The sequence below is a fragment of the Pleurodeles waltl genome, chromosome 4_2, assembly GCF_031143425.1.
Source record: "Pleurodeles waltl isolate 20211129_DDA chromosome 4_2, aPleWal1.hap1.20221129, whole genome shotgun sequence".
Classification (NCBI taxonomy): domain Eukaryota; kingdom Metazoa; phylum Chordata; class Amphibia; order Caudata; family Salamandridae; genus Pleurodeles; species Pleurodeles waltl.
The window spans coordinates 1,014,384,270-1,014,528,448 of NC_090443.1; the positions used below are offsets into that span (position 1 = coordinate 1,014,384,270).

At 45.8% G+C, this 144,179-nt stretch overlaps 7 non-coding genes across 7 annotated transcripts; all 7 read left to right on the forward strand.

Annotated features, from left to right (window-relative positions):
* The first annotated feature begins 2,475 nt into the window (after positions 1–2,475).
* Positions 2,476–2,558, forward strand: TRNAL-CAG (transfer RNA leucine (anticodon CAG)). Its single transcript has one exon. It is a non-coding gene; the product is annotated as a tRNA-Leu (tRNA).
* Positions 2,559–3,321: 763 nt separating this feature from the next.
* TRNAG-CCC (transfer RNA glycine (anticodon CCC)) lies at positions 3,322–3,392 on the forward strand. Its single transcript has one exon. It is a non-coding gene; the product is annotated as a tRNA-Gly (tRNA).
* A 25,581-nt stretch (positions 3,393–28,973) lies between these two features.
* Positions 28,974–29,056, forward strand: TRNAL-CAG (transfer RNA leucine (anticodon CAG)). Its single transcript has one exon. It is a non-coding gene; the product is annotated as a tRNA-Leu (tRNA).
* Positions 29,057–49,673: 20,617 nt separating this feature from the next.
* Positions 49,674–49,756, forward strand: TRNAL-CAG (transfer RNA leucine (anticodon CAG)). Its single transcript has one exon. It is a non-coding gene; the product is annotated as a tRNA-Leu (tRNA).
* A 28,165-nt stretch (positions 49,757–77,921) lies between these two features.
* Positions 77,922–78,004, forward strand: TRNAL-CAG (transfer RNA leucine (anticodon CAG)). Its single transcript has one exon. It is a non-coding gene; the product is annotated as a tRNA-Leu (tRNA).
* A 14,423-nt stretch (positions 78,005–92,427) lies between these two features.
* On the forward strand, positions 92,428–92,500 carry TRNAM-CAU (transfer RNA methionine (anticodon CAU)). The gene has a single exon. It is a non-coding gene; the product is annotated as a tRNA-Met (tRNA).
* Positions 92,501–115,887: 23,387 nt separating this feature from the next.
* On the forward strand, positions 115,888–115,960 carry TRNAM-CAU (transfer RNA methionine (anticodon CAU)). Its single transcript has one exon. It is a non-coding gene; the product is annotated as a tRNA-Met (tRNA).
* The last annotated feature ends 28,219 nt before the right edge of the window (positions 115,961–144,179 follow it).

Consider the following 144,179-nt stretch of genomic DNA (forward strand, 5'->3'; position numbering starts at 1 on the left):
TAACACCTACTTAACTCAAAAAGTTTGACACTTGTCACCATAACTACCGCCATGGTGCGCTGTATCTTAGATACGGCGCACACATGGTGGCTTTAGGGGGGCACTAAGGGGCGCAAGAAAAGTGGCACTGCACTGGATGCAGCACCACTTTTCTTAAATCAGGGCCAAAGTGCCTTGAACCAACATCTTTTCTGTGTGGGGAGCCAATGAGGTTTCCTATTTTGTATTGAAGTTTTGTAACATTTATGAAGGTCATGTATCAGTCTTGTGGCAGTGTTCTGGATTAGCAGCATTGTTTTGTATCAGATGGGCTGGAAGACTAACATACAATGCATTACAATAATCCATCCTGCTAATCATCCGTTCTTGAATCAGTAACTGCCAAGACGTTTGTGGGATAAATGGCAGGATCTTTTTATAATTCCTTCAAAATCAAGAAGCAGATGGTTGTAAGTTTTTTCACACAAGGTGTAAATTACATTTTAGTATCAAATACAACTCTTAGTTAACAAAAAAATAGCTGCTGGGCTGGGACAAGGCCCTAATGATCGGGGCCACCACGAGGGATACCTAGGAGGGACTGCAAAACACCAACACTTACATTTTAACAGAGTTCAGATGGAGCAAATTAGCTTTCATCCATTTAGCCACTTACACATGTACTCTAGCCCACTGGTACCCAACCTGTGGTCCGTCCACCCGGGGGGTCTGCGAAGCCTCCTCAGGGGCTCCACGACTACTTTGAAAATTAAATGATGTTAACAGATTAGGACCCCAGCTTTGAGGTACTGGGTTTTTCAGAACCGGTACTGATCCGGTAACCCAGCGGTGCCAGGGTACACCCAAAGACCTCGGGTACTTTCCTGATTCAGACCACAGAAACTCAGAGTCTTCTAGGTGAAGTCAAAGATTGAATTTATTGGCTGCAACCAAGTAACAAGCGTCCTAGAAGTACAACAGCACGGTTTGTATGTTCTCAGGAGACTGTGTTTCAATGCAAAGTCAGGTTTCCTTATCTACAGTTTTTTAAGCTTCAGGCAAACATTCTTGACATTTTGGTTGGTCATTCACATGTTTTCACTACAAAGGAAAAAACAGTGTCATGATGAAACCTCATATTTCATGTCATCCAACCCATAATAAATTACCCGGCAAGGCCTAGTATTTTACATCAGATAAGTGTGGACCCCCAATAAAAACGGGCACCTCCCCCTCGTAAAGTAAGAAGAAGAAAAGAGCAGGTGCAGGTGTGAGCAAGATTAGGCAGGGTGTGTGAGCGATAATAAGGGTTTTATGGCGTGCCTTGATGCTATCTGATTCGGCCACTGGGAGAGGGACTGACCAAACAGGTTTGGCCTAAGGCAATGGTTCCAGCTTGCCCAGGTCAGAGAAAAGTCAATCAAGGTGTACGTGTCCTTGGAATCAAATCTGACTGCATTATAAGCCTATGTGAGGGCAACTTTTAAAATGGCTGCCGTGTATAAAATGGGAGCCACGAGTGCAGGACGAAAATGGCGATTTCGAGGTGAAAACGCTGCTGGAATTGAGCGAAAATGCTCATGCTTAGTGTACTAGTCATTATCGGTCTTTTGATACTAAAATCGTACTGCTGTGGCAAAGTAAATTACATGGGTCCAGAATTTTTAGAACCACAGCTTTCAGTAATGACTCAGTGGGGGGTGTTCTCGGATTCCAATAATGATTCAGTAGGGGTCCCTGGGTTCCAGTAATGATAAAGTGGGAGTCCACAGAACTCAAAAGGTTGGGAACCACTGTTCTAGCCCATCCTTTCTTCCCCCTGTGAAGAGGGGCACAGTGTTTAGATGTGGCCACTGGATGGAGAGTTATCAGCTGACTGTGTCAATTTGGGATGAACTGATACAGTATGACAAACTGCATCCCTCCCCAGCCAAAAATCCTGCCTGGCTGTAGTGAGAGTAAGCAATGCTCTGCCTCTGGGTGTGAGTTATTTTCCTGGACTAAGGGGTCCAGGTATGGGGTGAACCTTAACGGTTCAGGACCAGGTGTGCTTCGTGGTGCTTGTTGTCTAATCAGGCAGGAAGCCAGGTTAGGCCATATCTTTGCTAGCTGCCCTAGGATCATCCGTAATTTAACACATTATCCTACTAGCTGAACGTGCAACATAATTTTCTCTCAACAAAACTGATACATTTTCGGTCATTTGTTTGCAAACTCTTCCTTTGCATGCATTTATTCACTGTCTATTGAATATCTACAGTATGCGTGGTTGGAGAGTTTAGCAGATGTCATTGGAACAGAGCCACACAGCAAGTCGCAGTTTGTATTGAAACATAATGCTAAGGCATCGGGTCTAATAATAGCAAGTTAGTGTAACTTGGACTGGTGTGCTGTTTAATCGACAGTTGTGGTGAAGTTCATTTAAAAAAAAATATTAAGTCTGCATACATGGTGACATTGGGTATATATGTAATTGACGAAGAGTTATTCCCAGCTGTCAGGATGGCCGAGTGGTCTAAGGCGCTGCGTTCAGGTCGCAGTCTCCTCTGGAGGCGTGGGTTCGAATCCCACTTCTGACAATAAATATTTTTTTCTCTCCTAAGAAACAATGCCTAATGAGCATGATACGTTTTAACCTGATATAAACGTCTTCAGTGTGTGCTCTACGATTTATATTTCGTAGGGACTTTGAAATTTATATTTAAAGCAGGAACTCAAGTAAGTACACCTAATTTCGAGATGTTTTCTAAAACAAATCTAAAATACAATTTGTATTGTATTTTAGATAAGTATTTCAGAGTTTCGGGGTTGCAGTGGGGACGGTACGGGTATGTGCGTGTGCGTTGGTATCAACAAACGAAACAAAACTTTCTTTGTGTGCCAGGCTTGGAAAGCCCGCCATTTCTGTCCCGTTTACAGTCTTTTGCTGGCAGTTCTAATGTCCGCCACAAGGTGTCGCCGTCTCCAATGCTTGAAATTCCTCTGCAGCTCAAGCGAGTAAACAGGATGCTGTGCATGGTCATCGCAAATTTATTTTCCTAGGCGAGTTTAGTGAAAATGCAGCGTTTTGTGCAGATAGTGTCGCCCTCCAGTGTTTGGGGAGAAATGGAATGAAATAGAAGGCCTGTGAGGAGTTGACAGATTCCCCTGATCTTGAGGCAGATTCACCCTGGATGCACAGTAGGGGAGAGGGTCAGACTGTGCTAAACTGACATTTCGGTGTTGTGGTCTGCCACTTTTCAGCTGCAAACAGGGACCCAGAAAGCAGTATCTGCTGTAAGCCTTGACAGACTGCTGCATGTGACGTGGTGATGGGTCTTCCACACCAGGCATTCCACAGCTGCGCCAGTGGTGTAGGGGTATCATGCAAGATTCCCATTCTTGCGACCCGGGTTCGATTCCCGGCTGGCGCACTTCCTTTTCAGTATTTATTTCACAATTTCCATTTTAAGTAACTAGATGTCTGTTAATTATTTTTTAGTAAACTTTGGCCTCACTTTCATTCTTTGAAAGCCCAGCTCCTTGCAAATGTTAACAGTTTCGGATTGCAGGTTGTTCTCTTGTAAAGCGAAAACTATGAGGGCGAGTTAAACCGTAGCAAGTAGGTGAAGTGCAGGAATGCATCGGTGCAAAGGAGGCGGGGGGAGATCTTGCAACTGAAGAGCTGGACGAAGGAGGCAGGCACTGGTCTCATAAAGGGAGTTCAGTTGCACGGAAGGTGAAAAGCAAGTACTTTAACATTATAAAACAGGAGCCTGGCAGTGCCTTTAACTGGGACACAGAGATATCGGAGTAAGTGCAAGGTACAGTAAAGTACTTTTGTAAACCCATAGCCTCCCACTAATCCTAAGGTGCCCAAGAAACCAAAAAACACAGGGCATTCCACAAACTGAGTGGCGCCTCAATTTTGCATCGTCCAAAGGAAGCCTTCATTGACAGCGCGCCATGGACATCATTTAGGGGTCGTCGGGGGTCGCAGCTGCGACCCCTGGTACTGCCTTTGCGACCCCTGGCCTCAGAGGTGGCAAAATCAGTGCCAGAAACACATGGAAAGCTCGTCCTTCTGGACGTCGGTTGGGGCTCCACTCTCTTAGTTTTCTCTTAATGTTTTTATTACACTAATAGTGAATAATGTTTTATTATTCACTATTAGTGTAATAAAATAGGAGTACAGTTAGTTGAATTATGACCCTTCCTGGCAGCTGAGTTAAGAAAAAAAAAATGCTTTAAAATGTATGTTGTGTGGGTGCTTGTGCATGGAGCGACTGTGCGTAAGTATGAGTGAGTGCGTATATGTAACCATTGTGTGTGTGTGAGTGAAATTGAAGGTCAAAGGGTATATGATGTCACTTTTGCTACCCCTGGGATTTTGGTCAATCGACGTTCATGCAGCACTCACCAACATAGAAAACACAACGAGGAATTGATGGGTAATTAAATGCAACTTGTACACAGAGTATCATTTGTGTTGGTTTCTTACAAGGACTGGTAACTACTCCTGCACTAGAACACATGGAAACCTGCCTCGCTCCGTGTTCAGCATGGGTGCCAAGTTTCGGATTACTCCTGTGCACATGTCCATACTTTCTGTGTAACCATGACATTCTACATGTTAGCTGTGTGACACCTAGAGTTACATTTTCTCACGAGTAGAGGCAAGCAATGAAGTCCATGTAAAGAGATAAATATCAGAAATTGCCCCCTTTGAGTAGTGAAATGGTCTTAAAATGGTCTTAAAAGGCATAAAATGCCTGCAAATATATCTTTGACCTAGGGACTACTGATCAATTTCTAGTAAAGCAGGGTAGTGACTTAATAATGATGAGAGTAGCAAAGTAGATTCACAAAAGTACATTTCAGGAGTGACAAGAGTCTCTGAGGCGCGAGAGGTCAGACATCAACATGCTATCATATTTCTTACAAAGTGTGCATTGCTGATTGTACATGTGTCACCCTAGACCAGACCATGCATGAGTTAGCCAAGGAGGCCTTCTTGCACAGGCTTATGGGCCCAGCTCCTTATCTTCATGACTTCTGTTTTACATGAAGCAAAAGAGTTTGGTATTACAGATGCTATTAATAGTTTATCAGTTCAGACCTAAAACCATACCATATACTGTTGGCGATGAAGAGAGAGATTTAAAAAGGTGCCTATTAGTAGGCCCAACGTTTAAGAAGGGTACATAAACCCCTCCTGCAACAAACATGAATATATAATTCATACCTAAGAATCTATGCTCTAGCCTATAGCGAGAGTGTGGCACTGTGACCCCAATCTGTCCATACAATGTCTGTGAGGAGCTCACCTCACACCCATTTCCTTAGTACAAGTTTGGGTCTCCAGTCTCCAGATCAGGCTCTGTAGAAACACAAAGGCTGAGGTTGGCTGCAAATCTGAAATGCAATGTAGATGGAAAATCCTGGCTGGAACCCCCTCTAACGCCCTTTGTCCTGCAAGGTGTTTATATAAGGAACATGTTTTGTTCTTGCAACAAAAGCCTGACGCAGGTATGTACCTAAGTGCTAGACTGTTTGTGTAGTCTTGTGGCGCCAATACCAAAATATCCTCTGTTTCTCGCATTCTGTTCCTGTCAACCGAGAGCAGAACACAATGAAAAATATTATATGCATAACACTGATAGTGACGCTTTCACAGAATAGCAACTGATTATGAAAGCAAAACATTATCACTAAAACAAGCTATCTAAAAATGAATAAAATAATAAATTAAAACAAAACATATTTTCTAGGTAAAAGGGCATAGGCTGCAAGCCTGAGCTAAGAAAAATACAGGGAGTGCAGAATTATTAGGCAAATTAGTATTTTGACCACATCATCCTCTTTATGCATGTTGTCTTACTCCAAGCTGTATAGGCTCGAAAGCCTACTACCAATTAAGCATATTAGGTGATGTGCATCTCTGTAATGAGAAGGGGTGTGGTCTAATGACATCAACACCCTATATCAGGTGTGCATAATTATTAGGCAACTTCCTTTCCTTTGGCAAAATGGGTCAAAAGAAGGACTTGACAGGCTCAGAAAAGTCAAAAATAGTGAGATATCTTGCAGAAGGATGCAGCACTCTTAAAATTGCAAAGCTTCTGAAGCGTGATCATCGAACAATCAAGCGTTTCATTCAAAATAGTCAACAGGGTCGCAAGAAGCGTGTGGAAAAACCAAGGCGCAAAATAACTGCCCATGAACTGAGAAAAGTCAAGCGTGCAGCTGCCACGATGCCACTTGCCACCAGTTTGGCCATATTTCAGAGCTGCAACATCACTGGAGTGCCCAAAAGCACAAGGTGTGCAATACTCAGAGACATGGCCAAGGTAAGAAAGGCTGAAAGACGACCACCACTGAACAAGACACACAAGCTGAAACGTCAAGACTGGGCCAATAAATATCTCAAGACTGATTTTTCTAAGGTTTTATGGACTGATGAAATGAGAGTGAGTCTTGATGGGCCAGATGGATGGGCCCGTGGCTGGATTGGTAAAGGGCAGAGAGCTCCAGTCCGACTCAGACGCCAGCAAGGTGGAGGTGGAGTACTGGTTTGGGCTGGTATCATCAAAGATGAGCTTGTGGGGCCTTTTCGGGTTGAGGATGGAGTCAAGCTCAACTCCCAGTCCTACTGCCAGTTCCTGGAAGACACCTTCTTCAAGCAGTGGTACAGGAAGAAGTCTGCATCCTTCAAGAAAAACATGATTTTCATGCAGGACAATGCTCCATCACACGCGTCCAAGTACTCCACAGCGTGGCTGGCAAGAAAGGGTATAAAAGAAGGAAATCTAATGACATGGCCTCCTTGTTCACCTGATCTGAACCCCATTGAGAACCTGTGGTCCATCATCAAATGTGAGATTTACAAGGAGGGAAAACAGTACACCTCTCTGAACAGTGTCTGGGAGGCTGTGGTTGCTGCTGCACGCAATGTTGATGGTGAACAGATCAAAACACTGACAGAATCCATGGATGGCAGGCTTTTGAGTGTCCTTGCAAAGAAAGGTGGCTATATTGGTCACTGATTTGTTTTTGTTTTGTTTTTGAATGTCAGAAATGTATATTTGTGAATGTTGAGATGTTATATTGGTTTCCCTGGTAATAATAAATAATTGAAATGGGTATATATATTTTTTTTGTTAAGTTGCCTAATAATTATGCACAGTAATAGTCACCTGCACACACAGATATCCCCCTAACATAGCTAAAACTAAAAACTACTTCCAAAAATATTCAGCTTTGATATTAATGAGTTTTTTGGGTTCATTGAGAACATGGTTGTTGTTCAATAATAAAATTAATCCTCAAAAATACAACTTGCCTAATAATTCTGCACTCCCTGTAGTGTCCCAGGCAAGGATCTAAAATGGACCCACAACACTGTCCTACTGCATTAACCCGAGATGCAAGCCGACAAAGTTAAAAAAAAATAGGGGTGTTAAAGATCATATCTGGATTAGTCATGCTGCAGTGTAAAAGCCTCATTCATGCATGCAGTGTATGCTTTTTTCCCAGGAAAAAAAAAATCCCGGAATGGGAGTGCAATAAGAAATGGTCCCCCCATGTGTGACTGACCTGAGCCAACTTAAGCATTTTGGGGCTGAATTTGCCCAGTTTGATCCAACCTCTCTGCTTGCCTTCTCTTTTCATTTTAGCTTCATGTGAGGAGAGAAGTGCGAGCTGGGCCTGGCATTACCAGCTAATTGTTATTGTGTACCTGTTTCATTAAAAATAAACAACGTAGCTGGTTCAGGCTGAAGATGGTTTCCATAGCAGCACACCTCCTTGTCCTGGGCCCGGCTCACAATGACTGCACCAGCTGGCTACTGAGAACAACTGCTGTAATTAAATCAGCTGCAGCGCCTCGTCCAGTTAGCCCCATAGTCCCTGTCGTGCGTGACATGACAGTAATGCAGTAACCAGCAGTAAAATGCGTTCTTCTAACCTGTGATGCGTGGTACTTGGCAGGGCTGGTTCAGCTTACCCTTCCTGGGGGCTGGCATTCTGGGACAAATGGTGAAAACTGGACTGTCCCAGCAAAACCACGACACCTAACTAACTGATTCTCTCGTCATAAAGCAATGCAATGCAAAAATTCCATCATTTGGTAACAGAAAAGAAAGAGGTGTATGAGACACTGGGGTATTTGCATTTTTCATCAGTATCCCATATGTATTTGTATGGGTACATAAGTCCCCCCTTAATGAAACAGGGCAAAAGGATGAGCGGTTGGAGATGGCAAATGCTCCTGGAAATTCGGGATCAAAGCTCATAGGAGTGGATCAGACATCCAAACAAGCATTTGCAATGCAATGGGTGCAGCATTTGCTCGAGTTAGAGCTATTAGCGTTGCAAATTCCTAACTGGGCTTTTCCTGCCACATAAATTTAAAATGAAAAGTAAAGCAGTTGACGTAAGCGAGCTGATTCAAAGCACCACGGCCGGCATGAGCACGAAGGAGAGACACAAAAAGAAGTTCGCTCGCAGTCAAGCATATCTACAAACGTGCAGTTATCCATGTAACATGGTCGATGGCCAAGGCTGTAACAAAACTGCCCCAAGGAGGGACAAACGTAAAGCATTTACCTATGATGACAAAAGATTTTTGAAAGGCAAGCCCATGAACGAGTGGTAGTGAGGTACGTGAGGTGGGCATGGTTAAAAGCCCAGAGATAGACTACAACAAGCCAGAGCGCTTGCACGCTCAACCTAAAAATGCTTATGGGGGAAAGTGACAATAGGTTTAGAAACTGATTCTGTTAGAAGGAGCCTCACAATAAGCATCCCCAAGGGCCTTCACATACCTGTTCACACATGCATAAACCGTGGGGCTGAAGGAAGCAGAATATGTTAGATCTGCCTGAAATCTCTGGCACAAACCAGGAAAAGAAATATAGGGCAACAAGCTGCGTCAACACCTAATTTCATTGCTGCAGCAACAGAGTAACTGTTGCAGGACTCAGAAGAGAGCTACTAAAGTCATTCCATTGTGGTGGTAACTCAGAAATACCTGAACAGGCACCGGATAGGGGCTGCCATCATGAAATGGTCTCCTGCATTAAACATATTAAAGGTTACCATCATAAAAAGGGAGTGTCAATATATCTGCCCTTGGTGGGATGAGCTATATGCCGTCCATGGTCATCCATGATGTTGGCTAAGAGTCTTCCAATGTGCTCCCTAGGAGAAGCGGCATCAATCAGGTTGTGTTCACCGCCTGTGGACACCCTTGAAATAGCTGGCAGTGGGGTGCTTGGCATGAGTGCTGAGGTAGCCACACCACTGCTTCACAACTTACCGGGCACCCAGCCTGAGGGCAGCCTGCATCACCACTGATGGACAGGATAAGAGGATGCCTTACATCATAAAACTATGGTACAGAAGCGGGTCCTTGCGCAGAGACTGGGAAGACAAGATGAATATTGACATTTTGCCACACTGAGATTCAACTCTGTGGTCTTAAGTTCTCACACATCTCAGCAGGGGATTCTTTTTTTTTTAGCAACTCTTTTTATTGAGATTTTCAGCGGACACAAAATGATACATACGGTGCGTAATCATGTAGAAATTGCCCAAAGGTAGACAAATTATTGAAAAAGAGAAGATCGAGAGACACAGACAATCCCAGGTATACACATTAGGTTGTCTTACACAAGCCAATGAGTTGTGTCTTGCAATGCCTAGATTATTAACAACACACAAATAATAACCCCATTAATAACACCTCTCCTGCAAACTTCAGGCCTTACACAACAATACACAAGGAGCGGATGAGTAAGGTGCACAGCCTATGGGAAGGAGCAAAGTCCCATCATTGTAAACCATAGATAAACATAAGTATATGCAAGAAGAGGACCACATCATCCCAGCTAGGTTCCTATCAATCATTCAAACATCATCCCAGCTAGGTTTCTATCAATCATTCAAAAAGCCAAAGAGTTCTGAGCCTAGAGCTAAAAAGTATAAGAATTCTAATCCAGGTATGTAGTCAATAAGAGGTTGTCAAAGAGCAAAACATTCATTTTCAGAAACCAGGAGTTTAAGAGTAATGTGTTCCATCGCAAGTATGTGCCAAAGTCTATTGAACCACAGCAAGAAGGCCGGTGCTTCGTTCTGTTTCCAGAATAGGATAAGTTGTTTTGTCATACCGACCTAAAGCATACCAGTGTCTAGTCAGATCATGTCATACCTTCTAGCTGTGTTGGTTGTATATCCAGAATCAGAAAGGTAAGGTCGGCCAGCATAGGATAACCTAGCAACCCTTTGATGTGACCTAGGATTTATTTCCAAAAGGTTTGAATAACCATGCAAGATCACCAAATATGCAAAAATTCTCCAGTAACCTAGGTCCAGTTCCAGCACAATGCTGAGGACAAGGGGTACAGTTTGCAAGTCCAAAGGGGTCAGGTACCATTGATACATAACTTTATCGGCAGTTTCCCACTTGCGGGATGCTTTGGTAGATTGCATTCGGGAGGTCCCTCTAGAAGCTCTCCCATTGTTTAGCCAGGATGGCTATGCCCAAATCTGCTTCTCAGCATGATTAATATGGATGTTTAGTGAGTGTCTTGCAGTTGTGTAGCGCTTGGCATGTTTTAGATGTAAGACCTTTCATGCCCCAAAGGAAGAAATACATTTTTAGAATGGCGTGAAGGGTTTGTGTTGGCGGGTGTTATGCCCAGTGTCTGAGCTGGAAGTCCTGGAGGCTGGATTTCTCAGAAACCTGAATGTACTAGTAGATTCTTAACCATTGTGCTTTATCAAAACATGAATATATGGTTTTAGATCTTAAAGAGACATAAGAAAAAACAATATAGGAAATTGTAAGCCTTTTCTTATGTCGGTGATAAGGCAGAATATTCTCTAGGCGAAAGCACAGAATATTCAAGTGTAATAGCATACAAGATAGGCCGCATTTCATTTAAGTCAGGAGGTTGCTAGGGTTCTTGCCGATTTCCTGTGAGTCATTGCACACGTCAATTAGTCCCACCACTTATTATTTTGGGATTTGTGCCTTGGCTGCAATCCTGTCCATCGTGTCTGGAGGCTGTTGCTTAAAGGAGAGTCCTGCAAGGGCCGCATTGATCCTAAATGATTCATGGGGTCTTCTCAGTGACAGAATGACTTTCAGGGACATCTATATCTCTCTTAAGGTGTCAAAGTGAAGGATTGCCAAGAGGCACCATAGATCATTTGAGCCATGACTTTTTTTTTATGGTAATCCAGCATGCAGGTGCTTGCAAGGTTTCTCATGTAACAAATGTAATGTGAGTCCCCTTCCACCTATTGTGTCTATTATAACTCAAATAGTTGTTTGGGTTTGCACTCCCCAGGAGGCTCTCTTCTGCCACACATGTCCACACATGCTTTCGGGTATGGTTAAGCAGACCATCCAGGCACGGGGCATAAACTGTGTAAAACAATGGTGTTGATGAGATCGGAGTCTTTAGAGACTTGAGAGACAGTGATGTAGGGTCACCACAGAGTCAATTTTGGGCCACAGCAGGATCAGTGATCTTCTGGACGTACCAGGCATTTGGTAAGCTCTAAATGGTGCATGGCAATTTCATGTGTTCATGTGTTTGCCTCCACAATGATGCTTCATATTTCACTCCTGACTCTGCTAATGCAATTTTCTTTCTTGATTCCTTTGGACTTCTTAGTTCCTGTGTGGCATCATTGGTGGGTTATGACTTTGGTGTGTTTTTCCTTGAGTTTTCCTCTTGACAAGCAGACTCCTCTTGGATGGCTGCTTCAGCTCTTCAACTCTCCTCCCGTGGGGCCTTGTCTCGTAGTCTCCAACATTAAACAGGTAAACTGGGAAGCTCACAAAACTTCTTTGTACTGTATCTGGCTCTCCTGTACACTGGCAATGATTCTTTGTTTACAATGATGCCTAATATGTAACATGGTTTGTAGTTTTTTGTTGCCAAACCTGCTCCAGAGCAGCCCAGAAGACTTGTCAGTGTTTCTTTTCTCCCATACCATTTCCCTGGAGTTTGTGGTTTCTTCCCTGTCATTAGTGACTGTTGGGGCATATAGCTCTATGTATGTTTGCTGATTAAATTGAGTTTATGCTATTTGTCTTTTGCCCTCATTCACATAGCAAGTTGCATTCTTCTGTTGCCCAAAGTGTGCATCGAAGGCCGTCACCTCCCCACTGCAATATTCTTCACTGGTGCGAATGGTTGGCAACAGCAGAAACACCATGTGTGCCTCCTTGGCAGCAAAATGTAGGAGCAGAGAGTGACATAACAGCAGTGTTCTGCTCTCTAGCAGCCCAGAAGTAGATCATTAGCCAGGCCGTCCATAACTTTTACCTTGGTGACAGTGAAGACGGTGCCAAATATAGTCGAAAGCGTCACATGGATGGGGTGGGACATACATCTAGGAGCCTGGATGGGTGTTGTATTGGGGTTTTCTTTTATTTTTATTCTTACTGCCTATTTAGTGTTGTACCCTTTTAAATATGCCTTTATGTTAGAGTTGTGTATTTTTGGATTGATGTTATGAGCATTCTGTTTCCCTGGCTACTGCTGCAGTTTAGTTGGGCATTCCACCTGGGTTGTTCGTCCGAGCAGCAGCATACGCCAGAGGTTCCAGTCAGTACTCCGTGGGCCTGATTTATAGACTTAACCTTCTTTGAAGAACTAAACTTCTTCAACCTATTCAACATTTCTGTACTAATTTTTCCAAGAACCCAACATTATTTTGGCAATGAGGATAGGATTATAGCTCCCACTGATTCATCTGACCTGGGTATCGGCTATTGTACTAGCAAAAAAGATAAATGGAAAGTTATGTTTTTGTGCTGACTTATGCCCCCTGAATAACAATATTGTGGTAGACTGCCATCCCTTGCCAAAGATTCAGGAAATGCTCATGGCTATAGACGAGGCTACAAATTTCCCCGTCATTGATTTAAAGTCTGCCTACCATGAAGTCTCGTCTCCATGTTCACAGGAGCTCACAACGTTTGTCACACCTTTTGGTGCTTTTACATTTTGGTTGGTTTCTTCAGCCAGTGTTTTCCAGAAATTAATAGACTTGTTGTTTAAAAGTGTCAAGGGTGTGCAGACGTTCCAGGAGGACATTCTCATCAATGGTAAAAGTGCCACTGAACATAATTGTAGGAAAGTACCATCTTGCCTGGCATCTTACCCCCATTTTTACATGTATGTAAGTTTGTTTTTGCCTGTCTCACTGGGATCCTGTTAGCCAGGACCCCAGTGCTCATAGTTTGTGGCCTGAATGTGTGTACCTGTGTAGTGACTAACTGTGTCACTGAGGCTCTGCTAACCAAAACCTCAGTGCTTATGGTCTCTCTGCCTTTATAATTGTCACTATAGGCTAGGGACCATTTTACCCATTCTAATTGGTACAGTGGAACATCCTTATGATTCCCAGAGTATTGGGATTCCAGGAGATCCCTATGGGCTGCAGCATTTATTTTGCCATCCATAGGGAGCTCAGACAAATCTTACACAGGACTGCCACTGCAGCCTGAGTGAAATAACACACAAGTTGTTTCACAGCCATTTTTCACTGCACTTAAGTAACTTGTAAGTCACCTATATGTCTAGCCTTCACTTGCTGAAGGGTAGGTGCAAAGTTAATAAGTGTGAGGTCACCCTTGTACTAGCAAAGGTGCCCCCACATAGTTCAGGGCCATTTCCCTGGACTTTGTGAGTGCGGAGATGCCATTACACGCGTGCACTACATATAGGACAATACCTATATGTAGCTTCACAATGGTAACTCCGAATATGGCCATGTAACATGTCTAAGATCATGGAATTGTCCCCCCATGCCAAATCTGGTATTGGGGAGCCAATCCCATGCATCCCCGGGGCTCCACCGCCAGGCCTCCACTATGGACCCCGGGTACTGCCAAACCAGCTCTCTGGGGTTTTCTCTGCAGCTACCACTGCGGTCACCCCACAGACAGTGTTCTGCCCTCCTGAGGTCTGGGCAGCCCAGTCCCAGGAAGGCAGAACAAAGAATTTCCTCTGAGAGAGGGTGTTACACCCTCTCCCTTTGGAAATAGGTGTTAAGGGCTGGGGAGGGGTAGCCTCTCCCAGCCTCTGGAAACACTTTGAAGGGCACAGATGGTTCCCTCCTTGCATAAGCCAGTCTACAACGGTTTAGGGAACCCCCAGTCCCTGCACTGGACAAAGGAAAGGGGAGTGACCACTCCCCTGTCCATTACCACCCCAGGGGTGGCGCCCAGAGCTCCTCCAGTGTGTCCCAGACCTCTGCCATCTTGGATCTAGAGGTGTGAGGGCACTCTGGAGGCCTCTGAGTGGCCAGTGCCAGCAGATGACGTCAGAGACCCCCTGATAGGTGCTTACCTGACTAGGTGGTCAGTCCTCCTCTGAGGGCTATTTAGGGTCTCTCCTGTGGGCTTTTCCTCAGATAACGACTTGCAAGAATTCACCACAGTTCCTGTACACCTCTCTCTTCGACTTCTGCCAAGGATCGACCGCTCACTGCACCAGGACGCCTGCAAAACTGCAACAAAGTAGCAAGAAGACTTCCAGCAACATTGTAGTGCCTAATCCTGCCGACTTTCTGAACTGTTTCCTGGTGGTGCATGCTTTGGGGGCTGCCTGCCTTCATCCTGCACTGGAAACCACAAAAAAATCTCCTGTGGGTCGACTGAATCTTCCCCCTGCTTCAGCAGGCACCAAACTTCAGCGTCACCGGTACTCTGGGACCCCTCTCATCCTGACGAGTGTGGCCCCTGGAAAACAGGTGATGGACCCAAGTGACCCAGACTGTCCAGTGGTCCAACTGTCCAAATTTGGAGGAGGTAGGTCCTTGCCTTCCCTCTCCAGACAGTAATCCTGTGCACCACGTGAACTGCAGCTACAAGGACCTCTGTGCACATTTCCATGAAATCCTGCATGCACAGCCAAGCCTAGGTCCCCAGCACTCTGTCCTGCGATGCTCAGCTCCCTGAGTTGATCTCCAGTGTCGTGGGACCCTTTTTTGCAGTGTTGAGACGACCGCCGTGTTCAGACTTCTTGAACCCTTGTTCAAGGACTTCCGCAGGTGCTACCTTCTTGTGCATGGGCTCTCTACGTTGCTGAGGGCCCCCTCTGTCTCCTCTCCCAAGTGGCGACATCCTGGTCCTTCCTGGGCCCCGAGCAGCACCCTTTTTCTTCAACCGGGACTCTTGAAGCTAGCAAGGCTTGTTTGCGGTATTTTGCCAAGGAAACAACTCTGCATCCTCCAGCACTCTGTGGGGCATCTTCTGCACGAAGGAGAAGTTCCTAGCACCTTTTGTTGTTGTCTTCAGCTTCTTCCATCCGGAGGCAGCCATTTTGCACCTTCATCTGGGGTTTAGTGGGCTCCTGCCCCCCCTGGACACTTTCGCGACTCTTGGACTTGGTCCCCGTCCTTTGCAGATCCTCAGGTCCAGGAATCCATCTTCAGTGCTTTGCAATCTGTTGTGGTCTTTGCAAAATCCCTTATCACAACTTTAGTGTGTTTCTGGGGAAATAGTAGTACTTTACTCCTAATTTCCAGGGTCTTGGGGTGGAGTATCTTGGATACCCTTAGTGTTTACTTACACTCCCAGCGACCCTCTACACACTACACTAGCCTAGGGGTCCATTCGAGGTACGCATTCCACTTTCTTAGTATATGGTTTGTGTTGCCCCTAGGCCTATTGCATCCTATTGTATTCTACAGTGTTTGCACTACTCTCTGACTGTTTTACTTACCTGATTTTGGTTTGTGTGTGTATATTCTGTGTATTTTACTTACCTCCTAAGGGAGTATATCCTCTGATATATTTTTGGCACATTGTCACTAAAATAAAGTACCTTTATTTTTAGTATCCCTGAGTATTGTGTTTCTTATAATATAGTACCTATAAGATATAAGTGGTATATTAGGAGCTTTGCATGTCTCCTAGTTCAGCCTAAGCTGCTCTGCTATAGCTACCTCTATCAGCCTAAGCTGCTAGAACACTACTAATCTACTAATAAGGGATAACTCGACCTGGCTCAAGGTGTAAGTACCCACTATAAGCCAGGCCAGCCTCCTACAATAATGTAATCTTGGATAAAGTTTTACATATTCTAAGTGATAAAGGTATGACAGTCTCTAAAGAAAAGTGCAAATGTATGGTCAAAGAATTAGATTATTTGGGTCACACTATCAATGAAGGGGGTATAGAACCTAAGAAAGACTTATTGGATGCTTTAAGAAAAGCACCATCACCTACTGATAAAGATTCACTCAGATCCTTTTTGGGTCTGAGTAAATACTATGCTTGATTTGTGCAGTGTTATGCCACACATTTGAAGCCATGACATTGTTTACTTAGAAAGAAAGAAAAAAACATTTGGATAGAGGAACACGAAAAAGCTTTTAAAGTTATCAAATACATTATTTTGACGGCACCAGCACTACGAGCGTGTAATAGCTTAGATATCAGTATTGTAATTGTGGATGCTAGTTCTGTTGGTCTCAGAGCTGTTCTTACACAAACACATTATGGACAAGAACGCACTATAGCTTTTAGTTCCAGGTCATTAACTAAATCGGAGTTGCATTAAATCACTCTAGAAGGAGAGGCGTTGGCCTGCGCGTGGGCACTAGAAAAGTTTAAGTCGTATTTATGGGGACAAAAGTTTGATCTTGTTACCAATCATAAACCCCTCATTTATCTCATGAGCTGGAATGGAACTGGTACAGCTTCAGCCGGATTGGTAGGATTATAATCCAAGTTACAAGAGTATGGTTTCACCATCAAGCACATACCTGGTGGAAGGAATTTTAGGGCCGACTTTTTGTCTTTTATGCCTATCAAGGGCAAAACTAATGATTGTCAGGATTTGGAATGTGTTGCATCTGCCATTAATGTATCAGTAAAGTGGAATGGAACGGGTGAGTTATACCCAGGAAGACACTGTTTTGACTCTTGTCAAGCAATATATTTAAATGGTTGGCCACCAATAAGAAATATGGATAAGTGCTTGGTTCCTTTTGAGCAAATATCTTCTGAGCTGTCTTCAGAGAATAGTTTAATTACCAGTCAAGGGTTATTTGTGCCACCAAAAAAATTGAGGTCCAGGTGAATTCTAAGTGCCCAGGAAGGCTATCCTGGTATGTCTGGCAGAAAAAAAAAACGTCAGAGGAAGTACTATTGGTGGCCAGGGATGGATGACCAAGTTGAGCATTTCATTAACAAGTGTTCGTATTGTCTTGTTTCTGATAAACATTGAAAAGTTACAAAAAGCAAAACTAATGTAAATTCCTTACCTGAAGGACTTTGGATTCAGTTAAGTATTGATTTCTCTGGATCTTACCAGAAACTTCCTGGTAACGTGAAATATGTAATAGTTCTTACATACTATTATTCTAAGTGGGTTATATATGATTTTGTACAGATGCCCACTACTGATAATGTTATTGAGTTTTTAGAGAAAACGATTACTACTGAGAGAAGCCCTAAAATGTTGGTGTCAGATAACAGCACTCATTTTGTTTCTGCAAAAATGACTGAATTTCTGAATAAGCATGGTATAAAGCATGAAAGAACAGCACTTTATTTTCCAGCGGAAAATGGGTTAGTACAAAGGTATAATACATTTTTCAAGGAAGGAATTCAAACAGCCTTGGCTGCAAATATTGATGTTCGCACACACATTCGTGAAAAAGTCTGGAGTCATTTAAACACTCCTCACTCTAGTACTGGGTTCTCACCATTTCTTTTGTTAAAGGGAAGAGAACCAAAAGCTATTCTTATCCCAAGTTGGAGTGTTGGGGATTTTCAGATAGCACATGAAAAAAAAAAGTAAGGCCTCTTCTAGTGTGGATGAGTGTGTCAAGCGTAACTTTGAACCTAAGTATTAAAAGTCTTACGTAGAAATGACCTGGAATAAAGCTGTTAAAAACTTTGTGATAGGGGAATGGGTATTGGTAAAAAAAAAAAAACTTTCAAAACTGTGAAAGGAGAATCTAAGGGCCTGATTACTCCCTTGGCGGATGGGATACTCTGTCACAAACGTGATGGCTATCCCGCCTCCGTTTTACAAGTTCCATAGGAATAATGAAACTTTTAATACCGCAGACAGGATATCAATCAAGTTTGCGACGGAGTATCCCATCCGGCAAGGTTTTAATCAGACTCTAAGGCCCTCATTGCAGCATTGGCGGTAAGTGCTGCTTACTGCCATGCTGACTGCCGCCAACATACCGTGCTGCTACCCATATAATGACCCACACATAGAAATCTGCCACTATACAGGCACACACACAAGTCCGCCAGACCAAAGGTCAGTGATAAACTGGCGGTACCAAAACCCACACCGTTACGCCAACAGAAATATGCCCACAGCATCATGACCCATGAATCACAGCGGCGGTCATTCAACCCCGGTAAACTATTGGCGGTATACACTGCCACGCTCAAAATATACACTCACATACAAAACTACACCACATTGGACAATTCAAACTACACACACCTGACACACATGCACACACCACACCACACGCCCACACCAATATAAAACACCCACCCAAACTACCCACACCCCTTTACGACCCAGTGATTTTGGCAAGTGAGAGAGAGAGACAAGCCAGGAGCACCCACTGAATCTGAGCCACAAAACACCATCACCCATACACCATCCACGCACCTCACAGCACACACCCCAACACATCACCCCACACACCCTCACACATACCACTCACCCTACATTCATGGCACTACAAAGTCACCCCAGGTTCTCATAGGAGGAGCTAAGGGTCATGGTGGAGGAAATCATCCAGGTAGAGCCACAGCTATTCGGATCACAGGTGCAGCAGACATCTATTGCAAGGAAGATGGACCTATGGCAGAGAGTCGTGGACAGGGTCAATGCCGTGGGACAGCACCCAAGAACAAGGGATGACATCAGGAAGAGGTGTAACGACCTACGGGGGAAGGTACATTCCGTGGTTGCAAAACACCAGATAGCTGTACAGAGGACTGGTGGTGGACCCCCACAACTAACAACATGGGAGGAGCAAGTCTTGGCAATCATGCATCCTGAGGGCCTGGCAGGAGTGGCAGGAGGACTGGACTCTGGTAAGTCAAATCCTTACTACTTTATCTCCCACCCTACCTGCATGCCATCACAAACAACAACCCTTACCCTCACCCCCATCACCCTACCACCTCACATATACCCCACCATCACAACCCACCCATCCCATTACCAAGCCCTGCATGCCACACCAATGCATGGACCCCCATCACAGACCAGCATGGACACCCATTAACACAGTATGCACACTAGCGACAGTCACTGAGCCAAACCAATCACAACTCACACAAGCCAAAGCTGCCTTGCTAATAACAACCATAGAGGGAAACATGCCCATGCACAAGATGGCACACGCAGAAATAATAACACTGCATTTACATCCCCACAGGACCCCCACTCAAAGTCATCGGAGAAGAGGTGCCAGCCACATCCAGTCCCCCCCCAGAAGAGGCCCACAGTGATGACAGCAGCTCTGCACGCCTGGATCACGATGACCAACCTGGCCCATCAAGGACCTCTGGACAGTCGGTTACCCAGGCACTGTCCCAACCCACCACAGAGCCTCCCCCCTCAGGAAATACCACCACAGCACCCACCCAGCGGTCCCATCCTTCTGTCCCCAGGACACGTCAGTCAGCAGTATGTCCACCACCACTACAGGGACCCCAGGCAACCCCACAAACACAGGACGATCAGGGACCTCGGGTCAGTGGCAGTGGGCACGCGGTTCAGGGGACAGAGGCACAGGACAACAGGGAAGCTGGGAGGACTTCTGTGTGACAGGGTGAGGACAGGCACAGGGAACCGACTCTCCACGAGCCACTCACCAACATCTTGGGAGCATACCACCATTCCCAGGAGACCATGGGCCAGATACTGTCGAAGTTGCAGGAGACCCAGCGGCTGCAGGAGGGACAGTACCTGTAGATCAAGGAGGACCTGAAGGACATCCACACCACCCTGGTCACCATTGCAGGGGTGCTGGCAGACATGGCCAACACCATGAGGGAGGCAGTGGCACACCAACGGGCCCCTGACACTATCCAGACCGAAGAGCAGCCCTCCACCTGTGCCGATGCTTGTGGACAGGAGGCCCCGCCACAGGAACAACAGGCCACCAGCACCCCAGCCCCTGCAGAAAGAGAACCACCCCACAAACGGTCCCTGCGATCCAGGCAGAAGCCAGAGAACATTGACAAGACCCCCACCAGGAAATAAGAATCTCCTGACTGTCACCCTTGTGTCCCACTCTATCACCCTGTCCACCGTGAACTGCCATTGCTCTCCTTCCTATACCCCCTTGGACAATGCACCTGTGATATAAATAGACTGGACTCTACCCTGGACTTTCCTCCATAAGCTACCCAGCCCATTACAATACCTCCTCGACTTATTAGCACCTAAATAAACACCCTTGGAACAAATTCAAGTATGGAGTCCGTCAATTGTTTGACATATGTATTAGTTTCACAAACTGTAAACATTGCAATTCAAATGTACTGTAATATTTACATAGGTATGACCTGTACTGGGTAGCAGTAAACACACCAGGAGACAGAGTGGGGCACAGAGATCTGAAAATAGAGATGCCAAAGAGTACAGTAAGTGGCCATGAAAATAGGGAAATCAGGCTGCCATGTTCAATGTCAAACACAAAACTGCAATGGAAGGTGAAGTTACAGTGTCTTACCTGTGTGTCACTGAAAGTACTGTTGAATTAGTGTAGTTCTGTTATCCACATCTTCTTCCTCTGCCTCCTCTTCGTCACTGTCCACAGGCTCCACCGCTGCCACACTACCATCCCCAGGCTCATCCTCCTGCAGAAAGGCACCTGGCGTCTCAAGGCCAGGTTGTGCAACATGCAATGATGATCTGGCACACCTTCTTGGGTGAGTAGTACAGGGATCCACCTGTCAGATGGAGGCACCGGAATCTGGACTTCAGGAGGCCAAAGGTTCGCTCAATGATCCTCCTTGTTCGCCCATGTGCTTCATTGTAACATTCCTCTGCCCTTGTCCTGGCATTCCTCACTGGGGTCAGTAGCCATGAGAGGTTGGGATAACCAGAGTCACCTGCAAATATCAAGGGATACCTGTTAGCTATACACTCACCCTTAGGGCCAGACCCACACCCATATACCTACATCAACTGGGTGGTTACCATGGGCTTACCTATTAGCCACACATGTTGCCTCTGTCTGGAGTTGAGACATCACATGTGGGATGCTGCTACTCCTCAAGATAAAGGCATCATGCCCAGAGCCAGGATACTTTGCATTGACATGGGAGATGTACTGGTCTGCCAAACACACTATCAGCACATTCAGACAGTGAAAGCTTTTTCTATTTCTGAACACTTGTTCATTTCTCCGGGTAGAGAGAAATGCAATATGTGTACCATCAATGGCACCAATGATGTTGGGGATATGTCTCAGTGCATAGAAGTCAGCCTTCACTGTGGCCAAATCCTCCACCTGGGGGAATACCATGTAGCTGTGCATGTGTTTCATCAGGGCAGACAACACTCTGATCAGCATGTTTGAGAACATATACTGTGACATCCCTGATGCCATGGCCACTGTCGCTTGGGAGGAACCACTTGGCAGGAAATGGAGCACTGACAGGACCTACGCTAGAGGAGGGATACCTGTGGGGTGGCGGATAGCAGATATCAGGTCTGGCTCCAATTGGGCACACAGTTCTTGGATTGTGGCCCTATCAAGTCTGTAGGTTAGGATAATGTGTCTGTCCTCCATTGTCACCAGGTCCACCAGGGGTCTGTACACGGGGGGATGTCTCCATCTCCTATTCATCCTCAGTGGTTGAACTCTAGGGTGAAAAACGGTGAGCAGAAGGTCATATTCACACATATTTCAACATTAATATGCAAATTTTGCTTTACAGAAACAGCATGTAAACTTGTAAGTCAGTTGATGTGCCAATGTCTGCTGTGATGCAGTTAGGTGCCATGGCCTGTGCCTTCCTGAAATGGCGGCTGTTTGACCTGTGAGGAGGGACAAGTGGAAATGAGGTAATTCCACTGGCGCTGTGCGCTGTTGCGTCGGCGGTCGATGACTGCCGTGCAACACCGCATTAGTTATCATTGGGGCCTATGGGTTCCAGGAGCCAATGGCAATGTACGCTGGGGGTGACGGTACGCACCGCCACGGACGTGACCGCCATTTTCTATCTGTTCTCTCACTTGCTACCTGACCTTCAACAGGAGAGGACCTACACTGCAAGTGCTGCTGTGACCTGTGTCTAGAAGCGACAATGGCTACAGTGTCTGGGGAAAGGGCCCCTGCCTTTACTTCGGAGGAGTTGAAGAGACTGGTGGATGGGGTCCTACCCCAGTACACTTTACTCTATGGTCCTCCAGACAAACAGTTAGTACACTGTGAGCATGATGCGTGGGGCATGAATGTATGGATTGCTCTGTGTGTAAGCCTCGTATAGCGGGAGCCCGAGGGGTCCTGGGCAGAGTGCTGCATGTATGGTGGTCAATGTATGTGCATAAGAGGATGAGGGGGATATGGTGGGTCATGAGTATGACAGTCTGGACGGTATGATTAATACCTTTTCTGCTATTTTTTTTCTGCAGGTCAGCTCCCATCAGAAAAAGGGTATCTGGTGTGCCATCGCCAAGGAGATGCGGACCCTGGGGGTCTTTGACAGACGGAGCACCCACTGCTGCAAACGGTGGGAGGACCTGTGCTGCTGGGCAAGGAAGAGGGAGGAGGCCCTGCTGGGGCTGACCTCCCAACGAGAAAGGGGTGTCTGTCGTACCCTGACCCCCCTGATGTTCCGCATCCTGGCGGTGGCCTATCCGGAGTTGGATGGGCGCTTGAAGGCATCACAGCAACCTCAAGGGGGTGAGTACAGATTCAGAATCATGACTTTGCGTGCGTTGAGTTATTACCTGGTGGGGGATGTGGGCTGTGGGTGCCCCTAGGCCAGGACGAACATGGCAGGGTATGTTCAATGATGGGCAAGCTCAGATGCACTCCAACCCCAATAGTGTTAGTGGGCATCTACTACTGGGCAGGGTCCTGTGGGCTTCAGGTGTGCAGCTAATGGCGTTAGGCATTGTACCCCATGGGCTGGTGACTAGCATTGTAACTGGTAGTGCATGGGGTAGTGCTTAGGGCTGTTCCCTGTGAGTTGTGTACGCCAACGGAAGTTATGTTGCTGGCACTGACCAAGTGTATCCTCTGTCTCTCCCCCCGCTTTTTGTTTTGTCACCCTGTCCTTGTGTGCATTAGCATCATCTGGCGGAGGAGCAGCGGCACCGGAGGGAGCTGCATCTCATATGGGCCTGGAGGCCGAATTCACCGACGGTGAGGGCACCAGTGGGACAGAGGGTGAGGAGAGCACCACGACGGAGACAGGACGGGACAGTACCGGCAGCGACACCTCCCCTGATGGCAGCTCCCTGGCGGTGGCGGACACCTCTGTGCCCACCCCAACTACAGGTACAGCCGCCACCCCCCGTACCAGCACCACCCTCCCAGCAGCCACTCAGCGTGTTTCCAGTGCCCGCTCACCCAGGAGGGTGGGCATCTCCTTCGCCCCAGGCACCTCGGGTCCTGCCCCAGTCAGCCCTGCTGCCTTCAGTGAGGAGGCTATTGACGTCCTGAGATCCCTCTCTGTTGGCCAGTCAACCATACTGAATGCCATCCAGGGTGTAGCAGGGCATTTGCAACAAACAAATGCATACCTGGAGGGCATTCACTCTGGCGTGGCAGCCCAACAGAGAGCATTCCAGGCTCTGGCCAGCTCACTAATGGCAGCCATTGTCCCTGTCTCCAGCCTTCCCCCTCCAATTTCCTCTACCAAGTCCCAATTCCCTCAACCCCAGCCTATCCCAATCACACTTTCAGACCAGCAATCACCCAAATCAACACACAGAAGTCGCTCAGGCAAACACAAGCACCACACTTCATCTCACTGGCACTCACACAAGCACCATCCACATGCAGACACACCAACATTCACTGCCTTCACTGTGTCCCCCTCCTCCTCAGCGTCCACCTCCGTCCCAGTAGTGTCTCCACTCACACCTGCATGCACTACATCTTTATCCACTACCTCCATCACCAGCACGCCTATCACTACACGCCCCTCACTAGCAGTCACCACCTCCACATCCATGCACACGTCCCCTGTGTCCTCTCCCACTGTGTCTGTGACCCCTCCTCCCAAAGTACACAAACACAAGTACTCAGACACCCAACAGCCATCCACCTTACAACAGCATCCAGCCCATGCACCTGCACCCAAACACAGCAGACTGACACCTCCTACAACCACTCCCTCTTCCTCCACACCCAAACCTTCACCCTCTTCCCGCCCCGGTGTCCCTAAGAAGCTTTTCCTCTCCAACATTGACCTATTCCCTACCCCCCCCGTCCTTCACCTCGGGCCAGGGTGGCCAGAACCCAGCCCACTACCTCAGCCACCCAGTCCACGGCCACTGTGGTTTCTGCAGCAACTGCAGGTGTGAGAGGCTCCAAGGAGGCACCTGTCAGCCCAACCAGTGTGCCAGCACCACCTGCCAAGGCCAAGAAGGGTCTGCCATCTAGCAAGGGCAAGAAGAGGACACCAGCCAGCAAAGGAAAGGAGGCACCACCATATGCCAAGGGCAGGAAGGGGCACACAACACCAGCCATGGCACTTCAGCCGTCCGAGGTTGCAGGTGAAGGCCTGGAGGCTACCACCACCACTGGCAGCACCGCCACATGCATCGCAGCCAGCACCGCCACCTGCACAGCAGCCAGTACCGCCACATGCACCGCTGCCAGCAGCACCACTACCAGCAGCAGCAGCTCCAGTGGGCAGCTGTCCGAATCTGCATGTGAAGGCCTGGAGGCTACCACCACCACTGACAGCATTGCTACTTGCAGCGCAACTGGCATCCACTGATCAGCCGTCACCGCCGGTGAGCAGTGTGTATTGGTGACTACATGTGCTGGAATGCGTCCTGGCCCCTGCAACACCTGTCGGTGTGACACACAGGTGAGAGACTGTGACCTTACCCCATCCAGGATGAAGCACACTGGGCACAAGGCCCCCTCCAGAACCAGTGGAAGAAGGCATCCACTCAGCCCCTCTTTGCCAGGATGAAGCACACTGGGCACAAGGCCCCCTCCAGAACCAGTGGAAGAAGGCATCCACTCAGCCCCTCCTTGCCAGGAGAAAGCACACTGGGCACAAGAACCCCTCCAGAACCAGTGGAAGAAGGCATCCACTCAGCCCCTCCTTGCCAGGTTGAAGCACACTGGGCACAAGGCCTCCTCCAGAACCAGTGGAAGAAGCCATCCACTCAGCCCTTCCTTGCCAGGATGAAGCACACTTGGCACAAGGCCCCCTCCAGAACCAGTGGAAGAAGGCAGCCACTTGAGAGACTGTGGCTTTGCACTCCCCAGGACCAAACAGTGGGCAAACCACCCACTTGAGAGACTGTGGCTTTGCACTCCCCAGGACCAAGCAGTGGGCAAACCACCCACTAGAGAGACTGTGGATTTGTACTCCCCAGGACCAAGCAGTGGGCAAACCACCCACTAGAGAAACTGTGGCTTTGCACTCCCCAGGACCAAGCAGTGGGCAGCCCACCCACTAGAGAGATTGTGGCTTTGCACTTCCCAGGACCAAGCATTGGGCATGGAGCCCCCTCCAGGCCAGTGGCGTTGTAACATCTTCCGGCTGAGGTACCCCTCATTCCCCGTCCCTGTGTGTTTTCGACCTGATGCCCCTGCAGTGTTCTCTCCGTATTGAGGCAGGAGTCAAGTGTGGCCTTGGCCTATGTGTTATGGCCCAGTGGGCCACGGACTTTTTGGAGTGGGCATTGTCCCTCCTTTTGTACATACTGTTTATTGTTTAAGGACGTATATATCTAAAACTGTACTATTACACTCATTTTACTCCATTCCTTTTGTCCTTGAGTTATTCCTGAGGGTTACGGGGTGTATATGTAATGTTGTTGCATCTGTTTGTGTGTATGGTGTTGAGGGTGTGGGTGGGGGTGTTGCATGTCGTGTGTGTGTGTGTCACTCTCTTTTTCCTCCCCCCCTCCCTTGTGTGCTAGGTGTGGTACTCACCTTGGTCGTCTTCGCCAGCATTCGTGTTCCTGGTGTATGAGAAGGTACACCAGCATTGGAAAAATGTGCAGCTCGGGCTCCATGGCGTGGTGGTTCTTCCTTGAGTGTCTAGAGGTGAGTTGTTTCCCTTCTGTGTTCTGTTTCCGCCATGCTTTTGATGGCGTTGGTACCACCCTGGAAAAGGTGGCGGATAGGCGTGTTGTAATGCTGTGGGCGTACATTGTCTTCCACCTGGCTGTTGCCGGTTACCACTGCGGTGTTTGTTGCTACTGCTGTGGCAGCAGGTGTGTTAAAGTGGCTGTTTGTGTTGGCGGTTTCCGCCGTGGTCATGATTCAATTTTTTTTACCGCCGGCCTGTTGCCGGTGTTACCGCTGCTTTATCACCGACTGCCAGGGTTGTAATGAGGGCCTAAGTTTTCGGATCCTGCTCAAATAGTTAAAGTCACATGCTCAGCAGTGTTACTTAAGAACCCTGGATAGTGAAATAAAGGTGCTGTTGTGAGTACAAGACCTTTTCAAAACAATATCACAGAAAAAAAAATTAATAGTAATCCAGAGGGGAGTCCTGTTGGATGGAATTCGAGTCATGATGCTACTGAGTTGAATTTTCAATCTGGAACAATCTCAAATAACTGAGAACAAGAGTCTGAGTACAATTCTGTTTATGATTCTGTAAATGAGGGCTCTTTAGTCAAAATTGCTGGGAGGAAGATTGTTGTACAATCTAAGTTTAAGGATTTTCAGTTGTATTAATTGTGTTTTGTGCGTTTATTTTTTAAAGGGGGGAGATGTTGGTTTTGAGGTTTTATTTGTGTTCTTACTACCGATTTAGTGCTGTACCTTGTTAAACATCCTTTTATGTTAGAGTTGTGTATTTTGGATTCATGTTGTGAGTTTTCTGTTTCACTGGCTAGCTGCGGTGCAGTTGGCCATTCCACCTGGGTTGTTCACCTGAGCAGCAGCATTTGCCTGCGGTTCCTGTCAGTCAGCCCTGCCAAGTGTCACGCATCTTGCATTAGAATAACGCATTTCCAATCATTTTCAGGCATTACCTGAGATTGTCACACAAGCCCTGAAGTGCGGCAAAACCTTCTTGCTCCAGTTTCTCACTTTGCTGGGTAAGCTCTGAGTAGTGTTTAACAAAGGCCACAAGGTGGCCCTGATGTACAACGGGAGGTATGGTTTCCTCATCTTCATCGCTTGATTTTCCTTGCAAGAAATGTCACTCATAGTTGTTGAAATGTCACTCATAATTACACTGAAATTATGAAACTGTCATACATAACAATCTGAAACCTTGGCAGCTTTGTGTCAGTACTTCCTGGGACTTTTAGCTTCTTTTAAGAAATAAACCTCTTCCACTTATTCTAGTCGTACCTCCAATAACCCAACAATGGGGCTGCAACTCCACAATCGCCAGTCCAGCCCAATTTGCCAGGCTAGGTCTCACCTCTCATCAGCCAGGCTAGTTTGAGTCTGGTGCCATAGAAAGCACGGGACCCACATCTGGGCATACCCTTCCCACTTGGTGTGACAAATGCAAAAACAACAGTTGATGGACAGAATGCAGAACAAATCAAACATTCGCCCCCTGTCACAGTTCTGGGTTTAATCCATCAGTATTTTTGCTTGCCATGACATTCAGTTTGGACCCAGACATATGCAAATCAGTCTTGACCCTACAGTCCAGCCCGAACTGCCAGGGCTGGACTGTTCCCATGGGGAACAGGGTGAAAACAGATTTGCATATGGCTGGATCCAAACTGGGGTGGCATGGTGAGAAAAAGAGTTGATGGATTAAACCCAGAACTGTGACTGGGGGTGAATGTTTGCTTGGTTCTGCATTCCGTCCATCATTTGTGTTTGTTTTCTTTTGTATCCCTCCGGGAAGGCAGCAGTCCTTCACTCGTCACAGAGTGGGATGGGGTCAGTAAGACTGCTGGCCCCTCCCCATTCTGTGATGAGGTGATGAGGTGTCACTGATTGACACTTAGCCCTAGGCACTACAGGACTTAAAACTGAAGTCCCCAGGTATGAGGCAATGGATGACGCTTTCACTTGTCATGAGGGGGCGGGGCTTGAGGCACGTTTGCCAGGCTGAGGAATTTCTTTGAAATCCTTTTTCTGGCAAAGTTCAGCTAAGGTAGCTAGGAGCCTGCGTATTTCGCGCATGTCTCGCTCCTGGCTGCCTGACCTGAACCACAAGAGTGTCTGTTAGGCTGACCTTTGTTCAGCCTGACAGACACTCTTCTTGCCTGGAAAAGGGTGGGGGCGCTCCCCTCAACCCGTACAGAAGAACCACAGCTGCATTCTGAGTGACCGTCTGCTGCGCCTGACACTGCACACACCTGGAGATTGGTCATGACCTCCAGGATAAATTAAGGGACATACAACCACTTGGGGATAAGTCCATATAGCAGATATAGTGTGTGATCTCTGGTATCTCCCTCTCTCCCCTGGAGCCCTCAAGTTGTTACGGCTCCAGTACAGTTAGTGCCAAGTGGTCAATTAATAAGAGTTTGTGGGAAGTGTAGTTCTGTGCCGAAACGTGACTGCTATTTAAAGTTAAAGCAAGAAAAAGCGCATAAAAGGAGTGCTCCCAAGTTGTCATAAATGAATCCACCTTAGCTCTTCTTCAGTTCCCACACTTTACAATGGATTGTTTCACCCACTGGCATCCTTATTTCTTTCATATCTAGAAGTGAAAAGGTTAGTGCTAAATATCACTGCAGGGGAGCTGAGGAGAACAAGGGGTAAGGGGGCCAGTCCACAACAACATATTTGAATTGCACATGTTCTCCGGGGCTGTAATCCACCCATATGAAGGCTGTGTACCCTACCTTGAACCATCTGTCAGGATGGCCGAGCGGTCTAAGGCGCTGCGTTCAGGTCGCAGTCTCCCCTGGAGGCGTGGGTTCGAATCCCGCTTCTGACAAGTTTGTTTTATTTTGCTCCGTTTATTGTATACATCTCCGACTTTACATTGACGTACCGTGGAGCACGTGGTTCCCAACCTATGATCGCGCGTTCGCTTTCCAAATTTGAGACATGCATCACAACGTAACTCATCAGCTGCATTTTTGATACTGTCCATATATTGAAGGCTGTTATTAAAAAAAATCGGGTGAATTCACTAACCCCAAACAACAACAAATAAATTAATTCCCAGCGTGGCTCGTTTCCGCCACGGACTTCCACTGAATAAAACACGTGGGGTTTCGGGTATTTTTATTTTTTTCTTTAACTTTCATTCCGTGATCTGCCACAAGGTGGCGCGCCAGTCTTATACAAATCACCCCATGGACTCTGCAGCGGAGTGCAGGAGGTTTCCCTGAAATCTGAGTTGGTATGAGATGGAATAAGCTTTAGTGGCTGCTGCCACGGGAATGCCCGATGCTTCTGCCACAGGGCAAAAGGCCTCTTGTGCCTGAATGGGAAGACAGCTGGTCCCAGCGCCGACCTACAGGCAGCTGCACATTCTCATATGTGGAAAAACTGCAGATCTACCCACAGTCACAAACTCGCCAACCTTGACGATCTACGGCGCAGACTACGGGTTTTCGGGACATACATACGTGACACTCTTTTTGGTGTAAAAGGTCATTTATTAGAACAGGGTTTAAACACAAACAATACTTAAACTTTTAACTGTATATCTTCTTTTAAAGCAGATCTTAACTTTTACAATCCCTTTGCCTTCATTCCTTCCTCAAATATCTCCCTTCAATTCTCCTACCGTATATGCTCCCCTATTCCTCCCCTGCTTGTAGCCTACCCCTCCCCGCTCTGATCCTTCACCTCCTTGTTTTTCCCCCTGGAAGGGTGGACAAGCCCGCATCTGGCTCTCCACCCTCCCCCATCTCCTGCCCTGCTACCTCTCTCCAATCACCTGTCCTAAATGACTATTAACCACCCTTCTCTGCCTACCTTCCTGCCTAAATCCCTCTCCTTCCCCTTGTCTTCCTATGCTGGGTGGGTGGTCACTGCTGCCAACACCTCCCTCTCTGACTGTCAGCGCGGTTAAAGAGGCCGACCCCACCCTCCACCCCCCTTATATACCCTTACCTATAACCCCGCCCCTACTTACCTTCCACCAATGGGGCGCCTTCCGCGCCACTTCCCCTGTCCCGAATCCACCCGCGGAGAGACTAGACTGCGTCTCCCTCTCCGCGGGCCCCTTCATCGGGACATACATACGTGACACTCTTTTTGGTGTAAAAGGTCATTTATTAGAACAGAGTTTAAACACAAACAATACTTAAACTTTTAACTGTATATCTTCTTTTAAAGCAGATCTTAACTTTTACAATCCCTTTGCCTTCATTCCTTCCTCTAATATCTCCCTTCAATTCTCCTACCGTATATGCTCCCCTATTCCTCCCCTGCTTGTAGCCTACCCCTCCCCGCTCTGATCCTTCACCTCCTTGTTTTTCCCCCTGGAAGGGTGGACAAGCCCGCATCTGGCTCTCCACCCTCCCCCATCTCCTGCCAACCAGCGAAACCCGCGAGGCGTTTCGCTGCCCCACCCTCTTTTTATTTACGTATCCACCAGTTTTTTCCCCATGCACTTTCCAGCATTAGCCTCAGTTCTATTATATAATACGCGTTCCCTATCTGAGATAGATGGACCCCATCATCACGAACCAAAACTTTTCTTGTTCTTTTATGTCTCCATGCCTTAGGACCTTGCTCCCTTGAGCCCAACAAAAAACTCTCATGGCTCTGTTCAACTTTTTCCGAGCCCGCTCAATGGCTCCGTGACTGATAGCCCCTCTCCATGCCCTTCTTGGCACAAATTCCGTCCACACCAGGCATGTCCCGCATAGCTTTTGTTTCAAAAGTTCTAAATCCCTTTGCATCAGTTGTATCAGAGTGAGCCCCAATAGCTTCACTAAATCGTTTTCCCCAAGATGGATCAATAACAGATCTGGGCATCCCCACTGAGGCAAGTTACTCATGATAAATGGGAGCAGGCTCCCCCACCTCATACCACTCTTGCCCCACCAACGCACTTCATGGTGTCTGCTGGGCAGTCCCAACGATTTGCCGTAAATTTGCTTCTCTGCAAATTTTGCCGCCCAATGAACAAACGAATGGCCGACCAACCACATTGTCATCTTTCCTTTCTCCGGCCCGGCCACACAGCCTGCAAAGAAAAAACGTTGTAAGAACTGTATTGATGAGCTAACAAAATCCCCCCCCCCTTTTATCCCCTTCCGTTTTGCTTTCTTCAAGGTCTAACATACCGCTCGCAGCACCTAGACTTCCATCTCCCTATGGACTTGATCTTAGCCCAATCCCAGCCTAAATGAGCTGCCTCCGTTGCCGCGCCAATTCTGAATGAGTGCGTTCCATAATCGCCTGCGCGCCGTCCTATCCTTCCGAGGGCCATTCTCATAACTTGCAACAGTTGATAACTCGTTAGCTTCTTCCCTGGTGCATGGATAAAAACCCCCGACTCGCCTGCCCCTGTCCACTTAGCTTTGAAAGTGGCCCATTCCACTACCGGGCAAGCTACTTCTATGCCCCCTTTTTCCAACCATATCCACTTGCCTTTTCCCAGCTGATCGGTTTTTGACCGCCTCAGCCATATCGCTAACCTATCCCTATACATGCATACCTCTTTTCTCTTTACCCCGATTTCTTTTCCCACCCCAAGTAACTCAGATACTCTAAATGCGCCAAAAAACATCCACACATACATAAACGAAATAAACCCACCTCGTATTCGTCCCTACAACAGACTGGTAACACCTGCCCCATCCCTACTAACGTTTCAAACGTAATAGGTTCTCTTGCTGGTTTGTCGCCGCACTCTCTAACCTTGCTCCATCCTTTTAGCATTTTGCCCAATAAATCATTATGTGCTGGGTCGCAACCAAAGAAACAGTTTCCCGTAGAAGGAAACGCCAGCCAGTTTTCCCCCAATTGCGGCTGGAGATAAACCTTCCCTGATCAGAAAAAGCACAAAACGTCTGATCCGTGCCCCCAGCGTATGTAGGCTCTGTGCCCAAAAATTGCCCCCGAAAAGTTCAAAAGATTGAAACTCCAAACATGCCAATCTGTAATTACGCCGCATGGGCCCTGCTAATGACATCTCCACCAGCCCCGTGATCGTCATGCCCCCCATTCCCAGATGTCTGCCGGGACCACAGTCTTGTTCTGCTCCGTTCCAGGTGCCAATTCGCGAAAAACGCCGCCACTGTGAACGAGATAGGGAGTCTGCAATCTCGTTGTGAACCCCCGGTATATGTGCAGCTTTAAATATAACATTCAAAGATAAACATAAAAGCCTGAAATGCCGCAACAAACACAAAACTCTGAGGTCCCTTGCTCTCTGTCTATTTACCAGCTCCACCACTGCCATGTTGTCTATTTGAAAAATCACTGTCCTGCAAGCTAACTCCTGTCCCCACACTGCCAGCGCCACTAAGAGGGGAAAAATTCCAGGAAAGCGATGCTTCTCCCTTGCTGCAACCAAGATGCAGGCCATGTCTCCGCACACCACCTCCCATCCCAATATAAGCCAAATCCCGACGCTCCTGCCGCGTCTGAGAAAATTTGGACCTGCCATACTGTGTCCGACTCACCGAAAGACATTGGTACGCCATTGAAGTTTCTCAAGAAAATCTCCCATATTCTAATGTCTTCTCGTAATGTTAAGGACACACGTATCCTATGGTGCGGAAGCACGGCACCTGACATAGAAAGTCCCAAGCGCCTACAAAAGGTCCGGCCTCCCCTAACTACTCTGCACGCGAAGTTAAGGTAACCTAAGAGCTTTTGGGCCGTCCGCCGATCCATCTTGCGCAAGGTGCGCACCACCGCTAAGAATTCTAGTATCTCTCCTGCTTTGGCCGCTGGCAATCTCGCGCTTAACTCTCCTGCATCTAGTTCAAATGCCCAAAAAGGTTAAAATTGGCATGGGGCCTTCTTTTTTTTTTTTTTTTTTTTTGGGGGGGGCCAAAGGCACCCCCGCCTGTTGCGCCAGCTTCTGGAAAGTATCCAGAGCCCGCCCACACGCCCCAGACGCCGCTGTTCCTACAAAGAAGAAATCGTCCAAGTAATGCGTCACCCACCTGTGCCGGCTTGTTCTCACAAAAAAACCACTGCAAAAAGGTTCTGAAAGTCTCAAACCGTGCACGTGATATCGAGCAACCCATGGGCAGCACCCTGTCCACATAGATATTACCGTCTAGCTGCATGCCCAAGAGGTCAAAATCCGCTGGGTGAATGGGGAGCAGTCTGAAAGCTGATTGAATATCGCATTTTGCCAACTCCGCCATCCTACCGCACCTTAGGACTAACTTTATTGCATCATCTACTGACGCGTAAATTACTTTGGAGTCTTCCTGGGCAATAAAGTCATTGACTGATGTACCCTCGGGCCAGGACAAGTGGTGAATCAAACGAAATTCCCCTTGCGCTTTTTTGGGCACCACTCCCAAAGGGGATATCATCAGGGCATTGCATGGCCACCTGGCGAATGGGCCTGCTATTCTACCTAGGCCCACCTCCTTTGCTAGTTTGTCGCGCACTATCTGTGGATGTTCCTTGGCTGACCGCAAATTGTCAGCCCATCTCCTTTGCCTAGGGCCTTGATAACCTATTCTAAAAACCCTCTCTAAAGCCCCATTCCAATAAACGCGCCTTCTCTGTGTCTGGGTATATGTGTAACCATGGCAGCAGGAATTCCAGCCTAACTGGTGTAGGACCCTTTTGGTGCAGGAACGCCATGCGCTCCTCTCCCTCTCGCAGCCCTCCACTGCTCAGCTGTGCTGGACAGGGAGAAACATTGGGTGACTGGATGACGACCCCCGCACTTGGAGCTGTCATGCTTGAACCTGCATTGTGTTCTGGAACAGAAACCCTTGTTAAAGTTCCAACAAGCCCCTGCAGTTGTCCCTGTTGTCTTTGTGGTATTGCCCGCCCCCCCATGGGCAGGGCGAGCTTGAAAGGGCTTGTAAGTCACTGGCAGGCCACTCGCGGTATGAGTGTACGCCGCTGTCTGCGCCGATGCCATCCATTGCATCCACAGTTCGGGGTCTGCGTCACCCCACGGTTTCTCCGGATTAACACTCACCCTGGCCCTGAATTCTTCATCATAACTGAGCCACGCGAAACCCCCAAAATGCATTTGTGCCTTTCTAATTATATCCATGTACTTAAAGAGTGCAATGGCCCTGTCCGGGTATTTCTCGCAGTATATACTGGCGAATATCAAGAAGGCCGATGTCAAGTTATCCATTGTAATAGGTACCCGGGGCCTACGCGCTAGTTCCCACTCCTCCTCCTTGACCCTTCCTTTTGCCTGTATGTCCCTATGCAACAGTTTGAAAACATCTACATATTCGTGTTTCTATATTCTGTTTTTGTTTTCTCTGCTACGTGTGAACCTAGTGGCATAGCTAAACCCATGTACGGTAGCCTCTTCTTGTGACCTCCCCCCTCCTTATCCTCTACTGTCTTTTCCCCCGCATCCGCCTTCCCAGTTGCGGCTGTGTCTAGTGTGGCGGTGCCCTCCTTGTCCTTATTCTCTGCCTTTATTGTCTCACCCCCTTCGCCCCACACTGACCACCATTTCTTACCTCCGGCGCTGTCTCCCCAACTCCTTGGCCCTCTCCTCAGGCTTCTGCCACGCGGCATGGCTTGCCGACCACCTGTAGTCCCTTCCATTGGAGCTGCTGCCTGTAACACAGAGAGCGAAGAAGAGGTTGCGCCGCTCTTGCGCCCTCGCCCGCCACCTTTTTTCACAGCGCTCACCTCCCAATCTCGTATTTCACCCTCTTCCCATTCTTCCCCTTCCTCATCGTAGTCCAGCTCCAGCTCATCCCCAACTTCCCACTGGCCATTGTGTTGGCCAAAATCTCTTACATTGGTTGATGTGCTCTCGCTCGCTTCCGCGCCCGCATGACGCGTGTCATGAAAACGGTGTCCGTGGTCCCCCGTTGTGGAGAAGGTCGCCGCAGACCCCTCCAGCGCTTCGTACCGACGTGTTTGAGCCGCATTGCGCCCAGTCGGCATAGTCCGTCTCCTGCCAACCTCTGCCGTTGGCATTGCTGTCTTTTTGCCCCCGTGACCGTCTGCGTCACCGGGCATCCCCGCGCCTACTAACCCTTCGGCCGCACCAGCCTCTTGTCTCTGTTCTCCCCTTGCCTGTGGGACCCATACCCAAGATCCGCTGCCTGGCCTGCCTGCTGCGTCCCTACGTGCCCTCTGGCCTCTCTGATTCTCGGGGTTGATTCGCTGCGGGCGCTCGCCTCCTCCTTGTCTTTACCCATCTGTGCCCACCTAGCCTCTGTCTCTAGGACAACTCTGCGTTGTTCCCAGATCCTCCCAGTACTCGGAGGGCGGCCCGCACTGCATCTGCGTCATGGCCTATTGCCATGTTGCGGGCTTGATGGTTATTGTGCGCTGTTCTTATATAATCTTATTGTTCTTGCCTGTATCTATATGTAAATGTATATATATTATTTATTTATTTATTTATTTATTTATTTATTTTTTTTTGGGGGGGGGAGGGCTCAAACCTGACCTCGGTGTTAATTGAGGCTATCTATCTTTGCCTCTTTTTCTCCCCTTTTTTTTAAATATTAATATCCCCTATTTGGGGTGCCCAAGGGGCCCTCTCGGCCTTTTCCGCGTTACCGCGGTGTTCTGGGGCCCCCCGCGGGGGGTGTGGTGCCGCCTAGGCCGCACTTGGGCCTGGCTGTGCTGGTCCTTATAAAGCGCGGTCTCCGCGCCTTAATTTATGCACGCGCGACCTTCCGGCGTTAGCACGGCGTTTCTGTGGCCCCACCGCGTGTTGCCTGCCCGCACTTGGCCTGTCCGCGCCGTTTCTTTTGCAAAACACGCGGTCTCCGTGCGTTAAATTTAAATGCCCCTCGCCGCCTAGGCCAGGCGCGCAACGAAAATTGCCCAAGGAGCTGGCCTCCCCTTCTGACCGTGCCCCGTGTTCCCTGGTGGTTCTGTAAGCACCTCCTCTAAATGTCCTCTTCCCTTCCTTGCCCTACCCTGAGGGTCCCTGACTCCTTACCTCCTGCCCTCGCTAAAACTATCTCCTCACTGCTGCCAACACCTCCCTCTCTGACTGTCGGCGCGGGTAAAGAGGCCGACCCCACCCTCCACCCCCCTTATATACCCTTACCTATAACCCCGCCCCTACTTACCTTCCACCAATGGGGCGCCTTCCGCGCCACTTCCCCTGACCCGAATCCACCCGCGGAGAGACTAGACTGCGTCTCCCTCTCCGCGGGCCCCTTCATTACGTTTTCTGTCACCTACCGATTTTGCAAAACAGTATTTTAATGCCTGTTGCCAGCCTGTGAGTCCATCAGATAGCATTTTATTATGTGCCCTGAACTGCTTTCAGCTGCGAACTAAGGCAGGCTTTTATTTACAGCTGTATTGTTTTATGTCACATTTCAATTCGGATTTTATTCTGCGCTTCTGAGAGTTTCTCATTAAAACTTCATTCATGGCAGGCATTTAATATTTAGTGATATCATCTGGGCCTGAAGCCACTCAGCATTCCCTCAAATCTATATCTGATTTTGAATGAATGAATAATTTATTGCACAGGTAATAAAATCCACTACAATTAAAACAACAAATGACAAACAATAATACATTTGCAATTGAATGTTGAATACATACTAAAAACACTTCATAATTTAAATGCACATACCACAGTAAGAAACATTCCTACATAATAATATAACAAACAAGAGCAACACTCTGCAGGCCATCTCAGCTGTTGGTGAGATGAAGGGAGAAAATTCTCTGCTAGCAAAAGTAATATATTCAAATAAACAAAGAAGATGGATTTGGGGTAGTGAGATTACTGGTGAGCAATGGAGCATTACCTCCTCAATAAGACACTCATCTGAGTTTACTATGCAGATGGACATGAGCCAGTGCTTAATTTGTTAAATAAAAAGGTGCAGGTGCCCAAAGCCCTCCTCTTAAACACGCGGCTGCTGCAATTAAATGTGCGAACACAGAATACTGAGGCAACGTAACCCTGAAGCCATCTCGGACCTCTTCAATCCATTTAAAACCATTCCCTGCCCCTTTAACTCACACCTGCAGCTTTCTGCTTTTGCTCATTGTGATGCTTTTTCGTTTTTCTCTTCGTTTTTCCCAAAAGTGACTTTTGCTTGCAGCAAATGCTTGAGGCAGTAGACTAAGCCCCGGCCCTCAAAAATAAGTGCTGGTGCTCAGCACCGGAAACAACAAGCACAAATTAAGCACTGACATGAGCCCACTTTTGATTTATCGAAAAACAAACCACCAGATAGGAGAGCCAGGACACTTAAGTTATTCAAGAAAAGTGTAGCAACTCACACCTCTCAAAGTGGATAAAAAAAGAAAATAGAACACTTGAGTGCCAATTTTCGCCCTTGTTGTCTCTGAACACAAGATGATAGCAGAGGGTAATGCCTGTGTAGCAGTATCACAAGCAGGGGCGGCTGGTGTTCAAGGGCTAAGGGGCTGCGCCCCTAGCCTTTTCTGGCCTATCTAGTGAAGCATATACTTAATTACATGATGAAAGTAAAACATTTTCTGCACAACATTTTCCGATTGTAAGTTGTGCACTTTGAAAAGCCCCACTGCGCCTGCGTCAGTATGTGGCTGAAAGCTGCACAGTAGGGCTGACAGGGCTTGCCCACGCAAAGCCCTGACGTTTTCTCAGAACGCAGTGACGTCCCTGGCTTATCTCCTCCTCCACCAGAAGCCCTTATAGTAAACAGCCTGGAGCGTTTTTTGTTCAGCCCAGGTTTCTAAAAACATCATGTCACTCCGATATTATTATCCACCCTTTCCTATTTACTCAAATGGTGGGGTGTGATCAGAAGGGTCTACGTACCAGAGGTCACATTTTATTAAAATAATGTGGCATTGCGCAAAGAAAATCCCCTTTTCCTGCATTACAAGCAGTCTGTGGCAGAGAAATGGAATAAATACAATAAATAACTCCATCCAGGGCTCTCTGTGAGACGGGAGTTTGACCTGAAGACCTCAAGTCATAAATATGCCAAAGATAACCCTGCACACAAGTAAGTTGGAGCTCTATCTTTTTTTACAGACAATAAGATAAAAATCTGTTCTTTCAGCTCCCCTCTCCCTTCACTGCCTCTGTAGGTGATTTCGTCTCTCAAAGGCAGTAATGGTTCCAGTAATTTATCATGGCTAGTTATGCTCGTTTTATTTCTTCTGCAGACTAATGACGTGATATGTCATATTAAACATGTAATCTGCAGCTCAAATAAACGTGTACCTTTTATTACTGAAACTGCTGGATACTGGATGGGTGAGGCAATGTGTGTTTTGTTTGAATAAGTGCAGGGCTTGACTGAGTGGCTGAGAAAATATGGGTGCCTGTGTATAAGAGTTGTGTGAATGGCAGTGGATGACAATGTGGATGAGTAAATGGGTAGGTGACCAATGGCAGTGAGTGAGTAGGTGAATGGAAATAAGTGGGTAGTGAGGCTCACTCACAAGGTGCAATTCCGTCTTGTATTTGTGCCCCACCACTGCTTTCAGTCACCAACAGCCACTGATCACAAGTATACTTCAGCGACATAGCAACACCATCCTCTTGGAGGTCTTTCAGACAGTACCCTCAGGGCACACCTCAGCACCAAATGATAGGCCTGAGAGGCAGAAGCCACCTCTCAACATAGCAGTGGAAAGGTTGAGACTCTGTAGAGCAGCTCCAAAATTCACAGGCAACTGTTGAACAGCTGAAAGGCAGCAAAGTGAGCCAGGTAACTGACATGATGCATCCTTTCAATGAACCTCAGGGCATGATGCAGCAGCAATTGGAAAAATCTTGGGAGCATACCACCATTCCCAGGAGACCATGGGCCAGATACTGGCGAAGTTGCAGGAGACCCAGCGGCTGCAGGAGGGACAGTACCTGTAGATCAGGGAGGACCTGAAGGACATCCACACCACCCTGGTCACCATTGCAGGGGTGCTGGCAGACATGGCCAACACCATGAGGGAGGCAGTGGCACACCAACGGGCACCTGACATTAGCCAAACCGATGAACAGCCCTCCACCTCCGCTGACACTAGTAGACAAGAGGTACCGCCACAGGAACAACGGGCCACCAGCATCCCGCCCCCTGCAGAAAGAGAACCACCCCACAAACGGTCCCTGCGATCCAGGCAGAAGCCAGAGAACATTGACAAGACCCCCGCCAGGAAATAAGACTCTCCTGACTGTCACCCTTGTGTCCCACTCTGTCACCCTGTCCACCTTGAACTGCCATTGCTCCCCTTCCTATAGCCCCTTGGACAATGCACCTGTGATATTAATAGACTGGACTCCACCCTGGACTTTCCTCCATCAGCTACCCAGCCCATTGCAATACCTCCTCGACTTATTAGCACCCAAATAAACACCCTTGGAACAAATTCAAGTATGGAGTCCGTCAATTGTTTGACATATGTATTAGTTTCACAAACTGTAAACATTGCAATTCAAATGTACTGTAATATTTACATAGGTATGACCTCTACTGGGCAGCAGTAAACACACCAGGAGCCAGAGTGGGGCACAGAGATCTGAAATAGAGATGCCAAAGGGTACAGTAAGTGGCCATGAAAATAGGGAAATCAGGCTGCCATGTTCAATGTCAAACACAAAACTGCAATGGAAGGTGAAGTTACAGTGTCCTACCTGTGTGTCACTGGAAGTACTGTTGAATTAGTGTAGTTCTGTTATCCACATCTTCTTCCTCTGCCTCCTCTTCGTCACTGTCCACAGGCTCCACCGCTGCCACACTACCATCCCCAGGCTCATCCTCCTGAAGAAAAGGCACCTGGCGTCTCAAGGCCAGGTTGTGCAACATGCAATGATGATCTGGCACACCTTCTTGGGTGAGTAGTACAGGGATCCACCTGTCAGATGGAGGCACCGGAATCTGGACTTCAGGAGGCCAAAGGTTCGCTCAATGATCCTCTTTGGTCGCCCATGTGCTTCATTGTAACATTCCTCTGCCCTTGTCCTGGCATTCCTCACTGGGGTCAGTAGCCATGAGAGGTTGGGGTAACCAGAGTCACCTGCAAATATCGAGGGATACCTGTTAGCCACACACTCACCCTTAGGGCCAAACCCACACCCATATACCTACATCAACTGGGTGGTTACCATGGGTTTACCTATTAGCCACACATGGTGCCTCTGTCTGGAGTTGAGCCATCACATATGGGATGCTGCTACTCCTCAAGATAAAGGCATCATGCCCAGAGCCAGGATACTTTGCATTGACATGGGAGATGTACTGGTCCGACAAACACACTATCAGCACATTCAGACAGTGAAAGCTTTTTCTATTTCTGGTAGGATTATAAACCAAGTTACAAGAGTATGATTTCACCATCAAGCACATACCTGGTGGAAGGAATTTTAGGGTCGACTTTCTGTCATTTATGCCTGTCAAGGGCGAAACTAATGATTGTCAGGATTTGGAATGTGTTGTATTTGCCATTAATGCCTCTGAGTTCTCAGGTGGAAGTATCAGTAAAGTGGAATGGAATGGGTGAGTTATACCCAGGAAGACACTGTTTTGACTCTTGTCAAGCAATATATTTAAATGGTTGGCCACCAATAAGAAATATGGACAAGTGCTTGGTTCCTTTTGAGCAAATATCTTCTGAGCTGTCTTCAGAGAATAGTTTAATTACCAGTCAAGGGTAATTTGTGCCACCAACAAAATTGAGGTCCAGGTGAATTCTAAGTGCCCATGAAGGCTATCCTGGTATGTCTGGCAGAAAAAAAACATCAGAGGAAGTACTATTGGTGGCCAGGGATGGATGACCAAGTTGAGCATTTCATTAACAAGTGTTCGTATTGTTTTGTTTCTGATAAACATTGAAAAGTTACAAAAAGCAAAACTAATGTAAATTCCTTACCTGAAGGACTTTGGATTCAGTTAAGTATTGATTTCTCTGGATCTCACCAGAAACTTCCTGGTAACGTGAAATATATAATAGTTCTTACATACTATTATTCTAAGTGGGTTATATATGATTTTGTACAGATGCCCACTACTGATAATGTTATTGACTTTTTGGAGAAAACGATTACTACTGAGAGAAGCCCTAAAATGTTGGTTTCAGATAACGGTACTCATTTTGTTTCTGCAAAAATGACTGAATTTCTGAATAGGCATGGTATAAAGCATGAAAGAACAGCACTTTATTTTCCAGCGGAAAATGGGTTAGTATAAAGGTATAATAAATTTTTCAAGGAAGGAATTCAAACAGCCCTGGCTGCAAATATTGATGTTCGCATACACATTCGTGAAAAAGTCTGGAGTCATTTAAACACTCCTCACTCTAGTACTGGATTTTCACCATTTCTTTTGTTGAAGGGAAGAGAACCAAAAGCTATTCTTACCCCAAGTTGGAGTGTTGGGGATTTTCATATAGCACATGAAAAAAAAAAAGTAAGGCCTCTTCTAGTGTGGATGAGTGTGTCAATCGTAACTTTGAACCTAAGTATTAAAAGTCTTACGTAGAAATGACCTGGAATAAAGCTGTTAAAAACTTTGTGATAGGGGAATGGGTATTGGTAAAAAAAAATGAGAGGTTGGGGTAACCAGAGTCACCTGCAAATATCGAGGGATACCTGTTAGCCACACACTCACCCTTAGGGCCAAACCCACACCCATATACCTACATCAACTGGGTGGTTACCATGGGCTTACCTATTAGCCACACATGGTGCCTCCTTCTGGAGTTGAGACATCACATATGGGATGCTGCTACTCCTCAAGATAAAGGCATCATGCCCAGAGCCAGGATACTTTGCATTGACATGGAAGATGTACTGGTCCGCCAAACACACTATCAGCACATTCAGACAGTGAAAGCTTTTTCTATTTCTGAACACTTGTTCCTTTCTCCGGGTAGGGACAAATGCAATATGTGTGCCATCAATGGCACCAATGATGTTGGGGATATGTCTCAGTGCATAGAAGTCAGCCTTCAATGTGGCCAAATCCTCCACCTGGGGGAATACCATGTAGCTGCGCATGTGTTTCATCAGGGCAGACAACACTCTGATCAGCACGTTTGAGAACATATACTGTGACATCCCTGATGCCATGGCCACTGTCGCTTGGAAGGAACCACTGGCCAGGAAATGGAGCACTGACAGGATCTGCACTAGAGAGGGGGATACCTGTGGGGTGGCGGATAGCAGATATCAGGTCTGGCTCCAATTGGGCACACAGTTCTTGGATTGTGGCCCTAGGTAGGTTAGGATAATGTGCCTGTCCTCCATTGTCACCAGGTCCACCAGGGTTCTGTACACGGGGGGATGTATCCATCTCCTATTCATCCTCAGCGGTTGAACTCTAGGGTGAAAAACGGTGAGCAGAAGGTCATATTCACACATATTTCAACACTAATATGCAAATTTTGCTTTACAGAAACAGTATGTGAACTCGTAAGTCAGTTGATGTGCCAATGTCTGCTGTGATGCAGTTAGGTGCCATGGCCTGTGCCTTCCTGAAATGGCGGCTGTCTGACCTGTGAGGAGGGACAAGTGGAAATGAGGTAATTCCACTGGCGCTGTGCGCTGTTGCGGTCGGCGGTCGATGACTGCCGTGCAACACCGCATTGGTTATCATTGGGGCCTATGGGTTCCAGGAGCCAATGGCAATGTACGCTGGGGGTGACGGTACGCACCGCCACGGACGTGACCGCCATTTTCTATCTGTTCTCTCACTTGCTACTTGACCTTCAACAGGAGAGGACCTACACTGCAAGTGCTGCTGTGACCTGTGTCTGGAAGTGACAATGGCTCGAGTGTCTGAGGAAAGGGCCCCTGCCTTCACTTCGGAGGAGTTGGAGAGACTGGTGGATGGGGTCCTACCCCAGTACACTTTACTCTATGGTCCTCCAGACAAACAGGTTAGTACACTGTGAGCATGATGCGTGGGGCATGAATGTATGGATTGGTGTGTGTGTGTAAGCCTCGTGTAGCGAGTCCGAGGGGTCCTGGGCAGAGTGCTGCATGTATGGTGGTCAATGTCTGTGCGTAAGGGGATGAGTGGGATATGGTGGGCCATGAGTATGACAGTCTGGACGGTATGATTAATACCTTTTCTGCTATTTTTTTTCTGCAGGTCAGCGCCCATCAGAAAAAGGGTATCTGGTGTGCCATCGCCAAGAAGGTGCGGACCCTGGGGGTCTTTGACAGGCGGAGCACCCACTGCCGCAAACGGTGGGAGGACCTGTGCTGCTGGGCAAGGAAGAGGGCGGAGGCCCTGCTGGGGCTGGCCTCCCAACGAGGAAGGGGTGCCCGTCGTACCCTGACCCCCCTGATGTTCCACATCCTGGCGGTGGCCTATCCGGAGTTGGATGGGCGCTTGAAGGCATCACAGCAGCCACAAGGGGGTGAGTACAGATTCAGAATCATGACTTTGCATGAGTTGAGTTATTACCTGGGTGGGTAATGTTGGCTGTGGGTGCCCCTAGGCCAGGACGAACATGGCAGGGTATGTTCAATGATGGGCAAGCTCAGATGCACTCCAACCCCAATAATGTTAGTGGGCATCTACTACTGGGCAGGGTCCTGTGGGTTTCAGGTGTGCAGCTAATGGCGTTAGGCATTATACCCCATGGGCTGGTGACTAGCATTGTAACTGGTAGTGCATGGCCTAGTGCTTAGGGCTGTTCCCTGTGAGTTGTGTACGCCAACGGAAGTCATGTTGCTGGCACTGACCAAGTGTATCCTCTGTCTCTCCTCCCCCTTTTTGTTTAGTCACCCTGTCCTTGTGTGCATTAGCATCATCTGACGGAGAAGCAGCGGCACCGGCGACGGAGGGAGCTGCATCTCACATGGGCCTGGAGGCCGAATTCACCGATGGTGAAGGCACCAGTGGGACAGAGGGTGAGGGGAGCACCACGAAGGAGACAGGAGGAGACAGTACTGACAGTGACACCTCCTCCGATGGCAGCTCCCTGGCGGTGGCGGACACCTCTGTGCCCACCCCAACTACAGGTACAGCCGCCACCCCCGTACCAGCCCCACCCTCCCAGCAGCCACTCAGCGTGTTTCCAGTGCCCGCTCACCCAGGAGGGTGGGCATCTCCTTTGCCCCAGGCACCTCAGGTCCTGCCCCAGTCAGCCCTGCTGCCCTCAGTGAGGAGGCTATTGACGTCCTGAGATCCCTCTCTGTTGGGCAGTCAACCATACTGAATGCCATCCAGGGTGTAGCAGGGCATTTGCAACAAACAAATGCATACCTGGAAGGCATTCACTCTGGCGTGGCAGCCCAACAGAGAGCATCCCAGGCTCTGGCCAGCTCACTAATGGCAGCCATTGTCCCTGTCTCCAGCCTCCCCCCTCCAATTTCCTCTACCAAGTCCCAATCCCCTCAACCCCAACCTATCCCAAGCACACCTTCAGACCAGCAATCACCCAAATCAACACACAGAAGTCTCTCAGGCAAACACAAGCACCACACTTCATCTCACTGGCACTCACACAAGCACCATCCACATGCAGACACACCAACATTCACTGCCTCCACTGTGTCCCCCTCCTCCTCGTCGTCCACCTCCCTCCCAGTAGTGTCTCCACTCACACCTGCATGTACTACATCCTTATCCACTACCTCCATCACCAGCACGCCTATCACTACACGCCCCTCACTAGCAGTCACCACCTCCACATCCATGCACACGTCCCCTGTGTCCTCTCCCACTGTGTCTGTGACCCCTCCTCCCAAAGTACACAAACACAAGCACTCAGACACCCAACAGCCATCCACCTCACAACAGCATCCAGCCCATGCACCTGCACCCAAACACAGCAGACTGACACCTCCTACAACCACTCCCTCTTCCTCTACACCCAAACCTTCACCCTCTTCCCGCCCCAGTGTCCCTAAAAAGCTTTTCCTCTCCAACATTGACCTATTCCCTACCCCCCCCTGTCCTTCACCTCGGGCCAGGGTGGCCAGAACCCAGCCCAGTACCTCAGCCACCCAGTCCACGGCCACTGTGGTTTCTGCAGCAACTGCAGGTGTGAGAGGCTCCAAGGAGGCACCTGTCAGCCCAACCAGTGTGCCAGCACCACCTGCCAAGGACAAGAAGGGTCTGCCATCTAGCAAGAAGAGGACACCAGCCAGCAAAGGGAAGGAGGCACCACAATATGCCAAGGGCAGGAAGGGGCACACAACACCAGCCATGGCACTTCAGCCGTCCGAGGTTGCAGGTGAAGGCCTGGAGGCTACCACCACCACTGGCAGCACCGCCACTTGCACCGCGGCCAGCACCGCCACCTGCACCGCAGCCAGCACCGCCACATGCACTGCCGGCAGCAGCCCCAGTGGGCAGCCGTCCGAGGCTGCAGGTGAAGGCCTGGAGGCTACCACCACCACCACTGGCAGCACCGCCACCTGCATCGCGGCCAGCACCGCCACCTGCACCGCGGCCAGTACCGCCACATGCACCGCTGCCAGCAGCACCACTACCAGCAGCAGCAGCTCCAGTGGGCAGCTGTCCAAATCTGCAGGTGAAGGCCTGGAGGCTACCACCACCACTGACAGCATCGCTACCTGCAGCGCAACTGGCATCCACTGATCAGCCGTCACCGCCGGCGAGCAGTGTGTAGTGGTGTCTACATGTGCTGGAGTGCATCCTGGCCCCTGCAACACCTGTCGGTGTGACACACAGGTGAGAGACTGTGACCTTACCCCATCCAGGATGAAGCACACTGGGCACAAGGCCCCCTCCAGAACCAGTGGAAGAAGGCATCCACTCAGCCCCTCTTTGCCAGGATGAAGCACACTGGGCACAAGGCCCCCTCCAGAACCAGTGGAAGAAGGCATCCACTCAGCCCGTCCTTGCCAGGAGAAAGCACACTGGGCACAAGAACCCCTCCAGAACCAGTGGAAGAAGGCATCCACTCAGCCCCTCCTTGCCAGGTTGAAGCACACTGGGCACAAGGCCTCCTCCAGAACCAGTGGAAGAAGGCATCCTCTTGAGAGACTGTGGCTTTGCACTCCCCAGGACCAAACAGTGGGCAAACCACCCACTTGCGAGACTGTGGCTTTGCACTCCCCAGGACCAAGCAGTGGGCAAATCACCCACTAGAGAGACTGTGAATTTGTACTCCCCAGGACCAAGCAGTGGGCAAACCACCCACTAGAGAGACTGTGGCTTTGCACTCCCCAGGACCAAGCAGTGGGCAACCCACCCACTAGAGAGATTGTGGCTTTGCACTCCCCAGGACCAAGCAGTGGGCATGGAGCATCCTCCAGGCCAGTGGCGTTGTAACATCTTCCGGCTGAGGTACCCCCCATTCCCCGTCCCTGTGTGTTTTCAACCTGATGCCCCTGCAGTGTTCTCTCCGTATTGAGGCAGGAGTCAAGTGTGGCCTTGGCCTATGTGTTATGGCCCAGTGGGCCACGGACATTTTGGAGTGGGCATTGTCCCTTCTTTTGTACATAATGTTTATTGTTTAAGGACGTATATATCTAAAACTGTACTATTACACTCATTTTACTCCATTCCTTCCTTGCGTTATTCCTGAGGGTTACGGGGTGTATATGTAATGTTGTTGCATCTGTTTGTGTGTATGGTGTTGAGGGTGGGGGTGGGGGTGTTGCATGTTGTGTGTGTGTGTGTCACTCTCTTTTTCCTCCCCCCCTCCCTTGTGTGCTAGGTGTGGTACTCACCGTAGTCGTCTTCGCCGGCATTCGTGTTCCTGGTGTATGAGAAGGTACACCAGCATTGGAAAAATGTGCAGCTTGGGTTCCATGGTGTGGTGGTTCTTCCTTGAGTGTTGAGAGGTGAGTCGTTTCCCTTCAGTGTTCTGTTTCCGCCGTGCTTTCGATGGCATTGGTACCACCCTGGAAAAGGTGGCAGATAGGCGTGTTGTAATGCTGTGGGTGGTACATTGTCTTCCGCCTGGCTGTTGGCGGTTACCGCCGCGGTGTTTGTTGCTACCGCTGTGGCGGCAGGTGTGTTAAAGTGGCTGTTTGTGTTGGCGGTTTCCGCCATGGTCATGATTCCATTTTTTTTACCGCCGGCCTGTTGGCGGTGTTACCGCTGCTTTATCACCGACTGCCAGGGTTGTAATGAGGGCCTAAGTTTTCTGATCCTGCTCAAATAGTTAAAGTCAGATGCTCAGCAGTGTTACTTAAGAACCATGGATAGTGAAATAAAGGTGTTGTTGTGAGTACAAGACCTTTTCAAAACAATATCACAGAAAAAAAAAAATGTAATAGTAATCCAGAGGGGAGTCCTGTTGGATGGAATTTGAGTCATGATGCTACTGAGTTGAATTTTCAATCTGGAACAATCTCAAATAACTGAGAACAAGAGTCTGAGTACAATTCTGTTTATGATTCTGTAAATGAGGGCTCTTCAGTCAAAATTGCTGGGAGGAAGATTGTTGTACAATCTAAGTTTAAGGATTTTCAGTTGTATTAATTGTGTTTTGTGCGTTTATTTTTGAAAGGGGGGAGATGTTGGTTTGGGGGTTTTATTTGTGTTCTTACTACCGATTTAGTGCTGTACCCTGTTAAACATCCCTTTATGTTAGAGTTGTGTATTTTGGATTGATGTTGTGAGTTTTCTGTTTCCCTGGCTACTGCTGCGGTTCAGTTGGCCATTCCACCTGGGTTGTTCACCTGAGCAGCAGCATTTGCCTGCGGTTCCTGTCAGTCAGCCCTGCCAAGTGTCACGCATCTTGCATTAGAATAACGCATTTCCGAGATTGTCACACAAGCCCTGAAGTGCGGCAAAACCTTCTTGCTCCAGTTTCTCACTTTGCTGGGTAAGCTCTGAGTAGTGTTTAACAAAGGCCACAAGGTGGCTCTGATGTACAAAGGGAGGTATAGGACTCAATATATTACAATATTTATATGGTTTCCTCTTGCTTGATTTTCCTTGCAAGAAATGTCACTCATAGTTGTTGAAATGCCACTCATAATTACACTGAAATTATGAAACTGTCATACATAACAATCTGAAACCTTGGCAGCTTTGTGTCAGTACTTCCTGGGACTTTTAGCTTCTTTTAAGAAATAAACCTCTTCCACTTATTCTAGTCGTACCTCCAATAACCCAACAATGGGGCTGCACCTCCACTATCGCCATTTGCCGGGCTAGGTCTCACCTCTCTCTCATCAGCCAGGCTAGTTTGAGTCTGGTGCCATAGAAAGCACGGGACCCACATCTGGGCATACCCTTCCCACTTGGGGTGACAAATGCAAAAACAACAGGTGATGGACAGAATGCAGAACAAATCAAGCATTCACCCCCTGTCACAGTTCTGGGTTTAATCCATCAGTATTTTTGCTTGCCATGACATTCAGTTTGGACCCAGACATATGCAAATCAGTCTTGACCCTGTTCCCCATGGGAACAGTCCAGCCCGAACTGACAGGGCTGGACTGTTCCCATGGGGAACAGGGTGAAAACAGATTTGCATATGGCTGGATCCAAACTGGGGTGGCATGGTGAGAAAAAGAGTTGATGGATTAAACCCAGAACTGTGACTGGGGGTGAATGTTTGCTTGGTTCTGCATTCCGTCCATCATTTGTGTTTGTTTTCTTTTCTATCCCTGTGGGAAGGCAGTAGTCCTTCACTCGTCACAGAGTGGGATGGGTTCAGTAAGACTGCTGGCCCCTCCCCATTCTGTGATGAGGTGTCACTGATTGACACTTAGCCCTAGGCAATACAGGACTTAAAACTGAATTCCCCAGGTATGAGGCAATGGATGACGCTTTCACTTGTCATGAGGGGGCGGGGCTTGAGGCACTTTTGTCAGGCTGAGGAATTCCTTTGAAATCCTTTTTCTGGCAAAGTTCAGCTCAGGTAGCTGGGATCCTGCATATTTCGCGCATGTCTCGCTCCTGGCTGCCTGACCTGAACCACGAGAGTGTCTGTTAGGCTGACCTTTGTTCAGCCTGACAGACACTCTTCTTGCCTGGAAAAGGGTGGGGGCGCCCCCCTCAACCCGTACAGAAGAACCACAGCTGCATTCTGAGTGACCGTCTGCTACACCTGGAGATTGGTCATGACCTCCAGGATAAATTAAGGGACATATAACCACTTGGGGATAAGTCCATATAGCAGATATAATGTCTGATCTCTGGTATCTCCCTCTCTCCCCTGGAGCCCTCAAGTTGTTACGGCTCCAGTACAGTTAGTGCCAAGTGGTCAATTAATAAGAGTTTGTGGGAAGTGTAGTTCTGTGCCGAAACGTGACTGCTATTTAAAGTTAAAGCAAGAAAAAGAGCATAAAAGGAGTGCTCCCAAGTTGTCATAAATGTCAGTAAGAATCCACCTTAGCTCTTCAGTTCCCACACTTTACAATGGATTGTTTCACCCACTGGCATCCTTATTTCTTTCATATCCAGAAGTGAAAAGGTTAGTGCTAAAGATCACTGCTGGGGAGCTGAGGAGAACAAGGGGTAAGGGGGCCAGTCCACAACAACATATTTGAATTGCACATGTTCTCCGGGGCTGTAATCCACCCATATGAAGGCTGTGTACCCTACCTTCAACCAGCTGTCAGGATGGCCGAGCGGTCTAAGGCGCTGCGTTCAGGTCGCAGTCTCCCCTGGAGGCGTGGGTTCGAATCCCACTTCTGACAAGATTGTTTTATTTTGCTTCGTTTATTGTATATATTTCCGACTTTACATTGACGTACCGTGGAGCACGTGGTTCCCAACCTATGAGCGCGCGTTCGCTTTCCAAATTTGAGACAAGCATCACAACGTAACTCATCAGCTGCATTTTTGATACTGTCCATATATTGAAGGCTGTTATTAAAAAAAATCGGGTGAATTCACTAACCCCATATAACAACAAATAAATTAATTCCCAGCGTGGCTCGTTTCCGCCACGGACTTCCACTGAATGAAACACGTGGGGTTTGGGGTAGTTTCTTTTTTTCTTTCTTTAACTTTCATTCCGCGATCTGCCACAAGGTGGCGCGCCAGTCTTATACAAATCACCCCGTGGACTCTGCAGCGGAGTGCAGGAGGTTTCCCTGAAACCTGAGTTGGCAAGAGATGGAATAAGCTTTAGTGGCTGCTGCCACGGGAATGCCCGATGCTTCTGCCACAGGACAAAGGGCCTCTTGTGCCTGAATGGGAAGACAGCTGTTCCCAGCGCCGACCTACAGGCAGCTGCACATTCTCATATGTGGAAAAACTGCAGATCTACCCACACTCACAAACTCGCCAACCTTGACGATCTACGGCGCAGACTACGGGTTTTTACGTTTTCGGTCACCTACCGATTTTGCAAAACAGTTTTTTAATGCCTGTTGCCAGCCTGTGAGTCCATCAGATAGCATTTTCTTATGTGCCCTGAACTGCTTTCAGCTGCGAACTAAGGCAGGCTTTTATTTACAGCTGTGTTATTTTTATGTCACATTTCAATTCGGATTTTATTCCGCGTTTCTGGGAGTTTCTCATTAAAACTTCACTCATGGCAGGCATTTTATGTTTAGTGATATCATGTGGGCCTGAAACCACTCAGCATTCCCTCAAATCTATATCTGATTTTGAATGAATGATTTATTGCACAGATAATAAAATCCAATACAATTAAAACAATAAATGAAAAACAATCAATAATACATTTGCAATTGAATGTTGAATACATACTAAAAACACTGCGTCATTTAAATGCACATACCATAGTAAGAAACATTCCTACATAATAATAGAAAACCTGCAGTAAAAAAAAGGCCGGCCTGGAGTGACGTCATTGGCACAGTGGCCTTGAGACGTCAGTTCCGGTCATTAAATTAAATTGCATAGTAGCTGTTTTGACGCCCGAAAAGCCTACCTCTTTTTCGACACAGAATGTTGGCAGATATTGATCCTGGGTTTAAAAACAGGACTCACTGACAGTCACCCACGCATCAGCAGTTAAGAACCCGTACATGTCAATAGACCCCATTCAGGTGGGAGACTCACTAACGTCAAAGCCAAAAATGTCTTTACTTTAGGTGTCTCTGTCAAGTAATACACAAGTGGAAGAGGTAAGTATGATGTTTATTGCACCACTCCAGAGAAGCGTCCCACTCCTGGATCAGCAGAGAACAACTGCCGGACCGAGAGTGGAATGTTACATACATACACATCATAACAATGCACGCGTTGCCATGAATACAAAGTGGCAACCACGCGCGCACGACATAACACATCTCCCTTTTCTTAATAACCAAAATATATAAACATTCAAAGAAAAACAATCAAAATAAAAATAATGAAATCTAAAGAACAGTCAACGAAAATAATGCAGATCTAATTAACATAGTCATCTAGCCATTTTGGTTTACATCTATTCCTTTTACATTTGGTAACATAGTTATCATCAAGTATATTTGGAGATGAAGACTTGGCTCCGGACTCTTTGAATAACATGTTACTGTTCAAGGAATTATTCTCCTCATGTCTATGAGGCTCAAAATCCAGGTCATTTTGTTCTACTACTAAATCTTGAGCCTCATGACCCCCACTCTCCTCATTGCAATTTGACCTTCTCGATTCAATTACTGGGTCAAAGTCCAGAAAAGTCCCACGCTCACCTTGGCTATTAGTAGGATACACCCACTCATTACCTTTTAATATGGCAATGCGTCTGAAATTCCAGACTCTACCATCAGATATATATCAGGGTCTCCGGGGCTAGCACGCCACGGGTAGGTGTCTCAAATCGAGGACGCCTATACAAAAAAGCAATAGGCTGGATCGTGCTACTCCCCAAGGGGCCCCCCACACGAAGAGGGCGGGGCGACCTTTTTTTGTTTCAGACTCTTGACGAGACAGTTCACACAAATGTAAGTGACTGTTACCTATTTCTCACACACATAATTAGATAGTGTTTTCTTTTGTATATAGCCAGGAGAAGTCTAGTTTGATCTAGGTCCTGATGAAGCGTTAGAGGATCTTTCACGACCAAATTACGCGAAACATGTTGACCAGACCCTAGGGGTCAGGTGACAATTTCCCAGTACTCCAGGCTTTTAAAGTGGTTGAGCATTACTCTCATTTTCCACTTAAGTATGTTTTTAATCTTGATCGTAACCCCTTTGGATAACCAGTAAACAGATTAGTTTAGGGGTTTCTAATCAATCTTAAATCCTTCTACTCTCCTGCCATATTGAGTGTCTGACCTTTATGAATTAACGGCAGCCACCATATATTAAAAGATCTCCGGCAAAGAGCCCCCGAAAGGGGAGCCCGTCAGATATTGCACCAGCCGGTCTGACGAGGAGCTTCCCGATGATGAAGCATGACACCCTTTCGGGTGTGTGAGGGCTCTAGCTCCTAAACTTTAATTGTTCACCCTAGAGTTAGGAACAGTGTACTTTTTTGTAACGGTTATAAACATTGGGAGTACGTACACTGGACCTTCAATTCTCCCGATCCCTCTCTTTGTTGATACTTCTACCATCAGATAACCTGACCGCATTTCTTAACACTTCAATTACCCTGAAAGGTTTGGAATATTGACTTTCTCCCTTCCTGACCTTCCAAGGTTTCTTAGTTTTAACTAGCATCCCTACCTTTACACTATGGGTGTGCTTGTTACTACAGTTTTGCTCAAATTTAGTTTGATAACGCTCATGAGTGTTACTTAATTTGTTTCTTACAACATCTAAGTCCATGGTAACTACAGGATCCTCAAACAACCAAGAAGGATTAACTTTAGTTCTAGCAATTCTCCCTCTCATAATCTCGAAGGGAGTACATCCAGTCATTTCATTTAACGTAATACGATACATCCACACTGTTTTAAGGACTTGTAATTCCCAGTTCTCATCCGCTATACCTTCAGATTGAATTGCCCCTTTAAGCACTCTGTTAAATCGTTCGATAAAACCATTGCCACTGGGATTGTATAAAGAGGTAGTACAATGTCTAATTCCAACTCTACTGAAATATTCCTTAGCTTTTTTGATGTAAATTGTACTCCATTGTAGGTGATAATCCTGGAGGGAATACCTTCATCAGTAAAAATCCTGTCTAAAAATTTTAGAACAGCATCAGAGTCTACCCTATTTACAATTTCAACCACCGGCCATTTTGAAAAAACATCTATAGCTGCGATGATATATTTACTATTAATGCCAATGGGGCCCATAATATCCAATGCAATGACTTCCCAAGGATTCTTGGGGTTACAAGAAAAGTACTCATTGGGTTTCAAAGTTTTTAAAGATTTGTCGGCATTAGCACATTTTACACAATCTCTAACACACCTTTCAATGAAGATATCGTAACCAGGCCACCAAAATAATTTTTTAACAGATTGTTTGGTTCTAACGATGCCTCCATGACCCTCATGGCATTGTAAAGTAATAGATTTCCTAAGGTTAGTCGTGGAATAGCTCTATCACCCCTCCATAGTATACTTTTGAAGTGAGACAATTCATTCCTAACTTCCCAAAAATTCCTCAAATTAGGGCTCAGATCTTTCTTCTCTGGCCATCCCTCAACCATGTACTTCAAAACTTCTTGAATTATAGCATCCTTGGAATACTCCTCAATCCACGACTGTTGGTTGATAAAAGGAATATCTTCATCGTGTAACCAGGCAATATGGTAGTCATCCCAATCAGATTCAGTTTCATGTTTACCACTTAAAGGCATTCTGGAAAGGAAATCAGCTGACACATTATCCTTACCAGGAACATAAGATACATTGTAAAGAAAATCTTGGAGTCTCATGGATAACCTGGCAATACGTGCCAAAGCCTTGGCCATCCCTTTAGTGGTGAGTAATTTAACCAAAGGTTTGTGATCACTACGAATTTCACAATGTTTGCCCCAGACAAATGCTCTAAAATGCTCCAAAGCCCACACGCACGCCAATGTTTCTCTTTCTATCACAGAATATTTACCTTCTGCGTCAGTCAGAGACCTAGAAGCATAGGCAATTAAATTTTCACTGCCATCACTCTTTCTCTGAGACAATATTGCACCTAAACCTTTCGAGCTGGCATCGGTGGTAACAATGCTAGGCAAATTGGGATCAAAACCTGACAGAGGAACAGTATTAGCAATAGCTGTTTTAATGTTTCTGAATTCATAATCACACTCCTTACACCAATTAAATTTGCTACCGTTCTTGAGTAACTGTCTTATGTGGAATGTTTTTCAGGAAAAATTCATAATGTATTTGGAGTAAAACTCTGTGAGACCAAGAAAAGACTTTACATCATCTTTACAACTGGGTTCCGGCGCTAAACGTATTGCATCAATTAAATCAGGTTTGGGCCTAATTCCCTCCTCACTCAACACGTGACCCAAATACGTAACACTCCTGACAGCGAATTTGCACTTCGAAAATTTGACTGTCAAACCTCTTTCATTTAGGATACTTAATACACGATCCAACAAGTGATCATGTTCGATTTTATCTCTGCCATGGATTAGGATGTCATCTTGAAAGCAATGTACGTTGGGCATGTTACCAAATAATGAATGCATGAGTCTCTGAAAAACAGCAGCAGCAGAGGCCAAACCAAAAGGCATCCTCTTGTATTGGAAACATCCAAAAGGAGTAATGAATGCTGTATAGTTTTTTGAATCTTGGTGTAACACAATCTGATGGTAAACGGCCGAAAGATCTATGGTGGAAAACAGTTTTGCGTCTTTAATTGTGGAAAGCATTTCTGAAATGCGTGGTAAAGGAAACTGGTCAACAAGAATGTTGTCATTAAGATGACGTAAATCAATACACAATCTAATTTTGCCATCGGAACGTCTAGCAACTACAATGGGAAAAACCCACTCAGAAGATTCAATCTTTTCTATAATGTCTGCACTCACTAAAGCATTTAATTCCTTCTCAACTTCACATCTAACAGTTAAGGGTATGTTCCTTACTTTGAAAATCTTGGGTGAAGAATTATCCTTGAGCACAATTTTGTGTACAAAATCAGTTAACTTGCCAATACTATCATTAAAGACTTTAGGGAATTTTTTTTTAAGGGAACTAGATCCAGATTCGCACACATCGACTACCATCACTGGATCAGGACTATTGGGATTCAATATGATATCTAAACTGCCTTGATCTTGCCAACCTAAAATTGCAGGACCTCTCTTCGCAACATACAATTTGCATAAACTAGATCTATCTTTGAATTCAAACCAACAAGTGGTAAATCCTACTTAATCAATTTTCTCACCCGAAAATCCTTCAGGAGCGATATCAGGAAGGACTAGAATATCCCCTAATTTCTTTTGAAATTTATCAAACCACAACTGTTCATTAATAATAGTGTAAGGTGAGCCAGAATCTACATACATTTGGACTTCAATTCCACCAATAGTCATCATACAAATAGGTTTCTTCCTGACTTTCACAGAATCAACATTTAGGACTGATTTGTTATTACTTCTGATGTTTAGAACAAACTTATTGTCATCATTTTTTTCCCATGGTAAAGTATCATCACACTCTTTCTCTACAAATTTGACTTCATTGAAGAGTTTCTTCCTACACACCTTAGAAAAATGTCCAACCACCCCGCATGAAGAACATTTCTGTTTTAATGCAGGACACAATTTGTTATTTGCTAAATGTGAGCTGCTGCCACAACGGAAACATTTAAGGTGTTCACTAGAAGTGCCCTTAACTACTTCTGTTTTTTTGCATGTATTCTGCCCTCGAATTTTAGAATGAACTTTATTTACACTCTCATCCAACTTAGGTTCTTTGAGTATGACTTTAGCACTCCTAGAAGACATTTCAGCTTTCCTGAAAATGTCAAGAATTTGTTGTAAGCTAGCATCTCCATTAACCCATAACCTTTCTTGAACAGAAGAATCATTAACGTGCATAACAATTTGATCTCTGATTAATTCTTCTTGTAATTGTCCAAAATTGCAATCTAACGATAACGTTCTAAGAGCAGCAAGATAATCATCAATAGTCTCATCAATTTCTTGTTTCCTGTGGAAAAATTTGTATCTTAGAATACCAATACATACTTTCGGGGAAAAATAATGGTCAAAAACACTGATAGCACTATCAAATGCATTTTGATCCCCTTCTCCGCCCCCAGCTTTAGTTGCTTAGTTGTATGCCTTTAAACCTTCCGGGCCAACACAATGCAAGAAAATCCTTTTCTTTTGTTGGGGAGGCATGTCACCTTGGATATCAATAGTATCAATGTAATTGAGAAAGAATGCTTTCCATTCTGGCCACTTCATGCAAGGAGCGCCACCTGCAGGCCAGAACGATTGTGGAGGAGGAAGAAAAAAACTCTGGGCACACATATTGCTAATGCGTGCTTCGAAGGTTGATCAGATAAGTTAAGTGAAGTAGCAATGACTACAATGGCACAGCGCGTGCACGCAGCAGAGTCAAGGTGTTCCTGCGTAGTTAACCGTCCGGCAGTCACTGGTTGAACTGCTTTAGAACGAAAGTAAATGGACGTAATAAATGTGGCGTAAAACACCAGATGATAGAGAAAAAAATAAATAAATAATAATAAATCCTCTGAGATTGTAGTAGCACGAATGAAGAGTTCAATGAAATGCACAGGACGTCCAACGACGGCATTCAGTTGACAGGCATCCACTGTTGCTAAATGATGTGCAAGAAGGGCACACGTCACTAGGTATCCAAACAACTGGAAGAACGCAATGAAAACTTCCAATAGCGGCAAATTCGCACTATACAGCGCGGGACATAAGTCTCTAAAAAAAAAACAAGTAAAAGAGAAAATGCAGCTAAACTTACGGCACAGTAAACTTGAAGAGAAGGAGCCGTCAGCAGGAACAACGATGAAGGAGTGATGGAAAAGAAATCCAGGAGGAAGAAAAAAAAAACAAAAAAACAGAAGACATTGTAAAAAAAAACGCTGGAGGAGAACGAAGAGAGAACCTGGAATGTGGGTTCGGGGAGTGGTGCAGCTCGTCGCCACTTGTCAAGTAATACACAAGTGGAAGAGGTAAGTATGATGTTTATTGCACCACTCCAGAGAAGCGTCCCACTCCTGGATCAGCAGAGAACAACTGCCGGACCGAGAGTGGAACGTTACATACATACACATCATAACAATGCACGCGTTGCCTTGAACACAAAGTGGCAACCACGCGTGCACGACATAACAGTCTCTCGCCTAAAATTGACTCCGCTTAAATATAAACCAATGGGGAAAGTACATTACCCGGTTTGTTTTTTCAAAATCTCCCACTTCCCAGTTAGAAAATGTTGGCATATATGAGTACCACCCTAACGGACAAAAAAAAGCGTGGGCGCTATTTCACTTTCATCCCTAAATGCTGACAAGTGACGCAAACAAGAGCAACACTCTACAGGCCATCTCAGCTGGTGGTGAGATCAAGGGAGGAAATTCTCTGCTAGCAAAAGTAATATATTCAAATAAACAAAGAAGATGGATTTGGGGTAATGAGATTACTGGTAAGCAATGGAGCATTACCTCCTCAATAAGTCACTCAACTGAGTTTACTATGCGGATGGACATGAGCCAGTGCTTAATTTGTAAATAAAAAGGTGCCGGTGCCCAAAGCCCCCCTCTTAAACACGCGGCTGCTGCAATTAAATGTGCAAACACAGAATACTGAGGCAGCATAACCCTGAAGCCATCTCGGACCTCTACAATCCATTTAAAACCATTCCCTGCCCCTTTAACTCACACCTGCCGTTTTCTGCTTTTGCTCTTTGTGACGCTTTTTCATTTTTCCCTTCCTCCGTCTTTCCCAAACGTGTCTTTTGATCGCAGCAAATGCTTGAGGCAGTAGACTAAGCACCGGACCTCAAAAATAAGTGCTGGTGCTCAGCACCGGAAACAACAAGCACAAATTAAGCACTGACATGAGCCCACTTTTGCTTTATCGAAAAAGAAACCACCAGACAGGAGAGCCAGGACGCGTAAGTTATTCAAGGAAAGTGTAGCAACTCACACCTCTCAAAGTAGATAAAAAAAGAAAAGAGAACACTTGAGTGCCAATTTTCGCCCTTGTTGTCTCTGAACACAAGATGATAGCAGAGGGTATCATCCTGTGTAGCAGTATCACAAGTATACTTCAGCGACATAGCAGCACCATCCTCCTGGAGGTCTTTCAGACAGTACCCTCAGGGCACACCTCAGCACCAAATGATAGGCCTGAGAGGCAGAAGCCACCTCTCAACATAGCAGTGGGAAGGTTGAGACTCTGTAGAGCAGCTCCAAAATTCACAGGCAGCAACGTGAGGCAGGTAAGTGACATGGCACATTGTTGTGGCCTCTTTCTATCTTATGCATTCTCCCTACTACCTTAATGTTCCCTGCTACTCAGCCAGTGAGTGAGGTCATAGTATGGTTGGAATGTTGACAGTGTTTGGGCTTAGATGAGTGGACAGTTGGAGTGAGAAGGGCTGAGCTGCAGGATGCTGCTCCTGGTGGGGCTTTATCTGTAACCTTCAACTAAGCTAATAAACCTACTTCTTTTATAATCTACGAGCATCCATCATTGAATACAACACTGGTGACGATTTAAGGAAGAACCAACACGTGAAAAAAAGAAAGAAACTGAACCTACAGAAAATCTAAGGAGGAACTAGATTACAGAGGAAAACCAAGAGAAGAGAGATTGAAAACCTAAGAGAAAAATGGAAAACAAAAGAGACGGAAGGGAAGAAGAATGCTCTGGAAGCCCCACCAGTGTCTTTTCTACCAGACAGCCTGTACTCAACAGAAGTTAGAGGGCGAGTGACCTGTTTAACTTCAAGGCAAGCTGTTTAGTCTACTAGGTATGCAGCAAACAGGGAGTGCAGTGGCCTGAAGATTGAGAAGGTGGGCTGCTCAGCTGTGCATGGAGCCAGACCTGTTGTACCTGCTTGTATGAACTGGGCATATTGAGGAAATGGTCTGCTGAACTGCCTGTGTACAGAGTTAAAAATGTATGGCACTAAACATTTGGTAACCTAGTAGAAAGTCAGATGGAGGAACAACTGGTGTCAGCATTTAAACACTATCTGAAGAGTGATCAGTGAACCTGGGCTGCAGCCGCTTGAAGCACTGTCCTTAGGGCACACATTGTGAGTAACATTTACAGTCTACCTGTTGACTGGGTTGCTGAGTTTCCCCATCTCTTATTCTACAAGAGATATCATTGGGTACCTGATCTGTTTCCAGGAAGTTTTCTGAGAGGAAGACTACAGCGCCGACCTGGCACATGGGAACAGCTCATGTGCAGTGAAGAACATGTGTGCCAATTTTTCATATGAGGATAAAGAACTGTGCGTTCATTTAAATGGGATAAACTGTACAGTGGCAATGTATTCGGGTGAGAAGTCGCTCACCGGTGTGGAGTATTGAATATTTTTTAACTTTAGGTTTACTGTCATGTGCATTTTACTCAATACCATACATTGCTTGAGTATATTTTTCAATACTGCTACCCTCTATTTTAAAGATGCATTGGTTTGAATTGAGTAATGTTATGTTTATGCTGACATTGTTTGCTGCTGCTGAAATTAATTTTTATTGCTGTATTGAATTGAGAAATGTTATGCCGTTACTGACATGTTTTAAAGTTGCTGAGTCGTGGCATGTATGTTACGCATGGGAGGTGCACCCTAATGCTATTTTAGCATGAAATTTTGCTTACCATATTTTGCGTGTGCATATTGGCCTGAAGTTTTAAAGCCATTCTTGATTTTAGAGATGTATAATTTGAGGTTGGATGCTAGAGTCACGTGCAGAGTGACATTCTTATGTTGTGATATTAGTATTTTGATCCATATTTGGGATTGTGTTTTTGACCATCCTTCCTAAGGGGTTAAGGATGTGGGGGCAGTGTGTTAAGCCCAATGTTAATGGGGATACACCCCAGTGATATGTGTCAATCCTTCCTATGGGGTTAAGGATGTGGGGGCAGTGTGTTAAGCCCAATGTTAAGGGAGGTACACCCCAGTGATGCGTGTCAATCTTTCCTATGGGGTTAAGGATGTGGGGGCAGTGTGTTAAGCCCAATGTCAAGGGGGGGTACACCCCAGTGATATTTGTAAATCCTTCCTATGGGGTTAAGGATGCAGGGCAGTGTTTTAGGCCCAATGTTAAGGGGGTAGGTAGTTACATCCCATTGCAGTATAGGGTAGGTGAAACCCTGGTCCTGTTCGAGTATAGGGTGATGGGAGTATGTGATTACACCTCAGTGCAGTAGAGGGTAGGTGAAACCCTGGTTCTGTTTAAGTGAATGGTGATAGGGGTACATGTTTACACCCCAATGCAGTGGAGGGTAGGTGAGACCCTGGTTCTCTTTAAGTGAATGGTGATGGGATAGGTGGTTACACCCCAATGCAGTAGAGGTGAAATAAACTCTAGTCCTGTTGAGTGTTGAGTTGTGGAAGGCAACAGGTTGGTCCTGTTATAGTGTGCATGATGTGGAGGGGAACAGGTAGTTAGTGTTCTCTGTTGGGTGAGCAGGGAAGTTTTGTGTTATTTGTACACTTGTATTGTAAATTTGTGGAACATATTGATTAACTGTTTTTTACCTTCTTACATCCCATTGGAGTATTGAAGTTATGCAGAGTGAGCGTTTGTTAACCTGTACTGTTTATTTCGATGGGGTGGTACTCAGTTTTGGAGGAAGGTTGATGAAGGGTGTTTTGCCGTTTTCCGTTCTGTTGAATATGTTTTGTTAAGGGGAGAGATGTGTTGTGGCCTCTTTGTATCTTATGCATTCTCCCTACTACCTTAATGTTCCCTGCTATTCAGCTAGTGAGTGTGAGGTCATAGTATGGTTGGAATGTTGACAGTGTTTGTGCTTGGATGAGTGGACAGTTGGAGTGAGAAGGGCTGAGCTGCAGGATGCTGCTCCTGGTGGGGCTTTATCTGTAACCTTCAACTAAGTTAATAAACCTACTTCTTTTATAATCTACGAGCATCCATCTTTGATTACAACACACATCCTTTCAATGAACCTCAGGGCATGCTGCAGCAGCAACTGGAAAAATGTTTAGAAAAAGTGGCTGTCAAAGCAAGGATGAAACAAGTACTATTTTTTATTTATTGATTTATGTTTTTTGTGAAGCGCTTCAATCATCCCCAGGGGGGGTATCAGGGTGCTGAGAACGCGAATCTCTCGAAATATATAGGGCGCTTTTTATTACAAATCTGGTTTAAGATGAAAGTAGAAGAGTTAGTGAGGGAAGAGCCAGGATTTAGCCTTTTTCTGAATGTTACGTGTTCCTCCATGAGCCGAATATCCAGTGGCAGTAAATTCCAACGCTGCTGCTAAGTGGGGGAAAGTGCGGCCACCTGACCTTACTTTTTATGGGCGAGCACGAAGCGCTCCGTCCATTCTGTAACCTCTCTCTGGGCTTCGAACCATGCCCATGCCACGTCAGTCACTTACATTGGTTCGTGGGCTTGCCTTTTAAAATCCGCTTGCTTTCATTTGTGAAAGGCATGCATACGTCATGCCTTTTCCGGTGTTTAGCCCACCTACACGGCACTGGCAAAGTCTAAAAAACATACGAGGCTCGATGTTTTCAGCCTGAAGTCCGGACGACTTTATCTGTTTATTTTCCACGCAGCGCGATCGCGCTGCATTTTTTTTTGCTTTACAACGCTAATAGCTCTAACAAACAAATGCAAGACCCGTTTCATTGAAAATGCTTATTTAAACTGTGTTGTTTTAGCTAGTGCTAGGTTCTGAGATCTCAGATTACGGGATGGTCTATAAAATTCAAGTTGGAGCAGAGAATCTTTGTGCCAGAAGTGTATAGTGCCTTTTGCGCGCAGCAGAGAATTTTGAACTTAGAGCGCTTGCACATAGGCAGTCAGATTGGAGTTTATAAGCAAGCTAAAGCTGAGCTAAATTAATCTTTGCTATAAATGAGTCTGGCTGCTGCATTTTGAATAACCTGGAGGCGGGAGAACAGATAATCCGCCATACCAGTGTAACGCGCATTCCCGTAGTTTAAACGGCTCATTACTAAAGCCTGTACTATGGTTCTGCGCAAGTCCACAGGAATCTACTGAGTTTCTGCAACAGTTTAAGTTGCCAAATCATTTACCACAAGTGGAGATGACTTGCTCTTGCATCAACAGAGAATTTTCAATCAGAATGTTGAGATTTTTTGCTACATTTTTGGGCTCGGGGGCTGAGCCGAGGGCGGGCGGCCACCAGGAAAAATTCTAGCTCTTTTGGGCTCTCTGTTTTTTCAGCATTCAGTTTCAGGAAGTGTGCCCTCATCCAGCTTGACACCTCTATCAGGGCCAGCGTTAGCACTGGTGGTGCGACAATCATTTTTGGCACCCTATTATGACCTCTTCCTCAAATTCCCTCACCGCCACCAGGCAAAGGGGCCCCTCATCTCTCCACAGCCCCCATCTCACATACATTTCATTTATTTTAAAGCACTGGTAAAGGATGGCTTTACTAATAAGAATGTATATCTATCCAAAAGAACCTTTTTTAGCAACTCTGGGAATAGATAATGAAAGACTGAAGAAAACCAAACATAACATCCTAGACTACTTTATGCAGTTTGCATGCAGCTCTTTGATGACAATTTGTAACAATCACTGTTCTATGTAAGGGCTTTGTCTTATGAACAGGGCTGATAAAAGGATTGACAAAATCATTGTGTCAACAATCAACTGTGACAGAAGCATGAACCCACCCAGCTATCCATATAAAATACAGATCTGTATTTTGCACAGTAGGCGTTCTTTGCAGCAGGTATATTAACCCCCTGCACTCCTTCATGGTGAGTCAAAACTGCCACTAGAAAACTCCTATCTCTTTCTCAAGCAGGAACATGAATCACAAGAGTTATCTTGGCATTTATATTGGTGTCTAAAAGCTGGGCACACAAGGAACTCTGCAGGCGGTGTTTTTAAATTGTAAGTGCTAAACACATATTCTCCCCTGAGGTCAGCGCCCCTTTCCCCAGGACAGCGCCCAGTGCGGTCGCACCAGTTGCAATGCCCTACATCCAGCCCTTAGCACTATGATGTGGTGAATAAGCCAGGGCAGGTTCTGATTAAATAATGCGTGGTCATCATTCCAAATGTACTCTAGGTATCTTTAAACACAATGTCAAATCCTCATGGCCAGTGTGTGGCATGCTTTATCCCTAGGCTGGCTTCTATGCATCCTTCTCTGTGGAGAAGGATGTTTGGGCCCCACAGGTGTAGAGTGTATGGCAATAAACTGAGAACTCGAAATATTATAAGTTCTATGCTACCCTACTCCTGTCTCGGATCACCCCCCACACTCTTATCTATGATGATGCTGCCCATACTTTGAGGAAGAAAAGGGGGACAAACCATTAATGTCAGCATTGTTGGGTGTATCATCATCAAACTGACCTAAACATTAAGACTGTGTGAGGGGGAGAGTAGAGACTTTTATTGGTTTCCCCATCTCAACACCCAGGTCAGACAGGAATACATATGCCTCTTAATGTCTTCAGTCATACTGAGGCAAACATGTCCCACATGTTTGAATCAACCCCGGCTGAGAGCCAAGGGCGTAGCTTGGTCAGTATGATTGGAGGTGGGGATGTTAGCTTCAGATTTCCCGACAATCACTGGGGCACATGATGGTAAAATACATTATACAACAAGCAGCTGCACGAGAGGGGTTAAAGAGGCCATGGAAAGGGAGGGGAGTTCGGATTGGTAGGTATACTAAGTGAGAGAGAGCACATTATTCTGTGAAATAACCAACATTTTTTAAGTCTTTACAAGCAGAGAGAGGGAGAAAGTGTGTGTGTGTTTTGTCGTGTGTAAAAATTGCTGGTGAAATCCAACAGACACCTCACCATACCTGACTGAAAGCACCTGCACCCAACTATTTATCACAAACTATATTTATTAGGGGGGTGTAACAGCCCCCACCCCCGAAGCTACGCCCCTGCTGAAAGCTGAAGTAGATGTTAGAGAGGAAGGTGGAAATGGAAGGAAGGAAGGAACCCTGGTGTCCAGGTGGTAGATTTTAGGGAGGTGATGTGGTTACAGTTTGCCAGGAAGCAGTCAGTACACCGCAAGACTTTGCTGTGGAAACATATATTCTGGTCTCTGGTCAGTACTGTTCCTGGAAAAGATCGCTGAATACAGCAAAGAGGTCTTGTAGAACCAGAACTACTTCCCAAACAGAGCTGGCCTGTGTTCTAAGCTCATCTATTGTAAAGACTAAGGCAGGTTCTGGCATTCTGCATGGACACACTCTGGCCTGTGCATTACAGATTGTGCTATTTTTTCAATCAATCTCAGCTTCTGAGTGAAGATCATATTTTCTATCAATTTGGTCGTAAACCACTGCTTTGATCTTGGTCAGGATGATTTGCATCCAGGCAAATCGTTCCTAGAAGAGGCTTAATGAATGAGCATTTACTTTCTTTTGGCATGGTCCCAGGCGTGAGTGATGAATCGTTTATTGTTTGTATGGTTTCTGTGAAGAATTGTATACGATGGAGTTCCTTGTAGATTGTGTGAGGCTCACATATGCTTGGGATCCAGATGCTATGCCACTTGATATTAGTTCTTAAACGATTTGTTATAACAAAGACGAGGCATCCAAGTGGACTGTTTTACTTGTTAAAGGTTGCAGGTTGGGTTGGAGGTGCAAGTTATTCGAAGGTGTCTTTGAGCTCAGGTTATTGTGCTATTCTTTTGTTTCACCTGAGCAAGTTGTTGGGTTCTTGAATTCAGTGCTTTATGGTTGTGTTTAGAGTGGTCTGGAAGGAGTGTGGCCCAAGATGCACATCTAAAAGTCCTCCACAAGAGGCATTACCTAACACATACGAAATAGAATCCTGTGCAAACACAAATAGTGTCTTTGTTGACAAAGAATAACCAAAATCAACTGACAAGATATTTCACATTTTAAGTAGTATGATTACCGTGGGCCACAAGCAACGCACCACTTGACAAAGTAAGTTTAAAAGTAAGTGGTGACTTGATTCTTTGCCACTCTAGCCTTTGTGACTCTTGATTATAAAGGGAATAACTTGGTTGCTTCGTTCACATGTCAGACAGGTCACCTCTGATACGTGTGTTGCAGCCCTGGAGTGTGACAATCAAGCATGTACAGTTTATATTTTTCTTTTGCAGTCAAATAGCAGAAATGGAGGAACCTAAAGGCCCAGGTTCCATGTCTGTTTTTTAGGTCGAGTGTAGATTGCAAAAGACCTGTTGTGGGCTTACCAAAAGCTTACAGGGGCTTAAAGGCAGCCCTTTGCAGGGATATGGATTTACATGAATCAAAACATAAGTTTTGTAGAAATGTTACTAATCTGAGTAAAGGGGAATTAGGTGCACTTAACGATCTTAAGCAGAATGATCAAATTATGATAAGGCAAGCTGACAAAGGTGGCAATGTGGTCATTATGAACAGAAGTGATTATGAACAGGAGATACGTTCACAATTGGATGACACTCAGTGCTACGAAAAGATGGGTTCCAACCCGATTTTGAGATTATGTGATACCATTAACAAGAAATTGGAGTCTTGGTACCATCTCGATTTATTGAGTAGGGATGAGTTTTTGTATCTTAGGGTGACAAGACCGAGATTCCCGTGCTTTTACACATTACCCAAAATTAATAAAGAATTACCTTTTCCACCGGGTAGGCCGATTTTCTCAGGTATTGGGGGTCCCACGGAAAAATTATCTGAATATGTTGATGTATATTTGAAACCTATTGTACAAAACTTGCCATTGTATATTAAGGATACAACACACATTCTTAGTACTCTTAACGATGTGGAATGGGAAGAAAATATGTTATTAGTTACTCTAGATGTGGTATCTTTATATACATGTATTCAACATGATGTGGGTTTGGAAGCAACAGAGTGGTTTTTGAATAAGAAATCCGCAAGTCTATGGCAACATATGAGAATGTTATTGGAAATGATTTCTTTGATTCTAGATAATAACTTCTTCCTTTTTAAACAAGATTGGTTTAGACAGAAACAGGGGGTGGCCATGGGTTCCAGGTTCTCCCCTTCTTACGCAGGTCTGTTTATGGGCCTGTTTGAGGAGAGGTGGGTCTGGGGCCCGGGTGCAGCCCCTTGGCAGACGTTTATTCTTTATTGGGGACGTTACATAGACGATTGTATTATGATCTGGACTGGTGGTGTTGATCAGTTGTTGGAATTTTTTGAATATTTGAACTCCAACACTATGAATGTTAAATTTACATGTCAATACAGTGAGACACGGATGGAATTTTTGGATGTGGAGTTATTTATAGAGAATGGTCGAATACAGAGTAAATTATTTCGTACGTCCACTGCCTGCAACTCTGTATTGCATGCAGGGAGTGCACATCCTAAACACCAAATTGAGTCTATTCCTTATGGTGTGATGATTAGGGCACGTAGGAATTGTAGTAAGGATGAGGAATTTGAATAATGTATTCAGGATATGGGTAAACGCTTTGAAATGAGAGGGTATCGACAATGTGTTATTAGAAAGGCACAAGAGAAAGTAAGACATATGTCGAGGCATACAACACTCAAGTCGAGACAAAAAGTCAATAAACGGCAGAACAATGGGGAAAAGTTGAGAATAATTACGGATTTTACAGACAATGCTTGGATATTAAAGAAATATGTTTCTAAACATTGGTACATATTAAATCAGGATGAGATTTTGAGGGAATTTGTGGCGAATAAGCCATCCTTTACTTTTCGTAAGGGTAGATCATTAAAAGATCTTTTGAGTCCTAGTTTTCCGATGATTACTCCCAAAGTTGACTGGCTATCAGCTCGGGGAATAGGCTTCTTCAAGTGTGGAGATTGTGGACTCTGTAAATGGGCCTGCCATGGGAAAAAATAATTTTCTAATAAACTGGGGGAGATATTCATCATTAGATCCAGCATGAACTGCAACACATCTTTTGTGGTCTATATAATTGTTTGTAAATGTGAGCGGTTTTATGTAGGAAGCACAATCCGACCTCATAAAGTGAGAATTGGGGAACATGCAAGAGCTCTGGTACAACAAGATGATAGATACCCTTTGGTGACACATATGATGGTCTGTGAGTCTCAGAAAACAAAAAGTAGCTTCAAGTTTTTTGGTTGTGAACACATATTGAAGGATCCGAGGGGGGAATAGAGAACTGACATTAAGGAGGAAGGAAGCAATGTGGATAATGCTTTTAAGAGCGGTGGAAGAAGGGTTGAACACGGATAGAGAGTTGGAGTATTTCCTGGGAGCATGAGCCAAGGAATAATAAAGGAGGGAGGTACGGGCTGACATGTACTTTAATAATTCCTACTCAGTGTAAGCAAAATTTGTGAAATATATACAGTTATTGTAACGTTTGAAGTATGTGTACTATTTAGGAATCTATTAATATTTGTTATGTCTGTATTTAGATGGTTGTATTATCCTGTTTGGGATATAATTCAGCCAGGTGATATATGTGTGTTTTATAACATATGCTGAACCATGGCTATGCTAATAATGTACTCTTGAATTGTTGTAATATGTTCAATAGGTCAAGGACTATGATTGGTTAGATTTCATTGTATTATGTGTTATATTATGTTTACTAGTGGGCTGTTATTAATATGGATAATGGGGGTACCTTTTTATCTTCTTTTTCATCTGGATCAATTTGTACATTTATTTTCATTGGGTTGTTATGGTGTAATGCCACTTTTTACTGACACGCTCTAATTATGCAGAGTTGTAGTGATGGGTACTATTTTTAGTAAATAGTAGCATCTATAATGCTCACTGGTACTGAGCAGGGTGGTGAGTGTATTTTGCTCTGCACAAAATATTGGTTTAGTCCCTTTTCTATCTTTACTTTTGCTCGAAGACGAGCTGGAGCAGTCCGTTTTTAGTTGCTTTACCTCGGGGATTTCAATCCGGGCGTATGTGCGTGGCGCTTACAGCGTCCGCGCATTTACTCGCAACGAGTTTCAGGAACACCGATATTTCCATAGCGGGCGTTCTTTACGAGATTAAGTTAAGCGCTTTCAGGTAATTTACTACTTTTTGAATGATATGATATTTAATGTTTACAAGGCAGTCGGGATACTCGGATTTACAATGGCGCTAATGTGATTAGCATGCTTTATGCTATATATTACAACGACTATACTATGTTTGTTTTACAGTGGTTTGCTGCATTTGGAGCGGGGTTTTTTTCAGAATATGTTTTGGTGATTCCGGAGTAACCAGTTGTCCTTGGAAGGATAAATTATTTGCAGATCAAAGAAATACTTCTTATTTGAGGGATTGTTGAATAGGTTTAGTGTGCTAGGTACTTATTTTGGTTTTTTACCTTGGTTTTTACTTAGAGCCTGACAGTAAACTAGCCTTATGATACACTTATTAATACAAATATGGTGGTCACTTTCAATTTTACTTTTGCACCTCTGGTGACTTTTGATTTTGGATTTGATGGGTGTCACAAGCGGTGTTAATTTATACTAACAAGATACCACTTTGAGGTTTGTTATACTTTAAGGGTAATTTGTTATGAAGTGGGGCTCTTTCACCCAATCTTCTAGTTTCAGAATGAATAGATCTGATTAATTCTTATTAATCTATATCAATGATTACATCTATTGTTTCTCATCACTTTTGATACCTAGGAAAGTCTAACAAGCTATCAAATGACTAAGTCTCAGCCCTGATGAAGTCAAGTGGCGAAACACGTGTTGGCAGTAAGACCATTCTAGGAAACATGGATGCTTCACTATGGAGTAATCTATAAGGAGGATGGATGTTCTATTAACCCATAAATACAATGAACTAGGAGAATAACATGGACTTAATTCTCGTTTATTTTGGTTTATAAAGAACGGAAAGATAATTTGAATATTGAGAGAGTGGATATATAGGAACATTTGATGAAAGGACAATGGTTATAAATCAATGGAATTATAAATATTGAAAAAATGTGTGTATTAACTCCTGTTTGTGTAAATTGTTTTTCTTTCTTTTTGTGTTAAAGTATGGTAACACGGATACTTGATAAAGTATAATATATGAGGACTTTGGGGTTTGGAATACCATTGTTACTGCCTCTCGTTAATTTGACGTAATGTTCAACAATTACACAGTGTTAAAAATAGGAACTGTTGAAAAACCTTGATGGTAATTTGATATTAGATCAACGAGTGCCTCAGTATTGTAGTACGTTTTATTGATTGTCTTGTCCAATCAATGTAGGGGTTTAGGGTGTATTCCCCACTGTAGTGCACCGTTGGAGGTTTAGATATTGGATCATTATAATTTAATACTTGGTGCGCCATTACTCCCTTAAATACACCTTACGTCTGGTATTAACTTTGCTGACCATAGGCTGGCCTATTTGTCACTCTCAATTGCTTGCTTTTGCTGGCTTTCCTTGACCCAGCTTTCCCATCTCATGTTTGTCCTCCCACTGGAGAATAGCCTCGTCACCATTTCTATGATTGGCTGGCTTCTGGGCCTGATTAAGATCTTGGTTGACTGGTTTACTCCATCACAAACGTGACGGATATCCCATCCACCGTATTTTGATTCCATTATATTCTATGGAGATCGTAATACGGCAGATAGAATATCCGTCACATTTGTGATGGAGTATTCCGTCCCCCAAGATCGTAATCAGGCCCGCTGTCTTTCTACTGCTCATGTTTAGGGGACTACTTTTTTAATTAAGCGCTCCTTGAGCGTGCATATGTTTTCCAGCTCTTTCCCTTGTGTGCTTCTCCCTCACCAAATGCCTCCCGGGTGCTCCATGTTGCTGTCTCCCTTGTGTTGCTTTCTCACTCGTGCGCTTCTCTCCCCAGCCTCATGCGACTTTCCTTCATGTGCTGCTTTTCCCCTCTCCTGCTAACTCCGCAATGCTTCCCTCACCCGCTGCTCCAGAGCCCCCATTTTTCTAAAAAAAAAACTATTTATCTTTTATTTTTTAGGGTGTCGGATGGGACAGGCATTACATTTCTGCTGGCATGTCTGCCTAAAAAAATCATTTTCACACCACATCTTTTTCATATTTTTTCTGTTTACTGAGCCACCTTGGATTGGTAAATAAAAAAATAATGTCATGACATTTCATAGGCGCACATGCTTGGTGACTCGTGCGCACACGTAATCTTGCCTGTGCGGACCTACACACTGGCACAGCCACTGAAGCCGCATCACCATGTCTTTTTTTTCTATTAACCATGCTGCACATCTTCTTCCCGATGCTGTACAGCATTGTCAAAAGGCTTTGCCAAAGCCAATAGGTATCAAAGGTGAGACCTACTGGTTTGCTTTTCCAGGGCTCAGCTCTGGTAGGCCCCTGCTCACTTAATGCATTAAACCTTCTTTGCAGAGCTCACTAGGTACAATTTTAGTGTTGATATTTTCTTTTGGCCAATAATGTTGCATCCTTTTGATAGCCATGTCTTATATTTTGGAGTACCAGATGTCAGACAGCTGAAGGTTTCAGGGGGTGGTTTTGAGCTGATGACGATGTGTTTTGAGAGAGTTTGGAATAAGCTCCTTCCGTCTTGGGGCAAAGGGTTTTTTGATTGTGCAACATTTTGTTATTGTGTTATTGAACTGAATTGCAAAATGTTAAGAGGTTTTAAGCTAGTTGTGTTGAGAGTGTTGTCACTGCAGTGGTGAATGTGCTGCAGAAGATTGTTACAAGAGGAGTGCTGTTGGAGGGAACACTGTAATAAGTAGGAGACAAACTGTGTCACTGGGGGTAGTTTGTGTTTCACTAGGATAGCTTTACATTCAGGTTGTTTCTCGTGATGATTTTATGTCCTCGTGTTATTGTTCAATGCAAGATGGGGTTTGTTTTTGGCTACCAAGTTGCAGTTATCCATAGACAGTCTAGTTCAGCAGTTCCCATCATTTTGACTCATGTGGACCCCAACAATATCATTACTGGAGCTTGGGGTCCCCCACTGAATCTTTATTGGAATCTGAGGACCCCCCCACTGAGTCATTACTGAAAGCTGGGGACCTAAACTGTTAATATTATTTAATTTTATAAGCAGTCGCGGACCCCCTGAGGAGGCTTTGCGGTCCCCCCTGGGTCCTTGAAACACAGGTTGGGAACCCCTGGTCTAGCTGCACGTCTGTTATTATACCAATTTTTGTGGTCTGGTTTTTTGTACTGATCTTGCTGCCATTAGCCTGCATTTGTTTGTTTGAGTTGGTCGAATTAGGTTTAAAGGTGGTTGTGGAGCCAGTATGGTTTGCTGCTGTGGGGCCTGTTGTCCTGCTCTACAGTGTAGTAATTATTTCAACACTAACGCAGCTCCAATGCATGCTCGAGTCAGGACAGAGAGTAGCTCCTCATGAAAGTTTTGTTTATGTGTGTTTTGTTATGACAGGATTAAGTTGGCACACTTGCAGGAGCACTCATGACATCATTTGATCAGTCTGAACCTTGACAAAGCCACAAGACTGGAATCTAATTTCTGAAATATCGTAATGTTTTGCCATGCTGGGACTAGTTTTTCAGTTGGTATGCTTACATACAACTGCATAATCTGATCACTATAAATGCACAATTTTTATTCCAGAACGTGACAACTCGTACCAGCTTTTACTGACGTTTTTCAAAACTGATGTTTTGTAAACCAGTCCTGTTTTCTTTAAGGAACTCGAGATGTTTAAAAAATGTTTTTGGGAATGCAATCACAAGGATGGTGATTTGCTGTCCATTGCTGGCCACCATCCCTGTGTGATGCAGCCAATCAAAGGGACAGTCACAAATTGCAACCTGCCTAATGAATATTAATTAGGCAGGTCATTCATTGACCCCCGTGAGGCCCTATTTTGTGAAATGACTTATTTGCAGATAGGTCGGTTCATAACATGGAACAGAGATCACAAAAAGTTGGTATACAATTTGCAACCGTGTTTTTGTGATGACCTCTTAGTACTCAGAAAATGCCACAGGGACTCCAGGGAAACTCAAACCAGCTGTCTGTCTGCATGATTGCCCTCAGTTGGAGTTGTTCGCCAGCTTAAAAAACATATCAACGCAAAGGCACATGCTATCCAGGATGTTTTACTGCTTTGCCTCCCATAAATGCCTATAACAGCCGCAAACAAGCTGTGACAAAGCCAATAGCTCTCTCCTATGTGAAAGCTACTGGCTTTGCCAATGTCTTTTAGCCATGTCATACAGCAGTGTTTCTATGCAACATGGCTAAAAATAAAGTTAGAAAAAAGTGCTGTGATGTGGCCAGAGTTGGTGCTGTGCCACAGTGTTTTTTTTTTTGCGGGATGGGGTTGGGGGTACAGGCAAGCAATGACGACAGAAAGGAATGGGGCAGCAACAAAAAGAAGGGGTAGGTGGGGGGGCAGAAGCAACATGGAGAAAGGGTTGGTGGTGGGGGAAGGAGAAACATTGAGAAGGGGTGGGTGTGATGGTGAAGAAGCACTACAGACAAGAGAGAATGAGAGGGGAAGACAAAATAGTACCAGACCTGCCAACTTACACGGTGCCACCGGGTGTCACAGAATTTTGGCTCTCTTCATACTGTCACTAGGTGATGAACCAACATCACACAGTAGCAGGAAGAGGAAACCACTGAAAGTGCGAATTTCCAGCTCCTCTTTGGCAGCTGCAAGAAACCATTGTACATTAAGAGTTGTGAAAACACCCCAGGACTTTGGCTGCAGCCACAGCAACCTTTGTTTTTTTTTGTTTATGGGAGAGTAAGGAGGTCGATTGGGACAAGGCACGGGGAGACGTGCCTCAGAAAGTAGGTTTCAGCTTAAAGCCCCGCCCCTAGAAGGCCGCATCCCATTTCACATGGCAAATTTTATGCTCAAGTTGGTAGATCTGTGGTACCTTAATCATGAGCAACAGACTGACACGAATCAAGAGGAAGGAGTTTCTGCTTGTTCCAGGATCCATAAAAAGAAAAGAAAGTGATGCCCGGCATACACTGGCTAATTAGGAGGTAGCAAGGAAGAGTGACAATGATGCCAACAAATGCCAAAGCAATGTGCGGCTCCAAGCCCTTTATTGTAAACAATACCCCTTCCAGTGACATCATAGCCTGAGCAAGCATTTGCAATGCAATGGGTCTCGCATTTGCTTGAGTTAGAGCTATTGGCATTGTAAATTTATAACTTGACTTTTCTTGCCACATAAATTGGTCAACCCTGCCTCATAATTTGGTCTTTTCCTGCCTCATAATTCCAGTGGCCCTGCAAATGACTAAAGCATTTCCATGTACCTTCTTCCTCTACCTGCAGCAAAAACTGAAAATATTGCCTATTACCATCCTAATTTTAATTTGGCATGCTAATTAGAATAACACTTGCACTGCCCCACCATCAGAGTTGCTGGGTGACTAATAGAAATGCTGGGGGGAAGTTAGGAGTAGAACTATTGAAAACGATGTGCGAAAAGACACGCAATGTAAACAAGTGTAACATAACATAGCTTTATGTCTCTTTTCGACACTTGTGCGTCAGCTCGGACCTGGCCAGTGTGCTGCTTAAAAGCTCAGAATGTGAAAAAACACATTATTTTGCATGTGATTAATTGCACTTCAACATTAAGCAATGTCCTTCTACAGGAAACCATGCAGCATTAAAAGGGGCCCAAAAATTGGTAAATAATTCTCTTTGTTTCCATTGACCTTTGAGCACCCTTGTTCCTTGGCTCTGAATTTTGATATATCCTGACTTCAGCACAAAATACAGTGCGTCTTGCAACTCCGCATGTGATCCTACTGGGCTATGCGTAAAAATTCAAATTAATTGAAGTCAAAGCCAACTGGGAATTTAATAGCGGCTACAATACACAAAATGTAAAAATACATGAAATTCACAAGTCACATGACTACTTTATTTTAGGCTCCAAACTATGCTTTGCTCACTTAACCTGAACCCTCCCTATTATATACTCTGCTTATAAATAACTGATTATATGAATACAATACATATTATTTATTTATTTTTTGGTTAACTTTAACAGCGGACTTGTAGGTGTACTATTCTTTTGTTTTGGGACAGGGAAGGGTTTCTAATTCCTGTGACTCTTTGCCATGATTTCCATGTAACACTAAAACACACATCTGTTTATAAATATGTAGCTCCCTTTTGGTAGGTGAACTCACAGACGCCTTGAAGTGCTGTACCGGCTGCACAGCACTTCGTGACAGAGTGCAATGCTTGCCTGCTCGGACCACGAGAAAGGAAAAAATAAATTCCACACTTTTTTCCTGAAGAAAAGTAAAATAGAGCACATACAACTCACAAGTTTCTATTGTATTTTCACTGTATTGCAATATTGACGTGTCACACTGTTCAAATGGGATGGGGCAGAATAGAACAAGAGCTACTATGTAGAGGTGTACCTTTGTATTGCTACGATCTAGAAGTTTTCTTTTTAAGTGATGACAGCAGCGTATAAAAGTTATTTTATAGGTTTTTAACAAACACTGCAGAAACACTCTTTTTCCCCTCAACAGTACCCAGAGGAGCCCGATGATACCATGGTAACGACTGGGCTTTTCCTGTGCTCGAGCCACAAACTCCTTAAAAGGAGGGAGGAGCGAGCGTCGGGGACCAGTCCCTTGTCTGGTCCTGCAACCATTCACTTTTTATAGCTTTTTCTCCTTTAGCACAATTGTAGACACGTTTCTTGCAGGATGTGTGACTGTTCTTCACACCAGGTAACAACCAGAACATTAGAACATTGGAATGCCAACATTCCAATGTTCGCTTTGTTCACAGCAACAGCTGTGAACAAAGCCTCACGGAGCCCGAGGGGATTTTAATCCCCTCGGGCTCCGTGAACATTTTGTTTTTTAATAGAATATTCTGCCGTGAGTGGCAGAATGTTCTAATAGCCTTAGAACCCGCCGTAGCGGGCTCTACCGGCTATTAAAGTCCCTCTCCCTTGTTAAATGCCCTCGCCTTCGGCTCGGGCATTTAACGTGGGGAGCGGGCCTTTAATAGCCGGTAGAGCCCGCTACGGCGGGTTCTAAGGCTATAGTATACAGCTCAAGACATAGGGGGTCATTACGACCCCGGCGGTCGACGATAATATGGCGGTAAGTAATGCCAACAGGCTGGCGGTACTTATCGCCAATATACCACTCCGACCGCCACGGCAGTGACAGCCTCCAGGCTGGAGATATCCATCTGTAGCCCGGGGGCTGTCACTGTTCCGCCTGCGGGATTATGACCCTGCGTACCGCCATGGTTTTCGTGGCTTTCTTAACACCACGAAAACCATGGCGGTAGGCACTATCAGTAACAGGGAACTCCTTCCCTGTCACTGATAGGGGTCTCCTCCCCCCAATTAGTCACCCCACCTCTCCAAAGCCCCCTCCACCCCCCTACATTCACGTCCCCCCTTCACACACACACACACACACACACACGTGCATACACACACCCATTCCCACATAAACGCATGCATACATCCATTCACACACACACACATCCGCACACACTTTCATACATACACGCATTCACATAACACAACATACACACACTCACACCTCCATACATGCTCACACGCATTCAACATGCAACACACCCCGCATCCACGCACACACAAACATTCACACACCTCTACACACACACACACACACACGCAACACCCCTGTCGGAGACCCGACTTACCTGTGTTCAGGGGGTCCTCCGGCAGGAGATGGGACCGGCACTGCTGCCACCAGCACCGCCCGCCAGCAGAACACCACCAAACCGTATTATGGGTCATGATACAGCTGGCAACAGTCTACTGGCGTGGCACTGCTGGTGGTAGCAGCGCCACCTTACCGCCATACGCCGGCGTGGCCACAGCCGGATTTCTGCCATTCTTCTGGCCATTCTTCCGCCATTCTACGGCAGACAGCTGGTAGCTGCGGTGACGGTCTTTTGGCGGCCATCGCCGCAGCGGTAAGCGGTTTTTACCACCAGTGTCAAAATGAGGGCCTTAATATTTATGCATCAGTGTAAGGAGAACGTGGATGGGCCACGTCTTGGACGGCGGCCATATTAGGTTCACGCGATCTGCTCACCCACCACACTCAACCCAATATATAATCTATAGAACAATGTAACCGTCATGCAGCTTCGATGGAGGTGAGATTGAGCAATTTAACTAAGCAGCTCCCGTTTGGTAGGTAAACTCTCAGACACCTCAAAGTGATGCACCAGCGGTGCAGTGCTTCACGTGACGGAGTGCAATGTTTGTCGGATCCGACCATGAGAAAGAAACAAATAAATGACATGCTTATTTACTGAAGAGAAGTAAAACTGAGCACGTATTTGAAGCACAGCCATGTTTCACTTCACGGCTCTGCTGCATACTGCGGTGGGAAGCTGAGCATTTTTCAGCGCCTTTCTTGCACTCGATTAAGAGGCTGCTCATGTTTCTCTTCTCTGGCGATGCGCCCCCTAGGGGAGGAGAGCACATCTTAAAATAGAAACCCAGTCACTCCAAGGACGGCGTGCTAGCACACGCAAACACGCAGATGGACACGCGCCCAAGATGTAAAGCACACAGAAAAGCACAAACACAATTACTCAAAGGTTTATAAACTCAGCACACATAAACACGGAGATGAAAACAGACAAACACGTATACAAACACCTGCAATACCTCTGCGCGAGTTCGCAGTATGTGAAACTTGAAAGCGCCATGGAGTGCGACGCGAAGGGGAGTTGGGAGTTTGCGCTTGAAATTGCCATGGTCGCAGAAGGGGAGAGACAAAAGAGAAAAATAATTTTGCCCACAGGAAATTATGTGAGTGATCGTGCAATAAGCTGTTTAACAGGGTCAGTCTGCAAGGCGGTAACAAACCATCCTCAGGGCGGGACAAAAGTAAGGCATTTGCCAATAACATCAAGGGATTTTTGAAAGGCAAGCCCAAGAACAAATGAAAGTGATGGACATGAGATGGGCATGGTTAAAAGTCCACAGAAGCAATACGTCAAAAGCGCTGACTTAAAAACTGCATGCCAAAAGCCTCTAATACAAATGTACGCTAGGTGTCCTCAACTTATTTGCACAGAATTTACACATCTACCCAAAAAGTGGGGAACAACACACAAACAATATTTGTGCCCTTTTTGCACATTTTATTTCTGCATTTTTTCAGTTTGGCTCTTGGCATTATTATTCCCAGGTAGAAGGCGCACACGGGTCAAGCCTTGGTAACACATCCGAGGTAGAATCAGAAAATCAAACGGGGAGAAATAAACTGTCGCATTAACTTGCACCCGAGTCAAAGAAGTTCTATGCGGGAGAAAGATAAAAAAAAAATGTATAGGAAAATTGCTGGAGCCTCGCTCCTAAATTTGGGAGCGCTGTCATCTAAGTGGCTGCAAGGACCTTGGTGTAGCTGCTTTCAGGATTGAAGAGCGCTTGCACCGGGGTCCGGAAGCGGCCCAGAGCGCCTCGGGGGCTGCAGCACGTGGGGGCCGCCCTGCCCTCGGGCCTCCTCCGAGGTCGGCTGAGGCTCTGGCGGGTCTCCAGGGCACGTGCCTCCCTCCCTGGGCGCGCGCTGGGCACGTGACGCCTCCACGTGAGGCGGGCTCGGCCCCGCCCACAGCATCTCGTGATGTTTGTGCTCCCTCCCCCAGGCCCCGCCCCCGCTCTCCCTCTCCCTTTTCCTCTCCTCCTCCCTCCCACTGTCCCTCATTTCCCTCTCCATCTTCTCCCTCTCTCTTCCTTTCTTCACTCTCTCTCCTCCCTCCCCTTCTCTCACTCCTCCACCCACCGGCCTCCTATCCATGTCGATTGTCCCTGGAAACCCCCGACCGAAGAGCAGCAGGACACGAACCGAGAGTGATCAAAGGTGGCATTGTGAGAGACGCCAGCTGTCAGGATGGCCGAGCGGTCTAAGGCGCTGCGTTCAGGTCGCAGTCTCCTCTGGAGGCGTGGGTTCGAATCCCACTTCTGACATGTCATTTTTTTCACCCTAAAATTACATTTTCATTACAATAGTTGGTAATATTTCACTGATTTGTGAGTATGTAATCTATTTGATCCGAAAAGTATTATTTTATTAGTATAGTTGGTAATATTTCACCGATTTGTGAGTATATCGTACACTTTGGGGAATTTCAAACAGTGTTTTGCTTTAGAATGTCACAAAAGCGTCTAATTTGCAGTTCATCCCAATTACAACCATTTCGCTTTTCTTTTATTTAGCGAATAGTTTATTTAGAAATCTGATCTCATGAGAAATCAAAGCAAATGGCCCCTTGGTGGCTTTGGAATTTGTGTCTCCTTTTCAGAAACTAGCTCTACAAATTCACCCACTAAGTACAAGACAAACCACAAAAATAGATATTATTCACCACCACTTACAAAACTGCAAAAACTATAGTGAAAACAAATATTCTTTACAACTCACCCTGAATGTGAAAACTAAGAAGATGGTGATCTTAGTACAACACACAAATAAAATAAACTTTCATGGACTGGTCCCCCTATCCCGCTTTTTTTGTTTAAAAAAATGTATTTGGACTAGTTTCTCAGTTCTCATTGGGAGAATCCACAAACTCCCGATGGGGTTATAATCCCTTACATGTGGGAGAAAAAAGGATACAAATATGACCGGATATTTTTTGTACAAAAAACGTTATGAAGGCTTAAAAACAAACTGCTTCTAATAGTCAAGAGTTTAAAGCATGTTCTAAAACTCTGTCTAACAGAATTAGCCAAAATTAAAGGCAAGGGTCTCTGCACTGGCCATAAAACAATCTGGAGAAAAGACCAAAAATATTTACAGCAATTATCTCTGTGTTCCACCATAATTAGTAACTTCTGCTCATTGGCTTCCAATGTGATTGATTAAACCTCCTTCAAACAAATGAAACACAAAGGCAGATCCCTTGGAGTAAAAAAAATTCTAGCTATCGCGTCAAGAATTTTCAATTCTATTAAGGACACGGAGGCGAGGATTATGCTTTCTCTTTCTTTACTGACTTAAACAGCAGCCAATCAAATACAAGTAACAGAAAAAACTACACATCCCAAGATGCTTAACATCCTATCACATGGTCCAATCACTAGCCATGTCCTCTGCAATAAGTCCTTTGACCTTTGATGTCACTTCCTCTTTCTTTGGTCATAACAGATAAGATCAACTTGAAAACGAAACTTCTTACGCCATCTCGAAATTCGGAGCCATGAACATCTTCTTCTTACTAAAGATCCGTCTCTTGGATAGCTCAACACCGGAGAACCAACCTGGCAAAACGTTAAAACCAAACTTTTCTCTGAAGCTAAGAATTTCAGGAATTCTTCTGATCAGAACCTGTAACAACAAACAGGCAGGTAATATCCCAACGAAATCGAAAATGTCTCAATAAACTGATGTTTCTATAATTGACAATAAATGGAAGGGAATTAACAATAAATCATAAATATTCACAATAATTGATATTCAATACACATTGTACAGAAGGGAGGGATAATCCTCGCCTCCGTGTCCTTAATAGAATTGAAAATTCTTGACGCAATAGCTAGAATTTTTTTTATTTTATGTCAGGACCGGAGGCTCCGATTATGCTAGTTTAAAGCTGTTCCATTACTAAAGTAGCTACATCCAATACTGGTTTGTGATAAAACTTATGAAAAGTATTTTCTGAAGACCAATCTGCTGCCTTCATAATATCCTCTAACCGGGATCCCAAGGCAAAAGATTTCGAAGCCATAGCTCCTCTAGCAGCATGAGCCCCAAATACAGAGGTATCAATACCTGCTTCACTCATCAACCATCTCCTCCATCTGGCCAAAGTGGCTGAGGTGACTGGTTTGAAAGGTTTTTGCAAAGAAATTAATAATTGACCTTTAACATCTTGTCGAAATTCTTCTGTGACAACTTCATAATCTTTTAAGCATTGAACTACACATAATTTCGAATTTTCAGTATAAACTGGATAGGATACTGACCTGTAATTTGTTTTAGTCCTTCTTGTCACTGAAAAAGTGACTCCCTGTGGAGAAAAAGTTCTACCAGCTAAATCCAAAGCTCTGACGTCTGAAACCCTTTTGCAAGAGATAAGACATAAAAGCATGGTCAGCTTAGTGGAAAGCTGCTTGCGAGACAAATACCTGTTGGTAGGCCAAGAATCTAAAATTTTTAAAATAATGTTAACATCCCATAATACAGAATATTTAGGTTGAGGAGGTTTAGAAAGGCGTATACCCCTCAAAAGTTTGCAAATTAACAGATGTTCTCCAATGGGTTTACCTTCTAGATGAGAATGCCCTGTTGAAATAGCAGATCTAAAGTTATTGATCGTCCGATAAGCCAAACCAGAACTAGCAAGTTCTGCTAGAAAGTTAACAATCATACCAATATGTGTCTCCACTGGATTGGCACCCCTTCCATCACACCAACTAGACCATCTGCGCCAGGCTGAGTCATATCTTTTATGGGTGTTACCGGCCCAGGCCTGCTTAATGTATCGAAACGTCTGGGGTACTCCATCTAGACCTGAAATTAACCAGGCTAGTAGAGTCAACTTTCCTGACAAGACCAGTGGATGTTGAAGGCCCTCCGGACTCAATAGAAGATTCCGACGAGGCGGAATTAGAAGAGGAGAGGCACAAGCTAAATGAAGAGCTATGGGGAACCAAGGCTGTGCTCTCCAAAAGGGTGTCACCAGAACAATCTCTGTCTTCTGTCTCCGCACCTGAGACAATACCCTGGCAATCTTCAGAAATGGAGGAAAAGCATAACCTCGAAACTGGGACCAATCCTGAAGAAAGGCATCGGTCTTTATAGCACAAGGGTCTGGACGCCAACTGTAAAATTTTGGAATTTGGCAATTGAGTCGTGAGGCAAACAGGTCCACTTCGCAATTGCCCCATTCCCTGACTATTTGAGCAAAAATCTGAGGGTCCAATTTCTAGTCGCTGGAATCCGACAGGTATCTGGAGTTCCAGTCCGCCATGATGTTCTGGTCCCCAGGAAGGTATTCTGTTATGACTACTAGACGTTGAGTTAGGCAATAATGCCAGAAATCTTTGGCAATCTCTGCCAGAATCTGGGACTTCGTGCCCCCTAATTTGTTGACATATCTCACTGCTGATACATTGTCCATCCGTAAGAGTATGCAACAATCTGTTTTCTGCGGGGAGAGACTCTTAATGGCAAAAGATCCTGCCAGCAGTTCCAGGCAATTGATATGAAGGGTTTGCTCCCATTCTGACCATCTGACCCCGTCCCGTCACTAGGGAGTTGCAACGTACTCCCCAACCCCATCTGCTGGCATCGGATTCTATTACTACTTCTGGGTGAGATCTGAAAATCGCCCTGCCATTCCAAGCTTCCATATGATGGAGCCACCATTGAATCTCTGATCTCACTTCGGCGGTCAATGGGATCTGTTCCGAGTAACTCAGACCCTATTGTAGATGTCTGATTTTGAGCCTCTGGAGTGCTCGATAGTGAAGGGGTGCAGGGAAGATCGCCTGAATAGACGAAGCTAATAAGCCCACTATTCTGGCTATATTCCTCAGTGAGACGGTTTGACTGGAAAGTATCGATCTCAATTCCCTCTTGATATTGCGAATCTTTTGAGAGGGGAGAAGAAGTTGGCATAGAATAGAATGTATCTGGAACCCCAGGAACTCTATCACCTGGGAGGGTTTCAACAGTGACTTCTGCACATTGATAAGGAAACCTAAATCTTGCAGAAGGCTGATGGTCCAATTCAAGTGATCTAGAAGGACTTGAGGAGATTGGGCCATCAGCAGAATGTCGTCGATATATATAATTAATCTGACTCCCCTGGCCCTGAGCCATTCCATCGCAGGCCTCAGGAGCTTTGTGAAGCACCAAGGGGCTGACGACAGACCGAATTGAAGGGCACGAAACTCTAAGCACTGCCCTTTCCATTGGAATTGCAGGAATCTCCTGTGAGGAGGAAAAATTGGAATCGACAGATATGCGTCCTTCAGGTCCAGACGTACCATCCAATCTCCTTCCAAGAGGATATCTCTTAACATGTGGATGCCCTCCATCTTGAAATGTCTGTAGAGGATCCACTGATTGAAATCCTTTAGGTTCAAGACTAAACGGTGACCTCCTCCTTTCTTGTCTACAACGAAAATAGGACTGAGGAAACCGTAAGGGTGAGGAGTAGTAAACTGGACGGCTCCCTTGTCTAAAAGAGCCTGCACTTCTTTGTCTATAAAACTTTGATTTGTTAGGGAAAAACACATCTGTGACGGAGGGGAGAGCTGCGAGGGGGTACTGATAAACTCCAGACGAAACCCTTTGACCGTTTGGAGAATCCATGGGTCTCCGGAGATCCGTTTCCAATTTTCCAAGCATAATGCTATTCTGCCCCAAGCTTTACCTGAGAGTAATGGATAATGCTCACCTGTGAAACTTGAGTCCTGTATGGCTCCTTGTTGCCCTCTGCGATGGCCCCTGCGGAAACGAGGACGTCCTCCTCTGGGGCGGGTAGGATAGAAGGTGGAGTCCTGTTCACTGTACCAACCACCTCTGCCTCTCGGATAATAGTTTTGGGGACTGTTGTATGTTCCTCGGCCGGGCATACGTCCCCCATAATGACCGGCCCTGACAAAAAGGCCTAGTTTAAAAACCTTCTTGAGAGACATTTGGGCTTTGTCTAGCGAAGAAAAGGTAGAGCAAAACTTAGCCAAGTCTTTAATAAAGGATGATCCGAAAAGCAGTCCTTCAGCCGAAGGACCCGCTTCCGAGGTTGCAAGATCCGACAATTTTGGGTCAATGCGCATTAGTACCGATTTTCTGCGTTCCGCAGAAATAGCACAATTAGAATTTCCTAAAAGACAAATGGATCTTTGTGCCCAACCGATAAGGACATCCGTGTCCACAGGAGAGCCTGATTCCTTGGTCACATAGGCTATCTCCAGGATCTTGGTCAGAGGACCTGACAAATCCAACAGTTTGTCTTGGCATTTACGCCAGGATCGATCCAAACCTTTTTTGGGATCTTTCGCAAATTTTCTCATAAAGGTGACCATGGTAGGGTCTATTTCTGGTGTGTCAGATACCTTGCCTTCTAGGTCAGGTCTGGGGCATTCAGCTTTTAATCGAGATCTGACTTCTTTATCGAAGCTCTTTCTTAGATTGGATTGGACATATTGAGCCACTTCGGGAGGTTGGACCCAATTGGAAGATCTGGGGTGTATGATTTCTGTGGGGTCGAAGTCCAAGACCTGGCAGTGGGGTGTCGCTTTCTGAGACTTTTTTCTACTAGGAATCAGGGAATCCGAGTCATCAGAGTCGTCAGAAGAGGAATTCTTATCAGAGGAGGAGGGAGAGAAGGAGGCATCTTTCTTAGAACTATAGTTATGCTCCCTATTATGTTTCTTGCGTAATTTATCAAATGCGTCCGCATGAATTTCACTAACCCCGGCTCCAGACTCTAAATTTTTTGATATATCCTTAGCTTTTTTCGGTTCAGTTTGCGGTTGTTGTTGTCCTTGCATCCAGCCCTGAGATCGGGCGTAGTCAAATAGCTGCCCCGAGAAGGGGCCCAATGCTCTCACCAGGGCATCATTTACCGATTGCTGGACCCTGGTGTCAAGGGCTTCCACTAGATCTACCTCTAGTTGATTGCCCAACTCCTCTGTATAATATTCAGTCTCCTGGTCATCCCACTGAGCCATGATCGGAGTCTTAAGGAAAAGTACCTTTGATATATTAATATATAGCGTGCAGATAATTTGCTATAAATGGGGGAGTGCAGAACCCCCAAATTCAGGCCAGAAATGGAATGCCCTTGATTAGAATGTGGAGGGAGCTGCCTGAAAGCACTCTCAGCCGTAGCCTACTTTTATTTTACAACCCAGTCAGCTTTGATGCTGCTGGGCGTCAGGGAGCAATTGCGGTGACTTGGGGGCCCCTGCACACACGCGCTGCAATCCACGAGCCGATCGATTCCAAAAGGGAAAGTGGATCGGCTCGTAGGGACGCGCGCGCATGTAAGGGAAATAGAAAGGAGACTGCAGAATGCAGCTCCGCTCCCGCTCCACTACAATAAAGGGCTTCAAAAACTGGCAAAAAGCCAGAATACCAAAGCGCCCGGTCGCTTAAATACACAAATGAAAAGCGCGCTGAATCGCGACGCTTGAAAGCGAAATAATTACAGCAATTAACATCCAATAAACATGAAAATAACAGAGAGAAATAAATCGTGTACTTATCTGCTGCGAAGCAGCAAAGAAAGAGGAAGTGACATCAAAGGTCAAATGACTTATTGCAGAGGACATGGCTAGTGATTGGACCATGTGATAGGATGTTAAGCATCTTAGGATGTGTAGTTTTTTCTGTTACTTGTATTTGATTGGCTGCTGTTTAAGTCAGTAAAGAAAGAGAAAGCATAATCGGAGCCTCCGGTCCTGACAGAATAAAAGGCTCATGTCTGTGGAATGCCCTGTGGTGCTGTGGAGGTCACAGGTTACCCCATCCAGAAGGAGGGTCCTCACCCTTCCTGTCTTCGCTGCACAATTCTTGAAACTATAGTAAAACGCTCGAGAAACACCACAGTGTTTTCTTAAGCAGAAAGTTGCAAACCTCCAACATGAGAGAGAGAGAGAGAGAGAGCGCTGAGGCATGCATGTACCATAGGCCCTGCAGGCCTCGATGGGAGGTGGACACTCACTGTTCCCTGGGGCCCAGGATTCAAAGCACATTTTAAAAGGATTCAGGACTCCAGCCTGCTTAAAGCTGTAGGACTGGTGTGTGCTGTTCATGGCCCTCTGTTACCTGTCTCCAGCATGGGCCTAAAGCATGCCCCTGCAACACAGGGGCCCTCCAAACCTTCAGGGGCACCTTCCAATCCTACAGCAGGCCCCATTCAGCCCAAAATCAACGAATGTCTGTGAGGCATGGGAGACCCAGAGGCCCCTCATCATGTTTTGTGGGGGAGGGACATCATTTTGTGCCATACCACCACCTTGATTCCACTTGAGATCTGACCAATTCTTATGTGAATCAGGAAACTCCGGAAAACATGATTATTCAGACTCACTTTCTAATGGATCTTCCTGATTATCAGGGGCTACCACAGCAAGATAATTTCTGGGTCGAAGTCTTGGATCTGTTAGCCAGGGAAGGGTTTTCTTCTCCCGTTCTAGAACAACAAAACTCCTTCCTTTACAGAGCGATATCCAGTTTTTCAAAACCATCTACATTATTGCAATGAAGGAATATAAGCCTTGCACATTTGCAAGTCTGAGGACATCTCCTAGTCAACTACTCGTTTCATTCCTAAAACCAAATTACCCTGCTTCACCTTCTAATTTAGCCAGATGGGTTGAATGGATTATGTCACAAGTATACCTTGATATTTCCACACTTCTGGCACATTCTTCCAGAGGAGCTGTGGTTTCAGAGGCCTTTCGAACCGAAGCTAAGTTAGAAGATATTCTGAGAGAGGCTGAATGGTCTTCAGCAAACACTTTTAAAGCTTTCTATTACACACCACTTTTTTAAATCTGTTTTTCTGTTTGTAAATTACTGTAAATAGCATAATGGTAGCCTCCAGGCCTGACATAAGATGCAAATGTTTCAAGTATCAATGTAGGAAAGTCCCAATTTACCACATTGGCCTCATAATCTATCATCTGCTGCAGAATGTACAGATTCAAATAAAAATGTTTATGCTAAGGAGGTGAAACCCTTGCTCCGATAGTGTTAATGTGTAAAAAAGTCAAAATAATGAGGGCCTACTGACCCAAAAAGTGCCACATACCTTCAAAATAATTTGTCTTTTCTTGTTGTATTCTTTAGTCCATGCTGTCACATAATTTGGTCCTCACGTGCTGCTTAATTCCATTGGCCTTGCTAATGCACAACTGTGTAGTACACATTGGTAGTCCAGAAAGGTTTGCTGGGTATTGCAGTTTTTGTCTTGCATTAAGTATGTTTCTATTATTGATAACTGTCTGCTATCAAAATAAACAGCAGGAAAGACAGCATAATATGTGCAACCCTGTCTCTAATAACAATTGGAGCATTCCTACATTAACACTTTGAAATGTGCATTAACACTCATTTTATTGACATTGTAAAAAAGAAAACACATTTTTCAAGTGAAAAAATGCAATTTATGATTTTGAAGAATCTATCTTCCGCCACACAAATCTATATATGTTTTGCCTCTTGCCGGTGCTGGTTGTACCAAAATTCTCGCCTTGTGTAACAAGCTTTGGCAAAGCCAACAGATAAGGGGTTAAAGTGCTAACATCTTAAGCATTGGGACTTCGAAGCAAGCAACACAGGAGGGAGCTAGCAGGAGTGGACGCGGAGGTGAGAGGGTGGTTATAATTTTAAAGTAGTCTCTCATGAACTTAAATGTAAGCATTGAAGTGGAGGTGGAAGAACACACCCAAACAGCCAATAGTATTAGTTGAGAGATAAATACCCCACGGGCAAGAGCCAAGACGTCAGAGGCAGATTTAAAAAAAGCAAGCAGTCAAATGGACAGATCAAAATCCCACTCTACATATATTGGGAGCAGCATGTCAGTCTAATAGCTGCGCTGTCCAAGCGCTGCCCTACAAATGACCCTGCTCATAAACCCCAGGGAGAAAGGACAGAGGAGGAGAGAAGAAAACTCCTCTGTTGCAGCAACCAGTTGACCTCAAGTGGCAGCCTTTACACACTCACAAATGAAGGCCACACCTGCCCAAGGTTCCTACTGACACTTTTGACATCCTCCTTTCAAATTCTGGTCTAAAAAGACTTGGGGGCATATTTATACTCCGTTTGCGCCGAATTTGCGTCGTTTTTTTCGACGCAAATTCGGCGCAAAACTAACGCCATATTTATACTTTGGCGTTAGACGCGTCTAGCGCCAAAGTATGAGGAAAGAGCGTCATTTTTTTGCGTGAACGTCTTCCTTGCGTTAATGAGATGCAAGGTAGGCGTTCCCGTCCATAAAAATGACTGGGGCAAGGGGGCATGACTCCTGTCTTTACTAAGACAGGAGTCATGTAAATGGCGTCTGGGCGTCGTTAAAAATGGCGCAAATCGGGTGGAGGCGATTTTTTTGCGTCAACCTGACTTGCACCATTTTTAAGACGCCCTAACGCCATTTTCCCCAACGCAGGCGCTGCCTGGTGTACGTGGTTTTTTTCCACGCACACCAGGCAGCGCCGGTCTGCTAGCGCCGGCTAACGCCATTCAATAAATACGGCGCCCGCATGGCGCTTCAGAATGGCGTTAGCCGGCGCTAAACTTTTTGACGCTAAACTGCGTTAGCGCAGTTTAGCGTCAAAAAGTATAAATACGGGCCTTGATCCCAGCTTTGTTTTCTTTATTTCTATATTTTTATTGTACTCTTGTCCCCTGCAGTCTAATTGGGCATCTTCTTGAGCTACTCTCCTCACAAAACTTTGAAATGACAATTCTGTATTTCGTTACAGTCACTGCTGTTCCAAAAATGAATATTTGCAGTTTTGTCAAGGTCTTGCTTTTAATTAATCTCTCTGGACTTCAAAAATTAAGCGCAGATGTAATCGATGTTTCCCCACTAGGACCCAGATTTAAGAGAGCCTAATGCCTCCTTGCGCCACATTAGTGTCACTTTTTATGGCGCTAATGTGGCCCAGCGAGGCCAAATTCACCACGCCATATTTACAACGTGGCACAATGCATGTACTGGTCCACTTTGTACGCCTTGTGCCACATTATGCCTGTGTCAGCCATGATGTAGGCAAAGGGGGCGTTCCCCCATTAGGGGGGACTGAAAAATGGCGCAGTGGAATCTAAGAGATTCCAATGCTCCATTTTTACCGGCTATTTTTAACACCTGCTCCGGACAGGCGTTAAAAGGGTGCATACCATTGTTCTCTGCAGGATTAGCGCCAAACTGGTAGGTGCACAAATTCAGGCACAGCTGTCCCATCAGAGTCAGTGTATCCATAGCGTGGGACACTGCAGCAGCTTTAATGGCTAACCTGGAAACTGCCCAACCAATGACTTGGAAAAGTGGGGTTTGTTCAGTGTGTGGATAGAGCTCAAGCAGGCAGAATGCTATTTTTCCTGGAACACTGAAAATATTTTTACCATTTCTATCTCTGGTCCCTGTCAGCCTTCTTTCGTGTTCTTCCTCCTTCAAGTCTTCTTTTAATTTTTTTCTGTTCCTCAATCTTGTTTTCATCTCTTCGTGTGCTTTGTCTTGACATGCTGTCACTCAAAATATAAAAGAGCCATCTGGTTTATCTTCATAGCTGCCAGGTTTCTCAATTCCATGCTCAACTAGTTACCCCAGTCCCAGTTTTTTCTTAGAATTCTAGAACTCTTTTAACCAGGTCTACAATTCCAAGAATTCAATGGAAAAACTTGACTAGACTAACTAGTCACGCATGAACCTGGAATTCTTTGCAACTCTATGAGGCATATTTGCAAGGAAGTGGTGTTTAGTCCTGATGCGCCACTTTTCTTGCATCCCCTTGCGCCTCCCCCAATGACACCATGGTTGCGCAGTATTTACAGTTCCTATGCACCATGACGTTTGTTACTGCAACAGGGTCAAAGTTTTTGGTGCTGTTGTTGGCGCTTTGCTGTACTAGGACCAAAAATGTTGGCGCTAGTGCAGCAAAGCACAGGGAGGCCGATGGGTCAATACAGGAGCATCACTTTAATGCCTGCTTGTGCAGGCGTTAAAAATGATGGAAAAAATGGCGCAGTGAAATCTTGTAAAGTTCTCTGCGTCATTTTTTGGGGCCTCCCTGCGGGGGATGCCCACCTTACCTACATTATGCCTGGCACAGGCATAATGTGGCGCAAAGGGGTTACAAAGTTGCGCAATACATGCTTTGTGCCACTTTGTAAATATGGCACGGGGGAATGGCCTCCTTAAAGTCGCGTTAGCGTAAAAAAAAAAGATGTTAAGATGGGGCAAGCCATTGCAGGGGGTTGTAAATATGCCCTTATATGTTGTTTTTTTTGCTTTATATTGCCACACTGAACAACTCAATTGCTTCTTGGCACTGGAGAATGGAACTGGAATACATAGAGGGAAAGACACATTTCATTAGTGCCAGGGACGGCACTGATAACTAGTTATTCTAGTGACTCACAGAATCGCTCATTATATACCCATAGCTGGCAGGTTCAGATTTTTTTAGCTAATCCTGGATTTTTATAGAATAAATGCTTTGCTTTCTGGGATATATAGTTTCATTTTCTCAATGAAACACTTAGGTTTAATTATCCCATCATACAGTGTGTGACTGGGTGAACAGTAGGGACTTGCTCACGTTGTCACCCCTTGGCAGCTACGTTAAATTAAGGGGCATATTTATGAATTTGTCACGCAGTGCAGCAAGTCACCTTGCTGCGCTGAACTGCATGAAAGGCAAAGGGTAGGATCGGAAAGGGCAGGAATGTGTCTTTTTCCCTGCGCTGGTGCTGTTTTGGCAGCCTAGTGCCAACACAGGCCGCCCTGCATCATCGTGCAAGGGTGCCTCCATTGCATGATGGATTGGTTTTGTGCAGGAAGGGGCACCATCCTGCACCAAAAAACAGTCCCTGAGGCTTTTTCCTCTTCCAATGTGTGCTGCACAATGCACCACACATAGAAGGAGGAAAAACGAGGAGAAATTAAATTATTTCTCTTCGTTACGCCGCTCCTGGGGAGGCGTATCTTTTTGGTGCATTCCCAGGTTTACCAGGTCTGGTAAATCTGGGAATGCGTCAAACACCACGTGAGTTGAGTGTGAACACACATGCAATGCCCACGGAAAGCCTCCCTAGTGCAGATTAAAGCAATGCAGCAATTTGCGCTGCATTGCTTTACTTCAGATTTATAGAGACACTCGGTGCCATACAAAGTGGCCTTTTGTGGCTTCATAAATCTCACTTAAGGTTTGCGCCATGCATGTACCACCTTGCCTAGGGCAAACACATTAAAATGGCACCTAGGGGCATATTTATTCTTTTTGGTGCAAAACTGCTAATGCAGTGTTGCATCAAAAGGTTTTCCACCGGCTTGCACCATTCTTGAACGCCAGCCGGACACCATATTCATGGAATGGTGCAAGCCGGTGCAAAGGGTAGTCTAGCGTAAAAACAAATGACGTTAGCCGGGTGGGAGTGGCGGTATGGGAGAAGGGGGTTTTGCACCTTAAAATGAAGTTAGGCAAATGAGTCTAACCAGCCTAGCGTCATTTTCTGACGCAAAACCATCCATACCACATGACTCCTGTCTTAGAAAAGACAGGAGTCATGCCCACCATCCCAATGGCCAGCACAGAGGACCAGGATCGCCTGGGCATGGCCATTGCACCCAGTGCCATGTAGGGGGGCCCACATCAGGGCCCCCAATGGCACTTTAAAAAATAAAAAAATAATACTTACCTGTACTTACCTATACTTGCCTGGGATGGGGTCCCCCATCTTCCACTGTCCCTCTGGTGTGGGCGGGAGTGTCCCCGGGGCCTGGAGAGGCACCTGTGGGCTTATTCCAGGGTGTTCCACCATGGAAATAGGCCCACAGGTCCCCTACCACCAGCCCTGACCCAGGTGTTAAATAATGGTGCAAAGCAAGCTTTGCACCATTATTTGACCCTTCCCCCCGTGCGTGATTTTAGCACGGGGATAAATATGGACCTAAGGCGATAGAGTAATTTTTTTGCACGGGAACACCTACCTTGCATCTCATTGACGCTAGGTAGGTTTCCACGTCCAAAAAATGACTTTAACTCCATAACCCGTCTAGCGCCAAAGTATAAATATGGAGTTAGTTTTGCACCGAATTTGCGTTTTAAAAATGACACAAATTTGGCACAAAACAAGTATAAATATGCCCCTTAGTGCTTATTGTGTGCCTTTGTTTTCCGGTGTTTGTTACCACCCCCAATAGTTAACACCAACACTTACTTATGGCAGTCTACCACATGGTGGCACTGTCTATTTGTGTATGGAGCACATCAGTTTAACAATTAAATGCACATTTTAAAAATAAGTTTAGAGTGTCCAGGCCATTCTTAATGCTTTGGGTTGCCTGGAATTATCCAAACTTTTACATCTATAGGAAAGTGATGTTTAGAAGGAAGTATTTAAACTGACATATGGCAGTAATTGCAGTTCCAGTAGGTAGTACAGCCTACAGTACCAGTATGAACAAGACCTCGGGCTGTGGATCACAAATTAAGCACTAGAGTTGGGCGAGCCACTGAAAGCTCCAGCCAGAAGCCTGGCTTTGTTTCAGGTCTTGAGCACAAAACGCACAAGCTTTATTTTTGCTTCTGCCTGCCACCCACGCTCTATCATCATGTGTATAGAACTAAAAATAAAGCATAAACCTTGGGTATTAAAAAGGAAAGAAATAGGAAGCCATAGAGTGGGTAATTCGCCTAATGTGAACCAGAAAACCAGGGACAATCCTGGCTTCCCTTCCTGACCAAAGTGTGTGATACTTGGCACATATTTTATTTTACAGTCTCTCCCTTTTCTGCGTTAACACTAGTAATGCCTGAGTTCATGAGGTGCACTGTTGAAAAATAATCTGATGTTTTATGCTGAATCACTTCTGCATGTTAAAGAAATATATATATTTTTTTATTTTAAGAGCCGCTCATTTTCACATGATGTTTGTTGCATGATTTAGATCCCTTTACTCAGGGCTAGGTTGTTCACTCTTGGCTCGGCTCTTCCTGTTAATTTGTTGGCTCGCCCACCTCTTTTAAGCACTGGTTAAATTACAGTCATATTCAACACATTTAAATAATACTGCTTAGTAAGCAGTAAGGTGAGCTTGTGATTAGTCGCTCACAGAACAACAGAGCCAATGGGTGAAGAGGGCTGACCCACTGCTTTGTGCTGGTTGTCATGGTGAGAAGACTCCAGGCTTGAATGACACCAGAACGGACCAATGAACAAAGAGGATCCACCGAAGGCACCTTTTGAGATATCTTACGCAAAGAGAACGAGTGAGAAGACTTGAGCCCGTTTGCACGCATGCGCAGTAGCACAGGGCCACATAGTGGTGAATACTTGCCTGGCCTCTTTGCTGCCCATTCGTGGCCTCTCATCGCGCACAGCGAAGAGCCCGGGGAACAGCCGCCTTTCCTCGCCGAGGAGCCTCTCCCTGTTTCCGTAGTTATTTCGCTTTTTTGATTGATAAACCTATTTTTGGTGTCGACTGCTGTTATTTGTTTTTTAATATAATTGAGGGCGGGCACCGGTGTAGGATTTCGAATAAAACAATGCCCCTTCAGCAGAGAGAACAAAGCTGTAGAGAAATATAAATTGTGGTCCAAAAATAAGCAGGATAATGTCATCCAAAAATGAAAAGGGAATAATCCCACAGAGTACGCCGCCGGTGACGGCCTCACATAGGGATTTCGGAAGTTTTATTTCCGGAGCCTTCTTAGCGCAGTAGGCAGCGCGTCAGTCTCATAATCTGAAGGTCGTGAGTTCGAGCCTCACAGAGGGCACAGTGATATTTTTTTAAAAAAAATATTACTGAGGCAAAACGTGCATCACGATTAATTTATAAATACACCATGCTGCGTGTAGAGGATTGATTTCTATCATGCATTTACATTTGAACTGTATTTTATTACAAGCACGGAGGCTCCTATTATGCTTATCTTCTCTTGCTTTAATTCAAATAGCAGCCAAGAAACTACAAATCCCAGCAGACCCCGCTGGGAAACTACAATAACGAATATGTCATACAATATGTCATAGAGTATGTAACCAATCAGATGCACAGAGGGGTATAAACATATTGGCTGATAGCAACAAGTCCTCTTTTCTTGCTGCTAGCAGTCAAGATAAGTACTATCTTCTACTCATTTATTAATTTTCGTTTTGCGTGTATATATTTAACCTGGGCATAGTTTGTTCGAATTTTCCACTTAATGTATGTTGTTTTGTCTTCTTATATTCCGTATCATTCCGTTTTCTCCTGAATATTTGGGAAATTCCTTTCCCTTCGCTTCGCGCCCCAACGTTCTAACTTGAACGCCTGGGGCGCGCGCGCACGCTCTATCCGCCGCATTCCTCTCAAGCGAGCGGACGGAGCTTCTGACAGCTGAACGCGCGTCAGATCAGCTGTTTTTTCTCTTCAGCTGAGGCTTGCCGGCTGTTCTCTGCGGCATTGCTTCAGCGTACACGCGTTCGGCAGCGCTCCTTTGCCTCAAGTTTCTTCGTCCTTTTCTTTGGCTGCGGTCGCGCCTTTACATTTGGAAAGGTTTTTTAAACCTCTACGACATCGTCATAGTGCACTCTACTGGGCTTGTCAAACACCGTTTTTTCTCAATACAAGCACTTTATTTCACGGTTGGTTCTTTCATTTATTTATTTAACCTGTTGAAAGGGAAATTTTAGTTATTTATTCGGAATATGGAAAATTACTCAGAAGAGGATGACGCTCAGCAATTCAAGGAAGATTTGGACTCTTTTATTAAAGATTCGGTCCAGAAAGCGGTTTCTGCTTCAATCTCGGGGGTTTCTAAAACATTTGAGGCCTCTATTAGAAAGTTAATCTCTTCAGCCTCGCCTTCTAAATCCAAAAAAAGAAAGGCAGACAAGGCTCAGGATGACTCCGACTCTCCGGTTAAGAAAGTTTCTAACCAGGCTTCCACCCCTAGCACTTCCTTTCCTATACAGATCACTAATCTGGGAGATACTGATGATGACATGGGTGATTCAGATTCGGATAAAGATTCGGATAAGGAGGATCCAGACATAATGATCTGGCCAGGGCCTACGGAGAAGAGGCGTAAAACTTCTCTGAGTCAACTGGGAGAGTCTTCTCAAACAAAATTAAAAAATACCTTAGTGGACTTCGCGGGCCAACCGATGTTTGACCCATCCCTTATCCGTCACCCAAATTCCACTGAATGGACTCCCTGTGATCATGTATCGGAATACGTACTTAAGAACTTACGTCAACCTCTAGAGAAACTGGTACGTAACAGACTCAAATCTGAGTGCCCCAGGCCTTCACTACCGAACAACATCACTAATACTCCGGCCATTGATCCAAATATCATAATGTTTTTCACAAAATTTGGCAAAGATCCCAAAAAAGGTGTGGACAGAGCCTGGACCAACTGTCAGGACAGGCTGCTGGATATCTCCGGTCCACTCACTAGAATTTTGGATCTAGCAGAAGAGGCTAGAATGGAGGGCAAGAAAGTGGATCCGGTTGTACTCTCTAATTGGGCCCAAAGGGCGATATGTCTTCTTGGAAATGCTAACGCCTCTATGGCACAGGAAAGGCGGAAGAGTCTACTCCTTAAAATCGACCCTAAACTCAATTCTCTCGCAACCAAGGAGACGGGTCCAGAAGCCAACGGTTTGCTGTTTGGAGACTCTTTCCTCAAAGAACTCAGCAAATATGTTCAAACTTTTGCTTCAATGGACAAGGCGCAGTCTTCCATGAACAAAATCTTTCACTCCCGTGTTTTTGGAAGAGCCGGCAAAGGCAGGAGCCGCTTTGCCGGCCGCTACACCCAGAGGGGTGCGGTCAATCAGACCAGAGGCTCCTCTTCATACCCTCAGGAGTACAAGCCACAGTTCTATCCACAAAGGTATCGCTCCTTCAGACGTGGCTTCAGGTCCAGAGGCTCCCAAAACGCAGGTAAGCGTTCCTCCTTGTGGCTCATTGTTGGTGGGAGGCCGGACGGCTTTGTTTGTGACAAATTGGCGGTCTCTAACCGCAGATCCTTGGGTCCTGCAGACAATTTCAGGATATCACATAGAACTCTACTCGATTCCTTTCCAACATCATCATCCAAAACCCTTAAAGTTTTCCGAACAGCAAAACACTCTTCTTTCTCGCGAGGTTCATTCTTTACTCCTCAAGCATGCGATAGAGCCATGCGCTCCTCACCCTTCAGGCTTTACAAGCACTTTGTTTCTCGTACAAAAGAAGAACAAGAAATTTCGTCCTGTGATAAACCTCAAATTGTTCAACAATTTTGTCGTTTATCACCATTTCAAGATGGAATCTATTCTCCATCTCCGAGATTCGTTGTTAACAAACGATTGGATGGTCCGCTTAGACCTACAGGATGCATACCTTTCCATTCCCATTCATTACTCCTTCAGGAAGTTTCTACAATTTCAGTGGAACGGCCAATTTTATCGATTTACATGTCTTCCATTTGGCCTCTCCTCGGCTCCTTGGTGCTTTACCAAGGTGTTGAAACCAGTCATAACTCATCTACGAGCTCAGGGAGTCAGAATTATCGTATACTTAGACGACTTCCTAATCCTTCACCAGGACAGATCCACTCTCATACAACATGTGGACATGTTAGTTTCTCTTCTTCAAAAGTTAGGTTTTCTGATAAACAACGACAAATCCAACCTCATTCCATCTCATCACATGGAATTCTTGGGGTTTCTCGTAGACTCTATCAAGGCTACTCTTCATCTTCCGGCCCAAAAAATTTCCCATATCAAGAAAGAAATACACTTAGTTCTCAGCAAATCACAACTTACGATCAAAGGTCTCGCCCGGATAATTGGTCTGTTAGCATCATCCATTCAAGCTATATTTCCAGGTCCCCTTCATTATCGAGCACTCCAGCGTCTAAAAATCCGACATCTAAGAGAGGGCTTTACTTACGAAGACCTAATCTTGCTGGATCACGAATCCCGGATCGAACTTCAATGGTGGCTCGATCATCTAGATGCTTGGAATGGCCGGGCAATATTCTCTACAGCACCAGATCTTGTTTTAGAATCCGATGCAAGTCGGACTGGTTGGGGCGCAAGATGCGATCAGTTCTCGACTGGAGGTTTATGGTCAAGAGAGGAGTCATATCTGCACATAAATTGTTTAGAGATTCTTGCAGGTTCCTTTGCGATCCAAACCTTCGCCAAAGACAGGGTAAGTTGTTCTATTCTCCTCCGGATGGACAACCTTTCTGCGGTTCGTTACATAAATCATCTTGGAGGTACTCGGTCAAAACCCCTGGCCGAGCTAGCAAAGAGTCTATGGGAATTCTGTCTCCAAAATCAGATTTCGCTTCGAGCAGAGTATCTTCCAGGAGAGATGAACACAATCGCAGATTGGTGTTCCAGATATCTCCAAGATTCGAGCGATTGGCGTCTTCACCCCTCAGTATTCAACGCTCTTTCTTCCAAATTCGGTCCCTTCTCGGTCGATCTTTTTGCTTCTCGTTTAAACAGCCAGATCCCTCGGTACTACAGCTGGCGTCCAGACCCCCAGGCTTTGGCCACCAATGCTTTCCAACAGGACTGGTCCAATCAAATCAACTATGCTTTTCCTCCTTTCATAATGATTTCCAGGGTTTTGGCGCAGGTTCGCCGTCAATCCACCAGAATCCTCTTGATTACCCCCCTCTGGCAAGGTCAGCCTTGGTTCCCGTTAGCCCTCGAGCTACTTATAGATCTCCCCGTTCTTCTTCCAAGTTTCCCATCTCTATTATTGAATCCTCAAGGTCATCCCCACGACCTAATAATCAGTCAATCCCTTCAGCTAGTTTCTTGGATGGTTTCGGGTCTGCCTGGAGAACCCCAGGAATTTCGCAGGAAGCTGCAAGCTTCATACGACAGGCCTGGGCTCCTGGCACAACCAAAGCTTACAAGTCAGCATGGTCTGTCTGGCATAATTGGTGTCTGCTCAGGGGTGCCAATCCCTTTTCAGCAGATATAGTCCTAGTTGTAAATTTTTTAGCTTCCTTGGCAGCCCAAGGAAAGGCCTACAGAACGGTCAACATGTACAGGTCGGCTATTTCAGCGGAACATGACAGAGTAAACAATAAACCTGTCGGTGAACATCCTCTGATTTGTCGTTTATTGAAAGGAATCCGTTTTACCAAACCTCCTTTACCGAAGTACAATTTCATGTGGGATGTTAATGTAATGCTACGATTTTTCTTATCTCAACCGCCTAATTCCCTTTTATCTCTAAAGTTGCTTTCTGCTAAATTAACCATGCTTCTTTGTCTGGTGTCTCTAAAACGTATTTCTGATGTTAGAGCTCTAGATGTGACCTCAGTTCAGTATACCCCTCAAGGTGTTTTCTTTCAGGTACAGAAACGAACAAAAACTAATTTAATGTCTGTTTTTTATCCTTACTTTCCTGAGCATGTTAACTTATGTGTAGGAAATTGCTTGAAGGAATACATTTTTAGAACCAAGGATTTGAGGAAGTCCTCTGAAGCTCAACTCCTCGTCTCTTTCAGACCCCCTCATAAACCTGTAACTTCCACTACTTTAGCACGATGGGTGAAATGGATGATGGAATTGGCTGGCATTAACACCTCCATTTTCGGTGCCCATTCTACCAGAGGAGCTATGGCTTCCAAAGCCTTTTGGACAGGTTTGAGCTTAGGGGACATCCTCAAGTCCGCTGATTGGTCAAATGTCTCAACTTTTAGAACCTTTTATTGCAAGCCTGTATCCCATGTAGCTAATTCAATAATTTCTATGCTTTGAACTAAGCATAATAGGAGCCTCCGTGCTTGTAATAAAATGGAGATTTTCTTAGCTTTAGTGAAGGAAAGTCTTGATTTTATTAAAACACGGAGGCGAGTATTATCCCACCGCTTTGGGTCCATTATTAACCCTCCCTTTATTCTCATTAGGTACAACTTCCACTACCAACCAGTCAACTTAAGATCCTGCCTTCATCCTACCAGGATACTCCGCAAGCGGCATCTTCTCCGACTCATGAAACGACTCTATTCCAAGACCTCTTCATTCCCAATTTGGATCAAAAGACTATTCATGTTGTCTATCGTTTGGAGGCTCTATTTTCATTCATATTGGCATGTATTATTTTGTTGTTGATAATACCTTTATTTAGACTATCTTAACTGCTCTACAAGAAAAGAGGACTTGTTGCTATCAGCCAATATGTTTATACCCCTCTGTGCATCTGATTGGTTACATACTCTATGACATATTGTATGACATATTCGTTATTGTAGTTTCCCAGCGGGGTCTGCTGGGATTTGTAGTTTCTTGGCTGCTATTTGAATTAAAGCAAGAGAAGATAAGCATAATACTCGCCTCCGTGTTTTAATAAAATCAAGACTTTCCTTCACTAAAGCTAAGAAAATCTCCATTCTCGCCTGCTCGCCTAATACAAAAACGTTCACTCGACTACACATACAATTTGCATATATAATGTCAGAATTTTCGACCTTTCCCCATGCAACATATATTTCTGTTTTACCAAACATCATTTAGCACTTCAGGTTACAATGCATTTTATGGAACTTGTCCCAAACGAATTCCAAAAAAAGCAAGGGATTGAATGGTGTGTTTTTTACAGATTGAATGGTGTTTTTTTTACAGATATCATTTAAAAAAGTTACTGAAATTACAGAATTTTCATCTGATCATTATTTAGCAAGAGGCGCCACCCACTCCTGGCTCCAGGATTCAGGATCTGGGAGGACCCTCACTCCTAAACTGTCCATTGTGTCAAAAGCACAGCTTCTGAACCTGACAACTGGACATTTTAACCATTTTTGCCAGCAGGGGAAACACAGAGGAAACATACTGCTCATGAGAATCAGAGCAGGACTGGGAACCCAAAGCAGCCCTGGCAAATTCAGAGAATGTGGAAAAATGGCAAAAACAACGCATTCTACAAAACTTTTTTTCATTATATATTCAATTGTATTGTTTTTTAAACAAGCATAGTAAATGATGGCCCTACAGCCTACCAGGATACAGCAATCTTTATTGGGGCTCCTCAACGATTCCCTCACCATCACCCTCTAACCCTGCCTCCATTGCTCCCTTGCCGCTCTCTCACATGTATTTCATTTGTTTTATAGCTTTATAGCGTCTTTCTTACCAGCGTAGGCTGTTGGAGCACTTTATATCACACACACGTTCAGAGAAAAGGAATCATAGGTGTATAAACGGTGTATATAAAATGTTACATAGGACGAAGGAGGCTGAAAGGTGCAGGATTCACGTCATCCATACTGCTGGGTACTGTTTAAGAGTGCTTGGTCTGGGGAAGCATCAACTCAGGATTCAGAACTTAACACAATGGTTGAGGTTGATTTTACAAATAACAATTCATTTCTATCTGAATAAACTCTTTTTAGTAAAATTAGGATAATCAAAGACTGGGGAAAAAACATAACAGTCTAACCTGTACCACGCAGTTTGCACGCACTTCTTTGATAGAAGTTCGTAGCTCACTGAGCTAGCTTATGATTGTAACTTATGAACTGCACAGTAACAAAATGACCTCTGTGAGAAAAGCAGTAACCCTCTGATCAATGCACATTAAATACTGTTTTGCAATCAACACAGTACACATTCTTTGCAGCAGGTATATTAACCCACTGCGCTACCTTAAATGAGTCAAAACTGCTGGTAGACAAAAATCGATCTCTCACCAGAGTTATCTTGACAATTTTAGTGTTACTGTTGCTTGAAAGCTGTTGGATATACAAGAAACTCTGAGGTGCTTTTAAAATTACTGCACTGGTACAAAACCACCCTCCCTATCCCACCTTTAGGGCCTCCCAGGAAAACACCCGATGCCTGTTACGGCCAGTCTGGCTTTGATGAAAATACCTCAAGTTAAACTGTCTCCACTGGATTGTGAATGCCAAGTCCCCTCCTTTTTTGCATCCCACTAGTATATGTGCTACTCCCATCACACATTCGCCATCATTCACTAGCATCTCCCAGGTGTCTGTATGTTGTGTCTGGGTGTGCTGAATGGTCTTTTTAGAGGGGTGAGTTGCATACTCAATCTAGTGACTGAGTCATGCCTATTAGCTTGAATTGCTCTGTATTTCTGGAGGTTTGTAACTATGCAGTTTATCTCTTCTGCTCCCTCTGCCTCACCTTCCTTTCTCCCGGCCTCACCCAGCTTTCTCTCTGCCACACCATCCTTTCTCTCCACCTCACCCTCTCTCCATCTCAACCTGCCTTCCTGTCAACCTCTGCATCCTTTCACTTCTCCCTGTTTTGTCTTCATTTCACCCTCTTCTTTCTCTGCCTCACCCTTCTCTCTCTGTACCTCATCCTCCTCACTGCCTGCCTTAGCCTTCTCTCTCTCTGCTTCACCCTCATCTTTTCCTTAACTCGCCATTCTCTCTCTCTCTGCCTTGCTGTCCTCTCTCTTTCCACTTCGCCATCCTCTCCCTGTCCCACCAGCTCCACCTCATCCTTCTGCCTTCCGCCTCACCCTTCTCTCTGCCTCGCACTCTTCTCAATCTCTGCCTTTGCAGCCTTCCTCTCGCTCTCCACCTCACTGCCCTCTTCTTCGCTGCCCTCCCTCTCTTTGCCTCTCCCTTATTCTTCCACCTATATACCTCACTTCTCTCTGCTTCACCATCCCCTCTTTCCACCTCTAGCTTGTCTCTCTCCTTCTGACCCTTCTTGAAGTCCTTTACTTTGATACTGCTGCATGTTGGGTACCAATTTTGTGCATGTAATAGAATCTTAAGCTGCATCTGCATATGTGCTTGTGCATGTCTGGGGTGGGTGCAATTGGACCTTGCAGTTTTGCTATGATGTACTTGTTCCTCACTGGCAGCTCTCCACATTTTGAACAGCGGAAGCACAAGGGCGTTTATTATATATAGAGGCCCTCATTTATGGGGAGGTGGCGTATGGCTGCGCAGCAAATCACCATGGTGCAAGGGCGCCTGTTTTGTCAACAGGATTGTTTTTGTGCAGGAAGGAAGCGTCTAACTGCACAAAAACAATCCTGAGAGGCATTTTCCTCTTTCCATGTGTGCTGCAGAAAGCAACACACACGGAAAGAGGAAAAAACAAGGAGAAATAAAAATATTTCTCTTTGTTACTCCTCACCTCGGGAGGCGTAATATTTTGGTGCATGCCCAGGGTTACATGGTTTTATAATCTGGGGAAGCGTCAAAATCCATGGGGGTTGTGTTGGAACACTCACCGCAACGCCCATGGAATGCCTCTTGAGCGCAGAGTAAGGCAACACAACAAATTTGTGCTGCCTTGCCTTACTCCATATCTTTGGGGCCATTCAAAGTCACGCAAAGTGGTTTTGTGTGGCCTCACATATATGATTTTGTAGTCTGCAATGCTGGAGTGTCACAAAAAAATGACACTCCAGCGGCACAAGGGACTCATAAATATGCCCAAGAATGTGCTCATGACCATGCAGATGACACGTATTTTAAAAAAATAGTAATGACTTGTGATTCTTTTTAAGGGTGTGGGTAGTGCGTACACATTTGCAATCTGAGCAGAACCGACCAGACATCAAATGTGGGCCAATTTCAATCCTTAACTGCCCACTGTGCCAACAGCACAGCTTCTGTAGCTGACAACTGGGCTGGATTTGATGGCTAGTTTCTCAACACATTTTTCAATGCAAGTTCTTTGGCCAGGATGGAGTTTAGGGGATGATTTGATTGTCTGCTCATCAAAACCGAACTGTCTTTTCTAGATTGTGGCTGGCACGTGCCCTCCTCTTTCCTGTTCTCTCTATTCTCCCACTAGTGTCTCCTATTCCCATCACACTTGCCATCCATCACTCAGTTCCCCATTCTGTTCTCTGCTCTCCTCTGAGCCCCTCCTACTCTCCTCTCAATTTATCACTTCCCTTTCTCATCATCCTCATCCTTCACAAACCTCATATTCCACCATCACCATGCCCTACTGCTTTCCTTCTACTCCCCGTTCACCCCCGCCTCTCAGTACATGCCTACCAATCACCCTAGTCGTATCACCAAAGTTGTTCACCATCCCCCTGATCCCTTATCCTACTCCCTCAGACTCCATCTTCCATCCTCCTCCATCTACCACTGACGCCGTCCACATCGCCTTCTCTACTTTATGACTTGCATCACCTTCCTTCTCCTCTCTAACCAACCCTCTCTGTCATAATATTACTTCTTTTCCTTTCTAGTCACTCTGTTACTCATTACATCTGTTCTTTCTTTTTCATTCATTTGTCTTATCCTTTTATTTATTTTTCCTTACCCTACTCTTTTGTATCCTCACACTCCAAAAGCCCCTGTTTTTTTTGGAGTTTTTGATTTTAAAAAACAAAAAAACATTGCTTGGCGGCTTTTTGACCATGGCACAGCCCAGCAAAGGAATGGCGCCTTTAGAGTGGCTTCCATACCGGAGAGTCCTCTGGAGGCATAGAGACCATCGCCAGGCAGGGGGAGAGCTCTCAAGATGGCGGACAGTAGGCCTCCCGCCAAACTCTAAATAAGGCCAATATTTGCCAGGCCATATCTCTTGCCTGTCAGACCATGTGTGTTTATCAGTAACACTTTGGTGGCTTCTTGCCAGGTGTACTATTGTTCACCAGGGTGAAAGTGGAGATGAAGAACATTTAGGGCATTCTTTAGGCTTCGATACAGTTGGGCTGATAGAGGCCGGCCTCACCACAAGAGCCACGATCATCCCACTGAATGAAGACGTTACTGGCCACAATGGCTACACCCTCTTGAAAGAAATGAAAAATACAGTATGCCAGCCATGCCATGATGGCATGCCAAACCTGTGTTTTCACTGAAGGGTTTAGAAAAAAACTAACCAATGTCCATGATACACTGGGGGGTACCTACTCAGATGTGTGGAGCTGATCTGGAATTTTTGTCCTGTCCTGGACTGGCATGGTTGTCCTGGCAGACGGCACAGACACCAGAAGGAATGGTGCCAGCAATATGCCCTTAGCTTTCAGTTATCAAGGGATGGATATAATTTGTACACTTCACCTAAAAACTTACCTTGTGTGACACTTTTCTTAAGAGCCTCACTTCCTAAGGTTTCTGGCAGGGTAAGGGCGCATAAGCTCATGCCCTAAACTCCCACTTTTCAAATAACTACACAAATCTGTTTGCAATATGCCCTGATGTAACTACCTGCAGAGTAAGTTGCTGCTTAATGGTTAACTGTTTATTTATCCTAAATGTATTGCTAAAACTTTTTGAGAAAGTGGAGAGGCTGATCTACTTAAGTGTGGGTGGTGAATGACATTGCATGAGCGAGGAAGCTGGCTCTTTATATAGTATACCAAAATTAGGTATTCTGTGCAAAGAGTCCAAGGGTTCCCGTTTGAGAGGACTTGGGCCTACTCTAGCAATCCCAAGGTGCTCCTTTAGGGGGTAGTGTGGTTGAGTAGCCTGAGGCTGATCAGAGAGGAGTGTTAGACATCTGCAGTAGGCACAAGGTCAATAAATGATACACACAACTCAAGAAGGAGATCCACACCAATTTATAAAAACAACAGGTATATTTATATATATTTAGGCATGAGAGTCAATGGGATCAGATAAGTACATTCTGCAATAGAAATTATTACAGTTTTGAAATGTTGACAGTGCAGTTTTGTGGAGCTGCAATGTTAACCTATGGAGGAAAAACATATACGGCAAACAGGTATTCAACAACGACTTACAGGACTGATCTTGCAGACTTAAGGTGAGTATGGGGCAGGGTCCTAGGCCAACAGGTCACCTTGGCCTGCACTAGGGCAGCCTTGTGCAGAGGTGCAGTTGTGCGTTGGGTACCCCATTGAAGTCAATGGGAATCGGTCTGGTTAGAAAGACGCTAAAGGTATGGACTGGGGGGCAGTTTGGGTGAGCCAGCAAGGGTGTTCAAGACTTGTGATGCTCAAGGACGTAAGGATACCATTGGTCCTCTCCTCCTGGGTTAGGGGTGGCCTTGGTCCTCTCCCGGCCAGGTGCAGAGGTGTCTTTAGGTGTTGGCTTTCTGTTACCAGAGGCAATCGCAGTAGAGGGGGCCTGCAAAAAGAGGCTACAGGCATGGACTGGCGGTCCAGTCTGACTGAACCAACAAATGGGCTCATGTCTCACAAGGCTGGGGAGCGTAGAGACATCCTCTTGGTCCGCTTCTCCTCTGTTCTGGGCGGCGGGGTACAGAGGTGTCCTGAGGCATCGGATCTTTGTCTCTAGATCACTCATGGTAGAGGGGGACTGCACAAAAGGGCTGCAGGTGTTGTCGGCAAGTCCTCAGCTGGTGATATCATGGTGGGCTTCACCTCTGGAGGGTCTGGGGACCATGCTGGCCCAGATGGCTCACTTCAACAAGGGCTTGGAGGCACAGTTGTGGTCGTTCTGTTAGGTTTTGGTGGTCTTGGGTCAGTTCAGCTCTTCTTGGGAGCATGCAAGATGCAGGAGAGCAGCTTTGGTACTCCACGGGAGTTCCTGGTTCTGTGGGTGAAGGCTGGCAGTCCTCCTGGGCTTTTGGAGGCACAACAGCTGCAGTACGAGGTGTCTTTGTCACAGTTGTCGAAGTCAGCAGGCAGGCTAGGCAGGGTTGGCGCTGAGTCAGTCACTTGTCTTCAGTTCTTGCTTTTCCGTCTCTGTGGTGTCCTTCTTCTTCTTTCACATCAGCAGGGTCTGATTTCCTGGTACCAGATGCTCCCTCAAATACTGAATTTAGGGGAGTGTAGGGTAGTAGCCAATGGGCTATTTACCCCTGGGTTCACTAAGCTCCCTATGTTACTACTACCTGTCGGAAGTGGGCATAACCTTGTCCCGGAATTACTAGTTTTGCCATCACCAAGATGGTAGACTTTCAAATTTCAAGTCCCCACCAGGTAGCCCACCTTAAGGGTGGCACTGATCTGATGGTGGACATGCCTCTCTGACTACAAATTTTCCCACTTGTCCAGATGCCAAATGGGCCCTGAGCCTGGGGGTCGGTATTTCCTCACACTGAGGGAAGCCAGATCTGCATTTCAAGGGCAGTGGGCTCTTTGAAGCCCCCTGTCTGGGAATGCAGATTAGTAGGTAATCCTGTTGGGAGGGGTGTGTTAACATCCTTGCCAGAACAGGCTTTGTTCCTGACCGCCTGAGGGCAGAAGCTGTCACCCCTAAGGGTCAGAAACATCTCTGTTGGTGCCAGGCTGGCTAAGACTAGTCAGGAAACACACCAGAAGTTGGTAGGTTTTTCAGGGGGCACCTCTAAAGTTCACTCTGGGTGCATGTAATAATAAATCCATCACTGGAATCAGTTTATTAATATGAGATGTTTGATACTAAACATCCCTATTTTCAATGAAGCCAATATGTAGCTGGGGAACTCGTATTGACCAGTGTCCAGCACATGCACTTAGAATGGCTTTCCTGATCATGTATTATGTCTAAGAATTGACAAAGACATAGCATAGGCATATCTGCTCTTGCAGATATGTCCTCACATGTAATATAATGCACCTTGACTTAGGGCTGAAAGTCTTGATATAGGGATGACTTACATATATTGCATGCAGTATTGGTGGGCATTGCACACAATCTGTATGCCATGTCATATTTTCACTTTTAGCTGCACCAAGACATACAGCCTGCAATGGCACAATACATGCTGCAGCCCTTGGGGACCCTCTTTGGTACCCATGCCCTAGGTACCTCAGGCACTTTTTACTAGGGACTAACAGGGGTGCCAAAGGCATTGCCAATTGGGGAACAACTGTACAGTTTTAGGGAAAGAGATCTGGCATTGAAGTCCTGGTTAGCAGGAACCCAGTGCACTTTCTGTCAAAATTGCATCAAATAACAGACAGAAAGATGGGTGACCATGTCAAACAGGGCACTTTCCTACAATGGGTATGGCAGTGGGTACTCATTGTCACTTTTAAGAGGGTCCGCTAACATTTTGTTACACCACTGACTGTCCTAACTGCTTCTATGTTTCACAGGACCACCAAAAAGAGCCCAACCTTGCACTTCTTCCTTCCCCACCTGCTTCCATTGTTGATATCCTCCCTACTAGGATAGCCCAATACGAGCCAACTTTCTTATCTATTTGCTAAATGCTGTAGCTCAGAGAGGGTCTTATATTTAATGTGTTATAAATAGAAGACCCACCACTCCCTGGTGTAGCGATACTGGTGCCAAGTGATTGGCCCTAACGACTTGTGGCTTCTCATCTCTTGCGCTCTCAAGTGGACCTACTGATGTAATTGGCTTTACAAATCAATGAGCACCTCACCATGTTAGTAAACCTGTTTCTTCCTCCTGGGGTTTTATTACTGAACAGCAAACTTCCCTTTCAAGGCACACTACCCCGCCAACGTATTGGTGTGGGATCTTCAAAGAAAACTGAATTGCACTGAGGTACTGAACTCTTGCTGAGGCTTTCTTGATGTTCCTATTGGACATGAAAATGAAGTTTTAGTTCCATTGACTGGAAAGTATTTCTTTGATGATGCTGTCAGGGTTTCAATAATCTCTGCTGGTTTGTCTGCTGTTCTAGAACAGGTTCTCTGCTGCTTGTTGTCCCAGCATTCCAGTAAAAGTAGGGGGTAATCTAGCAACAGATGTTATGTTATGTTATTTGAATTTATATAGCGCATAACTGCCCAGAGGCCTCGCAGGGCTCAAACTTGAAGCAAAAGCATCCAGCAAAAATAAATTGAAGTTCAAACCCTGAAAAGCCATGTCTTCAGGGCCTTGCGGAAGGTTAGTTCATGGTTCATTGCTCGTATGCTAATCAGCAGTGAATTCCATAGCTTTGCCCCCTTATATGCCAGAGAGCTTCCCCCCCATCTGGCTTTCTTCACTTTAGGAATAACTGCCAGGTATGCTGATGAAGATCTAAGTGATCTATTGGGGATATAAAAGGACGCTAATGACCTCAGCATTTCCGGACCTCGATTATGCAAAGCTCTATGCATATGGCATAATGTTTTAAACTGTATCATGTTAACATTTATATGAATAACCTGAAGAAACCTCCACACATACCCAAATATGCCATCAGCCCTTAATGTGAATAAAGAATGTAACCTGTTATCTCATCTCTGTATTCATAACTCAAGATATGCTTGTCCCCACCTCTCAGATTTGTAACATCCATCTTTTGCCAGTCAGAATGTCTGCCAACAATACATATCAGTTTGTGCAAGATTTGAGAACAGTTAGAATTATTGTGGTACCCAGGTTTCCTGTTATCCCAAGGCCAACAACAGCCCTTCTCTGTGTACCACCTACAGCTACCTATTTCACTGTGGATGATTCGTGCTCTACTTTCTGTTCCATCCTTATGCATTTCGATAGACAATTTACACTTACATTCATACTAACGTAGGTGAGCTTCTGCCAAAGAAACTGAATCACCTTCCAATATCTCTATGCTCTCAAAAAAGGCACCAGTTCTGTTGTCATTCCTCGTTTCATTCAGTCTGTAGGAAACCTGCTGGTCTCATACTATTTCTTAGACTAATGCAGATGTGATTCATTATACTTCTTCACGAAATTCAGGGGTGGCTGGTAGCCTTAGAACGTGGTGGGGTGAGCGAAGTGCCCCACTGCTTCCCAAAAACCTAAATTAAACAACCGCTCCCTCCCAAAGTCAAAAGCAACCAACTCCCCCCTCCAAAAGTCCAAATAAAAACAACCCCTCCACTCAAAACCCCTAAAAGAATAACTAGCTACGTAATCACTACATTAAATACACAACATATTATTAATAAATAAAAATAAAATTGTACTTACAAATGAGCTGCACATCCTCCTCAGTGTTCCTCTGCCCTATTATGCGCTAAAGATGATTCCCTAACCAATCCAGATGCTTCTCTCATGCTGTCAACCAGCATGAGAGAAGCACTTGGATTGAATGGAGCAGCCTGGCTGGACGCTCCTTCAGGCCCTAGAGGCCTGTGCTTGGTCTCCTGCCAGCTGTCTTAAGAGAACCGGGTGGGGAGCTGCAAAGTACACATGCCATTTTGGCTGGCGCAAAAAAGACGACCAAAGTGACATGCGCACTTTGTAGCATCCAGTCAAGCCAGCGGCAGAGGACACGCCCAGCATGTCTCTGGGCTCGGGAGCAAGTTGCCGGCTGCGGCGCTCCATAGTGAAAAAAAAATAGCAGTGAAATAATTTAATTGCCATTTTTTCACGTTTAGCACGCCACACACCGGCGTGGGCGGCGCTCCCCCACCCTAAAGAAGAAACCGTCGCTGACTTAAGTAGCTAAAAAGAGGCATAAGGCTTCAAAGGGGAACTTAAAGTCTTGTCTGTCACGTGTTCACATATTTGGTTATGGTATTTCTGCAGGACAAACATCCCAGTCCTCTCATTGAAATTGTATCTGCAAGAAACTACATCTCAATTCTGTGTCACAAATCTGCCACTCTTTGTATATTGTCCATTATTTCCTCCTGTGGATTTGAGGCTATGCCAATACTTTCACGTTCCTTCAGGATCTCACAAGAAGGGTTTACTTCAACCTTTGCCTTAGTCCATGGACTCAGAAAACACCTTTTGTGACTGTGAAAAATGCGTTGCTCTAAGCCCATGCGTTTGGTTGTCAAAACACTTAAACCCATTTAGAATATATTGTCACAAAAGACAGAGGAAAGAGTTTTGCCCCTGGGATGTTTACTCAAAAAAATGGCTACAAAAAGAAACTGATTAATATTGCTTAAATGCTCTAGATCCTGCTGCTTGATTACTGCCAACTCAGCACTAGGAGTGGGCAATAAATTCCACTGTGCTGGTAGAGTTGGTAGGAATTTGACCACTCTGCGTTACGCTTGTAATGTGGAGGGCGTTTCGTCCAAAGTGCGCCAACCGCAGCGAGGAAGAGATTTTTCTTGCGCACGGCTGGCCAATGGTAGCTTGGCGAGTAGGAGTAAGAATTGATGTCCCCTACCTTTATTTTTCGGGCGCTAGGAGGACACTGGGTGAGATTTTCTCACCACGAATTGACGCAAGCAGTTGTGACTGTTCGCGGTAAGAAAGCTGCCACTCGAGTAGAAAAGTTATGGTAGCTGCAGCAAAATAATCTCGAGCAGCAACGCCCTTTGGTGCACTGGATGGTGCTGTAAAGCACGGAATGAGCTCCTTGCACTAAAAATCAGAGCGAGCAGCACGACCTGCTGATTTCTACCCGTTCACGGAACTCTGCGGCATCTCACGGAGTTTTCATGTAACACAGTCAATGAAACATGAGGTCAGTGCTAGCAAAGCTTGTGTGGTCTTCGCACACATTCAGTACAAGAATGAATGAATGAATGGTCTTGTAAAGCGCACGGCTACTCAAAGAGTGTCCTGGCGCTAAGACAAAAAAACTGAAGCACTGCCAGGATTATAGATTAAACAAATAAGGGCCAGATTTACAACAAACTGGCACAGCGCGGTGCTGCGCCCAAATCAGCAGCATTCTTGTAAATACGGCACATCCTTGCGTTTCTCACTGTACTGGCGCTAAATTTAGCTGCCAACGCAGGCATTCTTGCACCATAGTGCAGGGTGTCTGCATTGAGGGGATCGATTGTTTATGTGCAGGAAGATGCCCCTTCCTGCACATAAACAATCTCGTATGGCGGTTTGGCACTTCTATGTGTGCTGTATAATGCAGCACACATAGAAGTATCATATCGTCATTTTTGAATGATTGTTTATGTGCAGGAAGGCACACCTTCCTGCACATAAACAATCATTCATGGCGGTTTTGCTCTTTCATAGAAAAAGCAAAAATGAGGAGAAATGAAAGCATTTCTCCTCGTTGTGCCCTGCTAACGCCATCCGTGGGGTGACATTCGTTATTGGTGCTGCCACAGATTTACAGATTGTTGTAAATCTGGGGAAGCATTAAAAGCAATGGGTGCAACACCCATTGCACGCACCTCTGCAGCATAAAACTGCGTCGGGCCATCTTGACAAGGCAGTGTTAAGCCACAAAAAGTGGCTTAGCGCCACCTTGTAAACATGCGTAATACACAGTGGAACCGGTGCGTTACAAAAGTGACGCTCCAGTGGCGCTATGGGGCTTGTAAATATGCGCCTATGTTTTCAGAAATTTTCGAAAAGCGACCTCATCAGGTAGAGATATGAGTTGAAAAGGGAGCTTTTCCCAAGTCTTGATGACTAGTAAAGTGAAGGAGGCACCGCCCCATCTCTTTCTTATAAAGTGGGGGACCATTATTATCCGAGCATTTCTAGAGTGCAGGATCCAGAAGGACAGTATTCAAGAATCCTATCATTAAGATTTTTGGGTCCAGTTTTGTGGAAGGCTTGGTGAGGGATAGTTAAGGCCTTAAGCGTAATTCTTTTGCTCTCCGACAACCAGTGCAATTGTCCCCAGTAATGTGACACTGAGGACCTCATTACGACCCTGGCGGCCGGCGGTAAGCTGGCGGTAACACCGCCAACAGGCTGGCGGTGTTACTCCAGCTATTATGACCATGGCCATACCGCCGGCACCTCCACTATACCGCTAGGCTTTCTCTTGGCGGTCATAATCCCCAGGGCAGTGGTGCAAGCACCACTGCCCTGGGGATTCTGAGTCCCCGACCTCCAGCCTGGCCACGGTGGTAAACACCACCATGGAAAGGCTGGCTGTAAGGCTTGGCATGGGCAGTGCAGGGGCCCCCAGGCAAAGCCCAGTCGCGCATTTCACTGTCCGAATTTCAGGCAGTGAAATGTGCGACGGGAGCTACTGCACCCGCTGCACATCAGCATTGCTGCCGGCTCTATTACAAGCCGACAGCAATGTTGATGTGACTTTTCCGCTGGGCCAGCGGACGGTAAACCTGTTACCGTCCGCTGGCACAGCGGAAAAGTCATAATAGGGAGCCAGAAATACCGCCGGCACTGGCGATATTCTGTCTCCCGCAGCCTCTGCAGTCTTTTTGAAAGACCGCCGAGGTTGTAATGAGGGCCTTAGTCTTGTTTGTCAGCTTAAACAAAAGATGGATTACAGTGTTCTTTCTGTACAACCTGGAGTTGATGTATTAGATATTCTGGAATTCCTAAATAGAAGACATTATAATTGTCCAATCTGTATAAAATCAGTGCCCTGACCAATGATTTCTGAGCGTTCCATGGAGAAAAAAAAATCCAAGAATTGTTTTACCATTCCTAATATCCAGGAAGAGGATTTTGCAACCGAGGTTATCTGGCTTTGAGGGAAAGCTGAACATCAGAAGCATTCCCAGTTTCCTTGCCACTTCTGTAGGAGGGTGGTGGGGGTGACGTGTCGCTGTTCAGCCAAGCACCTGTCCAACCTGGTAGTGGATTGGAGCCGAAAACCTGCATTTCTGTTTTATCTGGATTATACTGTAGGCAATGAACTCTATGCCATTCCATCACCGCCTTCATACATGCTGAAAAGGTTTCCTTTGGCTGCCGCAGAATCGCCCGCATAAGAAAGCAATAAATGTGTATCGTTCGCATACGACATGATTTTAATGCTAAAAAAGCCAGTGGGGACATATAAATGTTAAAAAGAGTAGAGCTCAGCGCTGAACCCTGCGGTAGCCCACACTTTAATGTTTTCATATCTGAATAAAAGAGCTTTATCCACCCAGCTTGTCCTCTGTGATTCACAAAAGAGCAAAGCCAAGACTTTTTCTCCCCAAACTAGGGGGCATATTTGCACTTGTTTTGCGCCGAATTTGCATAATTTTTTTTACTCAAATTCGGTGCAAAATTAACTCCAAATGTATACTTGGCGCTAGACCCGTCTAGCACCAAATTTATGGAGTTAAACTCATTTTTTGGACGTGGAAACCTACCTTGCGTCAATGAGATGCAAAGTAGCCGTTCCCGTGCAAAAAAATGACTCTATGGCCTTAGCGCCATATTTATACCCCATGCTAAAATAACGCATGGGGGAGGAGGGGTCAAATAATGGTGCAAAGCTTGCTTTGCCCCATTTTTTAATGCCTGGGTCAGGGCAGATGTTAGGGGACCTGTGGGCCTATTTCCGTGGTGGAACAACATGGAATAAGCCCACAGGTGCCCTCCCCAGGCCCCGGGGACACCCCCAACCACACCAGAGGGACAGCCGAGGATGGGGGGACTCCATCCCAGGTAAGTAATGTAAGTACAGTTAAGTATTTTTTTTTTAGTGCCATTGGGGCCCCTGAAATTGGCCCCCTACATGGCACTGGGTGCAATGGCCATGCCCAGGAGACCCTGGTCCCCTGTGCTGGCCATTGGGGTGGTGGGCATGACTCCTGTCTTTTCTAAGACAGGAGTCATGTGGTATGGATGGTTTTGCATCAGAAAATGACACTAGGCTGGTTAGAGTCATTTGTATACTCTAACCTGCCTAACGGTGCAAAACCCCCTTCTTCCGTACCCCCAGCCCCACCCGGCTAATGTCATTTTTTTTACGCTACCCTACCCTTTGCACCGGCTTGCACCATTCCATAAATATGGTGCCCGAATGGTGATCAGAAATGGTGCAAGCCGGTGTTAAACTTTTTGGTGCAAAACTGTGTTCGTGCAGTTTTGCACCAAAAAGTATAAATCAGGGCCTATGTTTCCTATGAGCAAAAATTATGCAAACTTTTTACGAAAAACTGAATCTAAGTTGAATGCATTTCTCAGAAATCAGGGTTTTGCACTAACTTTGATTGTGTAAGAAATGTGCATGTGCCTAGTTTTGAGTGAAGTTTCCTGTGACTGTGCTGTGACTAAAACGTACCCCCTGGAGTGCATCTAGTATCCAACGCAGCCCATCTGCTTACTCCACTGAATGGCCAACCTTGTTGGACGGTTCTGTCACGGTTTTATTTAGAGCACCCACCACCTAATTTAAGCCTGTTTCAAGCGCTCCAAGGCTATGATTTACATACATGCCATATAACGCAGGGCAGCATGTAAAGTGGCTGCGCTGAGATGCGCGAATGGGAGAGAGCAGAGCAGTGCCATATCTACTAAGATGTGGCGCAGCTCTATTGTATTCCTCCTATCGCACACTTTTAGTTCCGATGTGCCAATGCAGACACACTTGCGACATAGTACAAGGGCGTCTGTATTGTGGTAAGCATAGTTTTTGTACAGGAAGGAGTCCCTTTAAGCCGTTTCCCACTTAGAATGGCAGCACGCATGCAAAGACAGAAAAACAGGAAGAAGTGAAAACATTTCTCCTTGCTTTGCCTGTCTCAAAGAGGCGCAGGATTTCGGTGCCAATCCCCTTCAACAATTCTTTGTAGATAGGGATTTGCATCGAAACCCATGAGTAGTTGTAAGGGGATGACCCCTTAATGCAAAGTAACGCAAGGCAGCACGTTGCACAGCTTTTCATAACTTTTGACTAGCACCCAATGCAAATCGCCATCTGTGTTCTTCTGTAAATCTTACCACCACGCTTTGCATAAAAAAATAACACAAACCTGACACAAAGTGTTTGTAAATCTGGGCCCTATTGTTTCAGAGAAGGAGATAAAGGCAGAAGTAGCTTGTGAGGCTTTTTTCTCTGGGTCTCGAGCTATGGTCAGTTACTGGACTGCAGCCCTACTAGATAATGCTAGTTACCATTGGTGTCACAAGCCCAAAGTACAGTTTCATTCCAATTGGATGCCCAAGACACACTATTTGTACACAAAACTATGACTATTAAAGGGCAGTGATAAAGAGCAGGCAAGGCCAGCTCCAGTAGGGGGTATGAGGATTGAAATTTAGATACAGCACAGCACAGTCACACTCAATAAACTCAATGATTGCTCAGGGGATGCATCTTTCTAAAGCCTCATTTAGAGCAGGGCAGTACAGAACTCCAAAAATATTCTCCTTGGCTCACAATGCCCTCCCAAATAAACATCTTCTGATGGCTCCCTGATCGCAAAGTGTCCTGTGAAATGGTGATGGACAGTTGACCACTATATTGAAGCAGCTCCTAACTACATCTTATGGCTCACAGTGTGTTGGCAAGTTAAAATGGGATGGAATGGGCCCCCTCCTTCAAGGTTGGGTGTTCCTGAAAGATGCTGGGCCAGGTACAATGGTTGTTCTGATGGGAGAAGTGTGCATGTCATAGAGAAATGAAAATGGAATCAGCCTCGCTTTGTTTTTATAGGCGATTGCTTACAAATGATTGTAATTTCCAAAGCATGTACATTAACGCAGTGTGCTGCCTTACCTTACTTAAGAATTGACTACAATTTTTTTGCTTTATATTAGTTAACAGGAGAGGTGGGCGAGCCACTGAAAGCCTGAGGCAGGCTCGAGCCGGTGCCTGGCTCTGCCTTACCTCAAAGTCTTCTTGGAACTTTGACCCTAAAGCGAGCCCAGCTTTCATGTAATAGCTGCATCCGAGCCACATTCTAACCTTACATGCAAACAATTAAAGACAAAGCTCTAACATTTAGGGCCATATATTTAAAAAAACAACACAGCAAGCCACCTTACTGCGCTGCGTGAAAGGAAAGGTGCAGGAATGCACAGTATTTACCATTATACAGCGCATTCCTGTACTTTTCTAGCCCTGGCACACTTTTGGCTGCCTAGCGTCAATGCAGACACCCGTGTGTCATGTTGCAAGGTTGTCTGCGTTGCAGGCAGGATGTTTTTTGTGCAGGAGGGACACCTTCCTGCTCAAACAATCGTCTGAGGCAGTGGTTCTCAACCTGTGGTCGGGGGACCACTGGAGGTCCATGAAGCCTCCTCAGGGGGTCCGCGACTGCTTAGAAAATTAAATAATGTTAACAGATTAGGCCCCCAGCTTTCAGTATTGACTCAGTGGGGGGTCCCCGGATTCCAATAATGATTCAGTGGGGTCCTTGGGTTCCAGTAATGATAAAGTGAGGGTCCACAGAAGACAAGAGGTTGGGAACCATGGCTCTGAGGCATTTTCCTCTTTATAATTGTGCTGCAGAATGCTGCATGTATAGAAAGAGGAAGGAACGAGACGACATAAAGATATTTCTCCTCGTTGCGCCTCTGGTGGGGATGTGTACAACTCTGACACATTCCCAGGTCTACCAATGTTGGTAAATCAGGGAATGTGTCAGAATGCATGGGTGGATGAGTGGGAAGACCTTCGCTCCAGCCATGGAACGCCTCCCTGGGGCAGAGTAACGCAAGGTAACAACATGTGCAGCGTTGTGTTGCTCCTAAGAAGCCACGCAGAGCCACAGGAGGTGGCCTGATAAATCTCATTTAGGTTTTGTGTCGCGCTTGCGTGGTGCAAGGGAGACGCAAAACCTTTGTAAATATGCCCGTAAATGTGAAAAGGAAAGAGAGAGAGACACAGGTTTTAGTGTATGAATTGCACAAAACGAACCAGAAAACCTGAGATCAATAAAGGCTTGGCCACATAACCACATTTTGTGATCCTAGGCAAAAATGTTACTGCACACAAACTTCTTTTCTTCATTATCATCACACATGTGAGCACCTTCACAAATGTGTGTTTCGGATGGGTGCTACCCAAAACCTCTTGTGCTTGATTTCAATCAAATTAATGTTGGTTACTACGTCCATAAAAATACATATTTACAAGATTTTGATTTCATAGGCTGTGATGTTGCCCCAGGTATTGTAAAAAAACTAGGCGCCTTGTATTGTACAAGACAAGTAACTGTCTCAGTTCTCCAATGGGTTGTCATCAGTGCAGGCGTCAGGAATGTTTCTAAGATTAGGTTTTAAATCTGTCACTTCTAATAAGTGCCTCTCAAAGCAGTGCTATCGTGTGATGTGCACTCGCGTCTCAAAAAAATACACTTTTTTCAATTTTGAACAGAAGTTATTATGTTTGCCATATTGTGAGATGTCAAATCTTTTCAAGGCTTGGCCGGGCTCCCCCTGCACATCGGTTGGCCCGCCCTCCTCTAGTGAAATCTAAGTGTTTGTGTGTATATATTTTACACACAAGGCTTCTTTTATGGTCAGTGTTCTTGAGCTCGCAGAGGGAGGGAGGGGCCCGGTGGGAGGGGCCAGGGAGCAGTCAGAGTTGTGCCCGGTTAGCGCTTCTTTTGTTCTTGGTGTTGTGTGCGCTAGACTCGGGTTTCCAGGCGCTAGTGACTAGCTCAGCTCTGCAGCCAGTGTCTTTAGAGTCAGTGCTGCTTGGGTGATTATTGCCTGTCCTTTCAGGTGTGACACTGCAGCAGCACACTTCCTGCTGCTGCGCCTCAGATATAGCGTTGGGACATCCTGTACCCAGAGCCTTTTTAGCGCAGTAGGCAGCGCGTCAGTCTCATAATCTGAAGGTCGTGAGTTCGAGCCTCACAGAGGGCACATGTTTTTGTATTTCATAATTTGGATCGACAAGTCAAGCTACAAAGGTATTGTTTCTATCTAAAATCGGCATTTTAAAATCACTTGCGTTTCAGGTGCAAAATGTAGCGTACTGAGGGGCATATTTATACTCTGTTTGCGCCGGATTTGTGTCGTTTTTTTTAATGCAAATCCGACGCAAAACTAACTCCATATTTATACTTTGGCGTTAGACCCGTCTAGCGCCAAAGATCTTGGAGTTTGCGTCATTTTGTAGCGTGGACACCTTCCTTGCGTTAATGATATGCAAGGTAGGCGTTCCCTTCTAAAAAATTACTCCGAGGCATGTGCGCCGTTTTTATACTCCCGGGCAAAAATGACGCCCGGGAGTGGGCGGGTCAAAAAAAATGACGTCCAGCCGCTTTTGCGTCATTTTTTAACGCCTGATCAGGGCAGGCGTTAAGGGACCTGTGGGCTCGGAAGGAGCCCAGAGGTGCCCTCCCATGCCCCCAGGGACACCCCCTGCCACCCTTGCCCACCCCAGGAGGACACCCAAGGATGGAGGGACCCATCCCAGGGAACTTAAGGTAAGTTCAGGTAAGTATTTTTTTTAATTTTTTTTTTGTGGCATAGGGGGGCCTGATTTGTGCCCCCCTACATGCCACTATGCCCAATGGCCATGCCCAGGGGACATAAGTCCCCTGGGCATGGCCATTGGGCAAGGGGCCATGACTTCATTTCAATGGGGGTTGGGAGTCGAAAAAAATGGCGCAAATCGGGTTGAGGCGAAAAATTTGCCTCAGCCTGACTTGCCCCATTTTTTGGCGCCCAAGCTCCATATTCCCCTACGCCGGCGCTGCCTGGTGTACGTCATTTTTTTCCACGCACACCAGGCAGCGCCGGCAGCTAACGCCGGCTAACGTCATTGAATAAATACGGCGCCCGCATGGCGCTTCAGAATGGCGTTAGCCGGCTCTAATTTTTTTGACGCAAAACTGCGTTAGCGCAGTTTTGCGTCAAAAAGTATAAATATGGCCCTTAATCTCTGCCAGTTTTGGCAACATGCCACACACACCCACACCACTTGGCCTAATTTTCAGATTTGACGTACACTATCACTTGCGCCATTCATGGTGAACGTGTTGTATACTATAGAGACATTCCAATCGCATCTTCAATCGGCCCGTAGCAATATTTTAGTCTCACCTTAATTCGATTGGTTGTTTGGGTGTATCCTTCTGCCTCTTTTGGCAAACACAAGGGACTATTTTACTTATGAAATGTACACTCTTTCATCCCACATTTAGGTATTTGTTGTTTTCCACGCATTGAATACAAAATTTAAACTTTTTATAATTATTCTGCACTGCAGTAATTTTCTATTGTTTATCCCGCAAGTAGAGTATGAGAAGGAAACCTATTGACTCGGTGAATATTTAATCTAGTGTCAAGGTTGTCGGTGCTCCTGCTGTCCATCTTATTCAGTCACAGCCACAAGCACGAAGAGGTCTGTATGAACCAATAGTACAGTGTGAGGCGATAGTCAAACCCACTCCTATATTCTAAAATTGATCTTCCTTTCAGATGAGAGAGGTTTGCCATTCCTATTCATACTAAACAGAGTATTACAAACAGTACAATGACCTCAGCCGTTGCTTGTCTTCTTGGAGTTCTGAATTTATATCAACTGGACTATAAATACCAGAACGCAAAAAAAACCTGGAATAGATGACCTATTCGCTTGTGGAATCAAAACACAATAGCTTTTGGGCCATATTTATACTCCGTTTGCGCCGAAATTGCGTCGTTTTTTTTGACGCAATTTCGACGCAAAACTAACGCCAACTAACGCCATATTTATACTATGGCGTTAGAGGCGAATAGCGCCAAAGTTCCCGGAATGTGCGTCATTTTTTAGCGTGAACCCCTTCCTTGCGTTAATGATATGCAAGGGAGGCGTTCCCGTCTAAAAAATGACTCCCAGGCCTTTACGTGGTATTTATACTCCCGGGCAAAAGAGACGCCCGGGAGTTGGCGTGGCAAAAAACGGCGCATTTGCGCCACTTTTTAACGCCTGCTCAGGGCAGGCGTTAAGGGGCCTGTGGGCTCAAAATGAGCCCACAGGTGCCCTCCCATGCCCCCAGGGACCCCCCCTGCCACCCTTGCCCACCCCAGGAGGACCCCCAAGGCTGGAGGGACCCACCCCAGGGACATTCAGGTAAGTTCAGGTAAGTATAATTTTTTATTTTTTATATTTTTTTTTGGTGGCATAGGGGGGCCTTATTTGTGCCCCCCTACATGCCACTATGCCCAATGACCATGCCCAGGGGACAGAAGTCCCCTGGGCATGGCCATTGGGCAAGGGGGCATGACTCCTATCTTTACAATGATAGGAGTCATGTTGATGGGGGATGGGCGTCGTAAAAAAATGGCGCAAGTCGGGTTAAGACGATTTTTTCGACGTAACCTGACTTGCCCCATTTTAAGACGCCCATGCGCCATTTTCCCCCTACGCCGGCGCTGTCTGGTCTACGTGGTTTTTTCCCACGCAAACCAGGCAGCGCCGGTCTGATTGCGCCGTCTAACGCCATTCCATAAATACGGCGCCCGCATGGCGCTTCAGAATGGCGTTAGACGGCGCAAAACTTTTTGACGCTAAACTGCGTTAGCGCAGTTTAGCGTCAAAAAGTATAAATATGGGCCTTTGTTTTTTTGTACTTCAGAGAGGGCATCCATTGTTGTCACTTGGTATTCATTGTAGTTTCTTAGTTTATTGAATTGCAATTTGTTTCTGTTTGGTTTCACTTTACACTGCATGTGTGTGTGCTTAGTATGTTTTAAGCCAGGCCGAGCTTATGGCGTTTCACTCAGTGCAATTCTGCGGAGTTACCTAAAATCTCTGCAAGGTTCTGCGGTGGAGTTTCAGTACGTTGCGCTGCTTGTGCAGATTTTTAGCACTGGCAGCTTGTCCATATCTATAAAATCAGTATGACCTGCGCCACTCTGTGTGCCAGACTGTGCTGCTTCTTTCTGCCGCTCGAGTACATTTTCTACTCGAGCGGCAGTTTTCTCAATGCAAGCTGAAGTGACCTGCCACGACCACCCGCGTTTGAAAATCATTCCGGTAGGCATCCTAGTGCCCATATATCGCGCTAGGGAACACAAATTCTCACTCACGTCTGCCAACTTAATGTTGGTGAGTCAGGCGCGAAAAAAAAGCTCTGCCACATGGCGGTCAGAGGAGTTTTGCCAGAACTCCGCGCTTCAAGCAGAACATAGAGTGGGCAGGACTCCGCAAACTCTGCTGGTGGAGCTGAATTTTCTGCCCACCTCTAATATTTGTATATTTTGGGATGCAAAGAATGAACTACACAATTTACTGTAGTGGTTGGGTGTGGAAAGCATTGGCATTGATTCACCAAAATACCAGGGGTAGCTGAAGTAACATCTCATTGTCTTCAACCTACAGTAACACCCCAAAAATTAATACCATATGACCTCTGATACTGGTGACATCACAGATCACAGGATACGATGACCTATGATCTTTAACAGTGACATTCCAGGAAATTACATCACCCAAGTTGAAAAAAAACAATAAGTAATAATGAAAGAAACAAAAATGATATGAAGATAGATGAAAGTGAATTTTTTCACCAACCATATATTAACTAGTCTCTTATTATGATGAGGCAAGGGTGTGACCAGACTAGCCAAGCACACAGACGTCATTAACCATCAGCACAGCCTTGATATGCTCAATTATACCGTCAGTGTGCGACCATAATATGCTTAACTGTAGCCTCAAATGCCCATATACAGCCTCAGACTCAAAGGCAGAATCTCAACGTGCCTGCTCAAAGCAATATAGAATTAGCTACCCCCATTTGCCAATGCTGTGTGGAATAGTTATATGTTGATCCTGAGTGGTACAGTTACAGAGGTAGGTTTTTTTTTATCATAAATAATGTGCACACTGGTAGCATAAACCCAACAGTCTGAAAAAATGTAGGCACCAAAAATATATACGGTCAGATCACATACAATTTCTAATCCATTGCCTACAGTTTACTGTGCACATGCAATGAAAAAATTGGGCGCCTATTGCGGTAAGAACTTATTTAGATTTATCATATATCATGCAACTGGCCCCTGAATGCTAATAAATTTAGGCCCAGATTTATACTTCTTTAGCGCCGCATTTGCGTTGTTTTTTGGCGCAAAAGTGGCGAAACTTACAAAATACAATTATATTTTGTACGTTTGCACCACTTGCGTCAAAAAAATGACACAAATGCAGCGCTAAAAAAGTATAAACATGGGCTTTAATGTCCTTCTTTATATACACCAGAGAGTATCCAACATAGCTCCAGGAGGGCACGATGCATGACAGATCGTTAGGTTAAGCAATGATTAAGTAATTAATTTGCATTTAGTTCAATTCCATGTGCATTTGTTATGTGGACATCACACAAATCTATGCATCTGCTGGTATCCGATCCTCTTGGACCCACGCTGCACACCTCTGGTGTACATTAATTATGTGTGCATCGTTTATAGCAAATGTCACAAACTGAATTGCGTCTATGTGCTTTAATAATGTGTGCCCCAGCACAACATAGGTATTTACTTTAAACCTACGTATCTAGCCACATCACATTTGAGTGCAATATGTGTATCTAACCCTGTTACTCATCTCGCCTTTGTGCACCTTACTCTCCACCTGCATTCACTAAACCACGTCTTAAATGTGTACAAATATTACTCCCATTTCATGTGTAACTGTGGATCACACCCACAGTTGCCCCTTCTCAATGGTGTACACCTTGCGCCTTATAAGGTGTGCATCTAGACTCATATTAACTGCACACACATAGCGCCTCTTATTGGGGTTGCAGACAAGAGCTCAGAATTCAACAGCCAACCAACAAACACAACAATGCAGCCAGTGCTTAATTTGTAAATAAAAAGGTGCCGGTGCCTAAAGCCCTACTCTTAAACACACGGCTGCTGCAATTAAATATGTGAACATGGAATATTGAGGCGGCGTAATCCTAAAGCCATCACGGGCCTCTTCAATCCATACAAAGCCGCACCCTGCCCCTTTAGATCACTCTTGCAGCTTTCTACTTTCTCCCATTGTGACGCTTTTTCGTTTTTCCCTTCCTCCGCCTTTCCCATATGTGGCTTTTGCTCGCAGCAAATGCCTGAGGCAGAAGAATAAGCCCCGGCCCTCACAAATAAGTGCCGGTGCTCAGCACCGGAAAGAACAAGCACAAATTAAGCACTGAATGCAGCTTCCAGCACAATCCGTATATCTCATGTTAAAATAAAGCACTGTAAATCACATAGAAGAACTAAGTGCTACACGGCCCAACTGGAATTGGAATTACAGGATTGTAATCTTGAATTGGATCTCCAGCAAGCATTACAACCCCTTTGGATACTCTTGCCCCACTGTGGCAATTCTAGTGAGTATAGTCCCCAGTATCCTGCAGGTGGGGGCATAAATTAGGCACAGGTGCAGATTACGTCACTTCTATCCCCCTGGTTAGATGTGCAACTCAGTTCAATAGTTCTCACCCCAGGTGTTAACTTGGGCAAAAAGTAACACACACTTGCACGAGATTCCTCTGCATGCAGGGCTTTAAGTGGGATTAAAAAGCTGAGGCGTCTTTCTAAGGGGCGTGGCAGGTATAATTAAGGGCGTGGCTTTAAAACACCTGCGCTACAAATCTGTGTGTAGTACAGTGTGCCACCGGCTGGTATTTTGCTGCTTCTGTCGTTGCATCCAGATATTTAATACAAGAAGTAACATTACACCTACAACAAGCCATGACTATTGGCGTTGTCAATAGTTGTTAGTTGCATAAGATGAATATGCAACAACTACGGCTTTGTTGTATATAATACTGAAAATGCTTCAGTTCTGAAATGATGAGACTGTGCAAGAACCGTAACAAGTCTCTTTGAAGTTACATCAAAGGCAGTGAAGGGTGGTACTGCTGCGGAGTTAAGATTTTTTTTCACCCTGATGGTGAGAACAAAAATGGAGAGCCCAATAGGCACTGTCTCAGCACCTATTTTTTAGAACTGACGGTGCTGAGCACTGGCAGGACCTAGCTACCATCACCAGACACCACGCGCTCAACATCGTCTCATACGCCGATGACACACGGTTAATCATCTCCCTCACCAGCGACCCTCACACTGCCAAAGCCAACTTCCGCAACGGAATGAAGGCAGTTGCCGCATGGATGAAGGAGAGTTGCCTCAAGCTAAATACCGAAAAAACAGAAGTCCTCGTCATCGGCAACAACCCCTCAGCGTGGGACATCTCCTGGTGGTCCATAGCCCTCAGAAGCGCTCCGGCCCCCACCGACCACGCCTGCAACCTCGGATTCATTCTGGACTCATCACTCTTGATGAACCACCAAGTCAGCGCAGTCTCCTCCGCCTGTTTCGACTCTATGCGCATGCTTCGGAAGATCTTCAAATGGATCCCTACCAAAACCATAGGATCCGGAGGACTCCAAAACGGCCCACACTCCCCCCGCCAGGAATACACGAGACGACAAGCTTTACTCGTTGGAAGAAGTATCTTTTATTTTCAAAAAGACATAATTCAAAATAACTCATAACTTCAACAAGCCAAACATCAAATAGCAAGTATAGCAAGGTTAGTCAATAGGGAAAACATTTTTATGGAAATTCTTGTGACCATAACCAATCTGACAGGATCCCTTCCTGTCCTGAACCACCATTTGGACCACACAGGTGACCCATGTCTCACCTGTATCCATAGGGGGGACGGTTACCCTGACTACACGGTACCTTGTCCTCTAGTTTCAGGTTCCGCCCCCCCTCCAAACACCAATCAGCCCTGGGGTGTAATGGGGGGAGCCAAGAGCTGGAGCCCCATGTTCTCCCCCAGCGATCTGAGGTCTCTTACCCCCTGATCTGGTGTGTACATCCGCTGGTTGGCTCAGAACTTCAGGATCCTATCCCAGATGTCCTCCTGGGGGCCCCACCTTGGGGACCCCCTCCTATTGTTTCTAGTCACATTTTTTATCTCCATTTCCCAACTTCTTTCCAAACTACTAAACATAAAGGAGAGGGTGGGTGGGACAATCGCGGGCCGCACACCAGGTCCCGCCGCCGCCGCACACAGGAAAAGAAGGTCTAGCCTTCTTGGGGGGGCCTTTATATAGCCCCCCACCAGTATGCGGCGGCCGGAACCAGTGCACGGTGAACGCCGGCCCCCACGTCAAGCCCCCTGCAGGATTGACTTCCGCCCTAACGCCTCGTGAGGCGTCAGGGCAGAAATCCGGCCGAACTCCGGCACCCCCGGCAGAAGGAAAGGGGGGAGTGCCCCAGGGCCTTGGAGGCCCCGCCTCCTAACGGGACGCGCCCCCCCACTGCAGAGCGGGCGCTTTTCCCTAGGATCCGGAGGACTCCAAAACGGCCCACACTCCCCCCGCCAGGAATACACGAGACGACAAGCTTTACTCGTTGGAAGAAGTATCTTTTATTTTCAAAAAGACATAATTCAAAATAACTCATAACTTCAACAAGCCAAACATCAAATAGCAAGTATAGCAAGGTTAGTCAATAGGGAAAACATTTTTATGGAAATTCTTGTGACCATAACCAATCTGACAGGATCCCTTCCTGTCCTGAACCACCATTTGGACCACATAGGTGACCCATGTCTCACCTGTATCCATAGGGGGGACGGTTACCCTGACTACACGGTACCTTGTCCTCTAGTTTCAGGTTCCGCCCCCCCTCCAAACACCAATCAGCCCTGGGGTGTAATGGGGGGAGCCAAGAGCTGGAGCCCCATGTTCTCCCCCAGCGATCTGAGGTCTCTTACCCCCTGATCTGGTGTGTACATCCGCTGGTTGGCTCAGAACTTCAGGATCCTATCCCAGATGTCCTCCTGGGGGCCCCACCTTGGGGACCCCCTCCTATTGTTTCTAGTCACATTTTTTATCTCCATTTCCGCCACAAGGGCGACCAGGGCCCAAAAGGTCCTTCGCCCTCCCCACCCAAAAAGAGGATGCAGAGACAACACCACCTGTCACGGATAAATTGGTTGGTTCCTTCGACAGACAAATGAACCTGGTCACTGTGAAACATGTGCGCGCCTTTCAGCAGTTTGTGGGGGATAAACCATAAGCGCCCTTGAAGGCGACCAGGTGCCCAGGGTTCTTCGCATTCCCCACCGAAAATGAAAAAAGGGGCCCAATGACCTCACTGCAACGGTCTGTGCCCACATCAGAGATATGCACCCTGTTCTTAGCATCTGACTGCACCACCACTAGTCTTATGTAGGGTATTCCCTGTACGCCCTGAACCGGGGCAGTACCATGGTAGGCTTACCTTTCCATGACCAAGTCTCACCTGTATACTGCACTGAGGTCTGGGAACAGAAGTCCCCCGCCCCCTTCCACCTTCAGGACCAGTCGTTGTAGGTGAGCGACTCTCAGCCCAACGATCACCACTGTGCATGTTGTGCAGTCCATGCCGGCCGGGGCTTACGGAGCGGAGGCAACCTGTAAGCCGCCTGCCAGACAAAGGAGTGACTGAGCACTCATAACCCGTCCAGCTACTGAAATAGAAGATAACAAGCATGAGTGTGTTTTACAGAAGCGAGGCATAAGCGAAGCAGAATAGCATGTGCTAATGCATCACCGGCTGAATACAACGCCAGCCGCAGACAGGGGGGCCCTAGCCGCTTGCTCCTGCTTCCCCTGAGAACATACCAGCGTTTGCCGCCGCGGCAGCCGGCCCTTGAAGAAATGCCCGCCAAATAACTAGTTGGGGGCCATGGTTATTCCTGAGTCCGCCGCCCTGTCTGAACTGCCCACCAACAGGATGCCTTTAAGTCAAATGAGCAGCTGCTTGCTGCGGTCTCAGCTGAATGTTGCTGAAGCAACAATAGGGTTCTGGCCGGAACAGGCCTCCTAGGGAGTGGAACCACGGGTGTTCCAGCGACAGGGCGAGAGAGAGACGGCCCGCTAAGGAGAGAGAGAGAGAGACAACCTGTAATTGACCCAGCGAGGGTTTGCTATGGGAGGGACTCGTGCAGGCTGTGCGATGACACCTAAGATGCGAGTGCAGTCATGCTGGCGCACATCGGTGCCCCTCTGCCAACACCACCATGATGAAACAGCCCCAATTAACGGAATGAAGAGATATGTATTTGACAAACATACCTATGAACCCAAGGGCAAGGAACTGAACAGGTATCATACGGGTGCCTCTGAATTGCCGGAGTCATTTACGGGCTCACAGTAGCTTGGTTACTGTAAAATTGGTCTTCATTGTTCTAACCTCAAAAGGATAAAGGGATGGGCTCCCAAATGATTGGGTATCTCACACGCCATAGGTGAGAGATAGGGTGGCCCGGCCAGAAACTGATGCACCCCCCCCCTCAATTCACTAGGCAATGAAATATGTTCGTGTTTTTAAGCATTTCGCCCCGCGATGCAACCAAAGGTCAACCGAAGCTCCTTCTACCAGCTACCATTGCTAGTTACCTAAGATGCAGACATTAGGAGCCTTCCCATCCTATTTCTTGCCAGACCTTCCTTAAGTGCTAGCAGTGCGATCGCTCCGGCTGTGCCTACAGGTAATAATGCAAACCCTAGCTGGTTAAGCTATCCCAGCCCCAGGAGCCACCTTAGAGATTCTGTATATGACTAGGGTTCTTTTTCCTACTGCCCAGGCTTTAAAGGCTGGAGAACACCAACAGACGCAGAGTAGCATCAGGTTCTATGCAAATCCTGCGGTGAGCCATGATAACTTGGCGCACTAACTTACGTATATTTAATGCCCTTTCAAATTATTGCTGAGGAAAATTGTTCTTGTGCCAAGAGAGTATTCGGTGCCGACATTGCCTACGTGAGCCCTAATCGCTGACCCCGTCCCTGGCCCGAGTTTATAGCAGGAATCGGGGATCTTCATTATTGCTATGTATTAATGCTTGCACGTGACCAAGCCCAGCCCCCTAGATGCTCTCCGAATTCGAGTTTGCTAACACGGATAAACTACCCCTTGAATGAATTCCATGCTTATTAAGTGGTAATGCCTGATTCAGTTGTACCATTCATTCCACCTGATGGTACTTCTCACACCCTTCTGCAAATTATGAGAAGCGAAGAGCCGAGCGGAACAGTACCATAACCACTGGCACAAATACCTATTAACTACTTTTCATGTTACATAAGCACCCCCATGTGGAGCCTGCATGGTTCCTGACCAGTGCTAACATGACCTACCAGACTTTAGCAACGGAACATTTCATTTGTTCCTTCTTCATACACTCCTCATTGAATTTTGACCTTGCAAATATCTACATTAGAATCAGAATGACCAGTAATTGGCACGACCAGTATCTCCAACCTGCTGCTCCCGGAAGTATTGGTCACTAATCGAGTTTTTGGGACAACTGATGAGACCTTGTAATAAAAAACCCAGGACAAACCATCGCTTCCTGTGAGGAAATGCTCAGACGAAAAGGCCCCATCACCCCTTATCACCCTGATCAGAGCACCTCCAGCCTGGGGACTTTCGTCCCTCCCTAAGAAACAGCGATGCGTCACGTCTGTTTCGCCGAGAAGGTGAACCTTTGACAAAAAAGGCATCAAATCTACACTCGGGAACGGGGATGTTGTTAAAGTATATATGTAGGCCCAGCACCAAGGATTCATACAATATGTGTGTTGATTAAGAAATGATTCTAACCTGAGAGCGAACTACCTCAAAGGAGAGTAGTTAATTCCAAAGAAACTGTAGACCAAATGTACTTACGCGAAAAGCAATTACACTTGATGATAATTCATAGAACACTAACTATTTCGTTGTTACCTATGAAAGGATGTGACTGTTCGTTAACCAGCCAAAAGAAGGAGAGAAATGCCTTTCTTAACTAAGAAGGAAGCGTAGTCTGGGCGAACATAGATTGGCAATACAAATCCAGTGCAATATATCAGACACCATAACAAAGGCCCAGTACACACGAGGGTACGGACCCACCTTCCCATACTCCGATTCCTCTTTCAAAAAGTATACGGACCCCTGACCGGGGGGGGGGGGAGGACTGGTGGCTGCCCAGAGGCCCTAGGCCAAATGCCTGAAATTGCTGCTTTTTTGTTTTTTGACCCGACAGCATTCCTTGGCTTCTTGGGGGGGCCTTTATATAGCCCCCCACCAGTATGCGGCGGCCGGAACCAGTGCACGGCGAACGCCGGCCCCCACGTCAAGCCCCCTGCAGGATTGACTTCCGCCCTAACGCCTCGCGAGGCGTCAGGGCGGAAATCCGGCCGAACTCCGGCACCCCCGGCAGAAGGAAAGGGGGGAGTGCCCCAGGGCCTTGGAGGCCCCGCCTCCTAACGGGACGCGCCCCCCCACTGCGGAGTGGGCGCTTTTCCCAAAGAACAGTCACCCAGGCCCTTTTCAGCAGCTGCCTGGACTACAGCAACGCACTCTACGCCGGAACCACAACCAAGGTACAAAAAAGATTAGAACGCCTCCAGAACACCTCCGCCCATCTCATCAAGAATGCCCTCAAACACACCCACACCTCCGCCCTCCTGAGAGACCTGCACTGGCTCCCCATAAACAAGAGAATTTCATTCAAACTTCTCACGCACGCATACAAAGCCCTCCACAACGCCGGACCAGAATACCTCAACCAAAGACGCCCTTGCCGCCATCCCACACATCCGGAAGGCCACAGCCGGGGGAAGGTCCTTCTCCCACCACGCCGCCAAGACCTGGAACTCCCTCCCAATGCAACTCAGAAGATCTCCCACGCTCTCTCAATTCAGAAAGGACCTCAAAACTTGGCTCTTCACCTGATCCCCCCTGACCTTCACTTACTGCTCCCCCCAGCGCCTTGAGACCCTAACGGGTGAATAGCCATGCTTTACAGGTACTTGATTGATTGCTTACTACCCCTGATGAGGCGTCGAAGCGCTTTTCGACAAGTAGCATGCTGCTCCGGAACCCAAGAGGAATTAGTGGTAGATTAGTATAGGGAAATATGAGTACAGTATTATTATTATTAGGAGTTAATTTGAGCAGAGGATATGTGAGTTTGTTAGTTGGACTGACTAGAGTAATGGAGGGATAGAGGAGGGAAGAATCCAGGAGTGTTAATTGGGAGTTTATAGTAATAGGATGAGGCTTGGGTTGAGTAAAGGATGGAGGAGAGAAAAGTCTGTCGAAAGGGTTAGGGAGATCATAGTAGCAGGAGGGGTTTTGGATGAGTCAAAGGTGAGATAAATGAGGGAGAGTTTAGTAGGGTTGTTTGGGAGATCATAGTAGTAAACTGAGGTTTGGGGTGAGCTAGATGCGGTAGAGGAGGGAAGAGCTTAGGCAGGGTTTATTTGGAGATGAAAGTAGTAGAATGGGTTTGGGATGAGGCAGAGTGGTAATGGGGGATAGATTGATAGAGACATGACATAGGTTGATGGGTAGACAAAGTAAAGCTTACAAGGGAGTACATTTATGTTCTTTTTATTTATTTATGTATATATATATATATATATACATATATATATATATATATATACACACATATATATATATATATATATACATAAATAAATAAAAAGAACATAAATGTACTCCCTTGTAAGCTTTACTTTGTCTATATGTCTATATGTATATATATATATATATCTCCAAACAAAACAATTGTAAAACAGGAGAGTTGATCCTTTTATTAATTATGTAATACAACACAAAATCCATCACCAACGCGTTTCAACCAACAGGTCTTGTTCACAGTTTGTGGGTACATTTTCTATGTCTCACTTTTATATTGTTACAACATCCTCTCTAATAGTGCATTGTGGGAAACATAGTAAAATACTATTAAATCTGCTTCAATTGTTTAAATCTTTCCATAAGTATTCTCCATGGATTCCATGGAATCAAGGCTAACAATTCTTCTATAAACATTGAAAATGAAACTAAAATTAAAAATTAAAAAAGTTATTTTCAAACAATGTAAACACTCTATCCTTATTTATTCTCTCTACTAATTAAATGCATTCCTTTATTAATAATCATGCTGTTCTCATATATCTGGACTCACTATTTGCAAGAAATTATTCAATTTTACTTCCAGCTCGATTACACCCTATTATAGCCATCATGGTAATAAAAAACTGATAATTACAGTTTATACCAATTTGCTTCATTCACGTATCTATAATAAGCAGATTTTTCTATTTTGTATTATTTATAAATGACTGTACAGATCTTCATCCCCATTTAGACCCTTCGGGGTCTTGGTCCGTAATCCTATAATCAATCGCGATTCTAAGCGTCTTAATTTCAATTCACAATCTCCTCCTCTTTCACTTTTGTCAATACTAGTGATGCCCAAAAAGCTCATATTCGTCCAGTCTTTTCCTTCATGTGTGGATAGATGTTCGCCATGGCATAATTCAAATCGTTAATTTGGACATCTCTGATGTGCTCCAAAATTTGTTTCTTCAAAGAACATTGGCCCTCATTATGACCCTGGCGGTGTTGCACCGCCAGGGCCAACGGGGGCGGGAGCACCGCCGACAGGCCGGCGGTGCTCCCTTGGGCATTCTGACCGCAGCGCTTTGGCCGCGGTCAGAAATGGAAAACCGGCGGTCTCCCGCCGGTTTTCCGTTGCCCATTTGAATCCCCCATGGCGGCGCAGCTCGCTGCGCCGCCATGGGGGATTCTGACACCCCCTACCGCCATCCTGTTCCTGGCGGTTCGCCCGCCAGGAACAGGATGGCGGTAGGGGGTGTCGCGGGGCCCCTGGGGGCCCCTGCAGTGCCCATGCCAATGGCATGGGCACTGCAGGGGCCCCCGTAAGAGGGCCCGCTAGTATTTCACTGTCTGCATAGCAGACAGTGAACTACGCGACGGGTGCAGTAGCACCCGTCGCACCTTCCCACTCCGCCGGCTCGATTACGAGCCGGCTTCATGGTGGGAAGGTCGTTTTCCCCTGGGCTGGCGGGCGGCCTTTCGGCGGCCGCCCGCCAGCCCAGGGGAAAAGTCAAAATACCCGCCGCGGTCTTGCGACCGCGGTACGGTATTGCGACCGCGGTACGGTATTTTGACGGCGGGACTTTGGCGGGCGGCCTCCGCCGCCTGCCAAGGTCCGAATGAGGGCCATATTGTGCTGCCAACATACTGTAATCCACAAAAGCACTCTATTATATGCACTACTTAAGTAGTGTTGCATGTGATCCTGTTATTGATCACCATTTTCTTCCCTCGAGAGTCTTTGTATTCTTTTGTGTTGATACCTATCCGGCATGCTTTGCATTTTCCACAACAAGTAAAACCATTTCCTTTTGCCTCTAGCCAACTCAGCAGTTTGTTAGTTGGAAAATGGCTCCTTCCCAGGAGATCTTGTAGTGATGGAACCTTTTTGTACGTGGTCATCGGTCTTGCTCCAAGTAATTTACCTATGTCTGGATCTTTCTTTATAATACCCCAATGTTTGTTAAGAATATTTAGGATTAGATGATTTTCTTTACTAAATGCCATCACCATTCTTATACTCAAATCCTCCTTCTTTTTCCTTGTTGCTGATATATTCAGTATTTCAGTTCTAGTTAGAGACCTTGCTTTCTGTTCACCAGATTTAATGTCTCTATATTTGTATTTCCTCTGGATAAACCTTTGTCTAGTCTCAGCAAATTTTATTTCCATTTCTTGTTCTGTGGAGCAATTTCGTTTCATTCTGATAAACTCCCCATAGGGGATGATTTTCTTTAATGCTTTAGGATGAAAGCTTTCTCCGTGTAGGATTCTGTTAGTTGAAGTTGTTTTTCGGTATAATGTAGTCTCCAACAGATTATTTTCTATATATACCAACAAATCCAAGAATTTAACCTTATTCATACGTATATTGTATGTAAATTGTAACCCTACTTCATTGTTATTCAACCTATCAACATATTCCTAAAACTCTTTTTCGGTTCCATTCCAGATGATGAAAAGGTAATCTATATATCTTAACCAAATTACTGCCTTTCTGCATATTTCTCATTCTCTTCTCCCCAGGCTATATGTTTTTCCCACCAACCCATTGTCAGGTTGGTGTAGCTCGGTGAAAAAGAAACACCCATCGCCATCCCACAGATTTGCTCATAAATATGCGGATTGAAGAGGTATTATTCTTTAAACACAATTTTATCATCTTCAATAGCATCTGTGAGTGTTTTAGCTCTTTCATATCGCTCTGTTGCAGATGTATCGTACCGCTGTTAGGCCCAACACATGGCTTATCGATGTATATAAAGATACCACATCAATCGTTGCTAGTTTGTATCCTTCTTCCCATACTATTTCTGCTAGCATTCTCAAAAAGTCTCCAGTATCTTTTATGTACGAGCTAAGGTTGATTACTAAGGGAGCCAGAAAGTAATACACATACTTTGACATGTTTTCGTATAAAGATCCACAGCTTGATATCATTGGACGGCCAGGAGGTTTCCTGAGACATTAATGTATATTAGGAAGAAAGTAAATTGTAGGTATGATGGGGTCATCATTTTTCAGGAAAGGTATTATTCAGGAGCCCTTCATCATACCATTTATCCAGATATTCATTCAACTCAATTATTAAATCATTGATCAGATTTGTCTTTAGTTTTGAATAATGAGTTATCTCACCCAGTTGACGATATGCTTCCTCCATATATTTTGCTTTCTCCATAATCACTATATTGCCGTCTTTGTCAGCTGGTTTAATTTCCAAAGTATAATTGTTCAAAAGTTTCTTCAAAGCCTCTCGTTCTTGTAGAGTAAATTAGTTTATTATATACAACATTTTTAATCATTGTTTTTATTTAATTTATTTATTCATTATTGTTATTATTTTTTACTTTAATTTACTTATTTATAATTAGAATTTTAGTTATAAATTTTATTTTATTTATTTGTATTTAATTTTTCTCTAGTACAATAGGACTAGAGTAGTAAATAAATAGATATGTAAATACATAGTAAAGGAATGTATGTTCAAGGAATATAATAATATCCTAATAATGAGCCTACTATTATGATAGGTGCGACAAAGGATGCCCCAGTCTTGTAGATGATTTGGTGTACCATGAAAGATGTCTTGGAATCCCGGCTGTCCTAATAACTCGTTACACGTGCATCACCCTTTTAAGAAAAGGCATAAGATCATCGCACATTCAATGGCATGGAGGCCTGTCCTCGAGACTGCTACTTCTACAGCAGTATTAGTGTTTCTGTGTACCTATCTCAGTTGTATGTGGTCGAACAAATGAAGGCTTGACCTGGCACGACACGTGAATTTTCTCTTTTAAAACTGCTCTATAAACGCAGGACATGTAACTGGAAGGCTAACTAAAGGCAGGAACACAAGTCCACCAAGCTTTACCACTAACTGAATTTAATCTGAAAGTAAGCGGCAATAGCAGTGCTTAATTTGAGACTGTGGTTTCCGGTGGGGGGCACGGCATGTATTTTTGGGGGCCGGCATGTATTTTTCTGCATCAGGCATATGATGCAAGCAAAGACACTTATGGGGAAGACGGAGGAAGAGAAAGATGGAAAAGCATCACAAAGGGAGAAAGCAGAAAGCTGCAAGAGTGAGCTGAAGGAGCAGAGAGTTGCTGTAAATGGATTAAAGAGGCCCGATATGGCTTTAGGATTACAGTGCCTTGCTATTCTGCTCCACCTAGTTCAGAGGAGAGCTTTGGGCTCCGGCACGTTAATATTTACAAATTAAGTACTAATAGATTTTCGATCTCAGTGCTTTGCTGGGTTTTTTAATTGTCTGTGTCAGAGCAATCTTTGTGACAAGCATTGACAGTCTCCCTATGTAGGAAAGTACCATCTTGCCTGGCATGTTACCCCCATTTTTCACTGTATATATGTTGTTTTAGTTGTATGTGTCACTGGGACCCTGGTAACCCAGGGCCCCAGTGCTCATAAGTGTGCCTGAATGTGTTACCTGTGTAGTGACTAACTGTCTCACTGAGGCTCTGCTAATCAGAACCTCAGTGGTTATGCTCTCTCATTTCTTTCCAAATTGTCACTAACAGGCTAGTGACCATTTTTACCAATTTACATTGGCTTACTGGAACACCCTTATAATTCCCTAGTATATGGTACTGAGGTACCCAGGGTATTGGGGTTCCAGGAGATCCCTATGGGCTGCAGCATTTCTTTTGCCACCCATAGGGAGCTCTGACAATTCTTACACAGGCCTGCCACTGCAGCCTGAGTGAAATAACGTCCACGTTATTTCACAGCCATTTTACACTGCACTTAAGTAACTTATAAGTCACCTATATGTCTAACCTTTACCTGGTAAAGGTTAGGTGCAAAGTTACTTAGTGTGAGGGCACCCTGGCACTAGCCAAGGTGCCCCCACATTGTTCAGAGCCAATTCCCTGAGCTTTGTGAGTGCGGGGACACCATTACACGCGTGCACTACATATAGGTCGCTACCTATATGTAGCTTCACCATGGTAACTCCGAATATGGCCATGTAACATGTCTATGATCATGGAATTGCCCCCTCTATACCATCCTGGCATAGTTGGCACAATCCCATGATCCCAGTGGTCTGTAGCACAGACCCTGGTACTGCCAAACTGCCCTTCCTGGGGTTTCACTGCAGCTGCTGCTGCTGCCAACCCCTCAGACAGGCAGCTGCCCTCCTGGGGTCCAGCCAGGCCTGGCCCAGGATGGCAGAACAAAGAACTTCCTCTGAGAGAGGGTGTGACACCCTCTCCCTTTGGAAAATGGTGTGAAGGCAGGGGAGGAGTAGCCTCCCCCAGCCTCTGGAAATGCTTTGTTGGGCACAGATGTGCCCAATTCTGCATAAGCCAGTCTACACCGGTTCAGGGGACCCCTTAGCCCTGCTCTGGCGCGAAACTGGACAAAGGAAAGGGGAGTGACCACTCCCCTGACCTGCACCTCCCCTGGGAGGTGTCCAGAGCTCCTCCAGTGTGCTCCAGACCTCTGCCATCTTGGAAACAGAGGTGCTGCTGGCACACTGGACTGCTCTGAGTGGCCAGTGCCACCAGGTGACGTCAGAGACTCCTGCTGATAGGCTCCTTCAGGTGTTAGTAGCCTATCCTCTCTCCTAGGTAGCCAAACCCTCTTTTCTGGCTATTTAGGGTCTCTGTCTCTGGGGAAACTGCAGATAACGGATGCAAGAGCTCATCCGAGTTCCTCTGCATCTCTCTCTTCACCTTCTGATAAGGAATCGACTGCTGACCGCGCTGGAAGCCTGCAAACCTGCAACATAGTAGCAAAGACGACTACTGCAACTCTGTAACGCTGATCCTGCCGCCTTCTCGACTGTTTTCCTGCTTGTGCATGCTGTGGGGGTAGTCTGCCTCCTCTCTGCACCAGAAGCTCCGAAGAAATCTCCCGTGGGTCGACGGAATCTTCCCCCTGCAACCGCAGGCACCAAAAAGCTGCATTACCGGTCCCTTGGGTCTCCTCTCAGCACGACGAGCGAGGTCCCTCGAATCCAGCGACTCTGTCCAAGTGACCCCCACAGTCCAGTGACTCTTCAGTCCAAGTTTGGTGGAGGTAAGTCCTTGCCTCACCTCGCTGGGCTGCATTGCTGGGAACCGCGACTTTGCAGCTACTCCGGCCCCTGTGCACTTCCGGCGGAAATCCTTTGTGCACAGCCAAGCCTGGGTCCACGGCACTCTAACCTGCATTGCACGACTTTCTAAGTTGGTCTCCGGCGACGTGGGACTCCTTTGTGCAACTTCGGCGAGCACCGTTTCACGCATCCTCGTAGTGCCTGGTTCTGGCACTTCTCCGGGTGCTACCTGCTTCAGTGAGGGCTCTTTGTCTTGCTCGACGTCCCCTCTCTCTTCAGGTCCAATTTGCGACCTCCTGGTCCCTCCTGGGCCCCAGCAGCGTCCAAAAACGCCAAACGCACGATTTGCGACTAGCAAGGCTTGTTGGCGTCCTTTCGGCGGGAAAACACATCTGCACGACTCTCAAAGGCGAGAGGGATCCGTCCACGAAAGGGGAAGTCTCTAGCCCTTTTCCTTCCTGCAGAAACCTCAGCTTCTTCTGTCCAGTAGAAGCTTCTTTGCACCCGCAGCTGGCATTTCCTGGGCATCTGCCCATCTCCGACTTGCTTGTGACTTTTGGACTTGGTCCCCTTGTTCCACAGGTACCCTAGATTGGAAATCCACAGTTGTTGCATTGCTGGTTTGTGTCTTTCCTGCATTATTCCTCTAACACGACTTCTTTGTCCTTAGGGGAACTTTAGTGCACTTTGCACTCACTTTTCAGGGTCTTGGGGAGGGTTATTTTTCTAACTCTCACTATTTTCTAATAGTCCCAGCGACCCTCTACAAGGTCACATAGGTTTGGGGTCCATTCGTGGTTCGCATTCCACTTTTGGAGTATATGGTTTGTGTTGCCCCTATCCCTATGTTTCCCCATTGCATCCTATTGTAACTATACATTGTTTGCACTGTTTTCTAAGACTATACTGCATATTTTTGCTATTGTGTATATATATCTTGTGTATATTTCCTATCCTCTCACTGAGGGTACACTCTAAGATACTTTGGCATATTGTCATAAAAATAAAGTACCTTTATTTTTAGTATAACTGTGTATTGTGTTTTCTTATGATATTGTGCATATGACACTAAGTGGTACTGTAGTAGCTTCACACGTCTCCTAGTTCAGCCTAAGCTGCTCTGCTAAGCTACCATTATCTATCAGCCTAAGCTGCTAGACACCCTATACACTAATAAGGGATAACTGGGCCTGGTGCAAGGTGCAAGTACCCCTTGGTACTCACTACAAGCCAGTCCAGCCTCCTACATTGGTTGTGCAGCGGTGGGATAAGTGCTTTGAGACTACTTACCACTCTTGTCATTGTACTTTTCATAAGAGAAAAATATACAAAACAAGGTCAGTGTATATACACATAGCCAAAAAGTTTTGCATTTCCTCTTTCTCACTGTTTTCTAAGTGCTGAAAAGTACTTCTAAACTTTCAAAAAGTTCTTAAAAGTTTAAAACGTTTTTTTCTGTCTTTCCAAAAAGTTCTGAAAACTTTTTTCTCTTTTTCTATCACTTTAACTCTCTCTAAAAATGTCTGGCACAGGCCAAAATGTTGATCTGTCCAAACTTGCATATGACAACCTTAGCTGGAAAAGAGCAAGGAGTCTCTGTATAGAGAGAGGTTTGAGTGTAGGGAAGAATCCTTCCTTGGAACTGTTACTTAACATGCTTAGAGAACAGGATAAGGCCATAGGTGCCTCATCTGTTGAAAAAGTACTTAATAGTTCCCAATCTGATTCAGGGACTCCCCCAGGAAAAGATTCAGGAAAGAAAATTCCTAGCCTGCCCATTACTAGACAGTCTAGCATAGTTGGTAATGATGATGGGCCACACCATACAAATAGTGTTGTCTCACATCATAGCAAAAGCATTTATTCTCACCATACTGGTAGTAATGTTTCTGTTAGCCAAGCTGTTAAGGTGGCTTCTGTAAGGGACAGGTCTCCTTCTGTTCATTCCCATCATACCTCTGTTTCTAGGAATGTCCCTCCCACCAACCCTGATGACAGAATGTTAGAGAGGGAACTCAATAAGTTGAGGGTGGAACAAACCAGACTGAAGCTTAAAAAGCAACAGCTGGATTTGGATAGACAGTCTTTTGAATTAGAGAAGGAAAGACAGAAGTTGGGTTTAGATACCCATGGTGGCAGCAGCAGTATTCCCCATAGTCATCCTGCAAAAGAGCATGATTCCAGGAATCTGCACAAGATAGTCCCCCCTTATAAGGAGGGGGATGACATTAACAAGTGGTTTGCTGCACTTGAGAGGGCCTGTGTTGTACAGGATGTCCCTCAAAGGCAGTGGGCTGCTATCCTATGGCTATCATTTAGTGGAAAAGGTAGGGATAGGCTCCTTACTGTGAAAGAAAATGATGCTAATAATTTCCAAGTTCTTAAGAATGCACTCCTGGATGGTTATGGCTTAACCACTGAACAGTACAGGATAAAGTTCAGAGAGACCAAAAAGGAGTCTTCACAAGACTGGGTTGATTTCATTGACCATTCAGTGAAGGCCTTGGAGGAGTGGTTACATGGCAGTAAAGTTACTGATTATGACAGCCTGTATAACTTAATCCTGAGAGAGAATATTCTTAATAATTGTGTGTCTGATTTGTTGCACCAGTACTTGGTGGACTCTGATCTGACCTCTCCCCAAGAATTGGGAAAGAAGGCAGACAAATGGGTCAGAACAAGAGTGAACAGAAAAGTTCATACAGGGGGTGACAAAGATGGCAACAAAAAGAAGGATGGTAAGTCTTCAGACAAGGGTGGGGACAAATCTAAAAATGAGTCTTCATCAGGCCCACAAAAACACTTTGGTGGGGGTGGTGGGTCCAAATCCTCCTTTAATCAGAACAAGGAAAAGAAACCATGGTGCTATTTATGTAAAATAAAAGGCCATTGGACAACAGATCCCAGTTGTCCAAAGAAAGGCACCACTGCTCCTACCACTACAACCCCTACTGCCAGTGCTTGAAATGGAAAAATTAAAGTGCAGGTACTCTGTGCCAGAGTACCTGCTTGTTTCCGAGAAGTGCCGGTACTCTCCAATTAAAAGTATTCCGTTTTTCTTGAGATGTGCCGGTACTCTCCCTCTCAAAATAAAAAAGTGCCGGTACTCAGTACCGGACAGTACCGGCCCATTTAAAGCACTGCCTACTGCTACACCTAGTGTCCCTACTAATAGCAGTGGTGGTGGGAGCAAACCTACTAATAGCCAATCCAAGGGAGTAGCTGGGCGCACTTTTGGTAATTTAGTTGGGGTTGGCCTTGTTAGGGAGGCCACAGAGGCTGTGTTAGTCTCTGAGGGGGCTATTGATTTAGCCACCTTAGTTGCTTGTCCCCTTAATATGGATAAGTACAAGCAGCTACCCCTAATAAATGGTGTTGAGGTTCAGGCCTACAGGGACACTGGAGCCAGTGTGACTATGGTCATAGAGAAACTGGTCCACCCTGAACAACACCTACTTGGTCACCAGTACCAAGTAACCGATGCTCACAACAACACACTTGCCACCCCATGGCTGTTGTAAATCTCAACTGGGGGGGGGTTACTGGTCCAAAGAAAGTTGTGGTAGCTTCAGATTTACCTGTAGACTGTCTATTAGGGAATGATTTGGAGACATCAGCTTGGTCAGATGTGGAGTTGGAGGCCCATGCAGCAATGCTGGGCATCCCAGGGCATATTTTTGCTTTGACAAGGGCTCAGGCCAAAAAGCAAAAAGGACAGGGAAGCTTGGATCCTGGAACAATGGACCAAGTGCTCCCTAAAGCTAGGGCTAGTAGAAGCAAACCACTTCCTACTATCCCTCCCTCTACAGTGGATTCTACTTCTGAGGAAGAAGAATTCCCTCCCTGTGCAGAACCTACACCAGAGGAGCTGGAAGCAGATACTGCTGAGCTTTTGGGTGACGGGGGGCCTGCCAGGGAGGAGCTGAGTGTGGCACAGCAAACCTGTCCCACATTAGAGGGTCTCAGACAGCAAGCTGTCAAACAGGCTAATGGGGATGTCAGTGACTCTCACAGAGTTTACTGGGAGGACAACCTCTTGTACACTGAGCATAGGGATCCTAAACCTGGAGCTGCCAGGAGATTAGTGATTCCTCAGGAGTACAGAAAGTTCCTCCTAACACTGGAACATGACATTCCCTCAGCTGGGCATCTAGGACAAATGAAAACTTGGGACAGGCTTGTTCCCCTGTTTCATTGGCCTAGGATGTCTGAGGACACAAAGGAATTTTGTAAGTCCTGTGAAACCTGTCAAGCCAGTGGCAAGACAGGTGGCACCCCAAAGGCACCCCTTATCCCACTGCCTGTGGTTGGGGTTCCCTTTGAAAGGGTAGGGGTTGACATAGTTGGCCCCCTTGACCCTCCTACTGCTTCAGGCAATAGATTTATCTTGGTGGTAGTGGACCATGCCACAAGATATCCTGAAGCTATTCCTTTAAGGACCACTACAGCACCAGCAGTGGCAAAGGCCCTCCTGGGAATATTTTCCAGGGTGGGCTTCCCAAAGGAAGTGGTATCAGACAGAGGAAGCAATTTCATGTCTGCATACTTAAAGGCCATGTGGAAGGAGTGTGGTGTAACGTACAAGTTCACAACACCCTATCATCCACAAACAAATGGACTGGTGGAGAGATTTAATAAAACTCTCAAAGGCATGATTATGGGTCTCCCTGAAAAACTCCGCAGGAGATGGGATATCCTTCTACCATGCCTCCTTTTTGCCTACAGGGAGGTACCCCAGAAAGTAGTGGGCTTCAGCCCCTTTGAACTTCTTTTTGGACACCCTGTTAGGGGTCCACTCACACTTGTAAAGGAGGGTTGGGAACAACCTTTAAAAGCTCCTAAGCAGGATATTGTGGATTATGTACTTGGCCTCAGATCAAGGATGGCTGAGTACATGAAAAAGGCCAGTAAAAACCTTCAGGCCAGCCAAGAGCTCCAGAAGCAATGGCATGATCAGAAGGCTGTTTTGGTTCAGTACCAACCAGGGCAGAAAGTGTGGGTCTTGGAGCCTGTGGCCCCAAGAGCACTCCAAGATAAATGGAGTGGACCCCACACAATTGTTGAAAAGAAGGGAGAAGTCACCTATTTAGTTGACTTAGGCACTGCCAGGAGTCCCCTTAGGGTGCTCCATGTCAACCGCCTGAAACCCTACTATGACAGGGCTGATCTCACCCTGCTCATGGCAACTGATGAGGGACAGGAAGAAGACAGTGATCCTCTACCTGATCTCTTCTCTTCCACAGAACAAGATGCTCTTGTGGAAGGTGTAGTTTTGGCTGATTGTCTTACTGCTGAGCAGAAAGACAATTGCATAAATCTCCTAGATCAATTCTCTGAACTCTTCTCTACTGTGCCAGGTACCACTTCTTGGTGTGAGCACACTATAGATACTGGAGACAGTTTACCTGTCAAAAGTAAGATCTATAGGCAGCCTGACCATGTCAGGGACTGCATAAAGCAAGAGGTCCAGAAAATGTTAGAACTAGGAGTGGTTGAGCACTCTGACAGTCCATGGGCTTCTCTTGTGGTACTGGTACCAAAACCCCATTCCAAAGATGGAAAGAAGGAAATGCGGTTTTGTGTAGACTATAGAGGTCTCAACTTGGTAACCAAAACTGATGCTCACCCTATACCCAGGGCAGATGAGCTCATAGATACACTGGCATCTGCCAAGTATCTAAGCACTTTTGACTTGACTGCAGGGTATTGGCAGATCAAATTGTCAGAAGATGCTAAACCTAAGACTGCATTTTCTACCATTGGAGGACATTACCAGTTTACTGTAATGCCTTTTGGTTTGAAAAATGCACCTGCCACTTTTCAGAGGTTGGTGAACATAGTCCTGCAAGGGCTGGAAGCTTTCAGTGCAGCATATTTGGACGATATAGCTGTCTTTAGCTCCAGCTGGGATGATCACCTGGTCCACCTATGGAAAGTTTTGGAGGCCCTGCAAAAGGCAGGCCTCACTATCAAGGCTTCAAAGTGCCAAATAGGGCAGGGTAAGGTGGTTTATCTGGGACACCTTGTTGGTGGGGAACAGATTGCACCACTTCAGGGGAAAATCCAAACAATTATTGATTGGGTTCCCCCTACCACTCAGACTCAGGTGAGAGCCTTCCTAGGCCTCACTGGGTATTACAGGAGGTTCATTAAGAACTATGGCTCCATTGCAGCCCCTCTTAATGACCTCACATCCAAGAAAATGCCTAAAAAGGTATTATGGACAGCAAACTGTCAGAAAGCTTTTGAGGAGCTGAAGCAGGCCAAGTGCTCTGCACCTGTCCTGAAAAGCCCTTGTTACTCTAAAAAATTCTATGTCCAAACTGATGCATCTGAATTAGGAGTAGGGGCAGTCCTATCACAACTTAATTCTGAGGGCCAGGATCAACCTGTTGCTTTTATTAGTAGGAGGTTGACCCCTAGAGAAAAGCGTTGGTCTGCCATTGAGAGGGAGGCCTTTGCTGTGGTCTGGGCTCTGAAGAAGTTGAGGCCATACCTGTTTGGCACTCACTTCATTGTTCAGACAGACCACAAACCTCTACTTTGGCTAAAACAAATGAAAGGTGAAAATCCTAAATTGTTGAGGTGGTCCATATCCCTACAGGGAATAGACTATACAGTGGAACATAGACCTGGGAGTAGCCACTCCAATGCAGATGGACTCTCCAGATATTTCCACTTAGACAATGAAGACTCATCAGGTCATGGCTAGTCTTATTGTCCTTCGTTTGGGGGGGGTTGTGTAGGAAAGTACCATCTTGCCTGGCATGTTACCCCCATTTTTCACTGTATATATGTTGTTTTAGTTGTATGTGTCACTGGGACCCTGGTAACCCAGGGCCCCAGTGCTCATAAGCGTGCCTGAATGTGTTACCTGTGTAGTGACTAACTGTCTCACTGAGGCTCTGCTAATCAGAACCTCAGTGGTTATGCTCTCTCATTTCTTTCCAAATTGTCACTAACAGGCTAGTGACCATTTTTACCAATTTACATTGGCTTACTGGAACACCCTTATAATTCCCTAGTATATGGTACTGAGGTACCCAGGGTATTGGGGTTCCAGGAGATCCCTATGGGCTGCAGCATTTCTTTTGCCACCCATAGGGAGCTCTGACAATTCTTACACAGGCCTGCCACTGCAGCCTGAGTGAAATAACGTCCACGTTATTTCACAGCCATTTTACACTGCACTTAAGTAACTTATAAGTCACCTATATGTCTAACCTTTACCTGGTAAAGGTTAGGTGCAAAGTTACTTAGTGTGAGGGCACCCTGGCACTAGCCAAGGTGCCCCCACATTGTTCAGAGCCAATTCCCTGAGCTTTGTGAGTGCGGGGACACCATTACACGCGTGCACTACATATAGGTCACTACCTATATGTAGCTTCACCATGGTAACTCCGAATATGGCCATGTAACATGTCTATGATCATGGAATTGCCCCCTCTATACCATCCTGGCATAGTTGGCACAATCCCATGATCCCAGTGGTCTGTAGCACAGACCCTGGTACTGCCAAACTGCCCTTCCTGGGGTTTCACTGCAGCTGCTGCTGCTGCCAACCCCTCAGACAGGCAGCTGCCCTCCTGGGGTCCAGCCAGGCCTGGCCCAGGATGGCAGAACAAAGAACTTCCTCTGAGAGAGGGTGTGACACCCTCTCCCTTTGGAAAATGGTGTGAAGGCAGGGGAGGAGTAGCCTCCCCCAGCCTCTGGAAATGCTTTGTTGGGCACAGATGTGCCCAATTCTGCATAAGCCAGTCTACACCGGTTCAGGGGACCCCTTAGCCCTGCTCTGGCGCGAAACTGGACAAAGGAAAGGGGAGTGACCACTCCCCTGACCTGCACCTCCCCTGGGAGGTGTCCAGAGCTCCTCCAGTGTGCTCCAGACCTCTGCCATCTTGGAAACAGAGGTGCTGCTGGCACACTGGACTGCTCTGAGTGGCCAGTGCCACCAGGTGACGTCAGAGACTCCTGCTGATAGGCTCCTTCAGGTGTTAGTAGCCTATCCTCTCTCCTAGGTAGCCAAACCCTCTTTTCTGGCTATTTAGGGTCTCTGTCTCTGGGGAAACTGCAGATAACGAATGCAAGAGCTCATCCGAGTTCCTCTGCATCTCTCTCTTCACCTTCTGATAAGGAATCGACTGCTGACCGCGCTGGAAGCCTGCAAACCTGCAACATAGTAGCAAAGACGACTACTGCAACTCTGTAACGCTGATCCTGCCGCCTTCTCGACTGTTTTCCTGCTTGTGCATGGTGTGGGGGTAGTCTGCCTCCTCTCTGCACCAGAAGCTCCGAAGAAATCTCCCGTGGGTCGACGGAATCTTCCCCCTGCAACCGCAGGCACCAAAAAGCTGCATTACCGGTCCCTTGGGTCTCCTCTCAGCACGACGAGCGAGGTCCCTCAAATCCAGCGACTCTGTCCAAGTGACCCCCACAGTCCAGTGACTCTTCAGTCCAAGTTTGGTGGAGGTAAGTCCTTGCCTCACCTCGCTGGGCTGCATTGCTGGGAACCGCGACTTTGCAGCTACTCCGGCCCCTGTGCACTTCCGGCGGAAATCCTTTGTGCACAGCCAAGCCTGGGTCCACGGCACTCTAACCTGCATTGCACGACTTTCTAAGTTGGTCTCCGGCGACGTGGGACTCCTTTGTGCAACTTCGGCGAGCACCGTTTCACGCATCCTCGTAGTGCCTGGTTCTGGCACTTCTCCGGGTGCTACCTGCTTCAGTGAGGGCTCTTTGTCTTGCTCGACGTCCCCTCTCTCTTCAGGTCCAATTTGCGACCTCCTGGTCCCTCCTGGGCCCCAGCAGCGTCCAAAAACGCCAAACGCACGATTTGCGACTAGCAAGGCTTGTTGGCGTCCTTTCGGCGGGAAAACACTTCTGCACGACTCTCCAAGGCGAGAGGGATCCGTCCACCAAAGGGGAAGTCTCTAGCCCTTTTCCTTCCTGCAGAAACCTCAGCTTCTTCTGTCCAGTAGAAGCTTCTTTGCACCCGCAGCTGGCATTTCCTGGGCATCTGCCCATCTCCGACTTGCTTGTGACTTTTGGACTTGGTCCCCTTGTTCCACAGGTACCCTAGATTGGAAATCCACAGTTGTTGCATTGCTGGTTTGTGTCTTTCCTGCATTATTCCTCTAACACGACTTCTTTGTCCTTAGGGGAACTTTAGTGCACTTTGCACTCACTTTTCAGGGTCTTGGGGAGGGTTATTTTTCTAACTCTCACTATTTTCTAATAGTCCCAGCGACCCTCTACAAGGTCACATAGGTTTGGGGTCCATTCGTGGTTCGCATTCCACTTTTGGAGTATATGGTTTGTGTTGCCCCTATCCCTATGTTTCCCCATTGCATCCTATTGTAACTATACATTGTTTGCACTGTTTTCTAAGACTATACTGCATATTTTTGCTATTGTGTATATATATCTTGTGTATATTTCCTATCCTCTCACTGAGGGTACACTCTAAGATACTTTGGCATATTGTCATAAAAATAAAGTACCTTTATTTTTAGTATAACTGTGTATTGTGTTTTCTTATGATATTGTGCATATGACACTAAGTGGTACTGTAGTAGCTTCACACGTCTCCTAGTTCAGCCTAAGCTGCTCTGCTAAGCTACCATTATCTAT